At 43.3% G+C, this 120,605-nt stretch overlaps 3 protein-coding genes across 7 annotated transcripts; 2 read left to right on the top strand and 1 right to left on the bottom strand.

Annotated features, from left to right (window-relative positions):
• The first annotated feature begins 21,094 nt into the window (after positions 1-21,094).
• BAZ1A (bromodomain adjacent to zinc finger domain 1A) lies at positions 21,095-94,287 on the top strand. 4 transcript variants are annotated; one of them, XM_039914047.1, is made up of 27 exons: positions 21,095-21,276; positions 34,359-34,637; positions 50,741-50,884; positions 59,985-60,086; positions 60,526-60,613; positions 63,459-63,593; positions 64,738-64,840; positions 65,584-65,750; positions 67,089-67,184; positions 67,546-67,684; positions 68,841-68,987; positions 72,352-72,447; positions 72,571-72,795; positions 75,214-75,379; positions 75,744-75,857; positions 77,903-78,027; positions 79,924-80,529; positions 82,940-83,103; positions 83,344-83,498; positions 84,986-85,134; positions 85,945-86,040; positions 87,436-87,683; positions 87,768-87,991; positions 89,341-89,822; positions 91,069-91,211; positions 92,450-92,537; positions 93,283-94,287. In XM_039914047.1, the coding sequence occupies exons 1-27, from the start codon at positions 21,164-21,166 to the stop codon at positions 93,474-93,476; spliced, it is 4,788 nt and encodes a 1,595-aa protein (XP_039769981.1). In that variant the 5' UTR covers positions 21,095-21,163; the 3' UTR covers positions 93,477-94,287. The 4 variants fall into 4 exon arrangements, with proteins under 4 accessions (XP_039769981.1, XP_039769982.1, XP_001511682.2 ...); XM_039914048.1 differs by lacking the exon at positions 34,359-34,637; XM_001511632.4 differs by lacking the exon at positions 85,945-86,040.
• LOC114816478 lies at positions 94,110-107,736 on the bottom strand. Of its 2 annotated transcripts, XM_029078722.2 has the most exons (5): positions 107,077-107,736; positions 104,479-104,544; positions 99,751-99,988; positions 98,285-98,440; positions 94,110-94,461 (listed from the first exon to the last, which is right to left on the bottom strand). In XM_029078722.2, the coding sequence occupies exons 1-5, from the start codon at positions 107,486-107,488 to the stop codon at positions 94,353-94,355; spliced, it is 981 nt and encodes a 326-aa protein (XP_028934555.1). In that variant the 5' UTR covers positions 107,489-107,736; the 3' UTR covers positions 94,110-94,352. The 2 variants fall into 2 exon arrangements, with proteins under 2 accessions (XP_028934555.1, XP_028934556.1); XM_029078723.2 differs by lacking the exon at positions 98,285-98,440.
• Positions 107,737-108,798: 1,062 nt separating this feature from the next.
• CFL2 (cofilin 2) lies at positions 108,799-110,613 on the top strand. The gene is given in 5 exon segments (XM_007662557.4): positions 108,799-109,664; positions 109,775-109,792; positions 109,794-109,827; positions 109,829-109,850; positions 109,962-110,613. Coding segments are annotated over 5 exon segments (549 nt in total). The 5' UTR covers positions 108,799-109,407; the 3' UTR covers positions 110,180-110,613.
• Positions 110,614-120,605: the final 9,992 nt, after the last annotated feature.

The raw sequence follows: 120,605 nt of genomic DNA, 5'->3' as shown, positions 1-120,605 counted from the left end.
GTTATGGTTCTCACAGGAAAAATCATTCTTCCCTTGGGCTATCATGGACCAAAGGTGCCCATAAAGTAAGCAATGGCCCGTGTATTCAGGTAAAGAGTTTTCTTGGTAAAGATACGGAAATGGTTTACCTTTGCCTTCTTCCACGCAGTAAAAAACTTGAGTCTCTGCCATTTTCTTTGATCAACTTTTTGATCACTTGATCAACTGCCTTTGACTCTTTCCCATGCCACGGCTGCCCAGCACAGGGGAATCAACCTGTGAAACTACATGGATACACATACCAGAACGACTTTATGGCAGAAGATGGGATGTTCTGGAGAGGGGGTGTCCATGGAGTTGCTATGGACTGAAAACGATTTGACGGCATTTGAAGAAGAATGTTACCAGGGCCCTGAAATCAGAATGAGTTTAGTGGAAATCTAGGAATAGACATAATGGAACTCTATATGCTAAGTACTTGGAATAATAATAATAATGTTGGTATTTGTTAAGCGCTTACTATGTGCAGAGCACTGTTCTAAGTGCTGGGGTAGATACAGGGGAATGAGGTTGTCCCACGTGAGGCTCACAGTCTTCATCCCCATTTTACAGATGAGGGAACTGAGGCACAGAGAAGTGAAGTGACTTGCCCACAGTGACAGCTGACAAGGGGCAGAGGTGGGATTCGAACCCATGACCTCTGACTCCCAAGCCCGGGCTTTTTCCACTCATCCACGGAAGAGTACAATACAATACAGTATGATACTCCGCCACCGATTTGCTTTTACTCAGCATCCATGGGGAAACTGGGGGCACTGTCTGCTGTTTGTGTGTTCTAATGATAAGCAGAGGAGTGGGAGATAGCAGGGGATCTAGGGGAGAAGGAAGATGATGCTGGAAAGAGTTAGAGAATCTCTGTCAATTCTGAGGATTAAACAGACTCTGGGGCCTAATGACTTCTGAAAAATGTTTGCAAGCCCATGTTAATAGATTTTAAAGACTCATCAGCTTCCCAAATTACACACTCCTCGTCCACAGTAGCATCCTTCCTGGGATGACCCACTAGGCTTTGCATCTTCTGATATTTGCTCATTTAAACTAGGGACCCAATGCAGAGCGGATTCATTTAATGAGATAAACGAAGAAAGGAAAGGAAGGAAAGGGAGTGTTTAACTGCTACTTCAATGTCACAGACTTGCTGGGTTTTGTAGAGCTTCAGGAAATTATGGCGAGGGGGACAGAAAATGAGAAGCAATTAGCTTTTAATGAATCATATCTCAGTGACACTGCAGTAACTTAATTATAAATCATAATAATTATTGTAGTATTTAAGCGCTTACTATGTGCCAGGCACTGTACTAAGCACTGGGGTAGATACATGGTAATTGAGTTGGAGACCGTCCCTGTCCCACATAGAGCTCTGAGTCTTAATCCCCATTTTCCAGAGGAGGTAACTGAGGCCCAGAGAAGTGAAACAACTTGCTCAAGTTCACACAGCAGATTTGTGGCAAAGCCAGGATTAGAACCCAGGTCCTTCTGACTCCCAGACTCAGGCTCCATCCACTAAGCCGCACCACTTCAGCACCATGCCAAGTCTGAATTGAAGACACAAGTGTTACGGGGCAGCCGCCATTCACTCGTTCATTCAATCGTATTTATCGAGCGCTTACTGTTTGCAGAGCACTGAACTAAGCACTTGGGAGAGTACAACAATAAAACAGACGTATTCCCCGAGCACAATGAGCTTACAGTCTAGAGCCGCCACTGAACGGTCCCTTCTGGAGCAGCTGGGAGCCCAATTCTAGAGCCCAGACTTTCTCTGGGCCTCCCCTTTGGACTTTCTAAAATTCACTGTTAAACCCCAAGTTTTGCGCACAGCGGCGCAGGTGACTGAGCCAGAATCAACCTAATCTGTGTCCCCAGGAGGCCCGCTGCACCTGCATGCCTCTCATGGGGTCCCCAGCCCTGGCCCACCCGAGGGATCGACAGGAGAGAGATCACATGGAAACAACAATCACCTTTCAAAATGCAGCCCGGAAAGTGAACTAAATCACGTCGTCCCCTCCTTGTGGAGGCCCTTCGCACCAGAGGTAAGTCAGCTCAAACTTTCCACCTGCCGAAACACAGTTGTTTGGGGGCAGGTTCAAGGCCTGGAAAGTTCCCAGTCATAGAACTTTTCCGAAAGTTAGGAGCAAGAGCAAAAAGGGGTTTCGCGTGTTATCGTGTTCTCGGTCTTTGCCCTGGAAGGGGCGGCTATTTTCATCAACATCCCACTCAGAAGGAAGGCACTTTTAGTACTTGCCTGAGATAAACAGACAGGCATGGAAACTTGACTCTCTCAGGGTGCCAGCAAGCCTGGGGATGTGGTTATCTCTCTCCACTGACTCCCCCGAGAACAAAGCATTTTCAGCTCTATCTTCGAGCAAGAAGGATGTGGTTTCCTAATACAGAATAATGATTTTCCCCCAATACTTTAAACACTACTAACAAAAACATGACCCGCCATTCCAACTGGTCTAACTGATCTGTACACTGTAAGCTCCGTGTGGGCAGAGATTGTGTCTACCAATTCTGTTGTAATGCACCTTCCCAACCACTGAGCAGAATGCTCTGCATACAGTAAGCACCCAATAAGAACTCTTGTTTGATCGATTGATCCGATCCACCCTGTCATAGCTAGCACTCTAGAAAGAGGGTTCATATTGATGCTTAATTTGATGATGACTTATGCAGGGCCTCTAGACTGTAGGCTCTCTGAGGGCAGGGAATGGGCCTGTCAGCTCTGTTGGTTTGAACCTCATAGGCACTCAGTAGACACCATGGATGATGAAGATGTCACTTGCCATTTCTCCTCCCTGCCAGTCACATTTCCACTAGGACATGGAGTGCCACAGGTGGGTAGGCAGGCAAAGGTTTGGCACACTGAGAAGTGTGTGCAAAAGTGTTTTTGTTTTTTTTCTACATAGTGCCCGCAGCATAGTTCTGATGCTAGGCCTGATAGCCGTGGCCTGGCCGGTAGTTGCCTCGATAGCCTATATAGCTGCCATGTAGGCCAGCTATTTTTCATGACTCGTGCTGGGCCTGTCCACCTCACTGAATGGCCCAAGGTAGTTCTTCGGTCAGAAACCAGCACCACGGACGACACCACCCCAACGAGCAGAACAAAGATTCACCAGCCAGATCTCCTGATTCCCACAGTAGGGTTCTCTCCGGAGGACTAACAACCAAGCTGGGTGCCCAATCGAAGTATCTTTATGTAAAATCTTGCTGAACCCATAGGACATGGAGTGGCAATTTGGAATAAGTATTGTCAGATTCCCAAAGAACTTATCTTTGCTGGAAAGCTACAAATATCATAATAAATGAAAGATGTTTAAGGCTGCCATGCAGTACACGCTAAATGAAGCTTGAGTCCAGACCACCAGGAAATTAGAATTTTACTCTTTTGCCTAGGTTACAAAAATCTGTGTTGGAATCTTTCGATCATTCTGAGCTGTGGCAGGTTCAAAATGTCTCTTTTAGCCAGAAAAACTGTCAAGGGGGTTGTTAGCAGGAGCTTTTGAAGTCAGCTTTTATCAATTTTGTAACTCCTTGAAGCAGGGACCCCTTACTGTGAGGTTGCATTTGCTTGGAAAATTCTTGCCAAAGATGACAGATGATTTGGGGTTTTATTGTGGAATGATAGAAAGTTGATTAGATAACCAGGTAAATCTTCTTTGACTTATTGAATAATCTTGGTAATCTATGCTCAGACATTTTAGAGAAGGGGTCTGTTAGAGTTTGAAACTGCAAGACAATAACTTCTCATCCCTTATTCAACTAACTTTTTCTCCAATCTCTAGCAAGCTGCTTATTTCCCGCTGTATAAAATAAGGATAATAGTACTTACAAGCATGCAGGGCTATCAAGCAGTATGACTAGTAAACAGCAGAAAAGAGCTTTCAAACAACAATGATATTATTTAGAAGGTCCCTGTAGCTGGAGGGAAGAAATTAACCAAGAAGCAGCTTGAAATAAGACACCGTTTTCTATTCACTTAAGGGGACAGGCAGGGAAGAAGCAGGCAAGTCAGTTCATGTCTCACAGTTCCCCTCACAGAAACTCAAGGGGAAATTATTCTGATTAACTGCACCTCTCAAGAAGCTTCCATCTGCCGCACTTTGGCATTCGTTCGGGGTGATGGCAGGATCTTCACTGACCCTTCTTTTGCAGGCAGTCACTTTCATTTAAAAATAAGCAAATAATTGCAGTAGTGGTAGCATTTGATATCTCTCCTTGTGCAAAGAATACAACGCAAGGTTTGAAGGTCATTATTGAAAAATCACCATAATGGTAGACCATGAGAGAGCATTTCATTCAATAGTGAGGAGAAGTCGGAAGACCGGAGTTCTGATTCCTGGCTCTGCCATTTGCCTGCTGCATGACTTTGGGCAAGTCACTTAACTACTGTGGGCCTCAGCTCCCTCATCTGTAAAATGGGGATGAAATACCTCTTCTCCTTCCCCTTAGACTAGGAGACCCAGGTAACTCAAAGACTTTGTCTGTTCCTCTTATATTGTATCTACCCCTGTGTTAGTACAGTGTTTGGTATATAGTAAGAGATTAACAAATATTATTATTACTCGTTTTAAGTCTTATTGTGATTTCCTTTAAGTAAGTCAACTGACAAAAGAAAGCTACAGTTCACATAGCAGTATTCCCCCTGCTGTTTCCTTCCATGAACGATTACCAGGTAATATTACACAGGCAGCCTTGGATGATATTCGTCACAAATGTTCTCCATAAAATGAAATGAAATGCCACCTCGGCCCTGGGGGAGATACTCTTCCCTTCCCCTTCCGTAGGTGCCTGTAGAAGGTACCTCGGTCGGCCGATGGCTTCCTTGCCTTTAGGGCTTCCTGTAGGACTTTAGAACCAGACTTCTGCTGTGCACTCCTGTTCTAAATCCTAAATCCTGTGTCCCCTCCCACCTCCCGCAGGCCTGGGAGGGCTTTAGCTCTACAGCAGCGGTCTGCAGACGGAAGAGTTTGGGACTTACTGTTCTACAAGATGTAACATATAAAACCAGGGCCTGGGGTTTGGGCCTGTTCCCAGACCATCTCCAAGGCTCCAAGGGAAAGAGTGGCGAGGAAGAGTGAAAGAAGCACAGTCTTGGAGTCCTGATTGCCTGTGATCCTCTGTGGACTCTGCTCCAGACTGACAGAATTCTGCAAGTCTTTGGGAAACAATGTGAACATAAAGAGTCCCTTGGCTAGAGGGGTTAATCCATTTCAAATAATGATTACACAGGCCTGCAACTATTTAGGTCCAACTTTGGCTGGGACCACCTGAAGCAGTGTAACCTAGTGGATAGATCACTGGCCTGGGAGTCAGAATGACCTGGGTCCTAATCTCGGCTCCGTCACTTGTCGGCCGGGGGGCCTTGAGCAAGCCACTTAACTTCTCTGTGCCTCAGGTCTCTCATCTGTAAAATGGGGATTAAGACTGTGATCCCCATGTGGGACGGGGACTGTGTCCAAACTGATTAGCTGCTATCTACCCCAGTGTTTAGTACAGTGTCTGGCAAATAGCCCTTAACAAATACCGTTAAAAAGAGAGGGAGAGAGACGCTCTATGAGGCCAGTGCTCATTTTAGCCAGTTTGCTGCCCCAGTGGCTCACACAATTCCCATTTGGGGCTTTGTCTCAGGCCTAGCTCCATTCTAACAGCAGGTTCTTGTCCTACTAGAAAAGTGTATATTTTGGTCCTAAGCCTGCAGAGTATTAAATTATTCCCTTCTCCTTACTGCTTCCCAATGAGGGAATGGAGCGATAGTCTAGCCTGAAGCTACACCCCCTGGAGACAAGAAGCTTTCAGGTTGCCCCCTAGAGCCGGGCTGTCTGTCACAAGGCAGCTAAGCCACTCCCCTACTGCCAGGTTGTCTGTCACAAGGTTGCTATGCCACTCCCCAACTGCCAAATTGTCAGTCAGAAAGTTGCTAAGCTACTCCCCTACAGCCAAGTTGTCATACAATTGCTGAGCCCCGGCCCTACAGGAAAACTGTCGTCACAAGGCTGCTAAGCCACACCCCCAGAGATGCTATCTGAAATGAGGTGCTTTAGCTCACCCAAAGTTATGTGGAGGCCTCCCGGTACCAGGGATAATTCTCTGTTTGGGAAAGATTCCTCAAATGTTTTCCTGAGAAAAAGCCAAGCTATGTGAGTTTGGAGGAAAAGTGATTTTTTTTCATTTATATGATTTTGAGCCCCATCAGCAACCATGGCAAGTGTTCGCCTCAGGGAATCTATCAATCAATTAATTGTATTTATTGAAGGCTTATTGTGTGCAAAGCACTGTACTAAGCGCTTGGAAGAGTACAATATAACAAAGCTGGTAGACACATTCGCTATTTACAGTAATGATAATGATGGTATTTGTTAAGCGCTTACTATGTGCCAAGCACTGTTCTAAATGCTGAAGCATCTTACAGTCTAGAAGGGGAGACAGATATTAATATAATTAATTAAATTACAGATATGACTATAAGTGCTGTGGGGATGAGAGAGGGGTGAATAAAGGATGCAAACTCAAGTGCAGGGACGACACAGAAAGGAGTAGGAGAAAAGAAATGTGTGCCTAGTCAGGGAAGGCTTCTTGGAGGAGATGTGCTTTTAATAAGGCTTTGAAAGTGGGGAGAGTGAGTGAAGACGGAGGGCATTCCAGGCCAGAGGCAGGTCTTGGGTGAGGAGTCGGTGATGAAATAGATGAGATCAAGGTACAGTGAGTAGGTCGGTATTAGAGGAGTGAAGTGTGCAGGCTGAGTTGTAGTAGGAAATCAGGGAGGTAAGGTAGGAGGGGAAAATTCATTCAGTAGTAATTTTTAAGTGCTTACTGTGTGCAGAGTACAGTGCTTGAGTGCTTTAAATGTGGATTTAAGTGACTGACAATGTGGATCAGATCAATCTATCAATCAGTAGTTCCTATTGGGTGCTTACTGTATGCAGAACACTCTGCTCAGGGGTTGGGAAGGTGCAAAACAACAGAGTCGTTAGACCAGTCCCTTCAACGTCTTAATCCCCATTTTACAGATGAAGTAACTGAGACACAGAGACGTTAACTGACTTGCCCAAGGTGACACAGCAGGGAAGTGGTGGAGCAGGATTAGAATCCCAGCCCCGTGCTCCTTCCACTAGGCTACCCTGCTTCCCCATTAAGATTTTACTCACAGATTTCCCCTTTCATGAGTCCACGCCATGATAATCCTTTGATGACCATGATAATCCCTATTTTACAAGTGAGGAAAAAGTCACAGAGAGTTTAAATAACTAAGGTCTGAATCAATGATGAATCAACGGCCAAATAACCCAAAATATCAGGAGGTTCAGTGCTGGAAGTAAACAGAAACCAGCTAGAACTTGGCTCCAATTATAAGAAAAAGTCCCAGAATGGATGTTCTAGGTGTGGGACCAGGGTGGTGGGGTACACCCCCAGCCCTTTTTGTCTGCTATCTCTTTGGTTGCCAGCAGCTGCAGCCCCACCTCTCTCATTTTACACTCTGCCGAGGCCCTGGGCTTTGTGATGATCAGGATGATTATGGTATTTGTTAAGTACTTACTATATGTCGAACAGGATTCTGAGTGCTGGTGTAGATACAAGTTAATCAGGTTGGACAGCAGGCCCTGTCTCACAAGGGGCTCAAGGTCTAATAGGAGGAAGAAAGGTATTAAACCCTATCTTATAGAAGAGGTAAATGAGGCACTGAGAAGTGAAGAGATTTGCCTAAGGCCACATAGAAGGCAAGTGGCAGGGGTCAGGATTTGAACCCAGATCCTCTGGGTTCAGTGCTCTTTCCACTAGGCCATGCTGCTTCTCCCATTGTCTTCTTCAGTAAAGGTCCTCCAATTCCTCCCTGCCAAAAGCCCACCCATTCGCATTTATCTCTGCTTCCATTGCCATAGTCCCCATCCCCTTCCCCGGAAGTCCATTCGTCCCTTTTACTTCTCAGGATTGAGGAGCCTCTATACATTTTGCCATAGAGTGAATAGGCAAACTATAAGAAGCTCAGGAATATGAAATAAAGTTGGTAAAATAGGCATATGGTAGTAATTGTTTGGTTGGCAATATGTTTATGATTTGATCTGGCAACTCAATTTAAGCAAAGAAGTCCTTGCTGAAAGAAATCCAGCCTCTCTCCTCTCCAGTCCACCTTTCACTCCGCTGCCCCAATAATGTTTCTCAAAAATAATTTTGTGCTCATCTCCCCACTCCCTCAAGTGCCTCTGATGCTTGTCCGTTCATCTCTGCATCAAGCAGAAACTCCTCACCGTTGGATTCAAAGCATTTAAATCGGCTTTCTCCGCTTTTCGAATCCTCACTCCTCTCCCACAACAACACAGCCCACACACTTTGCTGCTTTAATACTGACCGACTCTCACTCTGGCCTCACCCACTGTCGACCCCTTGCTCACAACTATCCCTCCTTCCTGGAACTCCCGCTCCTACATATTACCTCCAACCCTATTTTTCCCTCCTTAAAGCCTCCTCAATGCCCTTAGCCCCACCCTTTAAAATCACCCCCCCCCCCCATTCCCACAGCACTTATGTCCATAGCCATATATTCAGTTGCTTCCCTTAGCTGTAACTTATTTTAATGCCTATCTCCCCCATTAGACTGTAGGCTCCTTGAGAGCAGGGATCATATCTACCCACTGTATTATACCTCCCAAACGCTTAGTACAGTGCTCAGTACAAAGTAAGCACTCAATAAATACCATTGACTGATTGATTGATTGATTCACCCTAACACTCAATAAATACCATTGACTGATTGATTGATTGATTGATTGATTCACCCTAACCATCATTCCTCTAACGCTGTTTCACCAAAAACAGGATCAAAAGAAAGGGCCAGGCATCATTCCAATTCTTTGCTCATTGTTAGAAGAGAGGAGAGGGAAACATCCATTCTTTCTCCTTCTCTGTTGGAGTTGATGTCCTTTATTAGAGAAAGGCAAAAGAAAGAAGAGAGATGGGAGCTCTCCTGAGCCCACCTTTCTTCCACCCTACTACTACTGCCAGGCCTCCAACTTTCTCTGCCAAAAAGAATTCCTCAGTGAGCTTGGTCACTAAGAGCAAATTATTAGTTTTGGGTTTTGTTTTTCCCCTCAACACTTGTAAGTCTTCCCTAATCTGCAAGGTTAACATGTACATTAAAGAACATTCTCTTTCACCCTGTCCCTGATGACCCTTGTAATAACACTTCTGATTGAGACCACCTGAAAATATTCTTTCCTCATCTCAAACAACTCCATCAAACTTCAACAACTTCAACAAAATTAATCATTCCTAATTCACGGATTAATTTGTCCCTGAATCCAAAAGAGCAATTAAGAGTATGTGTCTATAAGCCATCTATAACTGGAGCAAAGAAAAACCAAACATGCCTGAATTCTCTTGAGCCCCCATCTAAATTGTGACGCTGAACCATTTCCATTATTTTGAATTTTTAGTGTTAAAAAATATAGAGCGCAAAATCCCTGAAGAAAAAACCCTTCTAAAGTGAAGAAGACCCATTGCACAGTTTTATTCTTTAGCCCCTAAAAGGTTACTGGGGACATTTCCAAGGGGAGGGATATTTATGACACAAAGCATTCCTGGAGAGGGTACAAGCTTGATAAGGACAGTGAATGTCTGGACAGAGGTAATTCACACAAGATGGTTTCAAAAGAATCAACAAGAATACTAAGTGTCTGCTTGGACCTTGGACAAGTCACTAAACTTATCTGTGCCTCAGTTTCCTCATCTGTAAAATGGGCATTAAGACTGTGAACCCCATGTGGGACACGGACTGTGTCCAATCTGATTTTCTTGTATCTACTCCAGTGCTTAGTCCACTGCCTGGCAAAAACAAAAACAAACCAAACCAAACAAACAAACAAAAAAAACATTAAAAAAAACTAGTTCTGGAACTAAAGTAGTAAGAAACATCTTTTTACATGTATTTTGAAAAGTAACTGCTAACAAAAAAGGATGATCAACATGGTCACAGTTTTTTGCTAAAAAAATAATAAAGCTACTCAGGGGAGACAATTTGGCAATCAAAAATTCCATCTCTTGGAGCCCTGTCAAAGACTTCCTCAACTGTAAAGTATTGTATGTGAATCAAACAAGGCAAAAAAAAGTGGAAAAGATGTCAAACTATTTTTAAAATTGGGGATTGTTTGTGCACCCTCTGAAATGCCTGCTTTTTATTTAGCTAGTGGATAAAGCACAGGCCTGGGAGCCAAAGGACCTGGGTTCTAATCCTGACTCTGCCCCTCGTCTGCTCTGTGACTTTGCACACATCACCCAATTTCTCTATGCCTCAGTTACCTCAACTGCAAAATGTGGATTCAATATCTGCTCTCCCTCTTATTCGACTGTGAGTCCCATGTGGGATAGGGTCCGTAAGTAGCCTGACTAATCCAGTGCTTAGAACAGTGCTTGACATAAGGTAAATGATTAACAAATACCATTTTTAAAAAAATGGAAAATCGCTAATAGATGCACATTCTTTCCTGGAAATAGTAAATTGCATAAAGAAAATGTAAAGGAAGACTACGATACATAATTCAGATAATGCAGACTAAAATGAGAGGTCCACATTTAACAACAAAATGTAGCATCTCATTAAATAAAATCATCATTCGTCAAGGATCCTTTCAGGGGCCACTTGTATATAATACTGCAGAACAATTAAACCTATCTCATTGTAAGGAATAAACTAATTGAGAAGGGGTTGTTCACATTAAGTTATTAACAGCTTATTGTCTAAAAGAAAACAAATTCTTGAATTATGCAAGAATTTGGCTCAAGTCTTAGCACTGACACAATGAACCATGCCCAAACCAAAAAATATTTTAGAGTTCTCATAACAAAAACCTATAACAATGGAACTGAAGTCATACTGTGAGCTCATGTAGAGAAATAGCAATGGGAAGCGTTTGGGGCCTAATTATCTAGTCACAATTGCAGCATATCTTTTCACCAGAAGACTCTTTGAGCCGTTTGATTTATTAGATCCATACCAGTCACCAGTTGTCGAATAAATATCATTTAGAATTCTTTCAGTTGTGCAACATTTCAAATTCTAAAAAAGCAGGCGGGTGGAAATAAGTTCTTCCGAATTGAGCTCCTTCATCTTTACAAGTAGGAGAAGCTCAAGGAAGGGATAATGATGATTGTGATAATAATGATGGATTCGCCTTTTGAGAATGGATGAGCCTCGGTCCAGTCCCAAAGACTTTGGGGCCAAGTTCCTGTGTGAATGCTTTTATTATAGCTCTAGGGGTTTTGCCCAGCATCACTTGCACTCCTTTGACTCTGGCCAAGCATGTTCCCTTTGGAACAGAGGGTGGAACTAAGAAGGTGGCTCATTGTTAAACGTATGGAAGGATCCTACATTCCAAACCCTTTTACAGCCGAAATGTCTGCGGTATGGTGCTGATTTTAGCAGCTGCTGGTCTTTTCTGCCCACATTAGCCAGCTATTTTCAAGATGCTTGCTGAGTCTGACCATCACTCATAGTGTAACTCTGGCAGGCATTCCCCTACTTCCGAATGTTTCAAAATAGTCTAATAAATAGGGAGGGCTTTTGCAAGGAAGTGGGTTTTCAGGAAAGCTTTGAAGACGTAGAGTGCTGTGTTCTGGGTTGCCTTTGAAGAAGACAGGAATTCCAGGTAGAGAGTAGAAGAAGGGAATTCCAGGTAGAGAGTAGTGCATGAGCAAAGGGAAAGTCAAGAGCAAAGCACATATAGAAAATGACCTTTACAGGAGATGAAGGGTGGGTGTTCAGAGTAGCAGACACATAAAAAAAAAAAGCTGGTGGGAAGCCTTGAAGCCACTGGTAAGGACTTTCACCAGGTTGAGGTGGGAATGTATAGTAATTGGGGTTTTTTTTGAAGCGTGGAGAGGCATGTACCACATGTACCACATGATGTACCACATACCATAGAAAGATGATATGAGCAGCAGTGGGTAGTATAGGCTGAAGAAGGAGTCAGTTGGAGGCTGAGAGACTTAGAGAAGAGGCTGATATGATATTCTCGCTGTGAGATGCTGCGAGCTTGAACCGGATTGGTTCCAAGCACTTGGGTGAGTGAAACACAATGGAGTCGGAAGACACGTCCCCTGCCCAACAAAGGGCTTGCGGTCTAGAATCTACAGTTTGTAGTCCATAGTCTTTCTTTGGATCAAGGTAGCACCGAGCAACCTGCTTGCCTAAAACTTTAGAGTTGCAATAGTTTGAGAGGCCCCTTGTTTTCCAAACAGGGATTCTTTTAGGGTAACAGAGTGGCTTAAGGGAAAGAGCACGGGCTTAGGAGTCAGAGCTCGTGGGTTCTAATCCCGGCTTTGCCACTTGTCAGCTGTGTGACTTTGGGCAAGTCACTTCACTTCTCTGTGCCTCAGTTACCTCATCTGCAAAATGGGGATTAAGACTGTGAGCCCCACGTGGGACAACCTGATTACCTTGTATCTATCCCAGTGCTTAGAATAGTGCTTGGCACTTAGAAAGCGCTTAGCAAATACCATCATTATCATTATTATTCTCCATTAAATTAAGTTCCTCCGGGGCAGGGATTGCATATCTTCTTCTGTATGTTCCCCCAAGTACCTAGTACACAGTGCTTGGCACAGAGTAGGCATTCAATAAATTTTGCTTATGGTGATGATGATGATGATGATAATATCATGCTTGCTCCTTTTATTCATCAACCACTGCCCCCGAGCTCCACAGCACTTATGTACATATCCACAATTTATTTATATTAATGTCTGCCTCCCCATCTAGACTATAAGCTCTTCGTGGGCAGGGGATGTGTCTGTTATATTATTGTTTGTTCTCTCCTGGGGGCTTAGTACAATTCTCTGCATACAGTAAACATTCAATGAATAGGATCAATTGATGGATGCTATATTATATGTTTGATATGTGGAATATCATCTAGTTTTCTGAAAGACTTCCAATGCCACGTTTTTGAAATGCAATCAAGTAAGACTGATTTAACAAAGCTGAATGAATACACAGAGCATCACTTGTCTCCTGTCAGCAGAAGCTTCAGCAGGATGGGAGACTGATCCCCTGATTCTCTTCCTCATCCTATCACATGACTTGCTGGAAAACCAATCCATGCACTTGGGGGTTTGTGTGTTTCTGTTTCTATCTCCCTGAATCTACTGGTCTCTTTCTCTCTATACCTTTCTCTGCCTGTCTCTGTTCGGTCTCCCTTTCCTGACCTTTTCTTCTCCTTCATCTTGACCCATTGGCCCACCTCAGTAGAGGCCCTGACTCTTTGTCCTTTTTGGGCCACTGAAAATATGATCCCTTTAATTTAGAATTTAGGGAGGGAGCTTATTATCTCTGAAACATCTGGGTCCCCTTGCTCTGGGGCAAGCCCACGTCTCCCTCATACCCCGGTTGCTGCTGCTCCAGCAGGGGTAATGCTAGGACTTTGGTGATCCCAGCACACCAGAATTTTGCAGCTGCTCTCATATTCTGCTCCTAAAATAGCCCGCTCCTCAGATCGAGCCTCACAGACTTTGGTTCCAGGGTCCAACCCCATCCCAATTTAAGTCTAGGGATGGGTGGCTTGAAGAACAGAACTATTACTGTGGAAAGTTATTCTCTTTAAATGCTCTTTAGAGAAGTAGCATGGCCTAGTGGATAGAGCATGGGCCTGGGAGTCCGAAGGACCTGGTTTCTAATCCTGGCTCTGCCAACTGTCTGCTGTGTAACCTTAGGCAAGTCATTTCACTTTCTCTGTGTCTCAGTTACCTCATCCGTAAAATGGGGATTAAGATTGTGAGCCCTGTGTGGGAGAGGGACAGTGTCCAACTTCATTATCTTATATCTACCCAAGGGCTTAGTACAATGCCTGGCACATAGTAAGCACTTAACAAATACTGTTAAAAATTATCATCATTCTTCTCCTTCTCAATGCCCATATGGGGGGGTGGGGGGGGATGTATCATTGCCTGGAGCTGCCAGGGATGGGAGGTAGGCTGTGCTACCTCACAAAAGGACTGGGACCTAGAAAAATTATCCCTCTGATTTGGTTGGCTCTGGCTGTCACTATGATTGGATTTCTCACTGGGTATTCCTGAAGAAATTTATTAAACCCTCCCACTACCTTCTGATCGTTCTGCTTACAATATTTTTATTAAAGGGGAATCTATGGAAATTTAGCTATTGCATATGATTGGATTCTTTTGGTTGAGTGGAATCGGTGTGGGTTGGGCCACTGGAAATTTTGTTGCAGGTGAAAATGTTCACACTCCGTGGGTAATCCATGTAATTTTCTTTCATCTAAAATGATCTGAAGGTATAGTTTTGATCATTCTTTTTTCTGACCCTACTTACTAGTTCTAATTACTTCGGTGCCTAAGGTAAATCTGGTGGTAGGCTAACAGAATTTGAGATGTTAAGAATCCGAAATGCATTGTCAAATGGCATTGTCGGCCTATCAGTGCCGATTATTGAAGGCTTCCTGTGTGCAGAACACTTGTCCCCTAGATTGGTAGTGGGTGTGGGAGTCACCTAAAGGAATATATTCTGGAGTAAAGTTAAACTTGTTAATCAGTGAACTTAACACTTCTAATTTATAATTAAAAGGTAGAAAAGAATAAAGTTTTGAGAAGACAGAGGTATTAACAAAAAAAGGCAATCACAAAAACCTGTGATTTTTTAAATTAAAGAGATTCTTGCAATAGAATAAGGCATGTTGTTTGCATGTGTTTTTTTCAAATCAACCAATGGTATTTATTGAGCACTTACTGATGCAGAGCACTGTACTCAGCTCTTGGGAGAGTTCAATACAACCAAGTTGGTAGACTCGATTCCTTCCCGCGACGGCCGGCCGCGCGGTGGGGAAAAGGTGCCTTTACAGCCTACAGGGGAAGACAGACATTAAAATAAATTACAGATCGGGAAATTAGTAGAGTAGAAGGATATGTACGTAACTGCAGTGGGGTTGTGGGTAGAATAATGAGTCACTTGAATTACATACAGTATTGATAATTATATACAGTATTGATAATTATATTTTGTACACATGTTTAAGAATAGTAAAAGAAGTGTTAATTAAACTTACATGTTAAACTGTAAGCTCTTCCTCAAGACAGGAAGCTGGTTGTGGGCAGGCACTATGTCTACCAACTCTATTGTATTGTACTTTCCTAAGGGCTTACTACAGTACATAGCACTGAATTGGTGCTCAATAAATACCACTGATTAATTGTCAATAAAGTGACAGATGCTCCTGGAGCGTCTCAGGGCTAAGGTCTATATAGAGTGCCTAACCTTCCTTCAGGGTTGGTGAATGTGAAAGTTGGGAGAACCGGGAAAGTTTAGTGCCTTCAGGAATTCCTGGGATTGATGGTCCTAGATTTAGGCATATAGGAGGTGTGTCAAATCTCTGCATACACATCCTGCTCTCCAAACCCCAAAGTCTGATGCTTTCAGAGTAGTGGATAACCTGTGTGTTTGGAGGTCTAAGCACAGTTCTTTTGGGGAAGTGGAGTTCTCCAAAGAATTACAGATAGGCCCCTGAACACAAAGATCAGGCCCCCTCAATTCTAAAGGCCAGGAGCAACTGCTCTGGTTGCTTAATGATAGCTCTGTTCCTGGCAGACATGTCTTTGTCTAAGCAAATTCAAATTTACATATGAGACTTCAGAATTGTAATTTGCCTACACATCAAGGAGTTAAATGGTTTTAACCTTAAAAAAAACCTTTTCATTTTCATTTTCCTTTCAGTTTTTTGGATCCTTTTTATCTGGGGAATTTCGACACTTATTGTACTTGCTTTCTGTAAATGCATGAAACATACAAATTAGTTTTCATTTTTTCACTACCTGGTTACTTTGGAATGTGTTTGTCACACCTAAAAAAGGTATACTTCAAAATGGGAATAATCAGGCTAGGGCCTCTAGTTCAGCAAATTTCAACTTTATATTGATTGTGTCTGATACCTGAAGTAAAAGGAAACTTGAAGATAGACATCTGTGTGGTCGAGGTTCAAATTAAATGCCAGTTGCTCAAAAAAGCAACTCCACTTAGGTAAGCCAAATAATACAGCTAGACCTCCTTCAGCATTCTCATTTGGATGTTAGGATAGACAGCCAATACCTGTAAGTAATTGCATCAGGCTACATTTGGGCATTCTGAATGCGGATATGTGTAAGTATGTAAATACTGTATTCTCTAGACAAGTATGCAGCTGTTCCATTTGGCAGCTCTCTAACCATGATATCTGTGCATGGAGAGTACTTAGGTCAACTGGGAAAGCATTCCATCAGCTAGAGCGCATAGTTAAGTGCACCAAGGAGTAAAATATACGAATTTATTTTCCTCTGGCTATAGTCTAGGCATTTCAATTACAGTGTTGGAAGTGCCTTGAGTTTTTGAGCTGGGCTTTTGGTAAACACGCTTCCTAGACATGCAGTTAGCATGCATTTTTAAAAATTCCACAATGATTCCTAAGCCTCCGTATTTTAGAAAAGTTAGAGACTTCTAGGGCTTTGAAAGAACTATTGAGTACAGAATCAGCCCAGTGGATGAGAAAAAGAAGGAAGCGACCTGATTCCTCTGAATGAGATACAATTAATTCATTTGCATCTTACATCCTCATCTACACTGACTCACATACAACTTTGGTAATCTGCTCAAGCGTCTTTCCTATATCTTTTTCAGTGTGTATGTGTGCGCATGCGCGCGTGTGTGTGTGTGTATGTGGTATGTGTTAAGTGCCAGGCACTGTACTAAACACTGGGGTAGAAACAAGATGATGGGTTAGGACACAATCTACATCCAACCTAAGACTCACAGGCTTAATCCCCATTTTAAAGATGAGATAATTGAGGCACAGATAAGTTAAGCGACTTGCAAAAGGTCACAGAGCAGACAAGTGGCAGAGCCGGGATTAGAACCCAGGTCCTCTGACTCCCGGTCCTGTGCTCTTTCCACTAGGCCCCGCTGTTCTCAAATCTGGAAAATCTGGCACAAATTCTAGGCAAAGCTTCTTCCCAGATCCATTCATATTGACTGCCTAGTTTCAGACCTGATCGGGAGGAAGCAGGGTGACCTGAAGCACCGCTGGAATGTTAGAGCAGCCAGGCTTCTCTACCGAGTAAGATATCCAGTGATATAGGTTGTATCCTTGGGCTGATCATATCAAGGGGTGCTTGGAACCCAAGGTAAGATATCGAACAATGCCGGGTGGGTCCGCAGCGTTGAATGTACCGTGAGGTGGCTGTAACCTGGGTCTACCTGGAGAGTCTTTCACAGAGTGTTCCAAGGAGGTATTAGCTGATTAATCCTCCCAATAACCCAGAGCTAGAAAGGGGTAGAACTTGTTATATTGGGAACTAAAGCTAAGGATTGATGTAACTAACCTCTAATCCATTTATTGTTACAGGCTACTAGCCTAGTACTCCAGCGCTTAGTAAAGTGTCTGGCATGTAATAAGACCTTAACAAATACAATAAAAAAAAAAGATACGGTCCCCAAGTCCTCCCAATTCAGTTTGCTATACAGTTAACACTCACATCACAATTGCTCCGAGATGGGTTCTCCACTCCTATATCCTCGGGAGGGCTTAGCAGAGTCTCTGCCTGAAAGGGAAAGGAGAAGTCACTCAAGCGGCAACAGTTTGCGCCCCAAGTCACCCAACTGCTCTAATCTTGTTGGATATGTGCCCTGTGACCCCTCCCTCCTGGCTGTGGGAAGGTGGAGGGAGCTCCTGGGAATGGGACAAGGAGGCAGAGGGGCACTGTGGGTGGAGAAGGGGCTGGGGGAACTGGGAAATGGGCAGACTAAAACCTGGACCCCCCCAGCCACCGGGGCTTGTAATGGTGTCTCTCTTGAAAGACTTCACCTCAGTCCATGTTTCATGGCCTCGGGAAGCTAGAGTTCCTAGGGGAAGAGGGTCAAAGAGCTGCTAAGGTGGGGTTTGGGGAGCTCACCGAGGACCTCGTCTACGGATCTCTCCAAACTCCTTTTGAGCCTGCCGAACAGCTTTCAGTGGGAACACATTGGATGCTTTCCACCACCCAAAGAAGAGTTTTTCTGCCCATTGGTTTTGAATGGGCCACTTCAAGTTTGAATCGGTGCCCCCTCAGGGAGTTCCCTACAGGGAACTCCTTTCCAGTCTCTTCTCCCTCAGCTTGTACCCTTCTTTCCTCTCAAGATAACCTACTCACTGTGCCTTGATCATGTCACTCCCACCGTCAACCTCTTGTTCACCCTTTTCTCTCCTTGTCTGGAGCTTCTTTCTCCCTTTCACATTGCTCTCATCATCTTCAAAGCCCTCCTGAAAGCACATAGCATGCCTTCCCAATTAATTCCTAATCTCTGTTTATAATCACCCCAATATGCCATTCAGCACTTCTACACCACCTAATCCCTTGGGTACTCACCTCCCCCTACTGTGGAGTAAGTATGTGCTTTCACCTATCTGTAATTTATTTAAGTAGCGGTCACCCCTGGTAGACCGTAAGCTCCTTGAGGCCAGGGATCGGGTCTGCTAATTCTATTTCACTCTCCCCAGTGCTCAGTTAGAGGGCTCTACACCCAGCAAGTGTCCAGTACTTTTGATTGATGGGGCACAAAGTAGAGTTATATTTCCAATTGAGATTATGATCGTTCAATCAATAATATTTTTTGAGCACTTCCCCGCAGAACACTCTATGGAGTGCTCGGTAGAATTGGTAGCCATAACCCTGCCCACAAGGAGTTTATATTCTTCAGGATGGCAGATGGAAGATATCCGTAGCCTTTCCAGTCTGTTCTTTCTATCCTCACTCAACTGGAGCCTGAACATTTTCAATAGGAAAACTCAGAATCATTTACTCAAAATGAGATTCCAAAAAGACCTTCAGGAGATCAGCCAGATATCAATTTTAGAAGGATACATTGTTCGCTGAATGCAATTTTCAGCAGCTACCACAGGATGGTTATGTACTAAGTGTCTTTGATGACCCAGGCCAGAGTGTACCAACCGCAACCTGGAACATTTCCAAATCCTTTACTTTTACAGTGACAATGTATAGTGTATTATCCGCAGAAAAAGGCATAGATTTATTTGCCAAGGTTTTACTTTGTCAGTGTAAAAGCATTGTAAATGGCATACTGTCTGTTCATACTCGAGTGAGTTTTAGATTAAATTTTTGCACCTGTCTACAGTTTTGTAACTATGATGTGCCTGTTTATGAAATTGCATTTTAGTTTTTGAGGTTTTTTTTGCTTGTGGCAGCTACTGTCCGATTTGTTTTACCATTAATGAGAAAGAACCTTTTTGAAATTCCTTTGAATGATATCTTATTGCCCTTCCTTACATCGGCCAAACGAATGATCTATTCTTGAACTTCTTTCAATATAAATCGAGGGAAAAGTGAAATTAAAAGGTAACTACTATAGTGAAAGAGAAATTGATAAGCATAACTCTTACTCTTCAACCCCTGAGCTTATTATAGTGGGCTTTATTTGTCTGAGGCCCAGAGAAACTTTTTTTGTGACTCGAATTAATTTCTGTTACTCATGGGGTTGTCTTCAAAATGTAAAAATGGACCTCGCGAATCAGGCAAATAACTGACAAGAATGGAAAGTGGAACTAGGAGAGATCGCATTGATAATTTAACACTCCAAACTTTCTGCAAGCTGACAAAACCCAGAAGGAAATCTTCACCCAAACTTGCCATTCGAATTAAAATCACGTTAATGAACTCAAAAACACTGACGGGTGCGGGAGTTTGAATGCCTGTTAAAAATAGCAGAGCGTTTTAAAACATCCAACGTCACAGGAAACTACTGGCTGTCTTTGAGGCTAATTGGGGATAGAAAGACACATCGAGTTTCACCAGCCTTGATTGAAGAGTTGTGCGAAACACAAGGTAACGCCGCAGCTCAAGGACTACACCTTGCTCCAGGTGACTTCTTTCTCGTTAAGTGTATGGCTGGTGATCAACCCCCTTTACCAATCGCTTACTTCTGTGATTGATAATCCCGAGCGGGTACGAAAAAAGGGCAGATCCTTTAAGGCGGGGGCTTCTCTTTCTTACAGAGACGGGCTTTTCCTTAACTCTAATTCCTTTGAGTAGCAAGGCGCTCTGATCGCTGCTGACGGAAAACGCTCCCGCATTGGGGAAAGTAATGAAAACCCTTAGTTTCCGTGGCCTTTTTGCCCCTTCCCTCATCTCTTTGGGACCCACGACGAACGCTGTTTTGGATCCCATCACCCCCCTTTTGAGCCTTGCTTTGGTCCCAAGGCTTTTTAGACCGCCACCCTGATGATTATCCTCTCTCCCCCCTCCCCGGGCCCTTTCCCCCCTCGGATCTTTTTGGGCTGATCATCTCAAACATGGAGGATGCCTCCGATCCTTCACCAGGGGCTGCTCCATTAATTAATAATACGGCTCTCCCTGTCTCTCGCTGCCTCTTCCTGGATCAGTGACAGGCTGTAAAAGTCAGAGAGCGGCCAATAAAGAGGTAGAAGGGAGAAGTGAAAAGGCTCCTCCCCGCAGCTCTTCCTCCTTCGGAGCCGAAAGTAGATCAAAAACTTCCCAGGGAGAGGGGGGAGCCAGGATTCCCAGGCCAAGTGGGGGCAACAGAAGGAGGAACCAGAGCAAGAGAGATTTTTGGGTGGGGGGGGAAACACACGCTGATTCTCCCCCTTTTTTCTAGTTAAGTGGGAGTTGGGGTGACCGCAGGTGAGAAAGGACAGAGACAGGGAAAGGGGGGACTGTGTGGGGGAGCCTGGTGGGGGGGTTTTGAGGAGGGGAGGTCCTCCTGCCCACCGAAGGTGTCCGCGGGCCGAGCACGTTGAGCACATTGTGTGAGGCTTGGCGGGGAGGGGAGGCCCCGCGGGGGAGGAGCAGGAGGAGGGGGGAGGCCCAGCGTCAGGGCCCCATTGTGAGGGAGGGAGGGAGAGAGAGAAGCCGCCACTCCTCCCTCACTCCCTCTCACTGCCTCGCTCCTCGGCGGCGGCGGCGGCGGCGGCGGCGGCGTGTCACTCACACAAAAGGCCGCCGACGCCAGGAGGAGGAGGGAGTGCGGCCCGTCGCCGGCTTCCCTCCCTCCCTCCCTCCCCACCTCCCTTATCCTTTTCCCTCCAATTTTCCTCAGGGGAGAAGCCGGGCCCAGGGCGACGGGAGGGCCGGGGCCCAGGCCGCGATGCCGCTGCTGCACCGAAAGCCGTTTGTGAGGCAGAAGCCGCCGGGCGACCTGCGGCCCGACGAGGAAGTTTTCTACTGTAAAGTCACCAACGAGATCTTCCGCCACTACGAGTAAGAGCCGGGAGGGACAAAACCCGGGGTCGCCCTTCTCCCTCCCTTGCCCTCTCCGGCGTCGTGGGTGGGTGGGTGGGTGGGTGGGTGTGTGTGTCCCCCTTTGTCTCCCTCGCCCCTCTTTTTTTATTTTTGACGCTGGGCCCTGCCCAACGGCCTCGTCGGAGCGGCCTCCTGACGGGGGAGGGGGCAACGACGACCACCCCCTGGATGTGGGGAGGCTCTTTTTTGGGGGGGGGGAAATGTCCCCGGCCGCCGGGCTGTCCTGGGCAGTTCCGGGATCCCCCCCCCCCCGCCTTCCCCGCCTCAGAGGCCGCCCATGGCGGAGGGGATCCCCGCAGCGGGGAGGGAGGGAGGGACGGACGGAGGAGGAGGAGAAAGAGGAGGAGGAGGACGAGGCCGGGCACCGCGCGAGCTGTGAGGGGAAGGGACCGGCGGGAACCGGGCTGAGGGGAAGGGAATCGATCCCCAGGGAAGGCACCCCGACACGGGACCCCCTAAGGCCCGGCCCTCGCACTCCTGGGTCCGGAGCTTCTCCACGAGGGATGTGGGGGAGAGCTCACCTCCTCCAAGAGGCCTTCCCAGACTGAGGTCATCTCCTCCAAGAGACCTTCCCAGACTGAGCCCCCCCGGAGAGCTCACTTCCTCCAAGAGGCCTTCTCAGACTGAGCCCCCCCGGAGAGCTCACCTCCTCCAAGAGGCCTTCCCAGACTGAGGTCACCTCCTCCAAGAGACCGTCCCAGACTGAGCCCCCCGGAGAGCTCACCTCCTCCAAAAGGCCTTCCCAGACTGAGTCCCCCCGGGAGGCCACCTCCTCCAAGAGGCCTTTCCAGGCTGAGGTCACCTCCTCCAAGAGGTCTTCCCACACCGAAGCCCCCCCAGAGAGGTCACCTCCTCCAAGAGGCCTTCCAAACTGAGCCCAACCCCCGGAGAGCTCACCTCCTCCAAGAGGCTTTCCCACATCGAGGCCCCCTGGAAAGGTCACCTCCTCCAAGAGGCCTTCCCAGATTGAACCCCCCCCTTTCATCCATTCATTCATTCAGTCGTATTTATTGAGCGCTTACTATGCGCAGAGCACTTGCCTAAGCCCTTGGGATGGACAGTTCGCCCACAGAGAGAGACCATCCCGGCTCAACAACGGGCTCATTCTAGAAGGGGGGAGACAGCAGAGCAAAACAGAACGAAACAAAAACGAGACAACACTATCACGATCAATCAAGGGGATGTACACGCTTTTCCCTCAGCACTGTGCTCACTTTATATCATTTGTAACCCTATTAATTTTCTTAATGAGGTGTACCTCCCCTTGATTCTGTTTCTCTTGATGATGTCTTGTTTCTGTTTTCCCGTGCCCTCTCCCCCGTTTCGACTGCCAGGCCGTCATCGGGCAGGGTTGGTCTCCAACTGTGCCCGAACGGGCCACTCCAAGGGCTCAGTCCAGTGCTCGGCACAGAGTAAGCGCCCCATAAATACGATTGAATGAACGAAAAGACGAAGAACGGACCGGCTGTTCCCGCCGGGACCGGCCTCATGTCGGCGGCGGCTAGGCCTCCGAGCTCTCCTCCTCTCCTTCCCCACCCCCCAGGCCCAGGACAACGGGGCGGGGGCGGCGATGGGGCGGATAAAGCCCCTTATCGCAGCCCCTTATTATTTTCACTTTCGCCCCGGAGGTGGTGGGGAACTCTGGCGGCCGCTTCTTCCTCCTCCTCGCCCCATCCCGGTGCCCGGGGAGCGGGCTGACATGTGCCATCCCTATTGTTCATTCATTCAATCGCGTTGATTGAGCGCTTCCTCTGTGCTGAGCACTGGACTAAGCGCTTGGAAGGTACGGTTCGGCCACAGAGAGAGACGACCCCTGCCCAACAACGGGCTCACAGTCTAAAAAGCCGGGCCCGGTTCAGCCACCGTTTCCAACCCTCCCAAAAACCAGGTTCTCTTGGAAAAATTCCCCCCCCCCCTTTTTTTCCCCCTCCGATTCCGGGAGTCGGGAGTCAAACCCTACCCGGCCACCTCTTCTAACCCCCCTAGTTTCTCCTGGAATAATCCCCCCCTTTTTTCCCCTCTCCGACTGCGGGAATCGGAGTCAAACGCTTCCCGGCTACCTCTTCCAACCCCCTAGTTTCTCCTGGAAAAATCCCCCCTTTTTCCCCTTTGAGGGTCCCCTTCCCGGCCCCCTTTTTTCCAGAGCTGAGCTCTTCAGATCGCTCGCTCATCCGAATCGATCGCATCCCCACCCTCCAATAATAATATGATGGCATCTGTTAAGCGTTTACTATGTGCCAAGCACTGTTCTAAGCCGCCGGGGAGGATACAGGGTGAGCAGGCTATCCCACGTGGAGCTCACAGCCTTAATCCCCACGTAACAGATGAGGTCACTGAGGCCCCGTGAAGTGACTTGCTCAAAGTCACACAGCTGACAAGCGGCGGATCCGGATTTGAATCCATGACCTCCAACTCCCAAGCCCGGACTCTTTCCACCGAGCCATGCTGCTCTCCCAAAAAAGGGGGGAGGTGTTTATTCCGGGATTTGAACCCATGACCTCTGACTTCCAAGCCCATGCTCTTTCCATTGAGCCATGATGCTCTCTCCAAAAAGGGGGGGGGGTGTTTAATCCGGGATTTGAACCCATGACCTCCGACTCCCAAGCCCGTGCTTTATCCACTGAGCCACGCTCCTCCAAAAGGGGTGGGGGAGGGGTTTAATCCAGCCCATCCCCGCCGTGCCTGAAATCCCTCTGTGGCCTAAAATCCGATTTTCATTATCTGGGTGGAAGGGTCTTGATTCCGGTAGGGTGGCGGTCCGGCCGTGTTCGTAGGAGGAGTTAGGGAGTCTAACACCTGCCCCTCCGGGGAATGCGTTGGGATTAGGCCATTGCTGTGAGCGTCTATGGTGGCGAACCCCCCCCAGTTTGCCCCCAGCCCACCCCAATCAAGTTAAAATTAGCATCTTGGGGGAGTAAAAAATAAAATAAAATGAAATGGAATCAGTACCATGAAATAAGAGTGCACACCTAGCCCTGCTCCTGTACGACCTGTTTTTGTTACTCAAATAGATTTCACCTAGTAACACCTTAAATGCAACTGGATTAAGTAACTTGAAAGGGTGATGTTTATTGAGTGATTCTAGACTGCGTCATTGATTGTATTGTGACTGGGGTACAGGAGGAAACTACTCTTCTATTTCCTTTTTTACTGTTACAAAGGAAATTAATGTAGATACGAAAAAACAATCATTAAAGGGTGTGATTAACATCTCTTCATTGCTCATTCTGATCTTCTTGAATCTAAACTTTAGAAGACAAGTGGATTGCTCCAGTTCCTGGGGAAAACTTTTAGTGTCCATTTTAACATGAAGATATGAAAGTTTCTTCCCCACTTTTTGGGGGAGGTAAGAGGCAAGGTGATGATAAAAAGAATAATATGGGGAAGAGGCACAGGAGACAAAGGAAGGATGGGTTTCGGTCGTGACGCTTACCGTATCCGCAGGAAATTTTCTGTAACCACCTACTCTTTTAAACCACTGTAAGTAATTCAGTAATAGTACTGATTTGGGTATTTAAGTGTTTACTGTGGGCCAAGCACTGTACTAAGCACTGGGGATAGATACATCAGAAGCAGATGGGATACAGTCCCTCACCCACATGGGCCTCATGGTCCTAGGGAGAGGAAATATAATATTGTAACTTCTAAATTAGTTTTCTCTTTTTTTTTCCTTTCTTTTCCCAGGGGTGGGGAGATCGCAGAGGGAGTATAAGATTGAAGGTTATTATTCTGTATCTAGAGTAGCAGACAGACTTTTCTTAAATTCAGCCAGCAACGTTTATTGAAACCATAGTGCAATTCCAGAGTAAAGATTGTTGTGAGTACTACTGAGAACTATGATTATTGTCCTGTTTGAATGCAGTAAGAAAACAGGCGTCTTGAAGCACTGAATAATCTTTGAATGTTCCTTATCTTGTTTTAACCCAAGGAAAGTTCTTTATGAATGCCTGTGGGAAAAGTGCTTTGGAGATCTCTGAGGTTTATGCCATGCTGGATTCGGCCAAAAAGTCCACGTCATCTTGGCGTTTGCACAAGGCTGTAGTAACTCACCAGTTTAAGCTTCTGTATTTTCACTTGCATGCTTAGTGGCGTGTGTCTTTTATACTGAATTTGGTGCATAATGAGTCATTTTTACCTGTTAGTAACAGGATTTGAAACTCTTTGAAGACTGGCCAAAAATTTGTCACTTTCATCTTATCATATAACAGAGAGAAAAGAAAGTATTAACATGACATTCCTTTTCAATATTCTCCTTTATTTCCCTGGCTGAGGGCCAGCATATTCCCAAAGACTGTGCTTTTTTAAATGCAATTTTTGAACTGCACTCTTCCATTCCCTGCCCCTTCCCTCTTAGGGCTCAGGCCTCCTTCATGACAATTCCCTGATTTTCCCCCAAACTCACTTTGGTGTGACACTTTTGCGTGTTGTATATTTGTGGAGTCCCTGGAGAACTACAATTTGGCACTAGGAGGGTGGGATTGGTAGCGGCAAGTGGGCTGATAGTTTGGCGTTTGAGAGGGGCCATAGAGCAAACAGAAAACCTCACCAGTGTACAAGGTCTTTTCTGCCTTTTCAAGCCCAAAAGCGGCATGTGCTTCTCCCCGACTCCTTCTCCCCCCCCCCCCACTTATATACAGCATGTTAAAATGTTAAAATTTCTTAGTTTTTTGACACCGGGCAAGACTTAACGGTTTTAAAATCAGTATTTAAAAATGACTCTCGTATTGGTCATCTCTCACTTCCAGGAGACCTGGGGAGCTTAATGATTGACCGTTTATGGATGAAAGATACTATACAAATAGAGGTAGATAACTAGAGCTTTAACTCTAAAAAAAAAAATCTATTTTTTAATATGAACTTCCCAAAGTTAGAGATCTTTGGTACTGACAAGGCAGGACTCAGGATAGGGCAGCAAAATCAAAGAAGTGAGTGGTCTGCTGAAGTAGACTTCTGCCTCCCACTTCTCCTCCATACCTGAAGCCACTTTTGAAGGGCTCCAGGGAGTTAACTTGTCATAAGTTCAAGTGCCAAAACAGTGCCATACTTTAAATAATGGGTGTCTCAATAGTGTTTGAGTGCCTACTGTGAGAAGAAAACTGAACTAAGTGCTTGGAGGGTGGAGGGAGGGAGGGACAAAAGCACTTTTTCCCACCCTCCAGATGGTAGATTTGTTATAATGGTGTGAAACATTGCCGTATTGAAGGTAGGGTAGCTGTCGCCTGAAATGTAGCAACCACTCTTTATTAGTTATTTTGGAGAACCACCTAGTGGTAGATCAATAGAAACTTTGAAATCAGTTACCCCCAGTGTTTCCAATTACCCCAGTTCTACCCTTTTGAGGGAGGTGAGACACCTAAAATAAGGAGCAAAGACAAACACTCCCTGAGAGGTCCACTCAGGCCGGGTAGATTTTATTTGAAGGATTTCCCCAGTGGCAATATGTGTTTTTGACTCAATTAGTAATGGGGGCAAAAAGGACAGTGGGGAAAGTGTTATACAGATATAAATAGTGTTGGGGAACCCAAGTCATGCCCCAGTATGTGCCGGGAACCAGAAAGAGGAGTGTCAGTCAGGTTAGCCCAACTGACTGCCTGAAATGGCAGCAGATATGGTTCTTACTCTACTTCCCCTCCTCTCCTCTTCTCTCCTCCCCACCTTCCTGCCCTAATGCTATTAAGAAATCTCTTGGTAGTTCCCAGGCTCTTGTTGGGCTGGTGGTGGGTTGAGCGGGTGTGTAGCACAGAACCTCAGCATTATTAAACATCACCTTCAGTTAGGCAGACATCTTGGCCAAAAAGCCTTGTTTGTAGTAGCTCCGGGCTTTCAGTTGGGCAAAAAAAGGTCAAAAGAACTTCTATAAAACTTCCCTAATTTGAATTGAAGGAGAGAAGGGGAAGTCCAGAGTGAATTAGTAAGACGTGCTGCACAATACCTTCTAAAAAATGCAGTTTATTCATAATGTCATGTTGTTTCCCAATGTCCTGCATTCTTGGTGTGTGTGTGTGCGTGCGTCTCTCTGATTCATTTAACTCCACAACCCTAGAGACAGATTTGCAGAGGCCTGTCATCTTTGCTTCTGAATGTTCTCCAACTTACTAGTGAACTAATATTTTGTTAACCTTAAGGGAGATCAGAAACTTTTTACTAGATCAAAATCTGTCTTTAGCAATGGTAGAAAGGACAAAGAGGAAGCGAGGGCGAAGAACCATTTTCATATTATTAGCAAATCCTCCTTTTTGTAGGTTTACAAACTAAACTGCCTTTGTTGGTGTCATTAACAAATGGTGATTTGGGATTTTTGGCTTTTCAGATTGTATTGGCTTTGTCCCATGAGTCATAAACAAAATGCACATGATAATGTTGAGTTGCTCTGAGGGAGCGATAGGTAAACCTTGGTCACAGAAGTTCAGGACGGAGTTCAGGTCCTGGGCAGCCAATAAGTCAATGGTATTTATTGGGCACTTACTGTGTACAGACCACTGTACTAAGGGCTTGGTAGAGTGATTAGGATGCTAATGGTTTGCCACAGAGCTACCTCCTACACTCTCTGTGTGCTTCCAGTGCACAGATAATAATATACACACACTCAGTTGGATCTGTGTATACATTCAGATTGACAGCCAGTTAAGCCTTGCCCAGGTCAAATGTCAGGGACCTGGGCTAAGACTGATAGGCTGTGATTCCATCCATCTCAACCCCGAAGTTTTGCTGGCCAGAAAAGGGTTTCGGGGTGCCCTAGTGGAAAAATCATCAACCTGGGAGTCGGTGGCCTGGGTTCTAATCCTGACTCTGCCGCTTGCTGCTGGGTGAAGTAGGGCAAGTCACTTAACTTCTCCTTGCCTCGGTTTCCTCATCTGTAAAATGTGGATTCAGTACCTGTTCTCTCTCTTACTGTGATCTGTAAACCCCAAGTGGGATAGGGATGGTGTCTGACCTGATTAACTTGTATCTATCTCAGTGCTTATTTTGGTATTTGACACGTAGTAAGTGTTTTAATAAGTACCACTACTACTAATTATTCTTCTTCTTATTAATAACAATTATAATAAATTGGCTGAGTGAGTAGGCCCGAATGAGCAACAAGTAGCATGGTCCCTGAAGCAATGTGGAGCCAGAGAAAATAACTGTAGTTTAAATGGTTTCTTGTTTCGACTTGATTTAGGAGATGGTCAAAAATCCTTGAATTCTTCGAGCCCTTTAATTTTTCCAAAGTTCATTGATATGTCATTTTTTTTCCACAAAATGTCCCTGTGAAATATGGAGGGGGGGTTATTTTTAAACCCCATTTTACAGATGAGGAAACTGAGGCCTAGTGATGTTTGATTTGCCTGAGGTCATTGCAGACCTGGGCATTTGTTCTCCTCCCTTTGTCCTGCTCCTCCTTGTGTGATCCCTAATGGGACCCAGGCCACAGGATCAGGAGGCTCTCTCGATGTGCCGAGGAGCTACATCTCAAGCAGGATTGTACAGGACAAACTTTTGTACATCCTGGGCAACTGGCATACTCTGAAATGGATGTAGTTCTACTCTCTCCTTCCCCTACCCAATCCCTTGGAATCTCCTTTTCTCATTCCCATATTCCATGCTTTCCGGTCACACTGTGGAGATCTTCCACCTGAGCATTCCACAGTGGGACAGAGCTCCATTCCCTTAGGCTGACAGTACCCTCCCCCTCAGCTCTTATGTCACCTTTAGTATCCTCCTCCTCCTCCTCTTCACTTTTTTTGCCTCCTTTTTTCCTCCTGCCCTTAGGTTCGAACCCTGGAGATCCAGGGGCCTCTAAGGTCCATTGTTTCAACATCTGTCTACCACCTGTTGGCCTTTCTTCCTCAATTTAACTGCTAGATTCCCTCCTTGTGTAGGGCACCATTCCTCTTTCAAATGACACTAGCCAAATGACTTCTCCCACCAAAGCCTCATTTCTCCTGGTTTGCCCCTCATCTGGGCTATCTGCTTTCCTTGGATGTCTGTCTCTTATGTGGCCCACTTAATGCATCTGCAGACTGACACTCCAGCTTCCAGGCCCTAAAAATTTTTGTGGGGGAGTAAAATTTTAAAAACTATTCCAGAGCCTGCTGTAACTTGTTACCAGTGTCTGTGTCATAGGTTAACTGAAATTTGTTGGAAGCAGTCACTTGCCAAAATTAAATAAATAATTTGGCTCTTGGAAAATAAAGCATCTTCATGTTCAAAGGGATAAATACCTGGTAAAGTAAATGAACATAAAACCCAACATGCCTTAAAATTATTGCTGAAATCTCTGTGCAAAAAATGTGCAGTAAGGACCATCTTTCCAAGAAACTGGAAAAATTTGAAAGTCATTGTTCTTAACTTTCATAGGTCTTCTGACAAGTTTTAACAAGACTAACGAAGTCAGATGGTGGCTCTTATTTTTAAAGTTCTAGTAATTTTGTAGAAAGAGTACTGAAGTGAGAGAGAGCTCTGGGTTGTGGTCACTTGAGCCTCAATATTATGTGTCTCCGATCCCTGGTTTTGAAGAGAGCTTCAGCTTCCTATTATTATCCTTTGTTTTTTAAAGGCTAAACAATCCTAATTCTATTTCCTTCCCTCAGCCTGTTTTCCTTCTCTTTAAATCAGTTGGGTGACCTATCTCCATAGTCTCCTAAAACATGAAAATCAGAACTTCATTAGCTCCAGAAGCCCGACCAATGCTAAACAGAATGCAGAAATTAATTTCCTGCCCTTACAAGTCATCCTCCTATTCAGATTGCATTCGCTTCTTAAAAAAAAATTAATGGATCTCTTGCTCTTATTTAGCATGTGTTCCCACCCAGCATGCCAGGTCGTCTCCTGTATTTTTGCATAGACAATCTTAAATCTGTACCAACAGTAAGCCTTTGCTACTTGTCTTTTTGTGACCCAAATCCTTTGAGGGATCATTTCTCTTATTTATAAGGTGGCTCTGAATTAGGTTCTCCCAAATGAATAACAACCCCCTGTGATTCAGAGTCATCTGCGAGCTTCATGATGATATTCTCAGCTATCCCAATAATGCTGAGGGAGTGGAGTTTAGGATGGATAATTATTAAGGGCCGATCCAAAAATACACGGTGGGGGTGTTGGGAGGAGTTTGGGAGGGACAGGGCCTTGTCAGAGGCTGGGTTGGGGGCCGGTGAGTTTATGGGGACTTCAGAGTACTGCATATGCCAGGTGAATTCTGGATTGGTAATGGTAAAAGAGGTCTTTACATTTGCTTCGTTTGGCTTTGGGGGCAGGTGGCCTAGGAATAGAATGGGTGGGGAAAGAGGTTTTCTGCCCAGTTGAGTCTGTCTAGTTGCATAATTCTGGGACTTGCACACTGGCTTGCCTTAGTGTCATGATGCAGGTAGAGTCTGTGTGGGCTGAATTTTCAGGGCACATTCTTTGCTGCCTGAACCGTGCAGGTTCATTTCCAGGGTGTACAGGGCCTGAAATAGAAACTTTTAAAACTTACCTATACAGGGGAATTGGCTTTTAAAAGACAGTTGCAGAGCAGCTAAGGATCAATGATTCCTCCTTTGTCAGACATCAGTATACAGACCCAAGAGTTGGAGGGAGTTTTTGGCCTTTTGTGAAAGGTCTGTGTAAATCTGGTCAAAGTTCCTTTTAAGGATACTAAGGAGACATAATAAATTATGAGAAGTAGCATGGCCTAGTGGATAGAGCATGGACCTGGGAGTCAGAAGGTCATGAGTTCTAATCCTGGCTCTGCCACGTGTCTGCTGTGTGACCTTGGGCAAGTCACTTAACTTCCCTGTGCCTCAGTTCCCAAATCTGTAAAATGGGGATTGAGACTGTGAGCCCTATCTGGGATGGGGACTGTGTCCAACTCAATTAGCTTGTCTCTACCCCAGCACTTAGAACAGTGCCTGGCACCTAGTAAATGCTAACAAATACCATAATAATTATTATTAATAATAAATTATTATCACAATTCTCTCTTATTCTCTTTCCTTTTTCCTTAACCCATCCTGTCTGTGGACCTCTTATTTCCCAGGTTTTTGAGTGAATTTATATTCTTGTGGCATTTAACAATTTCTCTTTTTTTCCCCTCCTGCTTTCCTGTATTGCTTTCCCCTTTTTTTTCATATTTTTTGCATGCTATCCCACCCACCATGCCTCACTGTTGTTGACCAGAGCCAAGATCTAGAGCTTCTTCCTCTATTAATTTATTATGGTATTTAAACGCTTACTGTATGCCGAGCACTATTCTAAGCATTGGAGTAGATTCAATGTAGTCAGATTGTCCCATGAGGGGCTCACAGTTTTAATCCCTATTTTAAAGATGAGGTAACTGAGACACAGAGAAGTTAAGCAGCTTGCCCAAAGTCACGCAGCAGAGATGTGGCGGAGTCGGGATTAGAACCCATGTCCTCTGACTCCCAACCCTTTCCACTGACTCTTTCCACTAGGCCACAGTGGTTTTTGCATTTGTATATAACACTTCAGATAGTTGTGGGTTTTTTCTCCTCCTTATTTTCAGCCTCAGTGAAATTTATTAGGTCTTCTCTGGAGTTGGGTTTGCCTTCACTCTCCTAAATCGATGTACTTGGCTTACCTTGGATTTCCTTTACTGTCAAAATCATTACTCAGAAATAGCCAGGGCTATTGTTCAAAAAAATTTTGAAACGCAAAAAACCCTTGTGCCTCTCCCTTTCCCCTGCCCCCTCCTACACCAATAATAATAGCAATCAGAAAGAAACAGACGGGAGAAAATGATGATTGCTAGGAAATGTGTACAAATGAGAAAACTTAATGAATTTTAAAAAGACTACTAATGGCATTAACTATTAAGTGCCTAAATAGACTAAAATTAGGCCAGTGTTACTGAAGCAAAAGCTTATTTCATGAAAGTATGAAACAAAAATTCACCTACATCATTATTCCATTGTTTTTTTGACAGAAAACTCCATTATAAATTAACAATTTGCATTTCATCCTTTGAATTAATTTCAGATAAGTTGAGCTGCTTTTTGTTAGAATACAACTGCCTAAAAAAAGCTTGATTTGTATCTTTGTGATTCAGTTTTCAGCTATATAATGAAACATAAGCCCTTACTACATTTGACTCAGCTAATCAATGTTAAGCAAATGATAACCAAACTCTCTGGTTACTTTATAAAGATAGCTAAGAGGTATACTAATGAAACAATGAGTACAAATTTGAACTCTGAAAACCAGTGGGTTTTTTTTATTAATCTTGGCCCACATATTTCCTATAAAATTAAACCCCAGTCGCCATTAGATGTACTTGCGGGCATGAATCATGTCTTACATAGTATTAATTCATTCAATAGTATTTATTGAGTGCTTACTATGTGCAGAGCACTGTACTAAGCGCTTGTAATGTACAAATCGGTAACAGACAGTCCCTGCCCTTTGATGGGCTTACAGTCTAACTGGGGGAGACGGACAGACAAGAAAAATAGCAATAAATAGAATCAAGGGGATGAACATCTCATTAAAACAATAGCAGATAAATAGAATCAAGGCGATGTACATCTTATTAACAAAATAAATAGGGGATGAAAATATATACAGTTGAGCGGATGAATACAGTGCTGAGGGAATGGGAAGGGAGAGGGGGAGGAGCTGAGGGAAAGGGGGGGAAAAAGGGTATAGCTGCGGAGAGGTGAAGAAGGGGGTAGAGGGAGCAGAGGGAAAAGGGGAGCTCAGTCTGGGAAGGCCTCTTGGAGGAGGTGGGAACTCAATAAATAGTGATGAAAATTTATAAATATGGATAGCTATGGAATTACTCTCAAAATGTCCCTTCATGTATTTGGAGTGTAATTGGTTTATTGTTGAACAAATCAGTTGCTTGGCTCCTTTTCCACCTAATGCCATCTTCTGCTTTAGACTATAAACCTGCTATGGGCAGGGACTATGTCTGCCAACTCTGTTGTATTGTAGTCTCTCAGGCACTTATATTGTGCTGCACTCAGTAAGTGCTCAATAAATACCAGTGATTGATTCTTGTAGCCCTTGTCCATCCAGTTTCGGAGCTCCTACCAGCTCCTGGTATTATGATATGTCTACAGTGGGCCCTCAAATACCATTAACTGATGCCATCTGCCAACTTGTTCATCCCAAGCGCTTAGTACAGTGCTCTGCACATAGTAAGCGCTCAATAAATACTATTGAATCTGCCGCGGATTTTGAGACCTCTATATATACCCTCTTTCATCCCTCGTCACGATCCAGCTACATCACTATTGCCAGTGTTCTGAAATAGCCATGTCGTCTTTCATCATAGTCGTATTAACTCTTACTCCATCCAAGGCTTGACCTGGCCGTTCTTGTCTCGCTGTGACCCATCGCTGGGGTCTCCCTAGTTTGGAGCTAAACCAACTGGAAGCGTGTTTTGGATTAAAATGTGTATGGGCTCCCTGCTAGGGGGTAAGGGTCCGGTGTGGGAGGGAGCCCTATTTGTCGTTGTCCTGCTGGGAGTGCAATTCTAGTGTATGTGGAAGCACCTCGTGTGCACAGTTGTGTCCCAGCCGCAGTAGTCAAGTGGCATGAACTCCCTGAGGTAGGGGGTTGAAGGTGGGGAGAGAATGAAGTGCAGGGACTTGGGCGAGGGAGGGCTGTGATCTTATATGAATCCAACTGGACTCAGTGAAGTGCCAGTTTGACCAGCCCCACAGGCTCAGGCCTCGTGGTTAGGGATGGCCCAACTCAAGCAGGGCTTTGGGGGGCGGTTTCAGTGAAACTTCTTTCCTTCCCGTGTCCCCCTCTCCCCTGCCCCCCCCCCAAAAAAACTTCACTGCCAGACAATGGCAGATTCAACTATTCTGCCCTGAGAGAGTAAATCAGTTTGCGTGTGGGGTGGGCGTGGGGGGTGGGGAAGAGATGGTGGGTGAGTGGGTTAAATATACAAAAAAATCCTTTCTACCATCAAAGCCCTTCCAGTACAATAGCTCATTGAACTCTAAAAGTCCAGTGATAACTTAAAATTTTCCCCCAAGACATGCGCAAATATCAGTTGTTAATTAGAAATTTGTTAGTCCTGGGTAATAATTTTTCCACCTTTTTTATTTCAGTGACTTTTTTGAACGAACTATACTGTGTAACAGCCTTGTGTGGAGCTGTGCTGTGACCGGTAAACCTGGACTCACCTATCAGGAAGCCCTTGAGTCAGAAAAGAAAGCCAGACAAAATCTTCAGAGTTTTCCAGAACCACTAATAGTTCCAGTTTTGTACTTGACCACCCTTACCCATCGTTCGCGTCTGCATGAAATTTGTGATGATCTCTTCGCTTATGTCAAGGATCGATATTTTGTTGGCGAAACTGTGGAAGTAGTTAGGAACAATGGTGCAAGGTAAAACATTTTAGATTTAGTTTTTGAAATGTATATTGATCCATAGTTCTTCTTTGTAACAATATGGGATTCGCCAAGTAACAAATGACATAATAGCTGAATTCTGAAACTGTAATTGGGAATTTAAAAGGGGGTCTTAAGCCAATTGTGCAGATAGTGGGATTTCTGCTGTCATTCCTTGTTCCCACTGTGGTTATTAAGAATTCTCTTGCTTTTGTGATGGTCCCTCTGTCCTGGCTAGGAGTTAAATTTAAAGGCTTTGGTAGAAATTTCATTAAGTACTAGCCATTAGCAGTGTTAACTTTAAGTACAAAGGGCAACCTTATGTCTACATACACTCCCAAAATAAAATGGCTCTCGGGTTGTAGAGGCAGAGTTTGCTATAGTGAACAAAAAATAGTGTAATCAATCAGTGGTATTTATTGAGCACTTACTATGTGCAGAGCACTCTACAAAGCACTTGGGAGAGTACAGTACAATAGAATTAGCAGACATATTCCCTGCCCATAAGGAGTTTACAGTCTAGAGGGATGATGGTTTAGTTAAACTGAAAATAATTTCAAATCCATTAGAATTTGGGGCATTGATGTGCTTATAAATATTCTGGTGTTTTTGTTTTTTTCTGTGAGGGGAAATAACAAAAAGAACATTAACTTTATAATTTTATACTGATTACAGATTACTAGTTTACTGCAGATTTTGAGGGGAATTTGTATAGTTTTGTGAAATGAAGAATCAGGAGTAGTGGCTAGAGGATGGGCCTGGGAGTCTGAAAGACCTGGGTTCTAATCCAGTTCTGCCACTTGTCTGCTGTGTGACTTTGGGCACCTTACTTCACTTCTCTGGGCCTCATTTTGCTCATCTACAAAATGAGGATTAAGGCTGTGAGCCCCATGTGGGACAGGGACTATGTCCAACCCGATGACCTTGTATCTATCCCAGCATTTAGAACAGTGCTTGACTCATTGTAAGCTCTTAACAAAAGCCATTATTTTTATTATTTTGCTCTATTTACCTTGTTTAGCCCTTGCCTTGGTGTTCATGTCTTAAACCAGAAATGCTATGAGTGACATGCTCCCTACCTCTGTTTAAAATTCTAATCCTCTCCTAGTCATTTCCTATCCTTTAGAATTTGGGGCATTGCTGAACTGCTGGGTTTCTTTCAGTGTATGTATTCCTTGCTTTGATCCTTTCTTCCTGTCCCTGGATTCAGCCCCAGGGAAAGAGGAGGCTCAGGCCCTGGAGGGTGGGGGAACTCCTTCCTCTCTGCATCCCCAGCTGTGACAAGTACTGCCTGCCACTTGTTACTCCTAAGGACCTGAACCTGCCCACCTCCCTTCTCTTTTCTTGGAGATCACTGGGAAATGAGAGGGTGATGGAGCAGAGGAATAGGCCGTGGTCTGCAGAGATGTAGTCAAATGGACAGGTGGGCTGAAGGCTTTGGGAGTAGTAGAGATAATATAATAGTCTATCTAGAACTCCTGGAGGCAGGGTGGATTCCTGAAATGAACTTGAAAGATGGGCAAAAGGAAAATTCCAGATACTCAAAGGGCTGGGAAGAAGAAGGGGAACTAAAGAGAGTCACATACAGGCCAATCCATTCTTCCCTCCCTATTCCTTCATATAAACATACTCATTTTCCTTTTATTTCAACCCTTCCCTCCACCTCAGCCCCACAGCACTCGTACATATCCATAATTTCTTTATATTAATGTCTTTCTCCCCCTCTATACTGTAAGCTCACTGCAGACAGGGAACGTGTCTACCACCTCTGTTATAGTATACTCTCCCAAGCGCTTAGAACAGTGCTCTGCACATGACTGTACTTGAGACTTGTAAAACTATCCTGGTAATTTCTAAAAAGTCACTGGCCCAATGAAGTCCAAAGAGACCCCCAAATGAGGAATGTAGGCTGATTCTGTGTTTGTATATGGTTCTGTCATCCTTTGGCTTTAAACCACCAGGAAGTGGTTTTACTTTTCCTGTTTAGTCTCCAACCATTGTGGGTGTTTGGGATCTACATGACCAAGGCTTTTGTCATGGCTGTGGTTCCCCCAAGGATACCTGAAAAGGGATGGTAGTGACCCCGGGCAAGGCTGGAGTAGTGGTTTTCAAATAATAATCATAATAGTGGTAGTTAAATGCTTTCCAAGTGCCAAGCACAGGGTTAGATAGAAGATGATCAGGTTTAATCAGTCATTTATTGAGCACTTACTGTGTGCACAGCACTGTACTGAGCACTTGGGAGAGTAAAATATAACAGAGTTTGTAGACAAGTTCCCTATCTATAATGAGTTTACGGTCTAGAGGTTAGACAGTGTGCACAGCACCATACTAAATACTTGGGAGAGTAAAATATAACAGAATTAGTAGACAAGTTCCCTATCTACACTGAGTTTACGGTCTAGAGGTTAGACAGTTCCCACAGTCCCACATAGGGCTCACAGTCTAAAGGGGAGATAGAGTATTTTGTCAGGGCTGCTATGAACAGCTCAGTATTTTGATGTCTGGACTGTGTGATAAGTGGTTTTAAGTTGCTGGCCTCCAGTCAAATAACCCAGTGAAATAGAGTCAAGAGAACATGCATTTATTTTGTTCATTTTGATAGGGATACTAAAATTATTAGGTAGATACATTTAAGACCTTCTGCTCGAGAAAAAGGTATTGTGCAGTCGTGAAGGGAATGTATCAGAGGTCAGTGACTTTATTTTCAAGAGCTGTCTAATCAGAGGCAAAGCATATAAGTAGTTTGGCAAAACTCCCTCTGTCCCCACCTGCCCCTCAATTTAAATGAGCATTTAGGTGAATCTTAAATATATCCATTAGCCAGTTCAAAGAAATTCCAAGTTAAATCTGTCATAGTAAACTTTAATGGTCATTAGAAGTGTAGAGTTTGTGTGTCTTCATAAATTAGGTTCTTAGAAGGCCAGTTGGAGCCTAACAGAGCCACTGGCAATGTTTCTTCATTTTTATGCCACTCCTAGAGTACAGGGTTCTTATCGGATTTGCAGTAGTTCTTAAGTAGCCTCGCCCTGGCCTCTTAGCGCTCCTCCTCGTGGACCGGACAAAGGAAAGAGGAGGCAGGCTAGGACTACCACACAGAAACAAGATGCCGGTTAGACCATCTTCTGGCACATGCGCTGGAGTTGCTGAAATGTACTAGCACATTTCCTACTTTAGAACTAAAATATGTGGCTTGGCAGCCTTTCAGTTGTTGGTGGGAGCTGGAGTTTTTGTATTTGTTTTGTTTTGCCCAATTTGGGGAATTTTTAAAAAAAACACCTAAGTAATGAAGTGATTAATACTTTTTTCCTTTACTTTCAAAGAAATTAAGATTGTAATGAAATCCTGCTTTGTCTCTTAGAAAATAGAGTTATAGGTGAGTGTTTTTATGAGCCCTAAATGACTGCATTGAGATTGCAACGGGTCCAAAAGATGGTGGATAATTTTTCAGACATAATTTCTGTGAAAAAAATTTTAGATCATTTTTAAATTTGTATTTGCTTTCTTTCATTTCTCTTCTCAGCACATTTTTCTTGTCAAACAACTAGTGCAGCCTCTAGGTCCTTACTATTTCTATTTCCTTTTGTCCCCGTAAAGCTTTACCTGATCTCATCTCCATTTCCTTTCTATCAGGGTGGTTAGATGTGAATGAGAGAAACAATACCAGTGTTTGTCAACCTATTAAATTTGTAAATCTTCATCCCTCTCCCTTCTACTCTAGTCTGGATTTATTATTATTATTATTTTTATTACTAGTGGAAAGAGCATGGGCCTGGGAGTCAGAAGTCATGGGTTCTAATCCTGCTGTGTGACCATGAGCAAGTCACTTAACTTATCTGGGCCTCAGTTACCTCATCTGTACAATGAAGATTAAGACTGTGAGCCTTATGTGGGACAAGGGACTGTGTCCAACCTGATGACCTTGTATCTATCCTAGTTCTTAGAACAATGCTTGGCACATAGTAAGCACTTAACAATACCACAGTTATTTATAAATGAACAATGCTTAGGTTCTGTAAGCAAATTGGGGGTTTTCCTCAGTTTTCAAGTTAAATAACAATTTCCCCCTTTTATATTTTATAGGCTGCATCACCAGACTAGGACAAATTCTTGCCCTGTCCATCCTTACGTTATTATTTTAAAGCCTCATTCCATCTCTAATTCACCTCAACTTCTCTGCCTCATAGCATCTTCAGACCAAGTGATGTCCTCTATATTAATCCTCTGTCACACTTTCTGAAAAACTTTGGGTATTCAGATATTTGCTTGGCTATAACGACTAAAGTGGCTAAAGTGTATGGCTGTTAATTCCCAATAGTTGAGAAAAATATATTCTGTCCCCTCTCCCCACTGATGTGTTTACACGTCATTGGGAATGTTCCAGTAAGCAAAAGTGCTTGAATGTTTTCTTTATCACCTTTGTATGAAAGACCTTTGTATGAAAGTTGCCTGCTGATAGTAAAGCAAGTGATAAAATAGTGTGAATTAATTTGAACCATCAAGTATGTTGAGGATATATGGGAAATGTTAAAGTGCACTCTGTCGTGAAAATGACTTGCAGTGGGAAGCTCCTAAAAGTAATTATGAGAATCACACACGTTATATTTTCTACTAGTTAAAAATAGCACAGCCAGTTTTCTTATAATGTAGCGTTCTGGAAGAATTATGTACATCTTGATTGATGCCATGCACTTGGACACAACTGTTTTTTCCTATGCTTCATTTATTTATGGCTCCTGTTCTATCCAGATAGATAAGTGTTGTGGAAAGAACTTTCTTAATTCACTAGTAGTCTGTGTGAGTCACAGAATGAAAATATATATTAAAGAAAACCGGATCTATATCACTTATTGGGCACTTATTGTAGGCGTAGCATTACGCTATGTGCTTGGGAAATAAATCAAGGTCCCTGTCCTCACAAAAAGTTTACATTCTAGTTGGGGAGGGGAGGAATAAATGGACACAAATTAAAATCATATTCTATTAAGAGCATATGATCAGAGGAGGAGGAGGGTAGCCCATTGGAAAGAACATGGGCCTGGGAGCCAGAGGACCTAAATTCTGGTCCCTGCTCTGCCATTTGCCTGTAGTGTGACCTTGGTCAGGTCACATGACTTGTCTGTGCCTCAGTTTCTTCATCTATAAAATGATTCAGTGCCTGTGTTTTTCCTCCTACTTGAAATGTAAACCCACGTGGGTCAGGGATTGTGTCCGACCAGATGAATTTGTATTTACCATCGTGCCTGACAAATAGTAACGAACACTATAGTAATAGTAATAAATCGTAGAAATAAGAAAAACAAGGAATTAAACAGATTCATGGTTTGGTTTACCTCATGAAATAATCAGTAGACTCAAAGTGATTTCTTGGAACCTTGATTAAGATGTACATATGTGTGCATGATTTAGGAAATCCCTCATTCCAATAATGGAAATTTCTGAAGAGAAACTTGCTTAGTGATCACTCTTGATTCCCTGAAAAGTGGTCTTTTTGGCTTTGAATACATGGCTTCCTTGAAAGACTTTAAAATTAGTCAATAACCTTAATCATGCTCATAGTTCCTTAATCCTATGACTCATTAGGCTATATCTATGAAGTGCAAAATGGTCTTCTCGAGATGTCAATCAGTGGTATTCAAGTGCTTACTCTGTGGCGCTCTGTGCTAAGCCCTTGGGGGAGTACAATACAGTTGGTAGACACATTTCCTACCCACATGGAGCTTGCCCTCTAGCCGGGGGTAACAGACACTAAATAAATTACAGATATGTACATAAGTGCTGTAGAGCTGAAGGGAGAATTGAATAGAGAAGCAGCGTAGCCTAGTGGATAGAACACAGGCCTGGAAGTCAGAAGAAGCTGGACTAATTCTGGCTCCTCCACTTGTCTGCTGTGTGACTTTGGGCAAATCAGTTCACTTCTCTGGGCCTCAGTTGCCTCATCTGTAAAATGGGGATTAAGACTGAGCCCATGTGGGTGTATCTATCCCAGAGCTCAGTACAGAGCCTGGCACATAGTAAGCCCTTAACAAATACTATTGTTATTGTTATTATTACTATTATTAAGTGCTTAAAAGGTACGATCTAAGTGCATAGGCAACACAGAAGGAGGAGAGCTTTTTTTTCGAGGGGTAAGAGGTGATTTTCCAAGGAAACTGCTGAAATTTAAGGAATACCAGAGTTATAACAGGTCTCGCTAAAAAGTGAGCACAGAATTGAGTGACTTGAAAAATTTTTTTATTACAAACTCACCCTCTTCCTGTTGACCAATGATTAGAGTAGTTCACAAATCATTGGTTCAGTTCTAATTGTAATCTTAATCCTGAAATTACCTGGATTTTGCAACAAATCCTGTTTTTGTTAATGGACAAAAGGGCAGATGAGGGATAAAATCCTGAGTCTGTGAATGTGTGAGCCACTATTGCAGAGTGGTAGAAAGCTCGAGTAACTGATCTTTGCGTCTTCCATCTCCTAGAAAGTTTACTAGAATGCCATTAAACCATAACTCTATCTTTTGACAACTGTCTCCTGAATGTGTCGGCAATTGCTGCTAATTGGGGACTTTTATGTTTCTTTCATTGTGGAGTAAGTAGCCCTAGGACCTCGGCAAACTTAGTCCAACCACACTTGTTTAATAGCTTCCAGAGCCCTGGACTCCCGTTGGGATCAAGTGCTTTGGTAAAATAAGGCTTTTATATGGTTCTTGGCGGCCCTCCTGCCAACTTGGCAACCAAGATCATGTCTGCTATGTCATGATGCATTATAGAACCACACTGTGATTTTAGGAATACTTACAGCAGTGCTGTCTAGGAGGTGATTCTGACCAGAACTTTTTTCTTTTCTTTTTTTTTAAATGATTAGGAGCTTTTCATATGCCCAGCACTGAACTAAGCAGTAGGTAGATACAAGCTGATCAGGTTGGATCCAATCTGTGTCCCACAGGGGGGCTCAGTCTTAATCCCCATTTTTCATATGAGGTAATTGTGGCACAGAGAAGTAAAGTGACTTGACCAAGGTCCCATAGAAGAAAGGTAGCAGAGGTCCTTTAACTCCTAGGCCCATAATCTTCACTAGGCCACATTGCTTCTCATATTGCCAGCAGTGGAGTGTAGAGGATTTTGCCAGCAACGTAGAGTAAAGAAATGCCATAAATTTCTGTAGTCAGTTTATGGGAAGCAATGACTGAAATCATTGTTGGAAAACCCCATGCATATGTCTTACTCCATACCTGGCCAGGCTCACTGTATTCAAAGAGAAGCTGCCTTGAAGACCCTGCTGATATTATTAAATATCTTGACCTAGGATAGCTGATCTTGGGGGTTAATGAGTCATTTTGGGCATTTACTCTGGGATATTATCGCAGTCACTGGGATGAGATCTTGCTGGATTTAGCATCATTTTGGGAATGGTGGTATCATTAGCTCCCTGTCTTCTGTGCTAAAGGTGAAATCTGTCATTAGTCCTTAAAAACTGTACATGTCTAAACAGGTGGTGAGATAGAGAGAGGGATCAGAGTGGAGAAACAGGGCTGTAGTTGATGCGAGAGCTCGTCCAACTTGGTTGAAGTTTTATGTCTCTTGCTGGGAGAGATGTCAAAATCAGAAGTTTCAGAATTCTCCAAAAGACACCTCCTCCAAATGGCATTCCCTGACCTTCCTAGTCATGGAGTAAAGAGGATTTCAGAAGCTGCTTAAGCAGGTGCCTTTTTTTGTATATTTTGGTGCTGTAATTTTAGCAACTTGTCTCCCCCATTAGATTATAAATTCCTCAAGGACAGGGACCTTGACTTTTACTGCTTAGTGTATTTCCAAATGGCTGGCTCAGTGTCTTGCATATGGGACTCAAATGCTCTTGATTTATCCCATTTTTTTAATGGTATTGGTAAAGTTTTCACTACGTGCCAGATACTGTACTCTCTGGAGTAGGTACATGATAATCAGGTTGGACCCAGTCCCTGTCTTTCATAGGGCTCACTCTCCATTTTACAGATGAGGTAATTGAGGCACAGAGAAGTGCCTTGGCCAAGGTCACAGAAGCAGGAAAGTGGTAGAGCTGAGACTAAAACCCAGGCTTTTTTTGCTAGACTATACTGTTGATGACAGTGAGATGGATTCAGGGAGCAGAAAGCCCTGTTTTCTGTGGCTATTATGTTCTTAACCCACTGGGGTGACCAGAAAAGCTTCCATCCAGCCTTCCGAACTTGACCTGTTCACATGTCTCTACTAAACAAAAATAGTCTTGCGGGTAGGATTGAAGGGACGGCAGGATTCAGAGCTGCCAGATGAGTTTCATCTCAAGCACAGGATTACCCTACATCCCTACTTCAACCAGGCCTAAGTTTATTCAAGCATGTGGGTCTGTGTTGCGTATCTGTGGATAGGAATCTGGGAATATTTGAGCATGTCCTGTCCAACACATACTGGAAAACTCATCAAGATGCAGGGCTACTCCTTGATGTAGCTAGTTGGGGCAGATTTGGAGGGGCCTTGTCCAGAACCTTTCCTCTGCACCAGAAAATAGAATAAAGATGGTGCACTAGGTTCCATCTTGTTCATTCTGTTTGATGCAGTCATTCTCAAGGAGGCAACTAAGAATCTGTTCCTCTGGGGAATTCTTGCAATGCAGCAGGCAGAGGACAGCAACAAAAAAACCTGAATCAGCCAAAAAGAAATTTATATGCTGATGACTGTGTTGTAGAAGATGTGCAAATAATTACAACTGCTTAGTAAAATCAGCAAAGTTATATGAATTGACAGTAAACCTGAACCATATGGATTCAGTCAATAGTATTTATGTAGTGCTGACTGTGTGCAGAGCATTGTATTAAGCACTTGGAAGAGTACAGTACACAGAGTTGATAGGCACATTCCCTGCCCACCAGGAACTTACATTGTAGCAGAGGAGACATGAAAATAAATTAGGGATATGTTTGTAAGGGCTGTGGAACTGAGGATGGGGTGAATAACAAATGCTTAAAGGGTACGGATCCAAATGCAGAGGAGAAGCTGAAAGAAAACAGAAGAGAATGGCACCAAATTGTAGAGCAATTGTGTCCAGTTTTCTGTAGAGGTTTTATTATTTTTTTGTGGTATTTGTTAAATACATACTATGTACCAGGCACTGTACTATGCGCTGGGGTAGAGAGGCTAATTCATTGGATACAGTCCATGTCCCACGTGGCGCTCACACCACTTTATGAATGAGGTAACTGAGGCACGGAGAAGTGAAGTGACTTGCCCAAGGCCACTCAGCAGGCAAGTGGCAGAGCTGGGATTAGAACCCAGGCCCGTGCTCTAAGGCCACACTGCTTCTCTTGTGAGAAATGACCAGTGTAATTTTGAGTAATTCCATAGTCACTTCTTAAAGTGCTTTGTACACAGTAAGTGCTCAATAAATATTACTAAATGAAATAGCAAGACAGGATCACAAACAGTCAGGCCCCGGAATGCAGTCAGTCCACTATCGTCGAAGCAGTCGTGTCCCATCTCAACCTCACTGGGCGGGATATGAGGATTTGGGTTGCCAGCAGGACACCCAAACAGCTGCCGTACTTTACCCAACCTCAAATGATAGGGTGTAGTCAGGAGTGGTTGGGAGATGGTAACACTAACAGACCAGTCTGGCATATAGCAATTAGAAAATGGGTGACTCAGAGCAGCACCTCTGAGAAGATCGCAACAGAAATCGGGGAGAAACATAAATGGCTTCAGACGCTGTGGGCAGTAATTGCAACCATCTGTTAAAGGGCAGTCTTTAAGGGCATGTGATGTGCAAAGGATTTTAAGTCACACTTTAGTATTATCAGCTACCCTCAAATAATTCATCTTGGGCAGGGACACACTCTTGCAGTATTATCTTCTACCCTGAAAGGTTTCCTCTGGAAGGAGGGAGTGGAGAAAGGGGGTGTAATTGTGCCTCTCCGAGGACAGTGGAGCCAGTTTAGGTGATTTGGAGGGGTGTTTGTTCATAAGAAAAAAGCCGGGGGCGGGGGTGGTGCGGCTAGAGGGGATATAAGGCAGAGCAAACTGTCTTTCTCCCATTTTTTTATTCATGTAAGTAGCCCATAGTATGTCCTGCTAGATTGTAATGTAAGGAACCTTTTCTGCCTAGTTGCCTTTTCACCAGTGGAATAAAGCACCCTTACATAATAGGTTCAGTCTTTTTCACACTTTTACAGATTCATTTTTGAGAATACATTGAGGCACTCTGGAAGCTAGTGTTAGTGTATACTTCTGGTTGTCTGTGGAAGCTCTTCAACCTATGGACTCCTTCAAGCACAAGTCCTAAATGAATCAGCTAGGAAAGGCAAAAAGAAACCAACTCAGGTGTTCTGTTATTCAGTTGTTCAGACTAAGTTGAGTAGAAGAAAAAAAGATAAATGGCAGTTCTCTTACATCACCCACCAGGAATTTCACTGTTGTACTTTCCCAAGCACTTAGTACAGTGCTCTGCACAAAGTAAGCACTTAAATATGATTAAATAATGAATGAATCAGTGGTTACAGATCTATGCTACTAGTAGAACCCAGTACTCATACTAATGTTTGCATTATATTGTAAGTAGTGATCATATTTTTTGGGCTGCAACTCTGTCCTTTTACATATTTGTTTTCATTCATACATTTCTAGAGCAGGGATTGTGTCTCTCAGTTCCACAAACATGAGAGCCTAATGGCTATTGGAGTTCTTTGTTTGCAAGATTCAGTGTCTGCTAAATAAAATCTAGATTAAACCATACAAAGTCTACAAATATGAGGAAATCTTAAGAACAGCAGCTAATTTTAAAAGAGTTAGGTTAATCAACTGAAACCAAACTTGAATTTGTCTGGAGGGGTTTTCTTTAAGTAGTTTGCCCAACTTACCAGTATTTCAGGTTTGGTGCTTTGAAAATCTAATTTACGTAATCATTCAAGGTATAGAAGCACAACAAGACTTCAAACTGGGAATTAATATTTTCCTGAAAATATTTTAGTGACCCATAAGCGGTGTGTGTTCTCTCCTCCTCCTGCCCCCAACCCCCAGGGGCTTATTTTGGGGAGTCTCTTTTTATAAAGAATTGACATAGTTTATTTTGAAAATCTTTGGAAATTGATTATTAGACTATGTGTGAACTATTTGTTCTTGCAAAGACTGCCTTTGTAATCACTTTTAGCCACCTATTTTCAGCTTTCTCTCCCTGTCTACCAGTGGAATGTATTTTCCCCGATTCTCTTTTGCTAATATAACTAAAGAATTTTGACGCCCATGATATTATGTACTAGATAAACGTCTTTTCCAACCTTCATTTTTGTCCTCTTGATCCTATTTAACTGCATTGTATTCTTTGTTCTTTTTAGTGATTTGGTAACTACATACATTCTGAAGCTTTCTCTTTTCATCAATCAGTTGAGCATTTACTGTGTACAGAGCACTGTACTAAACACTTGGGAGAGTACAATATGGCAGAGTTGGAAGACGTGTGTCCCGCCCACAATGAGCTTTCAATCTAGAGGGGGAGACAGACATCAATATAAATAATTACAGATATGTATGTAAGTGCAGTTGGGTTCAGGGAGGGGTGAATAAAGGGAGCAAATCCGAGTACAAGGGTGACGCAGAAGAGGAAATGAGGGCTAAATTAGGGAAGGCATCTCACGGTATTTGAGTGCTTACTGTGTGCAGAGCACTGAATTAAGCTCTTGGGAGAATACAATGCAACAGAGATGGTAGATAGGTTCCTTGCCCTCAGAAGTGCTTGGCTTTGCCAGCATGACATCTTTTTACCCTTCTCGAACTGCCTGTGTATTCTTCTGAACTTGTAGAACTCCTTTTTAAAATAGACTCTTTTGCCTGGCAGATTTTCTTTGCTTCCTATTGGTGTCCTAGGCCTGTTACAATTTGCTCTTTTAGAGTGTATTTTCTTTATTTTGCTAACTTTTCTCCCTCTAATGATCATTTCAACCAGAATATCTCATCATCTTTAGAGTTTCAATTAATTCTTCCTGATTAGGAAATATCAAATCAAGAAGGGCAAATGCCTTGATTCTTTCTCTCCTGTTTGCACCAGAACATGGTCTCTAAAAACTTGTGATGATTTGTGGCCACAGAAGTGCTTTCCCAGAAGACGATCGGGTAATTTAAAATCTCCCTGCACTGTCAGATACTGATAGCAGATTTGGAGAACTGGCCACATAATGTCAATCTCTTCTTCTCTTTTTGGAGGAGTCTAATACCTTTACCCTTGTTCTTGTCACATCTATTTTAATAGACATTGTCACTTAATAGCCCCCCTTTCTTTCCTGAACCTTTGAGAATCCTTGTCGGACAAGTCTACACCTTTCTTCCTTCTCTTCCACAGCCCCCACCTTTCATATCTTTGCTGAACAACCAATAAGTACCCTTCCAGTTCAGCTTTTCAATCCCACCATATCTTGTAATTCCATTTTCACCATTAACTGTGGTTCTGACTCTCGATTCTTTCTCCTGATTTTCCAACCTCCTTGTCTTCCCATCCAAATATTTTTAGTAATCATAAACAGTTCTTTTTGATTTCCTCCTTGTTATCTTGTCAACCATACTAGGATTTCTTTTGGAAATGAATGTCAATTCCACTTATCTTTGAACTCAGCTTATGCCTTTAAAAGCTCATTTAAAACACCTTGCTAGGTTAAGTAGTAGGTTTTGATCCTTCCACGGGAGAAGGATTGTGATCCAGTGCAGGAGGTTTTTTTTTCTGAAGACCAAAGCATCAGATGTACAGACAGATTTTTTTTTTTAACTCCAAGATGTTTCTGTCCTTGCTAGAATTTTTCCTCTGTACTGGAAAGACTGACTCCTGAAGTCCAACCTTCTTTGCCCCTAGAGCTCTATCCTAAACCATTCTTGGTAATTTGAGAAAGTATCATATTTTGTTTTACTCAACCCCTTTGGACCTTTTCACTCAATTTGTGGGCTATAGATTAGCCTTACTGATTTTTTAAAAAAGTTCACTAATAATTAGTCAATAAACCCACGTAGGGCTGTACTTCCTGGACCAGAAGGAAAACTTTTTCTGGGGCATAGCCTCCTTCCTTGTGTTTTTTGTTTGTTTTGGGCTTTTAAGTAATGCAAAGCACACCTATTTGTGATTAGAGCCCGACTAACGGTCAATGAGTCATATTTATTGAGTGTTTACTGTGGGCAGAGCACTGTACTAAGCGCTTGGGAGAGTAAAATATAACAGAATTCCCTGCCCACAACAAGCTTAAATCCCAAACTTTTCCCTCTATTACTCACTATGGGCTGCTTGTCCATGAATTTATCCGAACTTCTTTACAGCTTCTTGAGGTATCAAATTATATGCTACTTAAAGGTGTACATATACTTTTTAGAACATTACACCTTCAATTATTAATAGACACCTCTGCCCTGTTGTTTTGGACTTCCATAATTTTGTAAGTTTCAGTTATATCCCATCCATTCAGTACTGTTAATTGAGCACCCACTCCGAAAGCAAAAAGACTTGTTCCCAACACCAAGTAATGTACAGTCTAACGGAGGAAAGAGGAGTTCATAAGTTGTATAAATGTAATGGGAGCACAAGAGAAAAGCTTGAACTTGGTAGTGTCAAGAGTATAGAAAATTGAATAAATTAAGTAAAGTGATGTAAACAAAAATGCTAAGGGTGGGCTGTTGGAATGACATGATGGGGGGTAGTGGAAAGAACCCCTCCTGGAGGAGTGGAGTTTTCAGGAGGACTTGAAGATGGGGAGGACTTTAGTCTGGAAGATTTGGTGGGGAAAGGTGAGATTAAAGAGTGAGTTTAGGTAAACTATAGGCATTTTGTGCTAAAATAAACTGTACCTACATTTCTAAATCTATACTCTCAGTTTTACAATTCAACAGTTTTGGCTGTGCATCACTAGCCTCTTGTATGACATTAGTCTCCAAATGGGAAAAGACCAAGATTTTTTCATTGCTAATTACTTATCCCAAGCACTTAGGACAGTGGTCTGCACACAGTAAGCATTCAATAAACTCCATTGATTGATTGATTGATTTGAACTTTCCCAATTTAGCTTTCTCTAATATGGATTTGGATCAAACTTGTTGGGTTACACATGCATAACAGTGACTCTAAGAAACAGTGTTCAGTTCTCACTGGGACAGGCCCAAGTGGTTTTTTTTTTAAATTTAAATGGTTAAAACCTAAATACCATGTAATTTTGAGGTACAGGATGTAGGAGTTAATATACAGTCCAAATAATTTATGTTGTGAGGAGGCTGGAATGTCCTAAAGCTTTGGAGCATGGAAAGAAAGCTGATCTTCCTATCTTCCTATTGACCAAATGCAGAAGAAGTGCAGGCTACTTACCTGTGTAATCTTCTGCACACCAATGCTCATGCATAACTTAAAAGGTGCGGTTGTGTCATTTCATGGGGTTAAGGGGGACCATCTGTCCAGTTTTACATCAATGTAATTTTCAATTGGCCTGACCTCTAATTCTGATCCACTGCCAACCACTTTTATGTTGGCTTTTAAAATTTTCGGTGCTGTGTCCCTCTGCCCTCCAGCTCTTGCTGCCTAATCTGTGGCTAAGAGGTGGTAAACATACTGGAGCAAGTTGAGAAAAACTTGCTGGACCCCAGAAAAATGGTCAAGCAGCACAGTAAAAGCATTCTGCCAAATGATGACATCATATACTGCTTGCCCAGCCTAACCTGTGATGATGTATGTCTCCTTTCATAGATTGTGAATCTGAGGGACAGGGTCCATGTGTAATTCCCACCTGTATACGCTTTCCCAGTGCCCAGCACCTAAAACAGGGCTCTGCCTACGGTAAACACATAATAAATACTATTTCTACTTATCCAGTATTCAGGAGGTGCATCAGTGGCCATTCTAATGGGGTGGTGATGTTGCTTCGCAGCCTCCAGGACCCAAAGGTCTGGCCAGCATAATTTTCTGCTTTGCATTCTATTTTTCTGAGAAACAAGCTTCATATAAGTGCTTTTGGTGTGCTGAACATTGCACTAATTGCTGGGTTTGATACAAGATAGCAGATCAGATACAGTCCCTGTCCCTCATGGAGCTCTCAGCCTGAGGGAAGGAGACAAGGTAAGAGTGTTTTCAAAATTCCTGGAAGGATATCAAAATAATTTTGTAAATGTTTCCCAACATCTAGATATAACGCTTAATGTTTTCTAATAATGATAAATGTGTTTTGCCCCATTAGTATTTTTCATTTGTCTTAATTTTATGATGCATTGAAATAGGAAGTTGGTGTAAATTAGATTAAATTAACCCCTAGTAACCAGATTTTCAGAGTAGCATATATTCAATATTGTACACTTTTTATTCAGTGTATTTTTATATGGTTTGGTTATAAACAAAAAAGATATAGATGGCACAGAAACTAAATCAGTCATGAAGACTTAGCTGAGAATAATTTTTGTTGGGTTGCAAGAATTTACTTTTTAAAAAATACCGTTGTGCACTGTATTTTGTTTGCAATTGTGGTATTAAAGGAATGGATTGATTTAACTCTTAATGAGTGTGCCAGATGGAGACTTTAATATGAATCAGGAGATAAATGGGCCATTATAAAGATTACATAGACAATGATCATGTTAGCCTAGATTACTTGGGGCATCAATTTTAATATAGGATGATCACTTGTTCATTTTAATTCTTGAGAAATTTTGTCTCCAGCTTCATTTGGTTCTTAAGACTAATAAATCCCTTAAACTGGAAATATAGGGATAATATTTATAATAATAATTTATAATATATAATAACTTTGTCATTTAGGTACTCAGACGTAGTTGTCCTTACTGTACACTTCAGAATTAAATGATAAATATTTGCTGAAGATCTTAACTCTTACATGTGTTGTACATCATTTTTTCAGTTAAGTAATTGACCTGGATTGTTCAAATTGGTAACATATTTAAGAAAATTTGTTGCTTCATTCTTTTGCAACTTCTATCTGGTGCAAAAGTAGTATATGTATACATACAGTATATACATACAATACAATAAGCAAAATGACTGCGTTTTAGGACTAGGAGTAATGTATTGGCATAAATATTGAACTTTTAGTAACCATGGGCCTTCTAGTTTTAAAGTATGTTATTTCTTTGCAGGTTTCAGTGTAAAATAATAGAAGTCATCTCTCCAGCTCAGCACAATGGGATTGCTAATGGCCACATCAACAATACTGATGGCGATACCATTATCATCAGTGATAGCGATGACTCTGAAACTCAGGACAATTCTACACAAAATGGGTAATGAGATTTTTCTTTTTAACCAAGGCCAAAGCAGACATACACTGGCTAGAAGCTTCATTGAATACACCTTTTAAACGTACTCCAGCAAATAGCATGTCCTCTCGTTTAGTCATTTGAGCCTCTCTCTGAGGTAGAGTCCAAAAAGGACACTTGACTGTGTCATGTTAGTTGCAAACTGTGGTGGAAGGGCTGTGATCAGTGGCAACTCTAGATAGAGTTGGGAGTGGGCTCAGGTCAGGTTAGTTATCAGCTTGAGTATACCCTGTACAAACATCTAAGAGGTTCAACATTGAACCGAGGTGAACTGTGTGTATTGAGCAGCTTTTGGCTTCCAGCCTTGAATGTTATATGAAGGAGGTGGATAAAAGGAAGAGTGAAGGAGGAAGGGAAGAGACGAAACGGATAGAATTAAAAAGTAGGTAAATCCTAAATTTCACTCATGAAATGGAAACACAACTCCACCCAGAACATGACAATTTTGGGAGTGGAAATGTTACCATGCTTTTAGGGGGACAGTGTTGGTCATAGAAAGATTACTTTATTATTGTATTGTAACTTTTATCGAATTACCATTTGATTTTTGTTTTCCCTTGTATTGGATCTTTCATCTCTTCTAGCCAGTTATGCTTTTTCCCTTCTTATTTTGAGAAACATTTCTAAAATGCTGGCGTAATACACAGAGGCTTAATTTTTTTTTTTTGGTTGGAGGGGTCCAGCTTTGTTGCAAAGTGGTAAACTGTCTTGTCTTGAAGTGGTGGTGATGGGGAAGGTAGATAACTACTTTTTTATGCATTCTGTTCTGAACCATAAGGAAGATATACTTTCCTGCTGTTTTTATACATAGTAGGACTTCCTGTAAATGGTAAAGAGGCATTTTGTAGCCTTTGTAGTTTACTTAGAAAAATGGTAATCATTAGTAGTGATTATTTTTACAACCTCGTCTGATATGTAATTGGTGCTTATGCTATACTTATGTTCTAAATAGTTACACTTATTTGTAGTGATATCATTTTGAAGCGCTCGTTGGAGGTAGTGCAAGATGATGGGGAAAGACCAAGGCCTGCAAATGAAGCAATAATGTTAGTTGGCGTAATAATAATTAGGATGAGGAGATAATAATGACCAAACTAAAGAATTATTGAGCTTTGAGGTTGAAGATGTTAGAGAGGACCCTATACTCAAATCATCAGTAGTAGACTGGGTCAAATCACTGGGGATGTAACTTGTGTACACAACCCGTATATCCTCCACCTGCCTGCTGTGTGACCTTGGGCAAGTCATTTAACTTCCCTGTGCCTCGTTACCTCATCCGTAAAATGGGGATTAAGATTGTGAGTCCCATGTGGGACATGGACAGTGTCCAGCCTGATGAGCTTGTATCTTCCCCAGCAGTTAGTACAGTGTCTAGCACAAAGCAAGTAATTAACAGATACCATTGAAAACAAAACAAAAGCCCCCAAAACATCATGGTTACTGGCTAGGAATTTTGAAGGAACTTGGAGGAGAGGAACTCTTGTCCAAAGGGACACTGTGCCTGATGGGTCATCCCTGAAATTCCTAGTTATTAAAAGGGTTTCGGAGGCAGTGCTAGAATTATTCATTGTTTGGCTTTTTTTTTTTTTAGCCCATAAGAAAATTCAACCTGCTGTGGGAAAACAGTGTGGTTTCCATAAGGGAAAATCATTCCTGGCTAATCTGTTGAAGTCCTTTGAAAGTGTAAGCAGCATGGAGGTATAGAGCAGTTTGTAGGTATAGCGAAATCGGTGGTTGTGTTATTAATTTTTTTCAATAGGCTTTTAAAAAACTGACTAATTGGAGAGTCTTTTTTTAAAAAAAAAAATTCGAGAAATAGGAAACAGAGGGTAGGGATAAGTGGGCACTTTGCAGAATGAGTCTCCAGAAATCATCATGGGCCCAGTTCTGTTTAACCAAGCAATCAGTAGTATTGATTGAGCACTTACTATGTGCAGAGTGCCCTACTAAACACTTGGGAGAGTCCAATACAACAGAGTTACCCCACAGTGAGCTACCATCTTCCTAAATACCTGGAAGAGGGAATGTGTAGTGAAAACTGTGTACTGAGCTTTTCTGGGTAGTGCATTGCTGAGAAGGAGGGGTTAATCAGTGGGAAGATCTCAAAGTTAAATGCGTGGGCCAAAAAGTGCTAAATGAGCTTCAGTGGGAGGTTGTAATTCTAATTCAAATGAGAATTACATCGTAGGCTCAGAGTTATCAGTCATGACTCAGGAAAGAAATCTTGGAATCATCCTTGACTAGTCTTTTGAATCATTGGCTTACTGTATGGCAGCACTGAGCCGGAAGGGTCAACTGAATCGGGAACATGAAGAATTGGGTAGGCAAGTATATTAAGCCACGGAAGGCCCTGTGATACTGTCAGTCAGTCAGTCGTATTTACTGGGTGCTTAAAAAGATATGGGTATCTGTTACTTGGATTAGGGGGACATCTATTGAAACTTGAAGGTAAGTATGCTCAAAACAAAAGTATAACAACATCACACTGCAGGTTGTAAGTGCATGGAATTCATTACTACAGTAGTTGTAGTGGCCAGAGAGATCAGTAGGTTCAGGATGAGAAACGGCTACTAGTAGGGGGAAGCTACAGCTGATCCTAAGCAAAGTGACCTTGATAATGCCTTGAAAGTGGGGAGAGTTGTGGTCTGGTGTTTATGGAGGGGGATGGAGTTCCAGGCTAAGGGGAGGATGTGGGAAAGGAGTAGACAGAGAGATAGATGACATCGGGGTTCAGTGAATAAACTGGCATGAGAGGAGCAAAGTGTCCAAGCAGGGCTGTAATAGGAGATCCGGGAAATAGGAGGGGACAAACTTATTCAGTGAGTGTTTCAAGCCATTGATAAGAAGTTTCTGGGTTGAGCCCTGGGTTAAATTCTTCAGTCAAATGCCATTATTCATTAATCATATAGCACTGTGAATAGCGGAATGCCATATAGTAACATTAACTCCCTACCATGCTCTTGTGAGGGTTGTAAAGATTAGTTTTCATCATGTAACAAGGCACATAGTCCCTTAAATGACTTACTTAGCTTCTCCTAGTACATTATTGACTTTTTTTTTTTAAAGCATATTCTTGATTTCTGGATTATTTTATAAACTTTGGAAATGTATTCTCATATAGACAGTCTGTAAAGTAACAGTTGCAAAATTCAACAAAAAATAGTTTTGATACTTCCTCTAATTTTTAACTACTTAATCCATTTAACAGATTTTTTTTTTAAAGTCTAAGTGGTAAGAAAGCATGCTATGTCCCATGCAAATCAATGATCTCAACTGTCTAGTGTATTTAGAAGGGCAATTGCCTTATTTTCAGGCAAGAAGATATCAGTAAATCATTTTGGCAGAAGTATTCCATTTGTGTAGCTCTCGAGCTCCACCTTTTAGGAGTCTGATCTGAGGTTCTGGCTGTAGTCCATTATGCAAAACGTAGTGTGCCAGAAGCACGGCTAGCATTTTATATTAAAACTACAACACATACGCAGCCATCTGTGCCTAAAGGCTTAACCAGCTGGTGGTTTATTTGGGCACTGCCTTCCGTTTCCTTAGAAAAAGAGGTTTGGCCACCTCATTATTTTGTGGGGCTGTAAAGGAAAACTCTTTGTAAAAAGCTATTTGCATGTATAAACCAAAGGCACCAGAAGATAGCCTGATTCCTTCCACTTCTGAAGTGGGAATGATATTATAGGGGTTGTATTCATCAGAAAACCTGGGCCTGAAAGAGTATTAGGGTGTGCAGTTTGTTCTCCATAAATACTGTAAAGGCATACCCATAATACAGCCACTTAATCCATCTGGAGTGCAAGCGTCTATATCAAGAGGTACATTTTCTTTTAGACTTATAGATAATTAATTAGGCTCCGTTCCAGAACCAACTCTGACATGATGGCAAGTAAACAAAAATTGCACTGTAAATCCACCCTCTGTTCCTCATGGCTGTCCAGTCCCCAAATCCTCTTCCATTTTCCTACCCTTGCACTCCAGTTTTCTTATTTGAAGTCAGGTCACTGCACCCAAGTCCACTTTTCCCCCTCCTGCTCCCTTCCCACTCTTCCCTGTTTCAATCTTTCCGTCACCACAGTCCCAGCCGGGCCCATCCCAATGGCCAGACTTTTAGGTTCTAGCCCCATTTCCCCACTCCAGACAGCAGGGAGCCAACTGCATTCTTTGTCACTTTCCTCTTGGATTGTTCTCTGGTGGGCTTCTGCCCAGTTCCAGGCTCACCACCTCTGTGATGTCTCGTTTTCCTCAGCCCTGCTTGTAGATAGAGACATCACTGTAGAGATAGGAATCATAAATTCCCAAGCTTTTGGGCCTGGGAACAACCTTATACTCCTGCTGTGCTTGTGAGCAGCTACTTTTTCCTTCAAAAGTGGTCCCAGGAAAAACTGTTCTTCACCTGATGTAGAATAAAGCCCCCATGCTTGACTATATTTCTCCTTACAAGCACCTTCTGGCAGCGGCTAATCCGGGTGAGGGGCTCCCAGCCGAACCCTCCTGTTCCATCCTTTACCCTGCTATTTCTCAAGTGGGGGATAAACCCCAGTCCCTTGAGTTGCTGCCTGTCTTGCTTCTTTAAATCACCAAAGGAATAAACTGATGCGTCCAGAGGATTGTGGCTTAGCCAGTGTTAGCCCGTTGCTTTGGGCTGGTTTGTGGGGCAAGAACATCGCCTTGGAAAATCTTATTTCCATGGCATGTCAAGAAAGACTGCTAGTGACCTCGATAGGGTCCACTAATCACTGTCCAAGGTATGGAAGTCCAGCCCCATTACAGCCAAGACAATCCATGGTATTTATTGAATGCTAACCGAGTGCGGAACGGCTCTACCAAGTGCTTGGAAAGGTACAGTACAAATGAGTTGGTGGACATGATCCTTACCCACTCAGAGTTTTCGGCCTACAGCAGGAGGCAGGCGTTACAGTGAGTTACAGATAGGGGAAATGGCAGAGTGTAACGATACGTACGTAAGTCTTGTGGGGTGACTGTCAAGTGCTTAAGGGGTAGACAGGAGACAAAAACTACAAGCTGCCACCCATTCCATCTCATTCCTGGAGGTCTCTAGCCCCAGAAGGCAAAGATGGAGACAGGGCTGGGTGGGGGTGGTGATTCCAGGTCAGAGTCTGTTTTTAATAATGATAATAATAATAATAATTTAAAAAAAACCTAAAATTGATTAAGTCCATAAAACCCGTATAATACAGGTGGTCACCCTACTGGGTTAGCGGTAGGAGGAATTCCATTTGTCTGAAGGAAAGTCCATTGGCTGTGTCTCCTGACTCACATTGTCTTCCCATCATGGAACCCTGCACTCCAGGCTTCTTGGGGCAGCCCCGGTTGCTAGGGCAACAACAGAAAATAACTCTTACTCCTTGGTAGCCAGTGGAAGGAGTGTTGCCCTCCTCAATCAGTCACTTCCAACGCCAGTGCCGTTTCTTAGAAGGCAGGATATGGAATTCGCTTGCTGCCCAGACAGAGAGAAAGAAGGAGGAAAGAAACGGTATTCAGCTAGTGCTTCTCTTCTTCCTGAACTCCGCTTTGGGTCCCTGCTGGGCACAAGTGACTCAGGGGAGGAGTGGCAAGGCAGTGTTGTAGGGATGCCTGGGCTCATCTAGCTAAAAGGCAACTGTTTCTCTCGCCCCTGGCCCACATTTCCAAGCGGAGGGGCCCTCCACCCGTCAGGGTCTAATGGTAGTTGCTGCTGTGCAGGTGCCCCCTCGCAGAGTCCAGAGTCGGATAAATGACAACATGAAAATTCAGTTTTTAAATTCTCACCTGTTTTGTATTATGTAAAATCATGTTGGTGAAAATGGGTAAATTTTGTTCATAACTGTTCGTAAAGCTCTCGGAGCAGTTGGCTCCCCTGTCCCGTGGGGAGAAGGTCTAAGGTAAGTGTTCTCCTCCTCCCTCCACCGCCCAACCCCCTGAGACTTTGATCCATCTCTGTTGGTTTCATAGCTTTGCAGGCCCAAAAGACAGAAAAAGCAATGTGAGGAAGGGGCTGCAACTGCTGGAGTTGAATCAGTCAGTTGAACTGAGTGCTTAACGTGTGTAGAGCACTGGACTACATGCTTGGAAGAGTACAATATAGCAAGAGTTGGTAGACAACTTCCCTGCCCACGAGTTCACAGTCTAGAGTTGGTGGTGGTAGCAGCAGCTCTATTCAAATAATGGAAATATTGAAAGAAAAATCATACGGCACGCTCCAGGTACCCGTGGAGACCAGGGAAGGGACAAATTGTGGGAGCAACTGAAACCATCCCCCACTCTAAACTGTTAGCTCCTTTTGGGCAGTAAACATGTCTACCAACTCTACTGTATTGTTCTCTCCCAAGGATCTATCACAGTGGTTGGCACACAGTAGTGAGTACACAATAAATACCATGGATCGATTTGATTCATTAGGCAGTGCAATTCACCAGGTAGTTGTGGAACCATGATACCAGGGTTGAGAGTGGTCTCTCTCTTTGTTTTTCTTTTATACTTGAATATTTTCTTTGGATGTTCTGATTATTAGTTTTTATTAAGCCTGACAGCTTCCACTTTATTCTTGTAATGCACCAATCTTTGGCAGCAGTCAGGATTGACAGTTTAAGGAGTCACAAACTACTAGAAGACATGACTTGTTCATATTGGCAATTCTCCATAATTTGGTGGTTCACGTAATTTTAGAGCTGGTTATTTTGGCATGGTAAATACATTTTTCCATCTCAGGTTGTCACTTCAGCTATTATGAGTTTTGCTTAGTACATGGGCACACATTATGTGCACAATATGGACAGATTGTTGGTCCCGAATTGGCCTTTCACTCATACACACACAAATGCGCACACTCATAGAATATGAATTTCACACTCAGTAGTGTCTTCAAATTTGAAGGACAATTATATACATAAGTGTACATATCCATATGATTCATATGTTTGTCTAAGTGCTACATGGACTTTCACGGTTTTACACACAGATAATGCTCAGTCCTATGAGTAGTTGATTTTAGAGCTGTTTAGTAGAAAGTCTGTCCCTGCTCAGACATCTAGGCTCTTATCTAAATATGTAAAATTTAGAAGAAAACACTGCTCAACCTTTAGCCTTCATGGGGGACATTCAGAATCAATAGCCAAGTCTCATCGTAACAGTTCCTCGCAGCCTCAGTGAATGTTCAGGTGTTCTGGATTTGGATGTACAACCAACTCTTCTCTCATTAGTGAGAAAAATCCTAGAGATATACACAAGTGCTGATCCCAATTAAATTTGAGAAAAGTGTTTACCGTTCACAGCTCCACTCCCCACTCTCGCAGGAAGTGACCTACTACTGATGGGGACCTGACATATTTTAGCCACCTCGGGATGAATTGAGACTATTTTGAGGAGTCTTGACAAAACTCAGTTTTTGAGACGAGGCCCTCTAAACTCCCCTAGGTACTCCTAAGTAGAGTAGGGGGGAATCCCCTATTCTGGACCTCTCAACTGAGAAGCCCTTTGGGCTTCAAACTTACATGAAGCGGGGACGGAACGACTTGGTAGCATAGGGGAAAGCTCGTCCGTGGGTAAGGGGACCCTCACAATAGGTGGCCAGATCTGAGACTGACATGTTCATCTCGCAGACAAACAGGGACTAGCAGAGCATTAAGAAAAAAAGACATTCTAGTAACTCTCCACTGCCCAAGGCAGGATTATTGACCCAACTTCAAATTCATTCATTCAAGTGCTTAATACAGTGCTCTGCACACAGTAAATGCTCAATAAATACAATTGAATAAAAGGAAAGAGGGACATGGAATAGATAAATTCATAGACTGTACACATTCATCAGTATGTACAGAAGCTCTCAGGTGCATGTTGGGATGACGACCTGGGGTGGTGGGGTTCAGGAAGGGAATGCTTCCTGGAAGAGGTGGGATTTCTGGGGGATGTTGGCATATGACTGGGAGTTTCGAAGGAGGAGGGAATTCCAGGCAAAGCCCCACACTGGGCCAGTTCTCTATGTCTGCTCCAAGGACCATAGATTTTATTTAGTCAAAAATGTCTTCTGGTACGTGGTTATGGGAAAGATACTTTGGCTTTTCTGGTTTCCTTTAATGTGAGTCTGGATTTAGTTTACCTCTATCCTGCTTAATGGGGTCTGCTCACACTCACCCCTGTAGTGATTGCAACATGAATAGATTTTACACTGTTTCCGGAGAGGAACGATTCCCCCACCCCTAAACATTAGAACAGCAGTTTTAGAGGAAATACCTGTCAGAATAAGGATTTTCATTACATGGTTTGGCTAGAGCATCAATCGGGAATTGGAGAATGTTCATCCAAGCCTGTTTGGATGTAGGACAGCACGGTGTCAAAAGTTGCTTGAATGTTTGTGTAAGGTGTCAAACACCATGAATATTATTGTGTGAGTTTTCCTTAATGCAAATGTTGTGAAGTTGCCCCTCCCTCTTCCCCACCCCATGTCTTAGGAAAATTGGTTGTATAATGAGAGTAACTGGCTGATCAAAACAATAAGAAGTAACTTTTAAAACAGGTAATATGCCAGATATCTGCAGGTAGCTAACTGGTCCTGCTGTCCCCTAACCACTAGTCACTACTTGAACCCTGGAAGAGGTCGTATTTCATGTGCTCTCCTTGGTTTGTATAGGTTCAGATTCAGTGTGAGCAGTTATGACAGCAAGATCCATTTTGAGTTCATCTCCAAAAATTCATATCCTCTGCAAACAGAAAAATGGAAGTAAAAACACATACATCTAATTCTCTTTCAGTAAACTGATACACAGACATTCATTCATTCTGACTTCTATGCAAATCAATTTCTTACTTTTGGTGTCACATACACTTGAATACTTAAAATATTAGCTATGCTTAAGAGTAAATTTGCTTCTAAAAAAAGAAGTAGTTTATGCATTTTTGGCTTGAGGCCAGGGATAGTTGCTACTTCATCTCATTAACACTGCTGGTGCCAATTCATCTCCTCCACCAATTAATATCTGCTATTTGAAAATTGGGCTCTGAACTCTGTCAATGAAGAATTGTGAAGGTCCTCACGTCTGATTAATGTTTTGTTTCTCATTTATAGAAAGAAAAACACCATAATTGATTCTTCATTGTTCAAATACAAAGTGCAACCTGTAAAAAAAGATGTATATGAACCTGTGGTCGTTAAAGCATCTCAAATAAGGTAAAACTGGTACTTGTAGATTAAGCTGAAATAATATGTTCTAATTATGACATATGTGTTTTGTCAAAAATAATCTCTTGTCATTAGACCTTAAAACTCTGTAAAAGAATAGTAAGAGCATCAGGTCTTTTCTTTTGGGGTGGTGGTCAGATATTCATGTCTTGTGAATCTTGATCATTTTGATTTTTTGTTGGGCTGACCTTTGTATAAGTACAGTTGGCCTATGACATGTAAAAGCCAACTAAATATTGCATCATTTTAACTGAGTTCTCAGATCATCGTGAAAAGGTACGACAGCTGGAATTGGAAGGAGACTCTATCATGCTGTCGCATACTTTTTCTAAAGAACAACTTGTACATTACTAACAGATTTTAAGTTGAACTCTCTGTCGGTACTGACACGTCTTCTTCCTCTTTCTTCCCCCTCCTCCCATCGTAGCCGGCGGAAACATCTGTTTTCTCGTGATAGGCTTAAACTTTTTTTGAAGCAACACTGTGAACCACACGATGGAGTCATTAGAATTAAGGTAATCAAAACTGGTGAAATTGCTTTTGGGGGGAAGAGAAAAAGAGAAATGGATATTACTAAAATATTACTGATTTTTGGTTTTGGACTTGTTTAAATTAGCTATTCTCTTGTATGGACTATACTTTAGCACTTATTCTAATCAAGGAGCAACTTCAAATTACTTCAATGATTGGGGTTTTTTTTCATAGCATAATTTCTGGATACATAGCTGGAATATAATTTAGGGTTTGCATGTTTATAAATGTTTGTTGTTCTGTCACACCAAGTGAAACGCAGTACAATCCACATGTTCTGTGACTGGAACTTACACTATTTTAAAGAGTAATATTTTGAACAACCAGAGAGAAACTAATATGTATTATTCATGCTTTCAGAAATACTTTGATTTACATGTATCCTTTTAGTTTTTTTTAACTTCTTGGAATTAGAAAGTTTGAGGCACTTTATAGATGTTGTAGAAAAATTAGCCCTTCAGTCACCATCCACTGTTTAATCTCTTTCCGCTTTGCTCCTACCTTCTCTGCTTCTCTTCTGTAGAAGTTGAAGGGGTGTGGGGTGGAATGGAGAAATGACAACAACCATTAGGGGAAGACCTTTCTATCTTGCTGTAGAAAAGTTAAATAGTGTGGAAGAAGAGAGGGAAATGAATTGCTGGGAAATGAGGAAGCAGATTATTTCTTTGTCCTGAACTGAACACCTTGCCACCTGGATGGATGTATACATAAAACATTTGTGCAACTCGCCAAAACCCTAGAAGATAATTCTGCATGAAACTCCTCTCTCTGACCTATTGCTCAAGCCTTTCCCCTGCCGGGGGTCTCCCTCGCCCCTCAAAAACACCAAACCACAACCTGACTCTCTTCCAGAGGGACTTCTTTCAAATCATTCAATCCATCAATGGTATTTTTGGGGCACTTACTGTGAGCAGAGCACTGTATTTGGGAGAGTATAATGTAATAGAGTTGGACTAAGTGCTTGGGAGAGTACAATGTAACAGAGAAGGTGGGCACGTTCCCTACCCACAATGATCTTACGATCTAGTAGGTTTTAGAGTTCCCTGAATATAGCAGGTCCTCAGTAAGTGCTGTCGATGATTATGAAGGATAAGAACATCACCGTACAAAAGACTCCCATAGCTTCAGATTAACTCCTTCCTAAATGAGATATCACCAATCAGTTTTGGGGGCTATAATTAATTCATGAAAGGCTTTCCAGTTTCCAACCTGATCTTTACATCCTCCATGTGAGAGCAGTTGGGTGCTGGTAATCTCCCGATTTTGTCAAGCAGGCAGATTTAGGCAAAGGTTTGGAAATGCATGAGGATGCTCAGATAGCCATGTGACTAGGACATCAAATTTTGGCTCCCTTTCAAGGTCTTATTCAGTTACCTTATTTTCCAGATTTAACCTCCTAGTTGCTATAGCAGTACATGTAAAAATGAAAAGATGATTAAAGCATTTCCATGGTCTGAGAAGGGGTTCCCTGTTATGGTGCCCCTAATTGTGGCCTTGTTTGTAGCTTCTATTCTCCAGGAAAAGCCAAAATGACAGATAAACTGGAGGCAGTGGTATCTATAGTGGTAGTAATTGATAATAATGGTATTAAGCACCTATTTGCCAAAACACTTGTAGTCGCTATTCTTGCCTCTGCTTTGACTAAAGTAGAACAGCAGTGGACGATAGCTTTGGGATATGTGTCAGCTAGGCTGTGCTTGGTGTGAATGATGAGGGTCAGTTTATCTGATGCTAATCCCAGATGAAGCACAGGCAATTCTGCTAGTTTGATTTTATTTTTTAATGAAGATTTCATAATTTCAGGAGCTGATGAAACCTTAGACTTTCTAGTTTGTGTTTAGTTTAAAATACTTTTTTATAGTATTTAAGTGCTTACTACATGTCAGGCCCTGTCCTGAGCGCTGGGATAGATACCAAATAATTAGCAGGGGATATGGTCCTTGTTCCACTTGGGGCTCACAGTGTAAAAACAGTTATCTGGCTAATTAAGGGTCAGTGCTGTCCCGGGAACCATTCCCCGGGAATTTTGCTTAGGCATCTATAAGGATTTTTCCAGCGCCTGCTAGTTCTCTAGCATAACCTGAATCATGGCCCTCCTAAAAGTTAGATACTTAAACAGTGTGACCAGGTGCTAATCCTGCTCCATTGCTTGCTTGCTGTTTGATCTTGGGCAAATCGTGACTTCTCTGGGCCTCATCTGTGAAATAGAATTAAATGCCAGTGATTCCCTCCCCATTAGCCTGGGAGCTCCACATCCCCACCCAACTCTTGGACAGTGTTTGGCACATAGTTGATTAAATAACAGAGTCTTTTTTATTAGGGATATAGATCTCTACTCTGCCCAAAAACCAGCAATCAACTTTGGATAACTGGGCTTCCGTTCTGGAAAATTGTTATGGTTAGGATTTTTTGGTTTTTTTAGAATATATTATGTCACATTTAAGCTTTATTTTCTAATGGAAACCTCAATATTACAGTGAGTTCTCAATGTTGTTGTTTTAAGGTGAATCACTTAAGAATTGTGCCCATTCTCTCATCAAAATGGAAGACCCTAATCATTATACAGTTGCATATGTTGACCATGATGAGTTCATAATTATTACAGTAAAAATATCAGGAGTAGCCTAAGTGCTTTATGGCCATATCCATTTCATTTCTGTCTATTGGTCTCCTCTCAGTAAACTAAGTTTTTGAAGAGCTTTGGTCATCTCATTGTAATATTTTTTTCTGAATGTTCCCTAAACACCTTATTACTAAACAGGAGGCCCCCCAAACCCCACTATTGATGATGGGGACAAGAACACCTTAACATTTATAATTCCTTTGCAGGCTACATCTATTGCAAAATACAAGATAGCAGAACAAAATTTTTCTTACTTCTTCCCTGATGATCCTCCATCATTTGTCTTCAGTCCTGCAAGCAGACGGAGAGGAAGGCCTCCAAAGAGACTATCCATTGGTCATGTAAGTAGGAGAAAACAATGTTGTATTTTTTTGTTTGTTTTTTAGTGGGTTTAAAAAAACCAAACCAGTCGTGTCTTCCCCACCTTGCTTTTGTTTTTCTTTAATTCTTCACCTGTAAATCAGATGTACCAGTAAAAGTTATTTTATCGTAGAGTTTCATATTTAGTTCGTATTTATGGAGACACTTAATATCTATTGCTTTAGTTATACTAATAGAATTTCTTATCATACAGCAGTGGGTGAGCACTGGTCCAATTCGAAAGACTTTAGGACCAAGAAACTGCGTAAAGTCATTGATTATTGTGGTAATGGTTTGCATAGGCCACTCACATTCTTTTTCCGTCTCTCACAGTTGTGTTCCCACTAGGGCAGGGAGTACAACAGATGAAAAGGCAGTCAGGAGTGTATCACATTGCAAAGTACCTGCAAAAATTTTACCTGTAAAACCCACTTCTTGCCACAGCCTAGTCCAGTGTGTGCCACAGTGCTGTAGACCAGTCCACCACTGATAGGATAGCTACCTTAAAACCATTCACAATAATAGGCTAATTTCAAGTCTTCTGAGTCCGTCAACTACCATGGGCATACCGTAGTTTAAAGGCACTCCGTTATTTCTAATTTTCCTGTATCCTCACTGCCAAAATAAGGTGAAGGTCAGACTCTGGAGTGTGTCATATGTTCAGTATAGGTAAAAGAAGTTCAGAGAACAGTAAAGGCATTCAACAAGAAGATGAGCATCAGACTAAAAAATCAAATGGAGAGATGTTTTCTAACTTGGTGTGTGTGTGTAAACCTAGTGTGCCAAGGGTTTTCAGGTATTGAAGCATTTCAGTGTGTAGATTTACAGAGTCTTTTACTTAATACCATCAATACCTCTGTTTTGCCTTTAAGAGCTACTAGACAACAGGACTTGTGGAGTCTGTGAAGGTTTGGGTAGCATGTTATTTTAAAATACAGAGATGTCTAACTTTTTACCAAAAAATTACACTATAGTTCAAAACTGAGCAGCTAAAAAAGTCCTTCAAAAATTCTTGTACTCTACCCATTTTCTTAGAGTAAGTTCCAGGTTTATTAAAAATAAATAAATAAATAAAAATAAAAAATGACACAATTGTACATTCTAACTTTGAGGCTTAATTTTCAGGAGGACAGGATTACTAATGCACAGATTGTTCAAGGAAGTAGAAGTGCGGCTATGAAAGAAAGGGAAAGAATCCTAAAACAAAAAGATGAAATGAAGTCACTGAGTATGTCTCAACTCTTTTTCCAAGTACTTTATATGGATTTTTGTCTTATTTACAAAGTGGGGGAGAGGTTTGTTCAAATATCTGAATTTGATCGTTTTGTCCTTTTGTGGGGGGCGGGGAGTTGGGTTGGGGTTGTCATGTAAAAAGTGAAATTCTTGCTTAAATTCTCAGTTTAAGATCTGTCAGTGTATGATTCCTGAGATTAAAACAGCACAGTACTGACATTCACCACAAATTTCCCTCCCCAGTTTAATCCCATTTTTCTTGTTTACCCCTCAGTCTATATTGGGATTCTTCTTAGGATTTGTGAAGTAGTGCTGTGGAGTTCTGCATTCAGAGGACCCTCGCTAAAGTATCAATCAAAGAGAAAAGTGGATCCACATGTTTATGTGGCATGAAGGAATGGCCCTGACTCCCCTTTTACTCTGTCAAATTAGGTTTGCTTTTTGTCCACCCAGCACATTTATGCTTATATACTAAGTTCCTCACTTCCTGCTGATCCCTAAGTTGCTGCAGCTAGGAGATGCCACCTGGAGCATGGGAAGGGAGGGGAATCTACTTTGAGTAACTGCAGCAGCAACAGCAGCGCAGGAGGAATTCTTAGAGGATTAATCCATTCTCGGGCTTCCCTAACATCTTGTGATTTAAAAAAAAATACACCTCTATGTTAAACTAAACCCAATGTGAGAATGAAGAAGACCTTCACAGAATAATAATACTTTCAATTTCCTTTCTTTGTATAGCTTTTGAAAAGGCCAAATTAAAAAGGGAAAAGGCAAGTGCCATAGAAGCCAAAAAAAAGGAAAAGGAAGATAAAGAGAAAAAAAGGGAAGAGTTAAAGAAAATTGTAGAAGAAGAGAGACTGAAGAAGAAAGAAGAAAAAGAGAGACTCAAAATACAAAAAGAAAAGGTATGGCGATTACTTACAACAGCTCCCTATATAAAATATTCCTCCCTTGTTACTGCTGAGATCTATCCAAGTATTAAAAATTTTAAATGATACCACTCTCGTGTAAGGTGAGCTGCACATAAAGCTGTGACTGGAACAGAAGTGAGAGCCAATTTTATAGGGGTGTTGAGTTGATACTTGTTTGGTCATAGTTACCACATGTCTCCAAATATTTATTTTGGTTTTTTTTCCTTGAGGGGGTGGTGCTTCCAGGTAGAAAGCTTAACTAATTTAAAAAGTCACTGGCTTGTTAGTTGAATATGAGGCAATTCCTAAATAGGCTCATTTTGTCAAAAGATTAAAATATTAAAAAAATTAATATCAAAGTTCCTATCCCACCAGGAAAAATTAGGCAAAATAGGTGAGTGTTTCAGCAACTGTCTGAATCCTTGTCTGTGCCTTAAACTTTTAAATCCGTCAGAACACAGTTCTCTCCATCTTCAAAGTCCTTCTAAAATCCTTCCTCATCCAGGAGGCCTCCCCCCCACTGATGTTTCTTCTCCCCCAGGAATTACCCTCCCAGTTACCACCTCAGTACTTTGTTGCATTTATTGCAACAAATGCAGGGTTACACCACTGCATTTATGCACTTGCAATAACATCCCCCAGACCTTCTGTAGACTTTCACACTCTACTAAAATTGTGGTATTTAAGAGTTTACTATGTGCTATGCAGTGTACTAAGCTCTGGGATGGATATAAGAGCATCAGGTCAGACACAGCCCAAATGGGGCTCATAAGTATAAGTAGGGGAGAGAGAGAGAGCGGGTATTTAATCCCCACTTTAAAGATGAGGAAATGGAGGCACACCGAAGTTAAATGACTTGCCCAAGGTCACACAGCAACCAAGTGAGAAACAGCATGGCCTGGTGGGAATAGAGCCCAGGACTGGGAGTCAGAAGGACCTGGGCTTTAATCTTGGCTCTGCCACTTGTCTGCTTTGTGACCTTGTGCAATTCACTTTACTTATCTGGGCCTCAGTTATCTCATCTGTAAAATGGAGATTGAGACTGGGAGCCCATATGGGACAGGGACTGTGTCTAGTCTGATTAACTGGTATCTACCCCAGCACCTGGCACATAGTAAGCACTTAAATACCATTTTTTAAAAATTACTATTGATTGATGCAGTCAAGAATTGAGAAACTCTTTCTATATTCTTCCATAGAGTATCTTCTAGATGAGTTCCAAAAGAAGCCCAAGACCAAATATTGTAGGGTTTTGTGTTTCGGGGTCGGGTTATTTTTTTTTAATTATCAATTTTGACATTTCTTGCATTTAACAAAATGTTCTAAATTTAGGAAAGAGAGAAGTTACGGGAAGAAAAACGAAAATATGTGGAGTACTTAAAGCAATGGAGTAAGCCTAGGGAAGACATGGAATGTGATGATCTTAAGGTAAAAGTTTTGGGTATGAAATTCAACATAGTACTTGCATGCATTTTACAAAATTGTTCAATACTGTACCTAAAATACCTAGGACTTGATGTCTGAAGTATATACTAGTCTGAGCCATTGGAGCAATAGAGGAAAAGTAGAGGAGAAACATAATATTCAGTGTTCTAGATTTGAAGCTTAGAATTGCTTTCAAGTTTCCAAACATTATAGCTGGTCTATTTACATGTGCCTTTAAGTAAGCATTCATGAGCTTGGTTCTGAGCTATGCAAAAACAAAAAATTGTATGGCTGAGATTCGCAAGATCCATGTGTGTGGTGGTTTTTCAGCTTAATTGTTTCTAAAATACTTTCTATGTTCTAGGAACTTCCAGTACCAACTCCAGTGAAGACTCGACTGCCTCCTGAAATCTTTGGTGATGCTCTGATGGTGTTAGAATTTCTTCATGCTTTTGGGGAGCTCTTTGACCTTCAAGATGAGTTTCCTGAAGGACTCACTCTAGGCAAGATTTTGTTCTTTGTATTTTAGCATCCGTAGCTCTCTTTCCTTAAGTTAAAATAATTCTAACATAGATTTATGCGGGCCCTTCTTCCAAAGAACTCAAATAGCCATGAGTGTTAGGTGGCATTTTCCCCCCCATTACAGATGGAGACATTAAGGTGTTAGTGAATTATGACTTACCTGAGATCGTAAATTGAGGCTAAGCAGCGCTAATTTAATGAAGGCACATACCTCTCCAATCTTCACAAGTCTCTATCGGCTCTCCATTTCCCTCTAAATCAAGCCAAGCCATGACTCCCAAGGCTCCAAGACTGTCCACTAACTCTCTGTATCTTACATACCAGCTTTCTTTCCTGCTACTTTCCAGTTCACCTGCTTCATTCCTCCCAAGGTAACCTTCGACTAAATTTAGGTCTCCCACCTCCATCCCGGTACTAGTGCTGTTCTTCTGGGCTGGAATTTCTTCTCTGTTCAAAACCTTCAGAAAATCCAACCCCTCCATCAGTCCTTCCCTAATTAATTCAAATCACTAGAGTCATAACAACCCCAGTAGCCACCAGTAGCACATACCTTTCCATGTCCATACATCTGTAGCATATTTGTGAATGTGTAGATTTCTCCCCCATGACAGTGTAAGCTCCTGTCGGTAAAGAACATGCCTTCTCACTTCTGTTGAACTTTCCTACAATGCAGCTCTTCCAATGGGTGCCTCAACAAATACCTACTTCTGGGGTTAGAACACAGTTCTCCTGATTCCATCAGCACACTCTGCTCCAATGTAGTCTGATCAGTACTGTCCTCCAGTAGCATCAGCCTAACAATGATTGGCAAAGATTGAGCTATTTCATCTTTAATTAGTATTTTAGGTATAAGAACAACTAATTTCACATAAAATTTTAAGATCAAATTTTATGCTGAACATGTTGTGGCCTCCAAAGTTTGATGCCTGATTTTTATTTTTCAGGGCTTTGACTTGTATTTGCTGTGAGAATTCTTGGGAAATTGATTGCCTGCCCTTATTTTGACTCTCTTTGGCATAGACATATGATTGGGAATAACTTAAATATTTTCATGTAGACTGCTGTTAAATTTTTCAGTGTAAATGTTTTTAATGACTGTATGGAAAGAATGACACGCTTTAAATATTTTGTTCACAGAGGTTTTAGAGGAAGCTCTCGTAGGAAATGACAGTGAAGGCCCACTATGTGAATTGCTTTTTTTCTTCTTGACCGCCATCTTTCAGGCTATCGCTGAAGAGGAAGAGGAAGTAGCCAAAGAGCAAATAACTGATGCTGATACCAAAGGTCAGAATTTAATGCCAAAGAAACTACTATTTGCTTTCAGATAACTAAAGCTGTCAGGAATCATGCTTTTTTTTTCACTTTGCCTCCAAATTAAACTACTACAATATTAGGTGTCAATTGATGGTTTTATGTATGTGAATCAAATGACTAGATGATCTTCAATTTTTATTCCCATCATTTTCCTCTTTCTCACTTTCAACCCAAGTAGATATTTCTCTTGAGGATTCTGAAAACTCCAGTTTTCCTTTTGCTTTCACTTGACCTTTATGTATAAATGAAAGAGGTCCTTGGGATTAGTGTTGATTATTCTCAGGAAGCTGACTAGTGAACTGAACAATATTCCAGTCAGTACCTTGGCGATTGGTAAAACTGTCCTAATTTGAAGACAGATGTTAACTTCATTCCCTCTGATACCAAAGTGTTGCCTTGTTCATTCTATTCCATTTCTGAACAGCAAGATGTTCCAAAATGGTTGTCTTGGAGCAGTTAAAGCATTTCTTGCACTCAGAATCCATTGAAAGCTCTCCTCTCTTGAAATGTTTTTCTGTTAAATTCTAGATGAGACTCACTACATGATGGATGCTATTTAGTATGATCTATATTTAAATGGATGAAACTTGTATAAAACTGGGGAAACAGCATGGGCCTGGGAGTCAGAGGCCCTGGGTTCTGGACACAGTTTGTCTCACATGGGGCTCACAGTCTTAATCCTCAAATCCTCATTTTACAGATGAGGCACAGAGAAGTGAAATGACTTGCCCAAGGTCACACAGCAGACAAGTGGCAGAACCGGGATTAGAACCCAGGTCCTTCTCACTTCAAGGCCCGTGCTCTGTCAACTAGGCCACCTCTCCCTCCTACTTAGACTGTGGGACTGTGTCCTGCTTGATTATCTTGTATCCACACTAGTGCTTACAATGGTGCTTAATGGACTTAACAAGTACCATAATCATTATTGATTATTATTATCATTCATTATTACTGGGATTTATTCATTAATGTTTAAAAATTTGTGACTTCCCCATTTCCAAAAGACACAAAACTTTTGAACTTATACTGAAGGAGAAATAAATTTAATTTCTGATGCTTTCATAAACAATGCTTTACTGGTAAATCATTCTGCTTATGTGAATAATTAACTGAAGATACTATTCTATGTGAGCAGTCCTCCAAATGGAATTTGTTTTACTTTGGTCAAAAACTTCTTTTCACAATAATATTTACTCGAGCCCTATTAATGCAAGCATTTTAAGAAATTCCAGCAAAAACATTGTTAGGAAATTCATATTTTAATATTAGTTTATTTGAAGATGAAGACCTGAGATTTCAGTAATACATGGGGTACTGGAGGTTGCTCCAGGAGTCCTGGGTTAGGGATAGTTCTTGGTAACCCAAGCACTTATATTGCCAGGATTCTAACCACCCAGTCTGCATCTCAAGCCCCAGTCCACATCATCAGAGGAGGTCATCTGGCCATTCTAACCTTGTAGCTCTTGCTGTTATCTCTGCGGGCATGGACCCTAATAGGACCAGACCTCATTTAAATAGACCTTCTAAATTGACCAAGGATTTATAAGGAGGGGGAGGTAACATGATATGCACTTACAAAGCTCAAAGTTTATTAAGAGATCAAAGATCAAGAGTTGTACAGTGTATACAGTATTTAAATGCAAGGTGTTATCAGTGGTATTGAAGACTTACTGTGTGCAGAGCACTGTACTAAGCATTGGGTAGAGTACAGTACAACAGAGTTGGTAGACACGTTCCCTGATTTGGAGGGGTCGGTTAGTAAGAGATCCCCCCGGCCTTGGCTAAGTGTTAGGGCTCGAATTACAGGCATTTCGGTTACCTCCTCAAATACCTCAGATGGCAAGTGTAGCGCTGAAGACCATACCTCTTGTGTATGCAGTACACAATAGCGCAATAGCAGTACACAATAGCACAATACATAATAGCAGTTCGGGCGGTCACATGCGCCTGGGAACATCCATTAAGTTGTCCAGCTATAGCAGAGAGAAGAAAAGAGCCTATGATAAGACTTTTTTGATGGCTAACCGGCCACTTGGTGAACCCTCCTGTAGTATTACAGCAGAATGTTAAATGTCAAGAAAACAAACATAAGCAGTGGGAAGTGAATCCGACTGAAATTTGGTAGGCTTTAAAATCCCTGTTCAAGAAGTAAAGCTAAACCTTAGGCAAATTATTTAGGTAATTGCATCCTTACCAACGGACACCTGGATGACTTTAAGGTTATCCCCTTCATGTCTCCCAAAAGTTTTCTATGATGTAACTTTTTTCTTTAAATCGCTCTTTCACTTCTCTGATGATTAAATCAAAATTAAATCCGAAAGCACCTTTGAGCGTAGCGTTCTCGCTTTGTTAGTCTGCAGTATCTCTGAGTTGTTCTGAGAGCCTCTGAGACCTAGCTTTAGATTATCTCAAGTACTGATAGTTACCTCTCAGGTAAAGAGCCCTGTTAATGCTGTTGAGTCTAGATCGGTCTTTTATCATTAGCCAATTCAAGCATGATTTTTACAAAGCTCCTCAACTAGAAGGGTGAATCAGTAGTACTGGAGTGCCTTCTATGGGCAGAGCACTGTACTAAGCCCTGGGGAGGGTACAGTAGAAGAAGACCTTCCCTTTCCTTTTATAGATTTCCAAAGAGTTGCCTAGTCTAGTGCTAATTGATTCGTATTTAGCAGCACCAGGCTGCCTTCAGTCTTAAGTAATTTCAACAGCTGTGCAGTAGGTAACCTAACAATTCTCTCCCTCTTTTACTTCTTAGAATTAGAGGAGACCTGAAGGGTGGAAACATTTTACGTATGGTGACTGAAGGGTAGACAGTTCAAATATGCTAGTAGCAGGCTACTGTGGTTATTTCTAGGCCACAGGATTCTGGAGGCTTTATTTAAGATTGAAGTTTTGGAACTGTGTAGGTTACTGTGGTATTATGGGCTCATATGGAAGGGCTAATATTAGTTTTCCTTGTGCTAATCATAAAGCAGGTTTAGAAGGCGTAGCAGTTTGGTAGATCTCCAAATTGCTTCATTTTCACTTTTGAAGTAGCCTTTTGCATAGGTCTGATTGTAGTTGGTGAAATGCAAATATCAGAGGAGGTAGAATGCATTGCTGCTTGAATGTTCATCAGTCCTGGTAGCGAAGTCCTATGTTCCTCATGGGAGAAGTTCCCATATTAAGTGGTTGGCAAGGCAGCAGGATCAGTGATATCTTGTTGGATTTTGAGATGATTCTGTTGAAGCTCTTGTGAATGTTTTGCTGTGTCTTGCATCTTTTTAAAAAGCTATTTCTTCCCCAAAATGCAAGTTTTAATTTGCACTAGAATAAAGTATTTATTTCCTTAAAGATTTAACAGAGGCTTTGGATGAAGATGCAGACCCCACAAAATCTGCACTGTCTGCAGTTGCATCTTTGGCAGCTGCATGGCCACAGTTACACCAGGGTATGTGTGGGTTTCATTTTGGTTTTTTGTTTTTATCCTCTTTTTCAAAAAGGCACATTTTACATTAAATTCCTTTAGTTATCTGCATTCAAAGTAACTTTCTTTCATTTTTAAAAACTATAGGCTGCAGTTTGAAAAGCTTGGATCTTGATAGCTGCACTCTTTCTGAAATCCTAAGACTTCACATCTTAGCATCAGGCGCTGATGTTACGTCAGCAAATGCGAAGTATCGTTATCAGAAACGAGGGGGATTTGATGCTACAGATGATGCTTGTATGGAACTGCGTTTGAGCAATCCTGGAATACTGAAGAAACTTTCTAGTACTTCAGTGTATGATTTGTCACCAGGTAAGAAATATATCAGACTGTGGTAAAGATGTGTTCTCAGTTACCTGATGTATAAACTTTTCTTTTTAATCCTTCTGTTAGGGGAAATTACCTTAAAGAAACCTATTTAAGGAAAATTTAGATTGGGAGCCCCATGTGGACAGTGAGGCAGGGACTGTGTCTAATGTTTACTCTGTATTTACCTTGGTGGTCAGCAGTAATCTGTGAAGTACCACAGAGCACATGGAAATACTAGGGCAGTGATCATAAGAACCCTAAGAATAAACAAATGTGTAAATTCTGAAGTTTGGATCCTTTTAAATCATCTGACCAATTACCAGGACTAGAGGTGTGTTTTCATTTCTTGCCTCCCTCATAAGGTTGAACAGATTTGGCAGTAGACTTTCAGAAATATATCTGGCTGAGACAATGAACGAGAAGTTCTTGTTTGGAAGAAAATTCACTGTGAAATCTCACAGTCTTTTTGTTTTCCCTCTAATGGAAGTTTCATTGTGAAGTTCATAGTCATTAAGAGAGTTCCATTGCCTTCATATTAACCAAATAATGCTCATAATGCTCTTCTGGGGGTTTGGGTTGCTCTTGAAGAGTTGGAGGACCCGAAATCTTGCTGTAGTGCAAACTACGTTTTTTAAAAAGAAGCCCTTTTTCTCTGAGTAATTGCAAAACTCCCAAAAGTAGTCTGTATTCTCAAATCACCGAAGAGAAATTTTTTAGATTGAGTCAGTCCTTGATCTTGCCTTCCTTTTTCCATCAATGGTTAAAAGAGTAAAGGTAACGGTTAAAGTCACTTTACTCTCCCAATCTTAGAATTCACTGGGTCAAAGGACCTGGGCCAGAAAAATAAATTGCAGGTAATCATTAATCCAGATCACTCAATTTATATGGTTTATCTTGTGGTTTTCTTAAAAACATCAGCAATAACCTAAGTTTTCCTTTTTTTTTTTTTTTTAAGCCTTAACCATAGTTTAGCAAAGTTACTTGAAAAAGTCTACACATATTGAAAATTAAAATTGGCTATTTGGTTTAGAAATGGTTTAAAAATTGAAACCAAACCCCTCAACTATTTTATGATCTCTTAGAGTCTAAGGAAGGCCTATGTGAATTCTTCCTTGCATATAGCTCTCCATGCCACCTACTAAATTCAGACCGGCACAAATCCATCAGAAAAAGGCATGCAGGTCTTAACTTGATGACACATTAAATCAGTGCCAGCAATGGTGATATGATACAAGTCAAACTGGTACAGAAATATATATGCAGGCAATAGCCAGGAAGTAATTTTTCTGATCACAGTGTTTGGTCAGATTCATATCAAAGTATTATATATCTCTATATCCATTTTGGAAATTTGTCTCATAGAAGGATCTGAAGAAGAACGTGGGGAGAATCCAGAGCAGAGCAACAGAAATAGGCCCTTTGAGAAAGCATCAGGGTTGAGAAGTAGAAAGCTGAGGGAAGATTTGGGAGAATACTAACCAGTTCTCTGAGTTGCTTATGTAGTCAACAGTAGAGAGAGTTATATTTAAAGCAGGAAACAGTTTGGGCAGAGGGAATCACTTCTTGACTGCGAGGGTTTTAATCACTGGAATATGCATCCAAGGAAGGTGTTATGTAATAATTGAGGTATTTAAGCACTTCCTGTGTGTCAAGCACCGTTCTAAGTGCTGGAGGATATAATCAGGTCAAACACAGTCCCTGTCCCCAGCAGGGTTCAGAGTCTAAGTGGGAGGGAGAACGGGTATTGAATTCCCCGATGAGGTAACTGAGGCACAGAGAAGTGAAAATGACTTGCCCAAGATCACACAGCAGGCATGTGGCAGAGCCAGAATTAGAATCCAGGTCCTCTGACTCCCAGGCCCATGATCTTTCCACTAGGCCATGCTTCTCCAGTAGCCACTACCCTTTGAGAACTAGAAGAAAGTAAGTTAACCAACTGGGTTAGATTTGATATTCACCTGGTTGTCGTCACTGGGCTGTAAGGAGCTCAGGCTCTCTCAGGCCTGTGATTCTTTTTAGTAATTTAGCTCCACTAGTGTGGTGTTGTGAAGTCACATGAGAACTACAGTTAACTTGATTTGAAACTCATCCTTCTGCTTCTTAGGCAAACAGTCCTAGAAGTGAGCCTTTCAAGATGAATTTGACACATCTTGAAATTGTCTCTTTAGTTACCTCATAAACAGGATGGATGTTCATTCAGCTAATTGAGAAACCTGTACTTTCATGGAGCAGCTGACTCACTTAAAATCACACCTTTTGATCAAATCTTACTGTTCCTTTCTTGAAATGTGTCCTCTCGGTATTACTAAACTTGGTCTCTTCTGTTGTGAGGCTCTTTGACATTTAAGCAGAAGCTAGAAACTGGAAAAAAAATCTCCTTGACTCAATGTATCATATAAATCCCTTCCATACATTTGATAGGTGAAAAGATGAAAATTCTTCATGCACTCTGTGGGAAACTACTGACCCTTGTCTCCACTCGAGATTTTATTGAAGACTATGTCGATATATTACGACAAGCGAAGCAGGAGTTTCGAGAACTAAAGGCTGAGCAGCATCGCAAAGAAAGAGAAGAAGCAGCAGCTAGGTGGGAATAATACAGCTAAATAATGTGAGATTAAATCACACATGCAAATACTTGGTGCCAGAAAATGTGATTAGGTGTGTTTCTCATGTCCTCCTCCTCCTCCTTTCCCAGAGAAATGATTCACTCCTGCAGATCTACCCCACACTTGCATAAATCTGCTGTCTTTGACTTTCTCCTGTCTCCCCTCATTCTTCTGTAAAAGTAAAAGGTTTAGGAGGTGGAAAGGTGCTTATGTTTATTGTGCGGGGGGCATGCTTATCCAGGAAGTTTTCTACCCTTTCCTTGGGAAGGAAAGGAAGTGACAGTTGTTTGGTGCAGTGTCTTTCAAATTGGGTCAGCTGTAATCTCTTGTTTTAATCTCTAGGATACGCAAAAGAAAGGAAGAAAAACTCAAGGAGCAAGAGCTAAAGATGAAAGAGAAACAGGAAAAATTGAAGGAAGAGGAGCAAAGAAATACTACTGCAGAAATATCCATTGGGTATGACCTCAGTCACTACTTATGCATTATTTCAATTACTGTCTGTTTTTAGACTGCTTTAACGTTTTAAAAATGAAAATTAATAGAAAATTAATTGTGCAGACGAAATGTCTCTAATGAAACACAGGAGAAATGCAAGTATCATCTTCCTCTGAAGACATTGCTTTTTATTTGATTTGCCTTTCCCAATCTGGGCTAAAGAGCAAAACTTCCAAGTGAAATATTTGCATTGTTTAGAATTTTAAAGCCTAAAATTTTTATTATTGGGTTGGGACAGGGAGGATTGTAATTCACTTCCTTTGAGGTTTCCATCTCCTTGTAGGTACACCAACTTTACTAGGGTTTGTTTGCCGGTATTTAGGTCTCTAGTCCCAGTCCCACCAAGCCAATCTCCAACAAAGTTGCAAATCTGGTAAATAGGCTCTTGGGGTGGATAAAGAAGAGGTGCAAAATGTAGTATCCATGCAGGTAAGGGTATTTGGTGAAGGGGAAGCCACAGACACAGCCAGACTGGTGCTAGAAAAGAGCAAGAAAAGCACTAGAATAGAATAGTAGTAGGCCCACGGTAAGAGAGGTCAGGGCGTAAGCTGTAATGAGAAGGTTCCACTTACTGAGATCTCTGCAGTTCTGGGAAAGGCCAATGGTTTGGGTTCTGTTCCCAGCCTGGCAAAAAATACGTGAATCAAACCCAAAGAATTGGGCTTCCGAATCCCAAGCAGCCCCTCTGGGGGCAAGGTTGGAACTCTGGCACTGGCCAGAAGGAGCAGCATAGTCCCCCAGGGAGCATGAGCTCACCGCCCAGGTGATTTCTCCAGTTGCTATTCTCTGAACGGGAGGGACAAGCAGGGCAGGGAGAAGGGGACAATTAAGCTGGGGGAATTAATTTCCCTCCTCAAAGCTGCCAGTGACCAAGTAACAGAGGAGCCAGGGCTGATCTTTGTCTCCCCAGCAGCCTGTGGGCCCTCTCTAAGAGTCTCATAAATGGATAGTCAATGTTGTCATCCATAATATAAGCATAGATCTGCTTGTTCACTGGGGTGGGACTTGAACCGGAACCCCAGCTGAAAAGAATGAGATGTGAAGCCAGGTTTTGTCCCTCAGCAGTGGCCACCCACCCTGTCAGGGCCAGAAGGGCCAACAGAGCAGACCAGTCACCTTCAAGCTGAACTCCAGAAAGTGGGGCTAGAGGGCATGGCGCTTCAGTGATCAGACTCCGGAGTCTGGAATGTACCCTGCCCTTTCCCCTTCTCAGTTTCAACATCCAACTCCCTTTCTGCTAGTTTTACTGCTCTGTCTCCAGGGATTTCTGTGGCCCAAAACCAAATGGTGGATCAGGCTGGTTAGGTAGATTTTCTTGGCATATATGTGGCGATCATGAGTCGACCTATACCTGGGCTGGTCTATCCCACAGCCAGTCGGCAATAACAGCAAGGCCTCGTGATTTAGTAGGAAGAGCAGGGGCCTGAGAATAAATATCACTAATTATTACCGCTATTATCAATAGTTGCCACACTCCATAGGAGGCTAACTGGCTGTCAGTGAGGCCTGATGTCTCCCAAATGCCACAGGGGTGGGGAATGAGAAAGGGGAGGAATTCCTTAATCACATGGTGATTGGAGGGGAGAGTGAGGGAAAACTATAGGACGAGCAGGTCAAATGCTAACTCCCGCACTAACGGCTCTCCTTGCTGCCTTGGGCTTTACAAGGCCCTCACTCTTCCATCTTGTCTGCATTTATGAGTGGGTATAGGCATATTGTGTGCTTTGCTAACATATTGCTTATACAGAGGGAAAGTATGAGCAAAATAACTTGTTCCCAAGTTCACGTATCTTAACTTATAAAGTTACAACAGTGCTTGGCACATAGAATGTGTTAATAAATACCATAATAATAATAATTGTAGATGATTGACTTGTAGATGATTGAATATAAATGGAAGCAGCTTTGGAAATACCTTAATTCTCAGTTTGGAGAAAAAGCACAGCATATGAAGAGGCACCACACATACTTAATTGACTTGAAATATCTTTCTTTTCTGCTCTAAGGGAAGAGGAACGGGAGGATCTAGATACTAGCACTGAGAGCAAAGAAATTGAACAGAAGGAACAGGATCAGGATACTGTCACAGAAGATGAGGAGGATCTGGGATCCAGTAAAAGAGGAAGACGAGGTAATATTGGATCTTCTCTTTTACACTTTCTGAAATGAAAGGAAAAGGCATCCTGATTGTCCCTATTGTCTGGCTGCTTTTGACAGGTAGTCAGTAAAAAGCTGTCTGTTTCACTTTATTCTATGAAGTTTCTATTAAGTAACCTTTAATTGTGTGAAATTATTTGCATTTTGAAAATGTCATTGTTTGGCTCTTTATTTTAAAGTGAACATGCACATAAGGCTCAGACAAAACTTGGCTCTAGGGTAGCATCCTACCTCTGTCACCTTCGAAGGTGGTGAGTCTAATTGGAAATTTTAATCAATTAAAAAAATGTTCATCTTAAAGGAGGATACTTTTTAAAGTCTTTGTTTTGCTTACCAGAGTTTCTCCATCATCTCCTCATCACTTCATCTCCCCAGGCCTCATCTTTCTCCTCCTTCCTTGCCATCACTCAAGAAGAGGTTTCTTGCCTCAGCTCTATCTACACCATTGATCCTCTCCCTCCTTATCTTCTAAAGGCACTTGCCTCCACTCCTTTCCTCTCCCATACTGCTGTCTTAGGTCTCTTACTCTCCCCTGGCTATGAGTCGTCTTTCTCTGTGTCTCCCCCCCCCCCCCTTTTTAAATGGCATTTGTTAAGCCCTTACTATGTGCCAGGCACTATATTAAGGCCTATGTTTAGATACAAGATATCAGGTTGGAAACAGTCCATGTCCCACAGGGGCTCATAGTTTTCATTCCCATTTTACAGATAAGTGAGGGACAGAGAAGTGAAGTGACTTCCTCAAGGTCATCCAGCAGACAAGTAGCAGAGCTGGGATTGGAACCCAGGTCCTCTGACTCTCAGGCCCATGCTCTTTCCACTAGGCCTGCTGCTTCTTTCTTTAAACAGACCTTAATTAAGCCTGACTCTCCCCTTTATTTTAGAAGCCCTTTCTGCATTCATTCACACAGTCGTATTTATTGAACACTTTCTAAGTGCAAAGCACTGTACTAAACGCTTGGGAGAGTACAGTTAACAATAAATAGATTCCCTGCCCACAATGCTGATTCTACAGGCCCTTCTCCTTGGCACACATCTCTGTACTCCTCAAGCCTTCACTGGTCCCCCGTGTCTCTCTGCATAAAGCAAAAACATCTCACACAGTTCAGCTTCAAGACTTTCCTCCAGTTCTCCCCATTTATATATCTGTTCTCTTCCCATGCTACTTCCCAACCCACTCAATTGGTCGTACCCCCATTAGCTTTCTACTTGTACCTTGCTCTCGAGTCTCCTGCCTCTGTCCCTTCACTCATGATATTTCCCCAGCTTGAAACTCCCACCCTCCCCCCATGTTCAAAGCCCTCCTGAAAGTCCACCTCCTCCAATATTCCCTCCATGGTTAATTCCCAGCAATCCAAGTCATACAAATCCATTACCTTATACCTATCACTGGCAGTTCGGAATATTCATTTATTCAATTGTTCATACTTATGTTTATCTCGTATATATTGAAAGCTCCTTGTAGGCAAGGAAAGTGTCGCTTGTTTTCATGGTACTTGTTAAACACCTAATTTGTGTCTAGTGCTGTACTAATCTCTGGGAGTGGATACAAGATAATCAGGTGCAACACATTCTCTGTCCCACATGTGGCTCACAGTCCCAAGTATTGGTTGTTTTGTACTTGGCAAGAGGATGTTTCAGCTAGTAGATGTTTAGTGAACGCTAGTAATAATTTCAGCCTTAAGTGGGTGGAATGATTTGGGTCCTGTATGATTTGTGTTATTTGAATTTGGGTGTTGTACATAAACAATATTTGTTGTAGTATTAACCTGTGACAGTATCCCCTCCACCCATTCCTCTCTGCATCCTTTAAATCAGCTGAGTTTGACCAGAAGTGCTGTTTTAGTAAATACTATCCATCCCATTCATAGGGAGAAGAAGTCAAAATGGATTTAAAGATTTCATAAGGCAAGAAGATCCCGGATGTGCCAAGAGAAAGTCTCTTACAGCTGATGAAGAAGAAACATTAAAACGGGAGCAACAAAAAAAGGAAAAGGATCTTCTCGAAAAAATTCAAAACGCCACAGCCTGTACCAACATTTTTCCTTTGGGCCGTGACCGCATGTATAGGCGGTATTGGATCTTCCCTTCTATTCCTGGGTTGTTTATAGAAGAGGATTATTCTGGCCTCACAGAAGATATGTTGTTGCCCAGGCCATCGGCCTTTCAAAATAATGTACAGCCTCGGGTGGCAAATGAACCTCAGGTATCTACTAAAACTGGAGAATGTCTGAAGGCTGAATCTACCTCCATTATTGACCAAGTTCCGTACAGTGTTGCCATACAGATGCCAAGGCCGGTGCATAAGCCAAACCGTTGGTGCTTTTACAGTTCCCAGGAACAACTGGACCAACTCATTGAGGCTCTTAATTCTCGTGGCCATAGGGAAAGTGCCTTAAAAGAAATTCTCTTGCAAGAAAAAGGCAGAATATGTGAACAACTAGCTGGTTTTTCAGAGGAAAAGTTCCATATTCCAGGTAAAGTTTCTGCGGAATGATTTTTCAATTCAGTTTCACAACAGTGGTTCCTAGAAATAGCTATGGGTCCAGCTTGCCCAGTTTTGGTGAACTGGAGCAATAATGCTCAAGTTCGTCTCTGCTGGGTCTTCATTTTCAAGAGAGATCAGCTTTCTGGTATGCTAGCAATTACCTTTTTTTTTTTTTTTTTTAAGCTTTTTAAAGTTTTTTAGTTTGAGATTTCCTTTGTGGTGAATATATTTGGGGTATTGAAATCACAGCCATCAAGACACCACTCATGCTGGTTTGCAGTAATAGAAAACACTTGATTCAAAGTGGAAGGCATCTTTCTCTCACTGTCTAGACACAAGTTAAACTGTTTTTCTTCTCCTCCTCCCCCCCCCCATACACAGTGACCCCCAAAAGTATGCTTTTGGTTCATTATTATAAAACGATTTGCGTAGGGGTGATCTGCAAATGAGGAATTCAGAGACCTTGATTAATTCCTTTATAAGTGGATCGGAACCATCCCTCCGATTACAGGGATTTTGTTTTTGTTTTGTGGTTTTGCCTGTTGATGGTTAACTATACTCATATCTGTGGTGGCCATGGGCCTCAGCGCCGGCCCCTGCAACCTCTAGGTTGCCAGCAGCCGCAGCCCCACCTCTCCAGTGACCGGGCCACCTCTCTCCAACCAGCAATCCCGGACTGCCCTGAGTTGTTGGATAAACTCTGTAGTGCTTTAAATGCAGCTGCTGTCTGATGCCGATGGCATTTGTGGACTAAGAACACTGGTGAGAGTCCAGTAACTTTTCAGTCCTTTACAGCCATCAGTATTAATATCATAATGCCAAGCGATTATACTGATGGCAGTTTATAAATGGCTTGAAGCATTCCCCACGGTCTCTTTGAGGCTCACCTGAAATGAAACTGTTTGCTCTAGAATCTTTAGTTCAGCATGATCTCTTCGGGCACAGACTTGCATTAAAAACCAGTAATTACACATGTCTAATACTAGCATTCTTGCCAGTTTCTTGATAGTGGTGTAGTCTTGTCTCCTCCCCTTTTCCCCTCTGACTTCCTCATTTCCTTCACCGTACATATAAATCTTGCAGGGGGCCCCGCACACTGCGTTGGGGTGGGTATAGGTGCCAGCTTTTCATATTGAACATGGGGGTTAGAACGGGGCAGGGATTTTAAAGGGCATGAGGATGGGAAGAGGACAAATGGGAAGAGCTTATAGGCCAGAAAGCCACCAGTTCACCCCTGACTCTAAAGTCTCTAGTCTCGTTAGAGATCTGGGTTGAGTGTTTCTGGAGTGGCACCATCATCCCCATTTCCATGGAGCAGGAACTTATCAACCAATGGTATTTATTGAGCGTTTATTATGTGCAGAGCACTGTACTAAGCACTTGGGAGAATACAGTGTAACAGAGTTGGGAACCACGTTCCCTGTCCCGTCACAGGATGGGACACTTGGATCTGTAACCTTTAGGCACTTGCTATTCACCCCATCATCAATCCCCCAGCACTTATGTACTTATCCATAATTCATTTTAAATAGGTCTTCCCCTCGAAACTGAAAGCCCCTTGTGGGTAGAGATTGTGTCTACCAACTCTGTTGTATTGCACTCTACCAACTTCTTAGTACTCTTTCTGCAGTAAGCACTCAATAAATAGCACAAATACTGGAGACTTAGTAGTAGTAGCTTTTAATTCTGCCTTCTACCTGTAAAGGCATCATATATCCTGCTCTCTGTCTTGCAGAAAAGTTGCCCTTCTACTGTTCAAGTTGTGCTTGCAGCCTGAGCAGCGGGAAGCAAGAATTGGGTGGCACCCTGGAACAGAGGAGAAGTAGCCATCCTTGGTGCCCGGGCCTGGCACCCCTTACTGGCAGGCTTCTCTGCCATGGGAGTCAGATGTAAGGGGTGCCAGGCCCGGGCACCAAGGATGGCCGCTTCTCCTACATGGGGGTCAGATGTCACTAGTGCCCATGGTAGCCCATTTTCAAAAATCCAGCGAGTTTAATAAAACTGAAATCTTACTCCTCACTTCATGATTGGTGTTTTTAAAGCACTAATGAGACTGGAGAAGGATTTGTGATCACAAAATGTCTTTTCTTGTTCATTACGCTCAATATTATGCATTCTTGTAAAGCACTTCGAAATTGGGGGTTTAACCGTTCAGAGTTTTCTCTTAGATTGTCATTCATGTGGATATAATTTTGTTGCACACTCCTTTCCCACTTCCAAACCTTTTCTTTTTCAAAACCAAGCCACTAGATACTCAGTACCATTTTGTGGAAATGTCATTCTTACAAGTGTTTTCTGAATGAGGTGTTTACCTGGTTTACCTCAAGCTGCTAGGAACGCTGTCTTAAAAGAATATTAAGAAGTGAAAAATCATCATAGATATGCTTGATTTGTTGCAGATAAAGCTCAAACCGAAAGCAAACCGACTTTGGGACGAGGGAGACTGTCCAGTACATATGATACTTCTCAAATGACTGCAGAAAAGCAGCTTGAATTGAGGCTGAGAGACTTTCTTTTGGACATTGAAGATAGAATCTACCAAGGAACACTTGGGGCAATTAAGGTACCATTAATTTTCATCTGCTCATGCAAGCTATTGGGACTGAACTCTGCTAATGTTTGGGTTCATTTACTGAAATTAAGGAACATCAGAAATACTGAATTTGCATGGGTCAGAAAGTTGAAGAGCATAGCTTAACAGGCCCTGTCATCTTTGAAAAATTTCATTGTCTTTTCCATCATTAGCCAATATAAGATTTATTCTAGATAAGCATTTAAAATTTTATTTTGGTTTTCATTGTAGGTTACAGACCGACAAACCTGGAGAGCAGCCTTAGAAAGTGGAAGGTATGAGCTATTGAACGAGGAAAATAAGGAAAATGGGATTATTAAAACTGTGAATGAAGATGTAGAAGAGATGGAAATTGATGACCAAGCCAAATTCATCGTAAAAGATAGGTAGGTGACAGCAACACTTCCCATTACGATTATTGTGTAAAATAACATCTTTACAATTGCTTAAATTAATCTTTTTTTTAAAAAAGTTACGACTTATCAGAACTTACGTAACTTCTAAGATACCAGTGAACTCCTGCTCTTCTGAGCCCAAAGGCCTCTGTGATCTCTATGCATCAGCAACCAATCTTACCAATTTCTGGACAGTAGGTATCTTGAGTGTGCTGTGTTAGCTTTGGCCGACTTCTTTAATCTTGGAGTTTTTTTGGTTTTTTCTAATCAAAATTGTTTTAATCCTCTTTAAAGAGGAGAAGATAGGAAAGAGAAGAAGAAGCTCATGTGATTAAAGCCATGACAACCTCCCTGCCCAGAAAATCATTCCCAAGCTAAGCATATGAAGCTTGCAGGCTGCCTGCCTACGGCCTCCTATAGTGTTCTGTGCAGCCTGCAGAAAAACTGGAAGTACAGGGAACCGGGGGAGGGAAGTGTAACAGGTGGGCCATCCGCCGCCTGAGGTAGCTGGCTTTGGACTGAAGGAGCTGATGCCGTATGCAGCCTCCATGCACCAGAAACACTGGCCAGTAGCAACAGCAGTGGCTCTTTCAGCCACAGACCTAGATTTGGAGCCCACGGCACTTGAGGGGAAGCAGAGTGGTGTGTGTATTTGCGGGGTGAAGAGATCTGATTTCTGATTGATCTGATTTCTGTTTCTGGCCCTCTGCCTCTCCTTTGCCTGCTGCCTTCCCACTTACCTTGGACCACCATTGCTACCCTCAGTGAATCTCTAAGAAAATAAGTAATAAAATGTCAACCAGAGTCATGTGATTACTGAAAGTGTGGTCTGTGATCAAATGTATAACTATGTAGAGCCCATCCACAGGATCCTATTATATTGGTTGACCAAGGATACACTAGTTCCCAGTTTCTTTAAGGTGTCACTATTGTACACCGAACTGAACCAGTCACCAGCCATAATTGACTTGACTCTACGCTTAAGTTCCCTATCGTAGTAATTTTTTTCTGCATTAGGGAGCTGTAATATCGATAAAGTACTCTTTTTTACCAAACTTATGAGCAGGCAGTTGTTCAGATAACTTTGTAAATTTTTTTTTGGCCTGTCATTGCTTTCAAATCCAATTTTTTTTTCCCCTGAAATTCATTTTTTGAAGTGTGATAATTCTCTGCGCTCCTTTTTTAAATTTTCCTCACCCTCTGTTGGCACTGTCGTCTTTCTGGTCTTTTCAAGGACTCCCAGGCTCATCAATTGATCCCCTACTCTGAGGAAATGTTTCACTGTAGAGAACAGTTTAAGTGGAGTTCCACTCCTCTAGAAAATATCTGTTTCAGATTAATGGGATTTACCTGGATTGTTTTTTATTATTATTATGATAGCGCGTCTTTCTTCCCTTTATACTCAGATCTGAAAGATAGTATTGGAAGATCTTTATTGTGTTTGGGGGTCTAACACAAACTGTATTTCAAAATTGTAGACTTCTGGGGATAAAAACAGAAACGTCAAGCGCTGTCTCAACCAGTACAAGCACACCGCAGCCAGTCAGTAACATGGTCCATTACCTGGCCAGTGCACTACTTCAAATCGAACAAGGCATTGAGCGTCGGTTCCTCAAAGCACCACTTGGTAAGTATCTGGGTCCACGCATTCGCTTTTTGCTACTGCTATATTCTAAACAGAAGCCCAAAGAGAACCTTCCTTAATTAACAAAAGGGTTAATTTTCAGCAGATTGTCAGTGGGGGGGAAGCTGCAATGAAATATCGGAAAGGATATGCCTTTCTTTCAAAAGAGGTAATTCCAGGAAGCTTAGTGGCCCGCCTTGGTTGGATAGGGGCCAGGGAGAGCCAGGAATTTCCCAGTGTGTATGGGGAGGAGCAGCCTGGGCGCCTCCCCTCCCCCTGCCCCCAGCATCATGGTATCTCCTTCCTCTTTCCTATTTAAGGTCTCATTTCCTCTTTTCCCACTCCCTTCTGCATCACCTTGCTCCCTTTAATTCAACCCCCCTCAACCTCCAGCACTTATGTAGGCATCTGTAGTTTATTTATTTACATTAATGTCTGTCTCCCCCTCTAGACTGTGAGCTTGTTGTGGACAGGAAATGTGTCTATCAACTCTGTAATATATTCTCTCAGTTGCTTAGTACAGTGTGCAGAGCACTGTACACGGTGCTCAATAAATACGATTGGATATGTAAGAGACCCAGCCAGATTTTCACACTGAAAAACAGTCACAACCCCTCCCTCCCCTGTCTTTATCTTTAACTATAGCTCTTTAGTAGATGTTTTGCTAGGAAGATAGTTTTTGCTCTTCCTGATAAACATTTAGTTGCACTTATTATAGAATTGTTTGATGCTAAGTTTAAACCTTCCTGCTTTTTCCTAACGTTGGATTGTAACTGAAACCCTTCAACTAACTTCTACTGATTTTAAAATTAGGTAATGCAGAAATTAATAAAAGAGTTCCAAAGGGAACTAGAAAGAGAAAGGAGGACGAAAGAAAGAAAGAGGAAGAACAGACTAGTAAGAGAGATGGTAAACTTTTATCTTATTGTTTCTTTGTAAGGAGCCTTAAACAAAATTTGGAGGATTGCTCTACTCAGGTTGCAGACATTTTCCAGTTTTATAGGCGGTTGTCTCCTACTTTATCTGGGCTCTGATAATCTGTAAATAAACTTTCGGACATTTGAGTCTGTGTTAGACCAACTTGAATTTAACACAGCCTAAAAACCCAATCCCTCCTCCACTCTTCACATTCAAGCTATGTAAACTCCATAAAAGAAGGGTATTAAGAACTGTACACCTAGATTAGCAAATTATGCGATAATAAAATTCAGAGCTTGAGTTTTCCTGGCCACAATGAAAGGCTTCCTGCTCTCCTCCGTGAGAGAGGATATTGCCACAGCTAGTCATATAGCTCTGGGTGAATTTTTTACAGACACCCACCTGCTCACAATGGGAGATGAATGGGAGAGTTTACTTTCATTGTTATTGTAACTACTTTCTATTAAAAACTTCAGAAGTCCACAGTGGGATTCCAAATATTCCCTGTCCATTTTATTGTCTGAAAACATGTCATTATTTATCCATCATCTTAACAGGCATCAGCCACCAAAAATGGTTACCTTACTGCACTGTGGGTTGGAGGTTTGTGTGGGGATGTTTCCTATGGGCCCATGGCCCCAGAAATCTCGCCAAGCCATCTCTCCGGGGCCCCTACTGCTTGCAATGGTAGAACGGGTGGGAGAAGGCGAGATGAGAGAGGAGGGCTTCCATGTTGACTTCTCTTACCTGGATGGAGACCTCCAACTCTCTGATGTGGACACTGGGGGCAACAGATGCTGGTCCTTTAAATTTTTCTCAACAGATGCTCTTTTGCAGATCCATTTTTTAATTCCAGCCCAAATATGGGATTGAGTAATCCTGAAATGGTGTTACCTTGGAAACAGGGGTTTGCTCCTCCCTAATCAGTGAGCAGTACCACACGCCTTGTATTTATTTGATTTGGACAGAAATCTTGCCTTTGTCTTTATAAATGGGGAAGATTACTGCTTTAATGTTTGCTTTAAACCAGTTTCTTTTTATTTAATATATACATATAGCTAGCTTTTCTTTATGTATGGTATCCTCCTTGAGCTCTGCCGTATATCAGAATGTAGAAGGTACTCTTTGGTAGTTAGAATTGATGTCTGCATTTCACTGTGTTGAAATCTGACATTCAAGCAGAAGCTCCTCAACTCTGGTAGTTTATGAATTTCAAGTGATTTATATCATGAACATTTATCCTTTGTGGAGTTGTCGCATTCCTTATGCCAAGTCAATTCAGTTTCCATATCCCAGTAAACCACATGGAAGGGATGGTAAAATCTACTGTCAGTACTCAAACATTTGACCAGAAAATGTGACTCTTCCTCTTCCTATTCATTTAAGATGCAAGTGACAGTGGTCGTTCTTATAAGACTGTCTTGGATCGTTGGAGAGAATCTCTCCTGGCCTCTGCCAGCCTTTCCCAAGTCTTCCTCCATCTCTCTACCTTGGATCGAAGTGTCATTTGGTCTAAGTCTATCCTGAATGCTCGCTGTAAGATATGCCGAAAGAAGGGTGATGCCGAAAGCATGGTGCTCTGTGACGGCTGCGATCGAGGTCACCATACCTATTGCGTGAGGCCGAAACTCAAGGTAATTTTAGCGGACCACTTTTCAGGTAAGAATTGAGACTAAGGGACACAGGGTATTAATGGAGTCTCGTGTATATAATGCCAGGCTGTTCCCGAAGGAGACTGGTTCTGCCCAGAGTGTCGACCGAAGCAACGCTCAAGACGCCTCTCCTCCAGACAGAGACCATCCGTGGAAAGTGATGAAGAGCAGGAAGAACAGATGGGAGAGGAGGAAGAGGATGACTATGGTGAAGTTGGGCAAAGTGAAGAAGAGGATTATGAGATAGAGCAGGAGGAAGAGGATGAATCTCAAGAAGAGGAAGAAGTGAGGTAAGTAAAAACCATCAAAACTCTGTTGACATATCTAAGGAAGCTTAACTCCCTCACTGGTGTTTGACAGTTGAAACTCTCAATAACTTCACTGTGAGAATTTCAATGAATAATTTACTGTTTTCGTACTATCCTCATTCGGCCATACTTTCCAAGAAGTAGAGAATCTTGGAATTGATATTTCTCTGAAGTCCAGGGTAAATAGGGCTCTGAATCCATATAACCAAATGCCCTCTTGATTGAATTTTCATTTTTTACCAAGCCCCTATTTTCTTGTTATGGTTGATGAGTCAAATACCTGATATTTAACTTCAAGTCAATTTTCATTTTTAAGAATGAGAGTATAGCATTGTGCATTCGTTACTCTGCATGAAAATAGTTGCTTGATAAAATATTTGGTTTTGAGATGTGTTTTAACCTTCTCTTCTGGTCTGCGAGAACAGTGAGTAGAGAGCTGTACACATGGTCCTTGCTCTTAATAACTTGCAGTCTTATGGGGAAAACAGGGAGAATCAAATTGTGTGGAAACGAGAGAAAATATAGGTACAGCTGGCAACAAAGAATCCAAAAAATGAATAACAGAAGTGTTGAGGGTGGCTGATGAACTGATATGACCTGAAGAGGTGTTGTTTTTTGGTTTTTTTTTTAGGAGGGGTTTGAAGGTGGGGAGGGAATTCTAAGTAGATAAAGGAGCTTATGTAGTCAGTTCACTTGGAAGGAGCCAAGAATGTGAGTTTGGGTATAACAGGAAAAGAATGGGAACTAGTAAGGAACTGATTTTTGTGTGTGTGTGTTTTAAGCTATTTGTTAAGCTCTTTACTTTCATGCCAGGCACTGTACTAAGTGCTGGTTTAGGTACAAGCTAATGAGGTTGGGCACAGTCCATGTCCCACATAGGACTTTATAGTCTTAATCCCCGTTTTACAGATGAGGTAACTGAGGCACTGAGAAGTCTTGATTTGTCTGCTGTGACCTTGGGCAAGTGGCAGAGGCAGGATTAGAACCCAGGTCCTCTGATTCCCAGGCCCATGCTTTATCCACATGCATTATCCACTAGGCCATACTGCTTGGAGGTCTTGAATGTAGTGGTCACAAGTGTCTAAGTTTTTCTTGAATAAAATCTCTTCTGCCCTTTAACGGTAGTTAACAGAGGAGTAGTTCATGGTTAATTTTGCAAAAAGGCTAAGTTGAGAGTCTACTTCGAGGGAAGTTGCCAACCAGTTTTATTGGACGGACATTAGATACCACACTACAGTAACCATTTCAGATTTAAAATGCGTGGTGGGGCTGGGGGGGAAATGTGCTCAGAACTGATTTAGGCAGTAATTTTCCGCATTAAATATTTACAGTCCTCCAAAGCGCGGAAGACCACAAGTAAGACTATCAATCAAAACCAGAAGCCGACTTAGTACTCCTTTCTCAAGTCGAAGCAGCCAGCGCCAGGACTCTGGGAGATATGGTTCTCGGAGTCAGCAGAATACCCCCAAACAAAGCGGGTCTGCCTCTAAAACTACCGGGAGAGGCCTAAGAAAGATAAGATCGGCCCCTACTACGGAAACTAAGCCTTCTTCAAGATTTCCAAGCCGCTCGACTCGTCAGAGCCATGGCTCGTTGCAAGCAGATGTGTTTGTTGAACTTCTCAGTCCTCGTAGGAGGCGAAGGGGCAGGAAAACTGCAGAAAACACACCAGAAAACAGCCCCTCCGGCTTTCCCAGCTTCAGGGTCATTGCCACTGCCACAAGTGAGCGGACAAGATCATTAAATTCCTCACCAAAATTCTCTCTTCAGGATAGTGAGCCCAAGAGAAGAGGCAGAAAACGACAATCTACAGGTAGAGCGTGTGTTGTCTAACAGTAATTACTGCTCCTCAGCTAAGTTGCCTCCCCTGCTTTCACCACCAAATTCATTTCCAAAACTACAACACTTAAAAACCTGTTTTGGAACTTGGAGGGTGGCATGCGATGGGGAGAGTTTTTTCCCAGGTTTCTCACCTTTTTCTTATAGAGTGAGACAATCCTGTCCGTCCCCCACGTCTTCTCCCACCTCTCCCCCTTCAAATAAGTAATGTTACTGTTGTTGGGAGATTGTATGTTTTACCAAATTAAGGTGTATTGTTTCTCATGAGTACCTAAACCTTACTGGATAGTTCTTTAAAGCAGATTTTCTTAGAATTGGGAGCCTGTCTACTAGTATATATTTGGTGGTATTCTATTTTTTTTTATGATAATTATGTACTGTGTGCCAAGCACTAAACGCAGGGTAGATATAAGGTAATTGGGTTGGATGTAGTCCCTGTTCCACTTGGTGCTCACAGTCTAAATAGGAGGGACTAGGATTTACTCCTCATTTTACAGATGAGGTAACTGAAGCACAAAGAAGAGTCACCCAATAGACAAGTGGTGGAGCCAGAATTACAGCCTAGGTCCTCTGACTCCTAGACTCATGCTTTTTCCACTGGACCACCCTGTTTGCCTTACCAAAGTAGAAGACGGGAGAATGGCAAAATACCCTTCTCTAGTTTTTCATAAGGTCATCTTGACATGAAAGTTTCTGAAGAGGAAAATACATTTCCAACACTTGTCACACCTTTCCCTCTCCATTTAAAAGAGTTCTGCTAATCCAGAAACTTGGAAGACAATTAGTCCGGCTTTTTGTCTCTTGGGTATGCAGCTTTCTGAATTAACCATAAGGCCGGTAGCAAAAAAAAAAAAGCACTAAGGTCAGATATTTTGCTGCTCCTTTTCTCTCTCCATATTGAAAAATTTAAAGGGAATATGGAGAAAAACCATAAAGGAACAGGGGGCTCAGTCAAGTCTGCCTGCAAACCCAGTGTCACCTGTCAATTCAGAGCTCCTTATGGGCGAGGAACCCGTCTGCTAATTCTGCCGTACTCTCCCAAGCGCTTAGTGCTGTGCACATAAGTAAGCGCTCAATAAATACGATTGATTTAGGCACAGATTTTGATGCTGTTGGCTTTTACCTGTGGGTTTGGGATTACACAAGAAATCTAGATGGAAGATATTTGGCTTTCTCCCTCCACTCCTAAGAAGGAATATTCTGCGTGGCTTATTTTTCAGATTCATCTCCCAAGACAATGAACCGAAGAAGTTCAGGTCGCCAGGGAGGAGTCCATGAACTGTCCGCTTTTGAACAACTTGTAGTAGAACTGGTACGGCACGACGACAGCTGGCCTTTCTTGAAACTGGTTTCCAAAATTCAGGTAACTGCAGCCATCGGGATGGTCGAAAGTGTGCCCTTTCTTGGGACAGAATTCTGAGAACTGAGGGTGATAGGTTCCCTGTCTTGACTGATCCTTGAATTCCAGGAAGTCATTACTCAATTGTCTGGGTGTCCTCAATGCAAGAGCAGAAGGGGCTCAAAATTGAGGAAGATTCTAAGGTGTAGTGGGTTCCTTGTGGGCAGGAAACCTGTCTACCAACTCGGTTGTGCGGAAACTCTCTCACGCGCTTACAGTAATCCTGTGCACATAGTAAGCACTCAAATGCCATTGACTGTTATGACCGTTGTTAAACTCTGATTGAGATGAATAAGTAAAGAACCACTCTATTGATCGACAACATCCCTACTTCTACAGTCTTATTCCTACCAAGTTCAGAGTCTGTGATGGAAAAATATGGCAACTAGATCAATTTAGCCCCTCGTTTCTTTTGCCATCATTCTCAATCGCTTGTCCTAAATTTATGAAATTAAACCTTGGCTTTTGCAGCTCTGTTCCTCTCTATCAGTTCACATCATAGTGCTTAAAAATGGCAGAACTTTCTGTGTGTTGATCAAAAATACTTGCCCAAGGGCTAGGGAGCCCTGTCAAGAGGAGACCCCGTAGGAGGCGGGGATTAGTGGGAGGGGTGGCAGAGAGGAAGAGGTCAGTCTACCCAGGGGCCGGACAGCCAGTTTGCTGATAGGAAGAGAAGTTAAGAAACAAGGTGGGTGTGGTGGGGCCTTGCCCAGGAGTGTCTGAGAACAGTCAACACCCTCACTATGTCAATTAGGTATATATGTTTGCCATTGGTACCAATAGGAATGAACCAGAATGATGGCATGAAAAACCCAAATTAAAAGAGCGAGGGAAATGAACATTGTTTATCCCGTTTACTATAATCTTTTATCGCTGAACTATGGGTTGCCGTGTAATTCCTAAAGAAAAGGTGGCTTTTACTTGGTTGCGGGCTCCTAAACCACTCAGATACCCACCCCAACCCACCCCACCTTCAGATAATGAGGTGCTTATTTCTCCAGAGAGTATCTTTTTAAATAATTCTCCGTTACTAAAGGTATTAAAATTAGATTTAGCTAATGTCTAAATTGTTCATGAGTTACTTTCTCTTTGCCAAAAGTCCTTAGTCTGGATATATATTAATAGCAAGGGGGCGGTTTTGAAATTTTTTTTCCATTATCTTCGCTGTAAGAATGTGTTAAAATACAATTACAATTTTGCAGGTTCCAGACTACTATGATATCATCAAAAGACCTATTGCCTTAAATATTATTCGTGAAAAAGTGAACAAATGTGAATACAAATTAGCATGTAAGTAACTTCGCTATTCCCTGCGCTCTGTATTCTCTGTTTTGCCCGATATAGGTGAAACAGCTTGAAAAGTAACTGTCTATACGTACTCCTTTTTGGTATGGTACTATCCCAAGTTCCTAGTACAGTGCTCTGCAAACAGTAAATGCTCAACAAATACCACTGATTTATTGAACTAGAGTTGGAGGCAAATATGCTTTTAGAATTGGACTGTCCCCTCTTCTCCCCCACCCCCTCCTGTCCTGAGTGTGGGGGTTTTGAACCTGTTTATTGTTTGGTTTTTGACTGTGAACCTGATACGATTTGAGGTGGTTTTTATTGGAATCTGTGAGTAGTCAAGGATGGAGTGCACTGTGGGCAGGGAGTGTCTGTTATATTGATATCGTACTTTATCAAGTGCTTAGTACAGTGCTCGGCACACGGTAAGCACTCAATCAGTGTGATCCATTAGAGAAACAAGCCATCCAAGGGTCTCTGGAACAATTGAAAAGAAGCGGGCTCTGGCAGCTTATCTCGATTCCTCCTACCCTCTTTAGCATCTGTTCTGCCAGAAAGCAGGGTGCTACTGACTCCATCTGCTACTGTTCTCCAGTCCTCAGTGCCTAAAGAGAAAACAGTGGTTCTCCTTGATCAGCAGCTCTTTCAGGACCATGATGGTGATAATAATAATAATTGTGATACTTGTATCTGTTCCAGTGTCCGTCTGTGCTCACCCTAACCCTTCTTTTTTGTTATTTCTTACTAGCTGAGTTTATTGAGGATGTTGAACTAATGTTTTCAAACTGCTTTGAGTACAACCCTCGTAACACAAGTGAAGCGAAAGCAGGAACTAGACTTCAAGCATTTTTTCACATTCAAGCTCAAAAGCTTGGACTCCAAGTGACCCCTGGAAATGTGGATTATGCTACGCCTCCATCTGCAAAAAAGTCGCGAATATAATTTGGTCCTTCCAAAGGATTCATTTTGAAAGAACCTAATATTGTTCATAGAAGTGGAACATTAAATCATGCTGAGAAGCAGTCTTATTTGTATAAAGCAATAACAACTGTTTAACCACCTTGAAGTGTGGCCTGCACTATATTCTCGATTTTAATATTAAGCACTCAGGAGAATGTAGGAAAGATTTCCTTTGCTACAGTTTTGTTCAGTGTCTAAAGTTTGATGTATTGGATACAGTACTGGTTTACAGAGGTTTGTACATTTTAAAAATCATTCATGTGTCCAAATATCTCCCAAAATATTATTTCTTCCGCACCTATGACTTGTTTCATCTTAGTTGTTCTAGAAGCTGTGGTATTGTGGGGGCTTTATCGAGACGGATGAAATCTTCTACTGTAGCACAGTTTGGGAAACTGTGTAAATGTCTGAGAATTGTTAATGAGCACACCTTTTTCAACACTACACATGAATGAGTACAATTGCATATCTTTAAAAGTGCTGTACCAGTGCCGGCTGGAGGTATTCAGTCTGAGTTTATTAAGTAGATATTTATTTAGCATTCAAAGTAATTTGTGAATTTGTTTTGTATTTATAAAATTTGTACCTGGAAAAACAAAGTTCCTTAAATTTTTGTTTAAAATTTTACTGTGTTGTTTGTTTATTCCTCTAACTTCCTAATGATCACCCAGACAAGGTAACACCTTTCCTTAGCAGTTCTTCCAGCGAAAGATAACTTTTACAGAACTGTATAATAAGTTTCTATGTACAACTTTTTTAAGTGTACAAATAAAATGATACATTTTTCAAAGTATTCTGTTCTCCTGGGAGTTCTTGCTGAATAGGAGGCGGCGCACACAATGTTGAGCCAGGAGAAGGTCAGCAGGGGGAGAAACTGTGAGCGGCAGGCAGGAGTGGTGGCAGCCGGCCGCCTCCGGGGATGGGCCTTCTCTCTCCTCCCCAGAAGTCCTTGAGGGAATGAATTCCCCTGTGGGAATTTAAGCACAGTAAGAAGCATTACTTTATATTGTTTACCAATTCGATTATACTCCCAACTGCTTAGTACAGTAGCCTGTCCAGAGAACTTAATAAATTGGATGCATTTTCCTCCCTTGGAACCATGTTGGTTCTCCTTGCTTGGAGGATGGACAAGCAATATCATCAAGGGCAGGGAAATGTGGCTTTCATAGGTCAGATCCTTTCCCCAAAAGTGGAGAATTTACTCTTCCAAAGATAAGCAGTCGGAACATATGGCTTGAGGAGATGCAGTGTTTATGAATCTGACTTTAAAGTGGCACTTTGGCAATCTGAGGTCTCCAGATAATCCACTCCAGATAAACCACTCCAGAAATCTTTAGGTCTTAGGTCTATGAACTAAACATCCAGATGTTGCTGTTATTTGTTTAGAATCCCTCTCTCTTTAGCCTGGGAATTATTTGTGTATCATGGGATTGTATTTTGATTGCAAAATCCTGAGGTTAGGAAATTTTTCCTCCTTCAATAACCAATTTAACTCTTTTTCAAGGTCCCTAGGATCCCCGACTTTTTACCCTGGATCATTCTTGTTGATTCTCCCCTGGAGCAGGTACTACATGTGACCACTTGCATTCTTTGGGGTGATTATGAATATTGCCATTATTATTAAATTTAAGTGCTCACAATGTCAAGCACTGTGCTACACGCTGGGGTAGATACAAATTAATCAGGTCAGACACAGTCCCTGTCCCATCTGGGGCTCACAGTTCAAATAGAGAGAATAGGCATTGAATCCCCATTTTACATTTGAGGAAACTGAGGCACGTAGAAGTTATGCTGCTTGCCCAAGATCTCACAGTAGGCGACTGGCAGACTCAGGATTAGAACCCAGGTGCTTTGACCCCCCCGGCCTGAGCTCCTTCTATTAAGGCCACAGGGCTGCCATCTAATATTTCTTATTTCTTGACTTCTGCTCCTGCTTTCAGTGACATATGATTTGCGTAAGGAGGGCAGGACCATATCGTGGCCTTCGTTGGGGATGTGCTGGTGTCCGCCAAACAGAATCTGAGTCCCTCTTCCTCTTCTCAGCTATGCAAGATTGGATATACGTGCTCAATCAACCTCAGTACTTTAACCATGGAGCCAGAGCTGCTTGAAGTAGCAGTTCAGTGACTTTTGAATCTAGCCAACGTGGGGCCCTGTGAAACTGCAGGAATTTATCAAACTTACTGATTTCAAGGCTCCACTGACTTAATTATAGAAATGCAAAAAGTTTAGCTCGTTACTGCCCTTATAGGAATACACAAGTCCCCTACCCTCCCCCAAGTTGGAATAACCCGAGGTTAGCCAGGATCTTGAGTGAAGGGAATGGCTGAGGTGTTGACTTCCTTGGCCGTTCTTAGAGAAAGAGCAAGGGCCTCTCCTGTGGTCCCGGCTGCCATCTGGAGATCCACGGGTCTGTTAGCGGCAGCCTCCTTATTCTCCAAATGCTTTGGCAAAGCTAACTCGATGCGATGGGAATTTTTCATGCAAAATTCTCCAGAGTCCCAGCCTCGCTAGGGCTCCCCCCACCGCCCCCCCCACAGCATTTGGAGCGGGGGCTGCTGGCCAGTGACTTCTCAGCCATGCCCGCTGCTGCCTCTGTAGGTTGACCGTTCCCTGAAGAAGAGGCAAGCCACCACCATTAGCACAAACCCCAGCCCTAGGGTGGCCAGACACCTCATGACCCTTTTCACTGGTTTTTCTTCTCCCTTACCCCCTAACGGTGGGTGTCCTTAAGGTCGTTCTGGATCTCCTACCCTTACCCTTACCCTAACTCCACTCATCCACTCCCGTGTCTTCAGATACCACCTCTAGGCAGATGATCCACCTATCTAACTAGCCAGCCTCACCTCTCATGTCCTCTGTGATCTGGCATTTCCTCTTACCTCCGGGATATTGCCACATGGGTATCTCACCAGCACACATCTCTCCCCTCCTCAAATCTCCTTCCAAACTCCTGGCAAGAGGAAATGCTTGATCCTGAGGTTGAGGCTAGCTGGGTAGATTTCAGTGAGCCTGATAGATGGGGTAACTGAAGTGGGTGAGCTTCACAAAGGAATGAATGTAGAGCAAGAAGCGTAGGGGATCAACTCCCCCTCAAAATGTCCCAGAAGGTGAGGTCTGCTGTATTCATTCTGCTGCTGTTTTCAAACCGAAAACCCAGCTCAGGGGTTGAGCCTCAGATTCTTTTCCCACAGTCTTTCTACCTCAACATTCATTCTTTCATTCATTCATTTGGCAGGGTCTACTTAGCACCTTCTATGCTGTCTTGGGCAACTACTGGGTGAGGAAACTGAAGACCAGAGAGGTGAAGTGACTTGCTTGAGATCACACAGAAGGCTAAGGGCAGAACTAGGATCTAAAGCCCTGCTCTTTCCACTAGGTCATGCAGCCTCCCTAATGCAAACCATACAGCGCCTCCAGACTGATCGGGAATTCCAGCTGACGGTGGAGCCCACGCTGGAATCCGGAGGCATACAGGATCTAAACACATAACAGATTTGGCTGGCGGCCTTTGTTCCTCAGATGAGTTCGAGGACAATTAGAAGTGCACGTAGTCCTCCTCCAGAAGGGGTGAAGCCAGGAACATCCCAGCCCTGGGATTTGGCTGGGTTTCCTCTGATCTGAACCTCTGCAGACAGCTCTCTGCCTGCTGCCAGCTGCGGACCTGTTTGAAATTAACTCCGTCCAATGGCGGATGGATAAATTGGTCTAGAGACTAATAAGGCCATCTGGTAAGGCGTGTGCGGCCCGTCCCGGCAGGCTCCGGATGAAAATTGGGGGCAGATGAGAGGGGAGGAGGGGCCGTGGCCTAGCAGTCTCTGGGCAGCAACACACCCTTAGCTGTGGTCGATGAAAGCAGGGCTCACCGGCTTGGGGGCGGGGGGGAAAAATTGGCACTTGTTCCCTGCCCGAATGCAAACTGCTCCCTACCGGCACTGTACTAGCTCCTCCCAGTTGCCTCCAGGAGTCCCGGCAGCATCCAGGCCACGTCTTGGGACCCGCCTGAGGAGCCTCACTCCAATCGCCAAGGTGCCCTGGCTCGGAGATCCCATCTCCACCCTCTCGACCGGGCTATTAGAGGTAACAAAGGTGGAACCGGGGAGCGGGTCTTTTTACTGGGGTCACGGCCTGGAGCCTCAGGTGGAGAGGGGCTGCTTCCACCCGGCTTCTTCCCTGGCGAGGAGTAATACTGCACAGAGCAATTAGGTAACTTGCCCTGGATCACCCAGCAAGGAACCGGCAGAGTCAGGATTAGAATCCAGGTTCTCTGGCTCCCAGGCCTACGCTCTATCCCCTGGGGCCTGTTCAGTGTCCTATACACAGATGCAGAGGCACCTGCCACCCTCTTCCCTGTCGTGCCCTTTGCTCACTCAGTGTCTAATGCTACTTCCACCTCATTCCAGCAGCACGGCCTAGTGGAAAGTGCATGGGCCTGGGAGTCAGAGGACCTGGGTTCTAATCCCAACTCTGCCCCCTGCTTTTCTGTGCCTCAGTTTCCTCAACTGTAAAATAGGGATTAAATACCCACTTAAACTGGGAGCCCCATGTGGGACAAGGACTGTGCTCAACCTGATTAACTTGTATCTACTCCAGCTCTTAGAACTGGGCTCGACACACAGTAAGCGTTTAAGAAATATAATGGACTTCTTCACCATCCTCAACCCTCTCCCCGCCCATGCTACTGCTTCAGGCCTCTGTCTCCCTGGGGAGTGCTCCTTGCCCTCCAGAATAAAATCAGCAGGTGGGAAGCCAGGGTGAGCCAGGCCCTGTGGTGGCCACTGGGAACTAACCTGGTTGTGCTGATTGGCAACAGGTCCAGGCTGGATTGAGGCTCACGTTGCTGGGCTTCAGAAGGACAGCAGATCACCGCGTCCATCAAGAACAGGATTGGGAGAGGGCGGCCGGGAGCATGTACTGTTTTGCCTTCCTCCTCCTTACCCTGGGAGCTCCATGAGGGAAGAGGACTGTGTCGGATATTCATTCAATCACATTTATTGAGCGCTTACTGTGTGCAAAGCACTCGACTCAGTGCTTGGGAGGTATGGTATAACAACAAACAGACACATTCCTGCCCACAACGAACTCACAGTCTAAAGGACAATACTTTACCTAGCCCAGTGCTTGGCAAATAGTAAACATTTAACAAATACCACAATTATTATTATTTCTCAAATGTTTCCAGAGAAAAAAGCCCTGAGGTGCCTGAAGTGAGCAGAAATGAGAGTGCTTCTTCTCTCGGTCTCTCAGAAACAACTCACTTGAGTGTAAGCTTCTCAAGGGCAGGGAGCGTATGTACTGACTCTACTATTCCATTCTAATCAAGCGCTTGGCACCGAATAGGTGCTCAATAAATACTATTGATTAAACACTATTGATTAACAGATGCAACGCCAGCATCATGAGGCTAGTTATGCCTCGAGCTGCTTAGAATCAGGCCAGACTCCATTTTTGAGCCTCTTCTGCCCAAACCAGGCTGTAGCTGATTGGGTCACTGTGGTCTGTGGGGCTTGTGGAGATGGTGACAATAATAACAATAATTCTGATATTTGTTAAGCAGTTACAAGCACTGCCAAGCATTACACTAAGCTCTGGAGTAAATGCAAGCCAATTAAGTCAGACACAGTCTCTAGCCAACATGGGGCTCAGGCTGAGGGGGAGTGAGAACAGGTATTTAATCCCCATTTTACAGATGGGGAAATGGAGGTACAGAAAAGTGAAGTGACTTGCCCAGGTTCATAGAGCAGGCAAGTGCAGAATCAGGATCAGAACCCAGAGCCTTCTGACTCCGAGGACCGTGCCGCTAGGTAATACTGCTTCCTGAGCCGGGTCCACCCAGCAGGCAGGGGAGGATGGGGCATGAGGGTTGGAACTGGAGTCAGACCCAGCAGATTCCCTCTCCCTCCTCGATGATGGTACAGACGTACTGGGTCATTCTGGGACAGTCATCAATGACCTTCTCCAAGAGTACTTTATCTGCGCAACTGCCCCACTGAACTCAGAAGAGCCTCCCCTGGCCTCCCGCCCCTTGTCTATCCAGACAGGCTGGAGTGACCAGAAAATAGCTGGGGAAGGGTGAACACACAGGGGAGCCCGAGAGACGACAGGATAGGAGCTGAGCGGCTGGGACATAAGCCACATGTTTAGAACAGCTGGGGAGTGGGGCTGGGAGCCATCTGATCACAGATGGGAGCATTTGGGAGCTGGGGTCAGGGGGGCACATGTGCTGGAGATTCCAAGAGATGAAAGAATTCTGAACCTGAGATCTTTTCGGGATGATCCGGCGCCGTCTGCCTGGAAGCCAAACGTGGGTGGGAATCCTGCTCTGCTCAATGTGCGGACTGAGGAGACTTCCAGGAGGATTTCCACAGGGCGAATCCTGGCCAGGGTTGAACCTTCTCTCTCTGAAGGGTTGGGCTTCTCTCTGAGGTGGAGGGACACTCCAAGGAAGAGGCTTGAGGAATCAAGGAGACTGTACTGGGAGCTCGTTGCCTCGTCTGTAAAATGGGGATTAAGACTATGGGTCTTATGCACACCAGAGACTATGTCCAAGCTAATTTGCTTGTATCTACCCCAGTGCTTAGTACAGTGCCTGGCACATAGTAAGTGCTTAACAAAACCATAATAATTATTATTATCAGTGGCCACCTAAGCTCATGTCACCATCCACACATTTGCAGCAGAGCGGGGGGCATCTGGAAGCCATTCTGCAATTCAGCAAAGCGGGGGGTGGTGAGGGGAGGCGCAGAGGAAGGGGGTGGTTGTCCAGCTTTGGATCAGTGGATGCCGGCTAGACTGTGAGCCCATTGTGGGAAGATTGGCTGGTGCAAGACCAAACTGGCTTATGACTTATGGCAACGGCCAGAACCAATGACTTGTGGCCTCGGCTCAGAGGAGGAGTAATTTAAGGGGCGGGACTACTGCACCAGTAGGGTTGTCTTCTCTTGCTGCTGCCAGCCCCGCCCCGGCCAAAGGACCTGGGATGGCTTGGTCCACAATCACTCCACCATCCCCAGCAGAGGATGCGACAAGGAACGGGACAATGACACCAGCAAAACTACCAGTAAATTACTCAATGCTCTCAAAACAAACAGCCACAAGGAGGATCTGGGGGCCTTCAGATCCTCAATAATAATCGTTGTATTTAAGCACTACTTTGTGCATAGCACTCTACTAAGTGCTGGGGTAGAGCCAAAATAATCAGGTTGGACACAAGCCCTGTCCCACATGGGGCTCACAATCTTCACTTTGGGATTCCGGGCTACTCTCTTCCCTCCACTAATCTCGCTGTGATTTCATCCTGGAGTCCCCCTCTTTGCAGTTTAAACACAAGTCCCATGTTCACCATTCAGTCTCTGTCTCCCTCTGCTCTCTGGGCCCTGGTCTCCTCATTCCATTACCCCTTGTGATCGCAGCCTCTTGGGAGGGATAGGCATGGTCATGGTGAGTAACCAACTCATTTCATTTGGAGCCTGACAAATTTACCTTTCTGGGCAGGTAAATTTGAGAAGCAGCATAGCCTAGTGGATAGAGCAGAGGCCTGGGAGTCAGAAGGATCTGTGTTCTAAATCCAGCTCCACCACTTTCATTCATTCAATCGTATTTATTGAGTGCTTACTGTTTGCTGAGCACTGTACTAAGCACCTGGAAAGTACAATTCTCTGTGCCTTCTTAACTTCTCTGTGCCTCAGTTACCTCATCTGTAAAATGGGGATTAAGACTGTGAGCCCCACGTGGGACAACCTGATTACCTTATATCTACCCTGCGCTTAGAAAAATGCTTGACACAAAGTAAGCGCTTAACAAATACCATTACTATTATTATTACAATTCAGCAAGAAAGAGAGACAATCCCTGCCCATATGGGCTTTCACTTGCCTGCTCTGTGACCTTGGGCAAGTCACTTAACTTCTCTGTGCCTCAGTTACCTCATCTATAAAATAGGAGTCAGACGTAAATCCCATGGGGGACATGGGCTGTGTCCAACTCGATGAACTTATCTATCCCTGCGCTTAGTATAGGGCCTGGCACATAGTAAGCACTTACCAAATGCCATTTTAAAAAAAGGTAAATTGTGCTGCATGAAGCTCTTATGATGACTGAATTATACTGCAAAGCATAAACTGGGACCCAACTACTGAGGAAAACTTGTGAGTTAGATAATGGGCCTGCTCCCTGCCACTGTAATATACAGTCTTTGAAACAGGAGTAACAATACCTGCCCTGGCCCACAAAGAGATTCAGGAGCTTGTTCTTTCTTTGATACCCCTACCCTGCTGGAAGAGAGTCCCCAGAGAGCTATGAACAGTGTGAACTAGTTGAAAGAGCCTATGTCTGGGAGCAGAGGACCTAGGTTTAACGCCTGGCTCTTCTGCTACCTGCTGGGTGATCCTGGGTGAATGACTTAACTTCCCATGGGCCTCGTCTCCTCATCTGTAAAATGGTGACAAATACCTGTTCTCTCTCCCCCTAGACTGCCGAGTCTATCTGGATAGGGACTGTGTCCAACCTGACTTACTATATCTTCCCCAATGTTTAATATAGTATTTGGCACATAGTAAGTGCTAACAAATATCACGATTATTACTGTTAGGCGTGTCACTTCTCTCAATTTTTTTCTCTCCCTGGCCTAGCTGAACTTTGAATGACAACTTCGCAGGTCATAAAACTGAAGAACATTGCTCGAGTTTCAGATTAAGCACACACGTGAAGGAAAGCGGAACAATTAGATTGCTTTGCCCCCCTGATTAATTTTCCCTGAGACGGAAGCTTGAGGCTGCATATAATTTGTTTGGCTGAGAACAGCTGAAAAAATGCTGATTCAACCATTTTGTGGATCTAGTTGGGCAATAATAACTGAAGGTTGGATTTGTTTTCTGTTTTCATTTACAGAGGTTCAAATGTTTATTTTAAAGGTAAGTCAATAACCAATTGCCACAGCCAGAAAATAGATGGCTGTGCTGGACTTTTGCCTCAAATGAAATCGATATGGACAGGGTGGCAAGGAGATGAGGTCTGCAGGTAGCACTGGATGGTCTTCCCTGAGAATACAGTGCTCCACAAACTGAGTACTGAAAGGGTTAGTACCCGCTTAGTGAATGTCCAGCTCCCCAGAAAGAAAGATTCTAGGGTTCTGTCTCCTCCGCCTGAAAGGACCCTTCCTCCCTGCGAGAGTTGGAAAAGACCAACATGTCAGGGGTTTCAGGGCAGAGAGTTGCTTTTCCCTCAGATAATGTTGGGATGAAGTTTTCTTAATGTTTTAGCATGATCTGTTGAGTTCCCCTCCCAGCTGTTCTTGTTTTCCTTTGAGATGTGAAGACCAAAATAGCATTCCTACAAGTGTATCTTGGACTGAAACCTTTGCTTTCTTCTGTCTCAGACTAAATGGCATCCCTGGACAGGGGAGAAATTGCTGTAATTGGCCCAGTAGTTTCCAAAATACAGCAAGGTTCTGAGCAGTGAAATCTATTCGCTTCTCTGACTCCCCTGTTAAATTAAGACCCAGAGCAAACTCAGCCAATCCCCGATTCGGAGCTTCAGTGGCATTGAATGATGAATTAGGCGCAGGATGGCAGGCAGACTTTTTTCACCAAATATTTCAGGGCTTAACTGCACACATATTAAATCATTTTAGCTACCATGAACTGTTTGGTCTGTTTTGTTCTAGAGTGTAAGTCCCTAAAGCGGAAATGTCTCCATAATATGTGCTCTTTCCGTGTCCCCTAGAATGTACCAGGAATCTTCTTAGTGCTTTGTCAATGGTAATTGAATAAATGTCTGTAAATTTCCTTAATCTCATCTGTCTCGCTGCCCAATACCTACCCACTCCTTCCATCAGCCTGAAACTCCCTCCCCTTCCTATCAGACAGGATACCGCTCTCCCCATCTTCAAAGTCTTCCTAAAATTAGAACTCCTCCAAGAGGCCTTCCCTGACTAACCTCTCATTTCCCCACTCTTAATCAAACTCCATTTTGGTTCACCTACACACTCAAATCTGTACCCCTAAAACACTTTGCTACTCACTCCATCCCCATCCCCAGTAGCACTTATGTCCACATCCTTACACTCTGCCATTTCCCCTACGTGTAATTTATTTTAATGTCTGTGTCCCAGTGCAGCTGGGAGGACTGGGATATGTGCTCTATCAACTCTGCTACTGTACTAAGTGCTAAATGTACTAAGTGCTTAGTACAGTGCTCAGCCCAGTAAGCGCTCAACACATAGCATTGACTGATTGACTGATTGATGTCCTATCTCTGAAATCCAGAGATCCAGATCCAGATATCAGTCAGTCTCTGATAAGAGAGCTAAACAAAGAGGTGTCTTGTAGAAATGAACTGTAGTCTTAGCAAAATGGAAATTAATTCCAAAATACACTCCTGGGCATGTTGTGATACCTAGCAGAAATTACTTTCAAGAAGCAGTGCTAATCTCCAATGTGATAGTAAGGTATTTTTGAAATGAGTTTTGAAACACTGTTGATGATGATGGAAATGTGCAAGTGATGTATAACTTCTAAGACTGCTTCATTAATACACACCAAAGGCTTCAGTTATAGGTCGGTGTCTCCCAGTTCTCCTCTTGAAGCCCTGGAGGAACCCTCTGTAGTGTGTGTATGTGTGTGTGTGTGTGTATAAAAAGTAAATACACACATATGTATATGTACACACACACATGCTGATATATTAAGACAGTGTGGTAAAGTGGAAAAAGCATGGGACGGGAGTCAGGCAGTCTGGGTTTGAGCCCAGAGCCCCACTCTGCCACCTGCCTGCTGTATGATGATGGATAAGTCACTTAACTTCTCTGTGCCTCAATCAATCAATCGATCTTATTTGTTGGGTGCTTACGGTGTGCAGAATACTATACTAAGTGTTTGGGAGAGTACAATATAACAGTTGTATAAATCCTCCACAAAGAGTTTACAGTCTAGAGCCTCAATTACAATCTTAATTTCTCCATCTGTACAATGGGCATTATTCTTACCCCTGCAAATGGCTTCTCTGCAGACCTTCCTTAAGTCAGGCAGGTGATCAGACAGCCTTGCAAGGTCTACAAGTCAATTTAAGAAAAACATATTAGTGCCCTAGGAAAGACAAGGTTGATGAAAGAGAAAACAAGGAGTCTCCCTTTCCTCACTTGTTAGAAATCACAAAAGCTCTCTCTCTTGAATCAACATAACAATCAGGGTCCTAAATACTTTACTCATTTATGCACCGCATGCAGCAAGCATTCAACAAATAACCCAAACATTCATCAAATAACCCAAGCATTTGACAAATAACCCTGATTGACTGATTGACTTAGGAAACGTTCCTGTGTGGAATTCACACTCCTCCAAATGGTTCTGAACAATCTGAACTTTACCTTGCACATGCTGTCTGTTGCATTTGGGAGCAATTCCAAAGACTCTCGACTGAACTTCTTAACCCCTCTCTGATCTCTGACCTATTCACTTCCCAAGGTTCCATTTTCCCGTTTGAGCTTCATCACTTTCACACCCCTAAGCTTTTATGAGCAACATCTTTATAATTGATTCCAGGTTAGCTTCCTTATTACAGTACCCCTTTCCACCTCCCCTAGGCAGTACAATAACTCAAACAAAGAGTTGTCTGGATAGAAATCTTTTGCAAGATTGTTGTTTCTCGGATGCTGTTTGTCAGACTTGTTTGGGTTTGCTGGGTAGGGTTTGCGTATTTTTAGGCAGTCTGATTCAAAGACTAATGGTGTCTGTGAAAAAGAACACAACATTAAGAAATGTTCTGCCTGAGGTTTGGCACAACCCACTGAATTGTTTCTGTACCCTTGCAAACTGAGGCTATGATTTTTCTCCATTAATAATAACTATAAAGAGCTCTAGCCCACTTCACAGTATCAGCTCATTTAACCCAAGTGGAGAGCTGCCATTTATCCCTGTTTCCCGGCCCCTCTGATGCTGGTTTGGGCGCTTGCAGCCCCCTGAACGTCTCCAAGGTTTTCCTGGAAACAGATGAAGATGAGTTCACTGTGGGCAGGGAATACACCTACCAACTCTTATATCGTACTCTCCCAAGCACTTAATACAGTGCCCTGAGAACAGGAAGTGTTAAATAAATACAACTGACTGATTGATGAGAAGCTAAGGCCTGGAAGTACTTGAATGTCCCTTGACAACTATATTTTTTGAGCATTATTTTTCACTTGAAATATCTGTTTATGACCCAAATTATGACCTCAGAGTCCAGTGCAGTGCTTGGCCCAGAGTGAACATTTAATATCACAATTACTATTATTGCTTTTGGGTAAAGTAGACTTGTTTGCAGGTAAATGGTGGTGGGCTAATCCTGGGTGGGTACCCACACAGGTCTGTAAACACAACTGAGAGCAAATACACTCTATCTGCACAGACTGGGATGAATGACTTCCTATCAATCTCAAAACATTACCAGGACAAAAGACACAGCCCTCATGTATTGGCTGTTCCCACTGGCACAAAAAAGAAACATATGGTTCAACAGCCCCATCCCTAGGACCCTCCTGATTCATTCTGGCCAGGAGGATACAGTGCCCTAAAAGGCTCCAGGATGCCCCCTGCCTTGTCCTTTGCAGGGCTGGAAATGTAGGGATGAGTTTGAGGAGGGAGAGTGCAGGTGGATCTTATAGGACCCAGCCCAAGGTAAAACCAGTCATCTGGATTTCACTCATTCACTCATGAAGCAGCGTGGCACGGCTTGGTAGTCAGAGGACGTGGGTTCTAATCCCAGCTCCACCACTTGTCTGTTGTGTGACCTTGGGCAAGCCACTTAACTTCTACATGCCTCAGTTACCTCATCTGTAAAATGAGTAAGACTGTGAGCCCCACGTGGGACAACCTGATTACCTTGTATCTACCCCAGCGCTTAGAACAATGTTTGACACATAGTAAGCGCTTAACAAGTACCAGTATTATTATTTATTATTATGATCATCTCTAACCCATCAGGATGATATTTGGAAGCTAAATCCTGGCAGTGATAGGTCTGGCCCTGAGAATGGGAACTGTCCAACTGGAGATATCATTGGGCATCCAATCAATGCATAGAAAATGTTATTCATTGATTGGCTGAGGCTGACGGGCAAACGATGATAGACTGAAGACTTGATAGACATTGATGGGCTAAAACTAACTGATGCATTGCCAGACTGTGAACTGACATTTAGAGATGGAGGCTGTCACAGACAGACAGTGGACAACTGGGGAGACTGAGAAAGGGATGGAGACAGACACTGACTGTCATACAGTGACATTGATGAAGACTGACACATGATGTATTGACAGTGGCTGATGACCTCACGGTGATTTACCCTGATGACCTGACAGTGACTGACCTTGATGGGCTGGCAGTTACTGGATGAACTGACAAGTCACTGACCTTGATAAATTGATACTGACTGATAAACTGACAAGCTACTGCTCATGATGGGCTGACAGTGACTGACAGCCTGACAGTGTCTGACCTTTACACCTTGACAATGATTGATGGGCTGACAGTGACCAATCTTGTACGGCTGCCAGAAGCTGATGCGCTGATGGCGACTTACCCCGATGGTCTGACAATGACTGACCTTGAAGGGCGATAGGTGGCCTGACAATGACTATCCTTGATGGGCCAATTGAGGGCGATGAACTTGATGGTCTGACAGTGCCTGATGGCCTGTCAGTGACCTCCCTGGCCGGGCTGGCAGTTTCAGCCGGACTGCCAGGTGCCTGCCGCGCTGATGGTAACAGCGCCTCGAGTTGGCCACCACTGGTCCCCTCCTGATCCTTGATCTGACCTGTCATGGGGGTCGGGCTGAGGAGGCCCCTGGCCCTGAGGACTTTCGCGGGGTGTTTGGCGGGAAGCGGATGGCATGGAGAGGGGAGCCATGTCCTGAGGGGCCTGCAAGGGGACTGTGAGGACTTTTGTGAAGTGTTGGGCAGGAAGGGGATGACACAGAGCGGGGAGCCATGGACTGAGGGGCCTGTGAGGACTTTCATGGGTGTTTGGCAGGAAGGGATGACACAGAGCGGGGAGCCATGGCCTGAGTGGCCTGTGAGGACTTTTGCAGGGTGTTTGGCAGGAAGGGGATGACACGGAGCGGGGAGCCATGGCCTGAAGGCCTGTGAGGACTTTCATGGGGTGTTTGGTGGGAAGGGGATGAAGCGGAGCGGGGAGCCATGGACTGAAGGGCCTGTGAGGACTTTCATGGGGTGTTTGGTGGAAGGGATGAAGCATAGCGGGGAGCCATGGACTGAGGGGCCTGTGAGGGCTGTGAGGATTTTCACGGGGTGTTTGGGGAAAGGGATGACATGAAGCGGGAGCCATGGACTGAGGGGCCTGTCTGCGAGGACTTTTGCGGGGTGTTTGGCAGGAAAGGGATAAGACGAGCGGAGAGCCATGGACTGAGGGGTCTGCGAGGACTTCACGGGTGTTTGGTGGGAAGGGATGAAGCAGTAGCGGAGAGCCGTGGACTGAGGGGGCCTGTGAGGACCTTCAGGGTGTTTGGGGAAGGGGATGACACGGAGCGGGGACCATGGCCGGAGGGTCCTGTGGCGTTGGGGACCCCCACTGCGAGGCGGGGCCTGAGGGTGTGGCGGTGGCCATGGCTCCATCCGGGGTGAGGAGGGGCGGGGAGCGGTGGCCGCACGTGGAGGAGGAGGAGGAGGAGGAGGAGGAGGAGGAGGAGGGAGTGACCATGTGACCTCCCCCTCCCCGCGCCTCCGGCCCCGGGCAGAGGAGCGCCGCCGCGCCGCCGCCAGGGCCGGAGCCAGGAGCCGCCGCCGCCGCCGCCCCCCACCATGGTAAGGCGGGCGGCCCCGTCCCACCAAGGCCCCTTCAGGTCCCCGGGCCGCCGCCATTTAACCTCATTCTCTCCTCCTCCTCCTCCTCCTCCTCGTTCCCCTCCGGCCGACCCCGAAGGCCGGGCCCGCCACCGCCGCCACGCCGCCATGGCCTCAGGGAGGAGCCTCTCGCTGCCTTCTCACCGCGCGGGCTCAGCCCCTGGCCTCCCCGGGACCCCCCTCCCCCGGGACCCCCCAAACCGTCTCCGGCCGGGAATCCCATCCCCACCCCCCTTCCCAGGGAATCCCCTTCCCTTCGACGGGAAGCGCGGGGCTTCTCGCCCGGCCTGTCCTTGCCCAGTCCTGCCCCCGAAGCGCTTCGCCCAGTGCAGCGCTCCCGCGGGACGGAATGAATGGGCGGATGATGGGGGTGAGAACCAGGAGCTTTTTCTTTTTAAATGGATTGATTTTTGTTTTAACAGGCCCGTCGAAGCCGACAGAATAGAGGAGGTATCTCGGCTGCTGTGCCCTAGAGGGCTGACATCAGCCGGTGCAATGAGAAGCCTGCCGGAGTCGGGCACTCACTCGTGCTGTTGCTGCGGCTAGTCCATCTACCTTTCCCTGCCCTCCCCACCTCCTAACGGGCTCCTTTTGTATTTAAAGACGAAACAAAGGAAGGCCAAAGAAAGAAGCAACAGCATCCACAGTCACATCTTCCTAAGCCACATTCCCCCCTCCCCCCCTTTTAAAAAACAACACACGTGGCATTGTAATCCATAGCTTACCTAGTACCTGAGATTGAAAATACAGTTCGAGGTGATCAATCGTAAATGAATAAATCGTAAATGAGTAACATCAGATCGTAAACGAATAAGCTCTCCACCCAGGAAGACACTTGAGGCCCTCTCTCCCGGTCCGGACCCCAGGGAAAAGGAATTTTAAAACCCCGGGCGTCTTCTCTAAATTGCTGCTCTTTGTCATTTCTAGGCTTCCGGAGTAAAGCGAATGATGAAGTCATCAGGGTTTTTAATGACATGAAAGTAAAGAAATCGAGCGTCTTCTCTAAATTGCCTCTTTGTTCATTTACAGCTTCCGGGAGTAACAGTGAATGATGAAGTCATCAAGGTTTTAATGACATGAAAGTAAGGAAATCTTCTACGCCAGAGGAGATCAAAAAGAAAGAAAAAGCAGTTCTCTTCTGTTTAAGCGATGACAAAAAACAGATAATTGTAGAGGAAGCAAAGCAGATCTTGTGGGTGACATTGTGATACGTAGAGGACCCCTTACACATCCTTTGTGAATTGCTACCTCTGAATGATTGCCGATATGCTTTGTATGATGCCACATACGAGACAAAAGAGTCTAAGAAAGAAGACCTAGTATTTATATTCTGGTGTGTAAAACAAAAGCAAAAAGACTTTTCAATGCAAGGATTGTTCAAATAATAGAGAATTTTGCCGTTCTTACATCAACGGACTGAAAAGTTATTTTCTTTTATTCTAGGGCTCCCGAAAGCGCTCCTTAAAAGCAAGATGATTTACGCTAGCTCTAAAGATTGCCATTAAAAAGAAATTTACAGGTATAAACACTAAAGGCTTTGTAGAAAAGAAGCATTGGGCTTTTGTTGTTGTTTCGTCGTCGTCGTTGACAGTAAGTAACAGACAGGTATATCTGGCATTGTGTCTTTTAGGTATTAAACACGAGTGGCAAGTAAACGGGCTGGATGACATTAAGGACCGTTCGACGCTCGGCGAGAAACTGGGAGGCAACGTTGTAGTTTCACTTGAAGAAACCGTTATAAATGACAAGTCAAGTGCCATCCAGATCGAAGGAGCTTCCATTTCTGCAGCTCTCCATTGGAATAGAATTAGGTTTGCTGCCTCTCTCCCCTTCTCCCCCAGTCCCTAATCCCCCTCCCGTCCCCTCCCAAAACACATAAAGGAGATGTCATTTATTTAAGCAACCTACCAGTGATTGCCATTAGACTGTTTCATCCTGGTAGTTTTATTGTAGAACCCAAGGAATGCCTTCACGTCATACTTTAGCCAAAACAACGGTGTTGTGTGCATCCCTTGCAGCACATAAATGGTGAATTATAGTCAATGTGAATAGTTTAGAAAAACTGCAAAGGGTAAGCTATTTGAATGCCTTGAAAGTATTATCCACTGGTCAAATGGTAGACTTTATTCCAGTATTACAGTTGCACTTGATTACAGTCCCGTGAGGCTCGTTGTGCATCCATATACACCTCACCTGCCTTGACAAGCCTTTTTCGTGACATGGCAGCACATATATAACACTATGCATAAAAGCACTTTTTTTAATGAGTTCCCCCCGCCCCCCCCCCCCCTCCCCCCCCCCCCCCCCCCCCCCCCCCCCCCCCCCCCCCCCCCCCCCCCCCCCCCCCCCCCCCCCCCGCCATCAAACAGGGAATGCCAATTTAGTGTTGCTGTAACCGTGGTTCATCAAAATTGTAGTACCTCAGTGTTCATTCCTGTTACATGAATATCTGACTAAATGAAGTAGCTGTTGATGATGGCCTGTTTTGTTTTCATTGAATGTTACACACTACTGAACAGGAGTAGAAACTCTGTGTTTACCATATGAAGTCTTGCAACCTAACGATGTTTTGAATCATAACAATCATGGGTGGGCAATTTCTGTATAAAAAGGAACCTTAAATGGAAAATTGTTTTTGAGATAAAAAGAAAAAAACAACCTACCACTGGCCACGTTGCAATAAAACTTGTGGCTTATTACGGCATGTTGCTTTGTTTTCCTTGGAAATGTAAACTTTAAAGTGCTGTCTTGGACGAAAACCTATTTTGAAAAATGTAATGTGGAAAGTATTGTAAAGGTAAGCAGTCATTATTCATCTTGGGCAAGTGTAAGGTTTTTTCTAGACAGCGTCAGGCTCAAAAAAGACTTCCAGTACCGTATTTTGTTCAGCTTCCGATAAAAAAACTTTTGGTACCCTATAGCCCTTCACTTGGCAGCTACAAACTGTTGGGGTGGCAGTAATCTTTTAAAATTGGAGGTCAGCTTGTTGCTTTCGAATTAAACCTTAATTTATCCTACTTGGCACACCTTAGCCTCAATAGATTTGAACATCTAATTTGTCCAGTTGCTGCAGTTTTTTGAAAAAAGGTCACATTTCTAGGTAATCGCAGTAATGGTAATCTAAATCTTCCTTTGTTTTGAAGGGGGGAAAGGCTCACAAAGTGGCCATTTCTATTAAGGCTAGTAAGGAAGGAATAGAGAAACTTTAGAATATGCTATTATTCCTTGCAAACAGAACTGAAAAGATTTTGATACTCTTCAGTCTTACATTAGGGACAGGATTTGGCTGAGATCCAGAGACTACTCTCCTTATAGAGAATTTGATCTGCTCAGTGTGAGCGGTTCGCTGTTAGCCAGAGCTATTTATGGCAAACACATGCTTTTGTATCTTGTCATAGTTATCCACAAATGGCAAAACTGGACATGATTCTCCTGGTATGCCGAAGAAGTATGCCGGTAAGCAGCCAATCGCAGCCCAGAACATATGTGCAGCCGTCAAAAGTGCTTTTACCACAAGTCATGAATTGAAACTTAAACTTTTTTGATTGTTCCCAACTTGTGGGAGTAAGACCATGTATACTCGAGTTGGTTGCAATTAGACTCCTAGTTTTCCATCTCTAGAAATATTTCAGAAATGCAATTAATTCCCAGACGTAGTCATCCATTTCAAATTGTATGAATGACTTGGGAGCTTATGCACTGAGAGATTTTATTTCAGGCCTCCAGCTGTCCCTGTGAATTACCGTGGTCATTTTGATGGCTTTTTGGTAAGGCCAGACTCTACTAAGTACAGCATGTGAGTACTGACATAACCCAACATGTGCATTACTGATATTTGGACAGTGGAATCTTACTTTCAGGAATTTTTTTTGTTTCCTTCTGTCTTGAAATAAGGTGTGGAGCAACATTTATCTTAATCCCGCTTCCTCAGCTTGTCCATTATATATTAATCCCATACCTGGATCTGGCTGATTCAGATGCTCACATTTTGCCTTGTCCTGGGACTTTTTTATTTGAAAGAAAACTTTGGTTTAAAAGTTAATTTATTTCCTTTTGGAAAGAATATCCCTTGGTTGCATAAAGCAGAAAGGATAAAATCAACTAATTCAGATGTAACTTTCGCCTGACTTTGGTGGTGACAGATTTGTTTCTCTGTCTTCACCAATGATAAAATGTTGCAGTTACCTGTAAAAAGAATTTGGAGCAACTTAACGGAATATTGAGGATGGTGTTTTACAGCTAGCTTGCATAAATGTGTTTTTTAAATAAAACATAAAATGGAAAACAGTTCAATATGTGTTTACTTAAGATTGAGAACACATTTGAAATATCTTAAAATCAAACTTGTAAATGTTTTGAAAAATGTATTTCTAGGATATGAAGTTCAGGTTACTAAAATAGTTTGGAGGCAGAAAATTTCTGAATGCTACAGAACCATTTAGTTTTGTATTAGCCAACGAATGGCAATACTTAGCACTTATCCCAATCTGGCAGTCGGCCGTTCCCTCATTATCTGAAATACCGTAGCCTACATTGTGAGTTTAGAGTATCCAGTGGAAGTAGAGAAGAAGATTGTAGAAAGCTTGTAGCCACAGCATTTGAGTAGTCTAGCCATGCAAAGTGCCTTGATTAAGGCAATGGCCTTTGGGGAAAAAATGTATTTTAAAGTTCTATATTTTTTTTCTTTTAATGAAGCACAGCATTTCATTGCCTTAGCAATATTTTCATTCTCTGGAAGAGGAAGAATCAGAATGAAACTGGGAGGAATGGGGTTATCTTGGTCATGAGAAAAGTGATGGAGCCAGAGAAAGCCATTAAAATTTTGAGGACCGTTTTGATGATTACTCACTGATGAACTTGAAATGAACTTGGTCAGTGCAGTTAAAAGTGAGAAGGAAGCTTGATGCTTCTTAGAATAACTTTCAGTGCGTTATTTTGAACTTTAAAAAGTGAGACTGTTCTGAGCCTTTGTGTGAACAAGTTGGAATGATTGTTTTGCACAAGTCTAATGCAAAAGCTTTTTTAAAAGACATTGTTTCATTCTCTTAACATATTTATAATTAAAACCTCTCTGTAGTGATGACTTTCATTGGTCCTGGCAACCCATTCTTTAATTTAGTACATGTTCTGAAGATTCCCCACGCAAAGAATTCCCTTAAAGTCTCAAGTTCAAAATTGATTCTGTCGGTAGAGCCATAAAAGGCTTTATTGTATTTACTGAAATGTTGGCTCCAGACGGGTGGACTTGGCAGGAAGATTTTGGCTCATCTCCACAGCCAGTTTGGTTCTAGGAGAAATGGTCTCTAATAAGGTAGCCCAGCTCCAGGTTATTTACTAGATTTCAAGTTCCTTACTAAACTGTAATATCCTTGAGGGCAGGGATAGTGTCTACTTACTCTATGGTACTCTCCCAAGCCCTTTTTTTTTCCAATTGTATGTGTTAAGTGCTTATGTGCCAGGCACTGTAAAATGGGGATGAAGACCGTGAGCCCCACGTGGGACAACCTGATTATCTTGTTAACTACCCCCAGCGCTTAGAACAGTGCTTGGCACATAGTAAGTGCTTAACACATACCATTATTATTATACCAGATCATCAGGTTGGGGACACTCCCTGTCCTACATGGGGCTCCCAGTCTTAATCCCCATTTTACAGATGAGGTAACTAAGGCATAAAGACGTTAAGTGACTTGCCAGAGGGCACACAACAGACAAGTGGTAGAGCTGGGATTAAAGCCAGGTCCTCTGTCCCCCAGGCCTGGGCTTTTTCCATTAGGCCACGCTGCTTCTCAAGAGCACTTAGTATATTGTTCTGTTCACAGTAAGTGCCCAATAAATGCCACTGATTGATTTAGGGCTTTGAGAAATAAAGAAGAGTCAGGACTGGGGCCTTAGTGCCCTTCATTGCGAATAGTCTTGTGAAAGATTCTCCCCACCATCAAAGCCTTATTAAAATCACATATCTGTTGCATATCTGGCAATTCTGTTGACAGAATTCCAAATGCTTCATACAGTGCTCTGCACACAGTAAGCGCTCAATAAATATGATTGAATGAATGAACATGTGGGGGTACAGGTTTATCCACAGGCCCCATTTCAATCTACTGCATTCACAGGAGTGTCTCATTTTGCTCTCAAGCAGAAAGATCTTACAATTAATATAGCACAAAGGAAGGTTTTAAACCATGCTCCCCATTTTGCAGATGACGGAACTGAGATACAGAGAAATTGAGTGACTTGCCCAAGGTCACTGAGCAGGTAAGGGGCAGAGCCAGGTTCTCTGCCTCCCAGGTCCATTTTTTCCGCTAGGCCACACTGCTCCTTGTGGGTTTATGAAGCCAGCAGCTCAAACTCTCCTGAGCCCCCAATCTCAGTAGAGAACAAAGATCAGAATCAGATGGGAGGTGTGGAGTGATAAACGCACAGAAAGGGCCATTTCATCACTTTGGTCAGTGGTTAGAGGTACAATGGTAGGAAGCAGAGGCTAAGGGCTGAGACAGTGCAACAACAGGACGCTGAGGTTTGCATCTTAACCCATGGTCCAAGGAAGGACTAAAATACAAATCTCAGTCCTATAATTCCACTTGAAATCTCTTAAACCACGCCTCTGTTGCACTAGCAAGGCGTGAGCAAAATTAAGTTTGCAGTGGTGTGTTAGAAATTAAAGTAATGAATTTCCAGTATACGTAATATTAAAAGAATGACCCAGAATTAATAGTAGATCTTGATCCCTTAAGGTATGGAATTCTCTATGGTAGATAGTAACCACTAGTGGTAAAAGGATCAGCTACTTAGCATGCTCTATAGGGTGGGCTTAAGCAGATCACATCTGTCACTGCCTATTTCTAAGCCCGTTAGATGATGAATTGTATGTATTTTTCACTAAAATGATTTCAAAGTTAGTGTTCTATGGCTAAAATATAAAATTGGCAAGTCTTTACAGGATTTCTGTTTTAAGAGTTTAACTCTCTCAATCAGCAAAGATTTTTTTTTTACCATGTTAGTCATTTCTAGGAACATAAATACTACAAAACCTCTTCTAGAGCCAAGGTTTTGAGAAAACTGTGTGACCACGTGGCAGAATCTAAAGCAAGGATAGCCTCTGTGGGTGGCAAAGGACTATCTCTCAGTGTTTGATGAGAAAGAGATCTCTGAACATTGGGCATCTTTACTCAAAGGGGCCCAGATAGACGGATCATCTTCGACTACAAAGATTGGTGTGGGTGTGCGTCCTTGCTCCTCCTTCCCCTCCCCTTTTCCTTCAATCATGGTATTGAGGGCTTACTGTGTACAGAGCACTATACTGAGTGTTTGGGAGAGTACAAGACAACACAGTTGATGGTCACTATCCCTCCCCCAAGGGAGTTAATAGTCTAGAGGGGGAGTTTACAGCCTCTTCTCCCTTTTGCCTCCCCACCTCTGTCTACCCCTTCTTCCATCCCTCCCCTTCTCCCCATTGCTCTTCCCCTCTCCCTCTTCCTCCCTCCTTTCCCCCTCTCCTTCTCCCTTCCAATCCCCTCTCCTTCCCCTCCCCCTCCATCTCTTTGGCTCTCGAATGTGACTGAATTAGATAGGCATCTTGTGGCACAGCTATAGAAACAACCCTGGGATTAGTCTAACTGGTCACTGAATGTCACTGACACTGCATCACAAGTTTCTACTCTAGCTCAGTCGTTTTATTTCAGACAAATGGTCTCACTTCTCAGAAAAGGTGGGTTATTTTATGACATTTACAATGCCATAAAGAAAAAAAAATAAGATAGCAATGATCCTACAGCAGTTGCTGAGAAAATGTGTTAGATTCCGACAACACTTCTAGTTCAAAGGAGAACTGGAAGAGGGCAAGAGTACAGTTTCTTTCAGTTCCAAGCCGAGGCTGCTGACAGTGAGTTGTAACTGTGGATGGGTCTCTAATGCACCTTTTCTGGTCCCTGGTCACTCGAGATGAACATTTTTCGCTACCAATGGTTAAGAGCAGAAAGGCGTGTCCTACCTCCAGCAGGATGTACACTTGAGTTGTTTTTGCAATAGTGGTGATGGCCTGCACAGTGGAATATAAATTTTCTTACCCAGTCCCCCTGTCCCCAGAAACAGTTTTACTGTGATGGTTGACTTTGGTGAGGGGTTGGATTTAAGTAAAGTTTCCGCAAGAACTTTTCTGCAGAATAAAAAACAACAACAAAAAACAGAGAAGAAGAATTTCTCAGATCCCATTACTGACATAGCCATCTGGCTGTGCAAGATTTTGTTGGTCAGCTTGAAGCGTAGGAGATCATGCTGCAAGACTATTGGATCTGGGGATTATTAAATCCATAATCAATTTGAGTTCGGCATATCCTTAACCTTTTTCCCTGTCAAAATATGTATCCGCTAGTGCAAGAGGGGGATTCGAATAATTAGGGCCTAAAGGATGAACCTGTAGCCCATTTTACATGAGACTGTTTGATATCTTAGAAAGGTAATTTACCTTGATAGTTTGAGATTGGCGGAGTAGTCAAAATGTATAGAATTCCCCTATTCAGTCACTCCCTAGATGCTCTGAGTGCTGGACCACCGTGGAATTACTCATTTCAGTGTGGAGCAGCAAGTGCCCCATCTCTCTCGCTCCCCCCACCTTTTTTTTCGGGTGAATGTGTGTGGATGACACACCCAGTGGAAATGAATGAGTCAGACCGATTGAACCTTAAAATTTAGGACATAAGCAGAGGAGTGATCAGCCTACTTGCTGAAAATGAGCTGTGCAGGGATGTCTGCAAGCAAAGCAGATCTTTGCTGTCCGCTAACTGGTTTTCCAAGTTTTGTGAATAAGGCCCTTAAGGGCAAGGTTCACACCTAATATGTCTATATGTCTCCCAGGTATCTGTACAGTGCTGGGGTAAATACAAGACAAGGTTGGATACAGTCCCTGCCCCACAAGGGGCTGAGAAGCTAAAGGGTCAAGAGAACAGGTATTGAATCCCCACTTTACAGATGAGAAAACTGATGTGTAGAGAAGTTAAATGACTCACCCAAGGTCACCCAGCAGGCAAATGGTAAAATTTGGGCCTAGAACCCAGGTCCTCTGACTGCCAGGCGCGTGCTCTTCCCACTAGGCCATGCTGCTTCTGCATCTCCTGGCCCCTGGAGATGATTCTCTTGGAGTACACTGTAATAATTCAAGTTATGAGATCAGAGGGTTCAGATTTGTTGAGTAGCTTGGGGGGAGTCTAGTTTTTCCAAACTCGATGCCCTGAGACATGATCCAGCACTTGTGAGAGTACAATGGAGAGTACGATTAGAAAATATAATCTTTGCCCTAATAGCATGCAGTCTAACGGAGGAGACAGTCAAATTTAAAATTGTTTATATATAATAGGAGTATGAGGAAAACCATAGCTATAAGAAGCAGTGTAGCTTGGTGGATAAAGCACGGGTCTGGGAGTCAGAAAGACCTGGGTTCTAATCCCAGGTCCTCCACATTCATTCATTCAATAGTATTTATTGAGCACTTACTATGTGCAGAGCACTGTGCTAAGCACTTGGAATGTACTATTCGGCAACAGATAGAGACAATCCCTGCCCAATGACGGGCTCACTGTCTAATTGGGGGAGATTAGATGTCTGCTGTGTGACCTTGGGCAAGTCACTTAACTTATCTGGGTCTCAATTACTGCATCTGTAAAATGGGAATTAAGAGCAGATTAAAGTGTGGGCCTCATGTGGGACAGGGGCTGTTTCCAACCTGATTAACTTTTATCTACCCCAGCACTTAGAACAGTGCTTGGCACATAGTGCTTAACAAGTACCATAATTATTATTATTATAACTGGGACAGCAAGAATGTGGCAGGATGAATAACCAAACACATAAATGATGGAATAGATGGAGTAAGTAAATTGATTCAATCCTGAGAGTGAGAGGAGCCTCTAAACTTACCTCTGGGAGGTGGCCAAGTTTGCCTCTGGTGGGCCTCTGAGACCAGCAACAACCCCACCTCCTCAGTCAACACATGCCCAACCTCTTCCAGAAATCCCTGCCCTCCATTTGGTGGGTGCTAAGCTTGGGCGTCCAGCCCACACCCCACCATCTGTTGAGGAGACAAAGCATTGTGCTCATGATGGCTCCCACCTAAAGAAAGGCTTCTATGACCTATAGCCACAGCCAGGGTTTGGAAAAGTCTTTCCTCCCTTGATCTTGACCTGGTTGCCTGGTGAATCATTAACATAAGAGGCTATGCAGGCCGAAAATACCACAAAATTCAAGGATTTAGGTGGATTGAGGTCATTAGATGGGCTGATGTGTCCTAAGAAGTAAGGGGGAGAGACATCAGAAGGTTCAGGAAGGTTTGGATGGATTCATGGCAGATCCCAAAGACCAATCAGCTGCTGGGATCCATGACCCACTGAATACTGTCCTTCAGGGGGGTGACAGAAGTCAGGATGGGTGCCTGGCCACTGTGAGGTGAGATAGGAAAAGGAGGGAGCTGTCCCCACCCATCTGCCTCCTCAAGGCTTTCCTCTGTCAACTTCTGAGATCTGGCCCATCTCTGGCTCATTACTTTCTGTGACACCAGCGACTTCTGCCCTGCCTTCGGTCCCTCTCTAGGGCCAGTGTCTTGCCATTTGTTGACCCTGATGCAACTACTGGTCTCCAGCTGGATAAGTCTTTGGCAGGCCTTGGATAAAAACTGGATGAAAGAGGTGGTGAGGAATAAGGCTAGATGACCACTATTCAGGTTAGAGAAGTGTAAAACTGTGGCCAGGATGTGTGTGTGTGTGGGGGGGGGGGTTCCCTCAGAGATCTAGGCTTGAGCAAAATTTGGCTAACAAATGAGGTAGAATAAATTGTAAGCTCACTGTAGGCAGAGAATGTGTCTGTTATACTGCTGTGGTATACTCTCTCTAGCTCTTAGTACAGTGCTCTGAACACAGTAAGCACTGATACATATGATTGATTGAAGTTTTCATTGCACTTACAGATTTCACTAAGCCTTTCTGGGTACTAAAATGCTACGTGGGAACTGGATGGCCACTGTCATGATCAACAAGTAGCCCTCGGAGACACTCTGTCACGGGTGACAATGAGCCAAACTCCTCCGTCCCTGGGCCCATTCGCTGAGCAGAGCGTGCGCTTTGGGACAGCTGGTGTGGGGAAAGGAGCCGGGCAACTACGTCGGTGGCAGTGAAAGCAGTGTCAGTTGCTGTGACTCCTGATCCTCCCTGCTCCTGGCTCTGCTGTTGCTCTTACCGCTGACACTGTTGTCTTCTGTGAGTACCTGCCTGCCAGTCTTCCCCTGTTCCTGTGCTACTGCTGCTTGTTCCCCTTTATCTTTCTGTGACAGCCTAATCGATCAATAAATAGCGTTCACTGAAGACTTATTATGTGCAGAGCACTGTACTAAGCGCTCGGGAGAGTACGATATAATGGAATTTGCAGACGTGTTCTCATAAGGAGCTTAGAGTCTAGCCCCTTCCCACGTATGTGTCCAGCCTCTTGGGTCTATTCTGCCCCTCCTTATCAGTCTCTGTGTGTCTCTGTCTTCCCTTGTTCTTGGCCTTCCTTGACTCTGTCCCGTCTCCCTGCCCCCTTAGATCTGCCCTTTCCCCTCCCGGCCCCATTCCTCCATGTCTGTCTCTGTCTCCCTATCCCCCATCTCCCAAGTCTGCTCCTGGCCTTCTTCCCAACCCCAGGCAAAATGCAGGCAGTCCTGCCAAACCTGTCTATTCTGAGAAGACCAAGTCTATCAGCAAGCTCTCCGGAGCTCCCCAGGGCCAGGAGAGCAGGCTGGAGGAAACGAATTCCTGGCTTGGGCCTCCTCAGTCTCTCAGAGCCCCGGAAAGGTGGGAGGAAGTCCCAGATTGCTCCCATTCAGTAGCCTTGGGGGAACCATGCCCTCGTCCTGCTTGGGAGCAGGAGAGGGCCAGGCAAGGTGCCTGTGGGCGGCCAGAGGAACTGGCTGTTTGCCATGTGCAGTTTGTCATGCTTTCCCGGTTGGGGAAGAAGCAAGGAGGGGGAGGCGTTTATGATGCTCTGCCCCCATATGTCCCGCTTCTCCCTCTGAATTTTCTCCAGAGATATTGAGTCACCAGCCTGAGCTGCATATGCCACTCTTCTTTGTGTTACGGAAATTAGTTGCTCATTCTACCAGACTGGCAGCCCAGCCTCATCTTGGGGATTTCTGCCGGGAAGGAAGGGCCCTCGTCCTTTGGAACTTGAGCCTCTGTGGACTCTAGTTGGCGACTCAATGACTAAAATGCATAAGAACACAACAGCAACAATGGGTGCAGTGGAGCAA

This window comes from Ornithorhynchus anatinus, chromosome 14 (genome assembly GCF_004115215.2).
Source record: "Ornithorhynchus anatinus isolate Pmale09 chromosome 14, mOrnAna1.pri.v4, whole genome shotgun sequence".
NCBI lineage: Eukaryota > Metazoa > Chordata > Mammalia > Monotremata > Ornithorhynchidae > Ornithorhynchus > Ornithorhynchus anatinus.
This window is presented reverse-complemented; position numbering and strand designations above follow the sequence as displayed.

Bases quoted from the DNA above. Each gene is read 5' to 3' on its own strand.
- BAZ1A (XM_039914047.1), top strand. From the start codon at position 21,164: ATGCCGCTGCTGCACCGAAAGCCGTTTGTGAGGCAGAAGCCGCCGGGC. The intron at 85,135-85,944 runs GTAAGTATCTGG...TTTTAAAATTAG, and splicing joins GTTCCTCAAAGCACCACTTG to GTAATGCAGAAATTAATAAA. The intron at 89,823-91,068 runs GTAGAGCGTGTG...CTTATTTTTCAG, and splicing joins CAGAAAACGACAATCTACAG to ATTCATCTCCCAAGACAATG.
- LOC114816478 (XM_029078722.2), bottom strand. From the start codon at position 107,488: ATGAAAGTCCTCACAGGCCCCTCAGTCCATGGCTCCCCGCTCTGTGTC. The intron at 104,545-107,076 runs GTCAGTCATTGT...ATTGACTTGTAG, and splicing joins GCCACCTATCGCCCTTCAAG to ACCTTGCAAGGCTGTCTGAT. The intron at 94,462-98,284 runs GTTAGTTCCCAG...AAATTCCCACAG, and splicing joins TTGCCAATCAGCACAACCAG to GGGAATTCATTCCCTCAAGG.